This window comes from Oryctolagus cuniculus, chromosome 4 (genome assembly GCF_051225735.1).
Source record: "Oryctolagus cuniculus isolate XC-2025 breed Fujian yellow rabbit chromosome 4, ASM5122573v1, whole genome shotgun sequence".
In the NCBI taxonomy this organism is placed as follows: Eukaryota; Metazoa; Chordata; class Mammalia; order Lagomorpha; family Leporidae; genus Oryctolagus; species Oryctolagus cuniculus.
The window spans coordinates 124,857,790-125,001,968 of NC_142870.1; the positions used below are offsets into that span (position 1 = coordinate 124,857,790).

At 41.6% G+C, this 144,179-nt stretch overlaps 3 protein-coding genes across 3 annotated transcripts; all 3 read right to left on the reverse strand.

Moving 5' to 3' along the window:
- Positions 1 to 4,837: 4,837 nt before the first annotated feature.
- Positions 4,838 to 31,936, reverse strand: LOC100344746 (vomeronasal type-2 receptor 1). Its single transcript, XM_002716277.6, has 6 exons — positions 31,698 to 31,936; positions 16,040 to 16,331; positions 13,841 to 14,713; positions 12,191 to 12,418; positions 7,893 to 8,016; positions 4,838 to 5,933 (listed from the first exon to the last, which is right to left on the reverse strand). The coding sequence occupies exons 1-6, from the start codon at positions 31,934 to 31,936 to the stop codon at positions 4,951 to 4,953; spliced, it is 2,739 nt and encodes a 912-aa protein (XP_002716323.2). The 3' UTR covers positions 4,838 to 4,950.
- Positions 31,937 to 45,717: 13,781 nt separating this feature from the next.
- Positions 45,718 to 81,454, reverse strand: LOC149127104 (vomeronasal type-2 receptor 1-like). The gene is made up of 6 exons (XM_089331046.1): positions 81,216 to 81,454; positions 79,436 to 79,727; positions 75,613 to 76,485; positions 70,362 to 70,589; positions 48,371 to 48,494; positions 45,718 to 46,700 (listed from the first exon to the last, which is right to left on the reverse strand). Exons 1-6 carry the CDS (start codon positions 81,452 to 81,454, stop codon positions 45,718 to 45,720), a joined length of 2,739 nt encoding a protein of 912 aa, XP_089187172.1.
- A 13,777-nt stretch (positions 81,455 to 95,231) lies between these two features.
- LOC100344493 (vomeronasal type-2 receptor 1) lies at positions 95,232 to 134,028 on the reverse strand. Its single transcript, XM_070072608.2, has 5 exons — positions 133,747 to 134,028; positions 130,587 to 131,459; positions 125,577 to 125,804; positions 98,483 to 98,606; positions 95,232 to 96,317 (listed from the first exon to the last, which is right to left on the reverse strand). Exons 1-5 carry the CDS (start codon positions 134,011 to 134,013, stop codon positions 95,338 to 95,340), a joined length of 2,472 nt encoding a protein of 823 aa, XP_069928709.2. The 5' UTR covers positions 134,014 to 134,028; the 3' UTR covers positions 95,232 to 95,337.
- Positions 134,029 to 144,179: the final 10,151 nt, after the last annotated feature.

Below are 144,179 nucleotides of genomic sequence, written 5' to 3' on the forward strand. Positions count from 1 at the left end.
AATGGAGTGGGGAAAGCAGAAAACGGGCAAGTAGAGAATATCCAGCAGCATTCCTGAGATCCTGCCTGGAGGAGGCCAGCAAGTGTGTTCTTACTGTTGATCTGTTGAACCACTGACACTTAGGAGTTGATGGTTCAAACAGTTAACCTACCCTAATATAGCTAGTCTCCTCAGATTTTCACATTGCACCTCTCATGTCCAAACTGATTTTCCAAAAATATCAGGGGAGATAAATATCCATCTTCCAAATATGCAAATAGGTGAATTCCCAAAGATCATCTACATAAATTTTTACATAAATTGTTAATAATTCTATGTTAAGATAATAAATACTTTCTCTGTCTTTAGGTGTTCCAAGAAAGTGGGAAGGATTTGTGGGTAAGGGGAGGGTCAAGAAAATATTTATTCTTTCTTCCTCAAAAATGCAGATCTGAGGGTGGGCACTTGACCTGCTGGTTTAAATACAGCTTAGGATGCCTATATCCCACATGCAAGTGTCTGGGCTCAACTTCCAGCTCTGCTTCTGATTGCACTTTCTTCATAAAACATGCACCAAGAGGCCATTCATAGCTCCTGGCTAGGGCTGGTCCAGCCCTGTCGAGGAATGGTTGTTGTAGGCATTTTGCAGTGAACCAGTAAATTCAAGTTCTTTTCTGTCACTTTCTCTCTGCCTCTCAAATCAAAAAAAAGTATATTTGAATCTTTATTTATGTGGGAGGAAGCACTATGAGAAAATAGCCAAATGAATACTATGGAAATAGTCTTCTCAAGAGTTCTCATTCCCATTTCAGCTCATCTATTTCTTTTCAGTTCCACTGACTTCCCCCTCCCCAGCTGATGTGCTTGTGGCTCTAGCTGGCCCCTCTCTCCTGGAGACACCAAAAGATTCTCCCACTCTCCCCAACCCCTACTGTGCTCCAGTTCTCAAGACTTTTCTCCTTATCTTCCATTGAAACATTTCCCCTGGACCTTCTTAGGTGAGAGGTTAGCTATTTTAATAACTTTATTCAGCCATCCATTTAAAAAGATAGCATCAGTTTTGTGCAAGGTGTATTTCAGGTGATAAGGTTACAGAGATAGAGATTAAACTGACAGATGATAAATGATGATGATGATGATGATGATGATGATGATGATGGTAGATAGATAGATAGATATCTTAAAAATACATTATAGTGATAGAGACAGGATGTGAAAGCAGAATGAAGCAGAAAATGGCCAGTGTCATAGAAAGGGCTCTACAAGAGTTTATTTTTTTACAAAAGGAAGGTAGTTGATATTTACCATGCTGGAAGCACTAGGCTAGGTATGATACATGCATTAGTTCACCCTTCTTTCATGTGGCTAATTCCTTCTTTTTGTTCAGAAATCTGTTCAAGTGTCACTTCACTAGGTAAAATTTCCTTATGTCCAACATACTCTGTCCCTCTATATGCTACCACAATCACAGTTTTATTGCATCACAGGGTAATTGTTGATTTATTATCTGTCACCCCTAAAGTTCACAAGGTCCTGGAGATGGTGGATAATGCGTTATCTTTGTATATCTTCTTTACCTAACTCAGAATCTGATGCATACAAAGATGGATGGATGGATAGATGGATGATGGATGGATGGATGGATGGATAGATGAATGGATGGACAGGTGGATAGAATGCTATTAGAACATTGGATGTGGCCGGCGCCGCAGCTCAACAGGCTAATCCTCCACCTAGTGGCGCCGGCACACCAGGTTCTAGTCCCTGTTGGGGCGCCAGATTCTGTCCCGGTTGCCCCTGTTCCAGGCCAGCTCTCTGCTATGGCCCGGGAGTGCAGTGGAGGATGGCCAAAGTACCTGGGCCCTGCACCCCATGGGAGATCAGAAGAAGCACCTGGCTCCTGCCTTTGGATCAGCTCGGTGCACTTGCCACAGTGCGCCGGCCGTGGCAGCCATTGGAGTGTGAACCACCAGCAAAGGAAGACCTTTCTCTCTGTCTCTCTTTCTGTCCACTCTGCCTGTCAAAAAACAAACAAACAAACAAACAAACAAAAACAAACAAACAAACAAAACAACATTGAATGTAAAACAGAACAGTGTGGGCAACATGGAATCAAGAACATATGAGGTAGGAGCCAAAGAGTTGTAAATATTCAGTTGGTTGCATTAAAAATGTGGACAAGAAGATGGCAAGACAACTGTTGAAAATAGAAGGTAGAACAATGTGCAAGGATTTGAATGTCAAATTAAGGCAGGTAGACCCATGCTACGTAAAGTGGAGAGCCACTGGGAGTTGATAAGTTGGGAAGAGATGAAATCAGAGCTGTGTTTTGAGATTAATCTAGTGGGTATAGAGTTGTGTTACAGTGGCTTAAGCCACAATCAGAGATGCTGACATTCCATGGAAGCATTGGTTCAAGTTCTTGTTGCTCCACTTCTGATCCAGCTCCCTACTATAATGTGCCTAGTAAGGCAGCAGAGGATGGTAGCAGTACTTTGCCCCCTGCCACCTACATGGGAGATCCAAATGGAATTCCACGCTCCTGGTTTTGGCCTGGCTCAGTTCCAGCTACTGCAGCCATTTGGGGAGTGAACCAGCTGATGGAAAATCTCTCTCTTTCTGTTTTTCCCTCTCTGTCCTTAGTTCTGCTTTTCAAATAATAAAAAATATATATATTCACCTGAAAGAAGGACCAGATTACATTTTTGATAATATATTCACTTTACATCAGGAAATTTATTTGTGTTAATGCAAGGAAACACAGTGTGGGTTTGAGCAGTTGTGATACACATTCCATTTACCACAAGATTTCAATCCTGCATGTGTGAAGATTAGCCTTATGTATAGTTTTGTTCTGCAAATTTTTTTTTGTTTCAAGCAATTATTCGTTATGCTCCTCTCCATGCCAGCAACCACACAATGTTGATGCAACGCTCTGAAATTAATTCTGAGCTTCTCCCCAGGGCCCAGCATGTAGTTGCCAACAAGTGCTCACCGTCAGCAGGGAATGTCACAAGCGACCTGCACAGAGATCCTTTTACACAGCAGCAGGTACTGGCAGAGATTTCATTATTTATTTTACTAGAATTCATTTTTAGTTGACACATTCATTCAAAGAGAAAATATCTCTGAAGGTTACAAGAATATTTTAATACTTGATAAATAATTAATTACAAGAAATACAACCATACTACAAATTAAACAACCATTTCTGGACAGTCGGGTATTATTCATTTCAACTTCATTTCTAAGCCACCTTCTGTAATAGTGCATGTGTACCAAATCAACAAGAGACTACCTCAAAGTACTTTAGATAAAAGCTATAACTTATAAGTACAAAGCTACATAGTAAACATTAATATTGAATATACAAGTTCTGTTGATATCTTATTTTTAATATTTACTTTCTCTAATTTCCCAAATCAATTGCCAATCAGAAAATATAATTGCAAAAAACACAAGCCTGATGAGACAGTATTGCTGAGTCATGTCGTATGAAAGGAGATAATAAACAGGATCTTGTATAGTGCCCAGATGAAGTTACAGAACTTTATAGAAACCATATGTTCAATAATCAAATCTCAGAAGAGAAATGAATTACATTAAATTGTGATATTTTAAGTTCAAAGTAAAGCAAATCACTAGATAAGAGCCATGTTTCAGCCTACTTTTTTAGATCCCAAGGTGACTCATTGAGAACACTCACGATGATGTGTGTATAACTAAGTTAGAAGTTGATTGTCATTTTCCTGTTACTCTAGACTTCAACAAGCCGTCCTCTCCTTTCCAAAGTACCCTAAGCCTGGGGTTGAATGAAGGACCAGGATAGCAGTTCTCCTCCTCTTTGTGCTGTGATTCAGGTTCTCCTCTACCGATTGTAAAGGCTGTGGGGAAAGCTCTGGAAGCATGGAAGATTGAAGGCTGAATAGATGCTTATCTTTTTGCCACCCATGACTTCACCATATAATCCACTTAATAACTGCCTTGGTGACATGTAAATTCTCTTTGTTTTTGTCTTTCAGGCAGAGGAATATTTTGAGATACAAATACTTTGCCATTTACTCACTTGCAGGAAAATCCAGAGCAGGTATACCAACTCCTTCAATATTCTCTACGTGCCCACAGTTCTCTGAAACATGCATTCTCTTCCAAATTCCCTACTCCAAAGGAAAGTCTAGAAGCTGTAATTCTTACCTCAATCTGAGAAAAGCTATTTTAGAGAAGCATTAACAGGATGGATGACAAAATATCTCTTTTGGTCCCCACTATGTGACTTGAATAAATTCTCAAAAGCACAAAAACCAGCCGGCGCCGCGGCTCACTAGGCTAATCCTCCGCCTAGCGGCGCCGGCACACCGGGTTCTAGTCCCGGTCGGGGCGCCGGATTCTGTCCCGGTTGCCCCTCTTCCAGGCCAGCCCTCTGCTGTGGCCAGGGAGTGCAGTGGAGGATGGCCCAGGTGCTTGGGCCCTGCACCCCATGGGAGACCAGGAAAAGCACCTGGCTCCTGGCTCCTGCCATCGGATCAGCGTGGTGCGCCGGCCGCAGCGCGCTGGCCGCGGCGGCCATTGAAGGGTGAACCAACGGCAAAGGAAGACCTTTCTCTCTGTCTCTCTCTCTCACTGTCCACTCTGCCTGTCAAAAAAAAAAAAAAAGCACAAAAACCTACTCGAGTCGAAGTTTTTCTCTAACTTGTGGCTATAGTTTTCGAACTTCTGCCTATCACATCCTCTATTTCCAAAGTACTTTGAAATGTTTGGATTAAATAGCTTATCCTTCAATAGTAAGCAATATTGTAACATACCAAAGTGTATCATACAACATGAGTGTTCAAACACCATGCTAAGACTAAACCACCAGAGCACAATCATCAACACGACCCCAGAGTTTCAGGCAACTGCTACAGGGACAATTTGAAAGGGTATGTTGGACATGTCACCATTGCAGCCTTGAAGGCCATATGCCCTTCAACTTTAATCACCCACGACAGTGGACACCGTGGTGTTGTTAAGCTCACTGCTCAAAGAAGCTGAAGTCAGTTGTATACTCTTATCTATGGCGGGGACCCTTCCACCAACAATTTCATCAGTGTTTCTCTTTGGCCTCAGCAAAATAATGAAGCACTTGGGAGCAAATAGACAGCCCAACAAGCCGTAGCTGGATGCCAAGATTGCAAATATTTCCACAGCCACTTTGAACTTCCCTTTGGTGCTCAAGTAAGCAGGGACAAAAGAGATCCAGACAATGAAAAACACAAGCATCCCAAAGGTGATGCATTTTCCTTCATAGTAATTATCTGGCAACTGGCGAGCCACGAAGGTCGTAAGGAAGCAGAGCAAGGCCAGGAAGACATCAACCCCAAACATTGAGCACAAGAATTCTACAGAGCCCTCATTGCATTCAAATATGATCTTTATATTTTGAGATTCCATGTTCTTGTATACCCTGGGGGGTTCCAGCACCAAGTAAGCAGTGCATATGCCAACCTCAACTAGAACAGAGATTAGTATGATGATTTTCCGATAAAGGGGACGTATGGATATAAGTCGGGTTTTGGACTTGGAAATTCTGTAGGCTAAAAATAGTGAAATGGTCTTCCCGAGAATACAGGCTAGGCAAAGAGAAAAGCCCAGTGCTAGAGTGACCTGACGGGCCATGCAGGACCAGTTGTATGGCTTGCCAATAAAAAGCAGGGATGACAGCACTGTGATGGTCAGAGAAACCTGAATAAGAAAGCTCAGCTCGCGGCCATTGGCATTCACCAGGGGAGTGTGTCTGTAGATCACATATACAACCGTGACGGCCAGGACTACAAGGGCCCCAAAGATGGACAGAATGACCAGCGTGAAGCCCAGGGCCTCTTCATAAGCAAGGAATTCCACCTCTTTGAGCACACACTCACTCTTCTCTGCATTGGACCAGTAGTCTTCACCACACTGTTCACATTCCCTTTGGCCTGTTAAACAGAGAACAGAGAACTCACTGTGAGTACATCAATTGTTCACTTCAGCTGCAAATAGCCCAGAGCACTCAGGGGCCTAGAGAGCAAGGACTCATATTCCTACAGAAGATGTGCCAGGTCTCAAAAGAGAGAGTGATAAAAAGGACTTAGAGAGTGCAGGTAATGTCACACATGGAGAATTGTTTTCAAGTTCAGAAATTCAGTCTTTCTTGTCAGTTTCATTGTTTCTTGCAGCAGCCTTTTCAAGGAACTTGCATCTTTCAGTACAACTATGTACTTGAAAAGGAAAGTGTGTACCTGCATAAACCCAAAGCAATCCATGACAGAGGGGGAAAACACAAGGCAATTAGAGCTACTGGTGTGAAACAATCAAGAGGGTTCTGACCCGGATGAGGCTGATTCAAACACCTGTGTTTTCAGCCTTGCCTTCAGGCTCAGCCCCATGGAAGAGCATTCTGGCTTAACCTTCCCAGTGTCTCTGCTCCTCTCCCTCTGATGCAGATCACTGAGGGACAGGCAGAGAAGGACCGAGGATCAGAAGGAAAACAAAAACAGCCAGCACGTCTCCAGGGTCCAGCAGAGGTTTGAGGCAGTTAGCTGTTCTGCAGGGGCTCCAAGGCAGAACGCTGGTATAGAAAAACAAGTCATCCAAGGGCTGCCAATTTTGAGAGATTGGGCAAGGTTTCTCTTTAATGTTCTTTGAAAGATGTGGGAAAGATTGCAACTTCCTTTTAATCACTTTTCAGTACTCCTGAGCTGGACTTGAATGCAACTCTACATAGAGACTGAGTCACCTGAGGCCCAGGGAGTTGTGCACATGATACTTTGTATCTTTCCTATTTAGAAAAAAACAATTAACAATTTTTGGGGCTGACGCTGTGGCACAGTGGGTTAATGCCCTGGCCTGAAGTGCCGGCATCTTATATGGGTGCCAGTTCGAGACCCGGATGCTCCATTTCCAGTCCAGCTCCCTGCTATGGTCTTAGAAAGCAGTAAAGGTGGCCCACGTCCTTGGGCCCCTGTACCCACATGGGAGACCTGGAAGAAGCTCCTGGCTGTGGATCAGCACAGCTGCAGCCATTGTGGCCAACTGGGGAATGAACGAGCAGATGGAAGATCTCTCTCTCTCTTCTCTCTGTGGGCAACTCTGACTTTCAAAAAAATAAATAAATAAAATCTTTTTTAAAATTATCTTAAAATTGCTATCAAAGGCCATTTGGAAAAGATCAGTACAATTTTTGTTATGTTTGACAGAAAATAGAGATTTAAAAAAAAAACTGCTTCGCTAAGCTTCACAAAACTTAGCACACCAAGCTCAGCTGAAATTCCGGCCATGAAAGCAGCATTTCAGCAGCAGCCATGGGGAATCCAGAGCACAGTGGTTACAGAATTCATCTGTCCTAGAAACTGAGTATGTCAGCTTAACCCGTCCTTCCCCGCCATGCAATATATATAGGACACTTATGGCAACTTTGAAATAAATATTATTTTGTCGCAATCCTCACAGAATTGAAAACCTGGCACTTGCTGGGTTAAGATAATTGTCCTAGGGATGAAATTCTAGATCTTGTAATCTATAATTAGAGATAATTCAGGAAAACATAAAATTTAAGTCACCTTTTTCCCAGTTAGGAACATAATTAATGTTTAATCTATTCAAAAAATGAAGTAATTTTACTTTTTATGAATCTGCTACTCTTATATCTTGTTTTGGATTTTCCTCTATCAACTTCATGGTTGTAGATCTCTTCCAAATTATAGCAGCTTTAGAATTGAAATTCAATGTTACATTGATTCATATTCACCACAACATGCAATAGTTTGATGGATTATAGAGATTTTCACTATAAATTATTGACATCCATTTATAAAGAAGGCTCCCAAGGCTCTCTTTGCCAACACATGCTTAATCAAATTGAATTTTTATATCAATGAAAGATCAACCATCTCTACCTGCCGTCCGTGACACATGTCCATCAGCACATGGAATGCAGTCAAAGCAACAAATCGGTTCCCCCTGACGAATCCCCTTCCGGGTCCCAGGAGGACATAGATCGGTACACACTGAATGGGGAATCTAGCAAAGACAAATTCAACAAATGTAAGCAAGCACTACGTGTCTGCCACTCCCAAGGCTGAGAAAGTGTCCCTTCAGATCTCCATGGAAACTTGGTGCATATCTGAGAGGCACAGGACATCTGGGTAAAACAAGAGACAAAGAGAACAATATACAGTCTAGAGAGGAATTTTTCGAAAGGACCATCTTGTGGTTGACTCTAGAAATGAAAAACCAGCTCTTTCTCTTTTTAAAGATTTATGTATTTATTTGCAATGCAGTTACAGAGAGAAAGAAAGACTCTTCTATTTACTGGCTCACTGACCCTAAGGCTTGCAATGACCGTGGCTGCACCAAGCTGAAACCAGGAACCAGAAATGCAATCCAGGCCTTCTCATAGGTGGCAGGGACCCAGATACTTGTGCCATCTTCTGCTGCCTTCCCAGGCAAATTGGCAGGGAGCTGGATCAGAAGCAGAGCAGACAGGGCTTCAACAAGCAATTCAGATATGGGATTCTGATGTTGCAGGTGGAGCCTTAACCTGCTGCACCACAATACCAACCCCACATGGAGACTCAGATGAAGTCCAGGCTCCTCACTTTGGATAGGCACAGCCCCCACTGTTGCAGCCATTTGGGGAATGAACCAGCAGATGGAAGACCTCTGTGTGAGTACCTCTCCCTTTCTCTCTGTAACTCTGCCCTCAAATAAATAAAATAAATCTTTTAAAAATAAGAATCATCTTGAGAGCCTTCAATGTTTCTTCCAAGCAAGGTCATCCCAAGAGACAAAGTGAAAGACGTGTCATGAATGTTCAGTAGGAAAGAAAAGACAAAGATCTGTTCCCCTGGAAAAACTGGGAGAGGAATAGGAAGAGCAGACAGGGCACAGTGTTGGGATTTTCATTCTTCCATGAGTTTAGAAATCTCAGTAGCAAACACAGAACTGCCTTCCCTTATATTCTAAGTGAATGTGCACCTTCAACCCAGATTAAATGTCTGCTTTGTGAATCTGTTTACATCTTAATCTACTGGAAAAGTTCCGCATTTAAAGGGGAGATAAAATGTATTTTCCGGTATAAAAAATTGACTTGGGGAAGTGAGTATTTGCATTTATATTTATTTTTGGAAATCAGAATTTTCAGATTGAGTTTTCAGGGTAAATTTAAATTAGGTAACATATAAAGTATTAGCAATCTCTGAGCTAGGTTACATATATAAGATTTCAGAAGTATGTATACATATGGTTAGGCTTGTGATCATTTTTTAAAAAGATTTATTTATTTGAACAAGTTACCAGAGAGAAGGAGAGGCAGAGAGAGAGAGAGAGAGAAAGAGAGAGGGGTCTTCCATCCACTGGTTCACTCCCCAGTTGGCCACAACAGCTGGAGTTGAGCCGATCTGTAGTGAGGAGCCAGGAGCCTCTTCCCGGTCTCCCACAGGGGTGGCAGGGGCCCAAACACGTAGACCATATTGTACTGCTATCCCAGGCCATAGCAGAGAGCTGGATCAGAAGTGGAGCAGCTGGGACTCGAACAGGCGCTCATATGGGATGACAGCACAACAGGTGGCAGCTTTACCCACCACACCACAGTGCCGGCCCTGAGATCATTTTATATATGGATATAAAACATATTTTAAATACATTTTGAGGAATAGCTATTACAGGAAGAGGTGACAGTCAACTGTTCTCACATTCTGAAAGGTAATGATATCATCACCACAGAATGAATCAAATGTCCTCTCTCCACCCAGTCTTCTGGAAGGAGTTCTCCATATACTTTTCTCTCAAAATCACTGTGAACAATGGGCTGATGCCTTTCTGTTTCATTTCTCAGTATCCCTGTGCTTTTCAACCTCTCTGCTCTAGCTTCTGACCCACCACCTAAGACTCTTCTTGCCCTATCTAATGGCTTTTTGTCTAGCTCCATCCTCCTTCATCTCACTTCAGTATCTGGTGCCCTTGATCAATACCTCGCTGAAATGTAAGCTTTGGGGCTGGTGCTGTGGTATAAAAGATAAAGTCGCTGCCTGTGGTGCCGGCATCCCATATGGTGCTGGTTCAAGTCCTGACTGCTCCACTCTGATCCAGCTCCCTGCTTATGGCCTGGGAAAGCAACGGAAGATGGTCCAAGTCCTTGGGCCCCTACACCCACATGAAAGACTTGGAAGAAGCTCCTGGCTCCTGGTTTCGAACTGGCCTAACTCTGGGAAGTCAACCAGAGGATGGAAGATCTCTCTCTCTCTCTCTCTCTCTCTCTGCCTCTCTCTGCCTCTCTGTAACTCTGCCTTTCAAGTTAAATATATAAGTTTTTTTTTTCCCTCTCTTGGAAGCCCCCCATCATGCCACTCTAGCACGTTTGAAGAACACAAAACTGTGGATTAGAAAAGACTTTAAATATCCAAGTTTAATGTTATAAACTCATTATCAAACAAGAAGAGGCACTTGCTTATTCCACACAGTTTTGAAAGCACCTGCACAATTTTGTAAGACATTTATCCCTTTTAGGCCTCTGGGCCTTTCTCATTAAGATAACCATCATGTCTGATAACAAGATAAACTGCCTGGGAGACTTGGAAGGAGCTCCTGGCTTCTGATCAGCTCAGCTCCATACATTGCAACCAACTGGGGAGTGAACCAGCGGATGGAAGATGGCTCTCTCTCTCTCTCTCTCTCTGCCTTTCCTTCTCTGTGTAACTCTGACTTTCAGATAAATAAATAACTCTTTAAAACAGTAAATAAACTTAACAGAGACATTAAGAGAACATGATAGATTACTTTAACAGTACACAAAATCTGTGTCTTCTCAGTCACCCCAAAAATTGGTAATAAAATATTAAACATAAGAGTCAGCACATGGAATCATCCCATAACTTGGGACAATTTTAACAGAGTCAGAACTAGGGAAAAGAAAATAGATTGCAGGAGTGGGTTAGAAAACTGACAGAAAGTCACCAATTAAACAAAAACTATTAAATGGAGATGCTGCAGTTTTTAAACAGATTTTTAAGACTATTTCAAAATATTTACTAACATATCTACCACATTGCTTTAATAAAGTATCAGATTCTAATTTTATGTAAAAATCTCCAAATAAAGACAAGATTTTCTATATAAGATAACACATTGAATTTCAACCTTAGTTACTATTTTCATATGGATAATTTCTAAGGTGTGGGTGTTTGCTACAACAGTTACGTCATTGCTTGGGATGCCTGTGTCCCATCTTGGAGTGTTTGGTTTGAGTACTTGCCACTCCACTTCAGATCCAGCTTGCTAATGCACACCCTGGTATTTGGCAGTTGATGGCTCCATTACTCCAGTCCCTGCCACTCACATGAGAGATCCAGATTGGATTCCAAGCTTCTGGCTTTGGCCTGATACAGCCCCAGCTGTTGTGGGCATTTGGGGAATGAGCCAGCAAATGAAAGATCTCCCCCCGCCCCCGTCTCTTTCTCTCTCTGCCTTTCAAATAAAGTAAAAGTAAATAAATAATTTTGTCAGAAACTTTATTTCTACCATGTAGACATATGAAATACTCCTAAGAACAGCATCTCTTCCTGGATTTCTCCCTGAGTGTTCCACACCTAGGAAGTCTTTATTAGTCTAGTCTTTAGATCAAACAATTACATTAAGACTTTCTATCATACTTTCTTAAAATCAGATTTTGTATTTGGAACAGTTTACTGACTTTTTTCTTATTAAGAAACACACATATCTCTTGTGAATTATTTTGATACATTTTCTTTTAAGAGGCACAAGATTTTGAATTAAAACAAAGAATAACTACATGAAATTAAAAAAAAATATTATTACTGGTGACAAAGCTTAATATACTAAAATTTCTAAATTAACTTATATTGAGGCATTTTCAGTGTATGGTACTAAACAACACCTCGTCTTGAACCATGCAATATTTCCTGGAGGTGTCTATTTCACAGTAGAAGCCAATGCCTGGACCAGGATGAACCTGAATGTAAGCAGTACAGTTAGAAGGCTATGTGCAGAACGATATGAGCATGATGACAAACTTTACTTTGGTTCCATTTCCAGGATTTTTTTTGAAGTACCTGTATTCTTAGAGAATTGGCTTGGAATGGCAAATTTTAGGTGTTTAGATTCCACAAGTCCTAAAACAATATAGAAATGCAATTCTCTCTACATATAAACAAAATAAGACACCAGGGTGACTAACCTTTGAGGATTCGGTATTCCAAAATATTGTTGAATTCTTTCTGATCATGAATTCAAACTTAGACTGTGTGAATATATATTCTCCAACCTTCACGAAGGCAATATCTCCATTATCATCTAATTGCCAATTTAGAAGATCATAGTATCCAGTCACGTCTCCAGCTATATCAATTTGTATTTTCCTTCCATCATGGGTTGTAAACTTAAGTGTTTTCATATAGAACATGAGCTAGAAAGCAAAGGGTTGGGGGAAAAAAACAATTGTAAAAATGCAATTGTTTAGAAAATAGAATTTTAGAAAGAAAATTCCTTTAAAAATATCTAATTCAGGAAATGTGATGTTTCTTAATCTATTCCTGTATACTTTGATGTCTGCTACATCCTCTATCTTTACAGAGTCAGAGAAAAAGAGAGAGAGAGAGAGAGAGAGGTCTTCCATCTACTGGTTCACTCCCCAAATGGCCACAATGGCCAGAGCTGAGATGATCAGAAGCCAGGAGCTAAGGCTTCTTCTGGGTCTCCCACAAGGGTGCAGAGGTCCAAGCACTTGGGCCACCTTCCACTGCTTTTTCAAGCACATTAGTAGGAAGTTTGGGAAAGACCAGAAATGGAAACACCAGGACTCGAACCAGCGCGCATATGGGATGCTGGCACTGCGGGTAGTGGTTTTTTTCTGCTACGGCACAGCAACGGCCCCAGTGTGCAATCAATGGCTCCAAACACCATGAAACTATATAAGTTATCATGTGGGCCATGGTAACCTATATAATATTACAAGAAATGATGGAGAGAAAGGGTTATGAAAAAAGAGATGAACTCAGAGAGATGGACAGGGCCTGTGTCATGGAGATCCGACCATGCAGACCATGGTGGGCATGCTTTCTCCTTTAGACCTAAGAGGGAAGGCACAGAAGGATAGCCCCAGAGGAGCATCTGGTTAGTCTGTATCTCAGCGAGAGCACTCTGGCTCCCATGTCCCTACACAAGATGCTGGGGCACCACACTGAGACAGAAGATGTGGAGCCAAGCTCCAAGAGAGGCCCCCACAGTCTTCAGCTCCTGGTGTCCACGCCCACGCTGCGCATAGACTGCGCCTTCCAGTTTCCCTTGAGGTCAGATAGGACCACATGAGTAATCCCGGCTGACGGCTAGGAGAAGAGTTGTCTGTAATTTCCCAGATGATCCTCCCACGGCAGGCAACATGGCCACTTTGCCCCTTGCCCTTCCCACCGGTTAGAATGTGGACATGATGACTGAAGGTGAAGCCCCAATACTATGAGTAGGAAAATGACAAGACAGAAGAAACCTGGCTCCCTAAGTCACCCTCTCAGTCCTAGAATGCTTTTCTTGAAACTTAATCTACACCAAAGGGAAAAACCGCTGATTTTAAAGGCACTGCTTTTTGTGTTTTGTTTTGTTTTGTTTTTGGTGGGGGGGGGGGGGGCAGGTGGGGAATTCCTATCCTTAACAACAAACCTAATAACAACTCTGTTAACAAAAGAAAATTTAAAATACCCATTTAGGACCCACATGCAAGGCCTAATTATTGGTCAGTACATGATGAAATTGTGTCTATTAAGTACAAAGGCTAATTAATAGTTTTAAGAGCGAGAATTCTGATCATTGTCATGGGGTAAAACCAGCTACTTACCTGCCAAGGCTCAAAGTCAGGTATATATGCACAGCCATGTCCTGGAATGAATGGCCCCCGTCCCTCCTCACATCTGCTCAGACGATCCAGGGCATAGGCCATCGCGTACACAGCTTGTCTGACATTGTTTGTAATTCGGAGCTGAGACACATCCAGGTAGGTATTTTTAAGATCCTCCAACTTCTCCTCTCCGGTACAGAATCTATCAGACATGGCATGTAATCGGTCTTCCTTACCGGTCATGTTCACCCTGTGGTCAGTATTGTACGGGACACTGCTATTGGGCCAGGTGCAGTTAAAAGCTGTTTGCCAGAATTCAATGGTCAGGACATCATTCGGATCCCTACTGGGATGTATGTCGTAAAGAAATTCCTTTAATCCTGGTATATCACTTCTTGGTACTGCAAACCCAATACTCCCACCAAAATATGGGAAATATTCGGGTTTTGCAATGGAGGCTGAGGTAATCCACGCTTCACTTGCTATCCATGTCCTGTCAGTTATGTTATGGTAAACCATTTCCAGCACAAAAGGACTGAGGTCAATGTCAGATGTATAAAGCACAATGACTTTCGCAGTGGAGGTCCTTACAGCATCAACAACTTTGTGCATTTTCTCCTTGGAATAGACTTTGGGCAGGATCTCAGAGAATGCGATGCAGAGGTTGACACTCTCCAATTTCTCCTTAAAAACCTTCACTCCATATTTTCCATAATCATCATCAGCTGCTATAGTGCCTATCCAGACCCAGCCAAAGTGCTGGATAAGTTTTACCATGGCCTCAGACTGGAACTTATCACTGGCTATGGTGCGAATATAAGATGGAAATTGGTATTTGTCACTAAGAACTGTGCAGGTAGAGGCATAGCCCACCTACAATTGAAAATAATCATGTAATTATTAGAGAACAATAGCAAATATTAAATTATACAATTTCAGAACATACTGATTGGAGAAGGAGGGAACTCATGTATCTAAGCATAGGTGAAAAGACTAAGATTCCTCTTCCTTCTCACAAGTAAGGAGAGAACACTCTGCACCTTTCCAGCCATCCTTTTCCCACCCTACCCCAAGAGAAAAGCCAATTATTAAGATGTAACATTCAATGTACTACTTTTCACAGAAGGGATCCTAGCACGGTCACCCCCCCCCCCATTCCTCTATGCTCATCTGAGACAAGGTGAGTAAGACATCTATGGTCTTCCTCACAGCTAAGATCTTATCCATACAGATGGGAAAGAGAATGGACTCACAGTCCATTTGGCAAGCAGAGTGTCTCCCCTCTCCTTCTCTCTGTGTGTATGTGTATGTGGGGGGGGTGTGGGTGGGTGTTGGTCTGTGCACACGTGTGTGTTGTGTCGTCCTCTCTCCTTCGCCCTCCTCCTCTTTATCTTCTTTCTCCTCCACCTCCTCTTTGTCTTCCTTCTTTTCTTCCTCTTCCTCTTTTTTCTCTTCTTCTGTTCCTCTCCCTTTTTTTGATCTCTACCACTTTCTGTCTTTCTTTCCTCTTTTCTTTCCTTATTTCTCTCTGCTAGTGCTTCTGTATAAGCAGATCCTAACACCGAGCTTGAAAAAGGTGATAAAAAGCAGCACTTCAATCTCAAGTCATGATCTCCAACAGATTTGCCAGAAGCCCTCATTTTATTGACACTCTGAAGATAAGTATAAAAATAATTTTTTTACTTGCTTAACGATTCTTGTATGTACTTCCCATCTGTGAGAACTTAACAATGTCTCAGATGACTAGGGATTTTAGCCATCTCCAAATTCTAGCCATCCTGTGAAATTCCAAGACCCATTCCACGTGTTCAGTGCTTGAACAAAAAAAGGTCTTGAATAATAAGTGTTTACATAGGAAACAATCAAAATTATTTCCCAATACCATCCATCAATCGGCCACTGTGCTACAGAGAACTGTGCACAGTGAGATGGAAACATACAAATCACTGGGTCACAACCTCAAGCCAAAAATTAAACCAGGATCCCAGCGGATATGGAAGAGTCTCAAGTCACCTCTCAGCAGGCTTCGATATACACTTGCCTGATGCTACATAATTAGAGACAGCAGCATCATTCCTCCCTGCAACTTAACGCAGCCTCACATGGGCACCTTGCTATTTGCTGCAACTTAACACAGACCAAGTATGCGTTTTTTTTTTTTTTTTTGAAGTTAGCACCCAACACAATACTCCACCATACCTGAGGTAAATAAAACAACCCCAGAATTCTTGAAGCAGCAATTGATAAGGATGATCCCCCTGACCCAACAATTCCTGCCAAGTATGCCCCAGTACTGTTTCGATAATTGGGCCTGTTTTCTTCCTGCCCTGTGAGTAGTACCAATGCCGATTCCATTGCTTTGGAGATGGTGAAACAGGTGTCAAAGATCTGATAACCCAGAGTAGTATTGGGCAAAATGTCTTTCCTTTCATTAATCTCTTTGATTGTATGTATCATGGTTTTCATCCAGCGGAATCCGCGGAAGTTAAACCTAAAAAGAAATAGCTTTTGTCAGGCATTATCCATGCAGCATGTCTTTGAGAGGAAAGGAAACTTTTTGTTGGGGTTGGTAAGAGTGGCTATTCCCCCAAACTTCAGCAGGCACCTCCCTTGTCTGAGGTAATTAATTTTTCCTAATAGCCTTAGAAGTTTAAAGGCTAAAGCGTACATGATCTTCATTGTTGACTGATTTGGGATGGGAAGAAGCTTTTTGGAAGTCTTCTTGCCCTCTGTATATTTCATTTACTGTGAGCATTTCAAACTGCTGATTATCTCCTTTCACAAAAATATTCCTATATTCCTAATTCTCTCTTCTAAACCAAGCACCCAATAACCCCTGACTTATTTTCCCCATCTATTGTAAGTCCCAGGGGCCATATGAGTCTCATTTCTCTTCTCTTATTTTCTTCTGTACATTAACTATTACTTTAAAACACACGAAGATACCTATGGTAGCAATACACAAAATTCATATATACTAACTCAAATCCCATACCTTTCTGCCATGATTTGATTGTTAATGTTGAAGACATTCATTCCAGAAACCTTTTTCTAAGGAGTATTGTCAGTTTGCACAAATTTTTTTAAATGGAAATAAAAATCAGAAATAAAGCACCTGTCTGATTAGGAGGGCCTGCACTGACACCCCACCTCTGCCTGATACTTTCCACAAAATGCTGTAACAGCCATCTAGCCCCTCAAAACAGTGGTTTCCTCCTCTGAAAGGAGGACTTCCCATCTTCAACCAACTCTATGGCCTTGTCTAAATAAGGTCAGAGCTGGTGAACTCAAGAGTCTTCCATAGCCTTGGCAGCTCATGACAAGAGCCTCGGGTGATTACTGACATCATAAATAAGAGTGTCAATTGTTAAATCAACAACGGGAGTCACTGTGCACTTACTCCCCATGTAGGATCTCTGTCCTTAATGTGTTGTAATATAAGAATTAATGGTAAAAATAGTCTTCAAACAGTACTTTATATTTGTGTGTCTGTGTGTGCACAATCTGTTGAAACCTTTAGTATATACTAAGTAGATTCTGTATACAAAGATAATTAAAAATGAATCTTAATGTACAATGAGATGGGAGCGGGAGTAGGAGATGGGATTGTTTCCAATGGGAGGGCGGTTAAGGAGGAGGGAACTGCAATAATCAAAAAATTGTACTTTCAAAATTTATATTTTTTTTGTATTTTTTTTAACTTTTATTTAATGAATATAAATTTCCAAAGTACGACTTATGGATTACAATGGCTTCCCCCCCATACTGTCCCTCCCACCCACAACCCTCCCCTTTCCCACTCCCTCTCCCCTTCCATTCACATCAAGATTCATTTTCGATTATCTTAATATACAGAAGATCAGCTTAGTATACATTAAGTAAGGATTTCAACAGTTTGCTCCCACACAGAAACATAAAGTGGAAAATAATAGATGATTTTTTTTAAATGATGATGAAATCAGATCAGAACTATTGTCATGTTTAATCCCAGTGAGAGTCAAGTTGGGAATTGATAATTTCTTTTTTTTTTTTTTTTACAGAAGATCAGTTTAGTGTACATTAAGTAAAGATTTCAACAGTTTGCACCCCCATAGAAACACAAAGTGAAATATATTGTTTGAGTACTCGTTATAGCATTAAATCTCGATGCACAGCACATTAAGGACAGAGATCCTACATGAGGAGTAAGTGCACAGTGACTCCTGTTGTTGACTTTACCAATTGACACTCCTGTCTATGGCATCAGTAATCTCCCTATGCTCCAGTCATGAGTTTCCAAGGCTATGGAAGCCCTCTGAGTTCTCCGACTCTTATCTTGTTTAGACAAGGTCATAGTCAAAGTGGAGGTTCTCTCCTCCCTTCAGAGAAAGGTACCTCCTTCTTTGAAGACCTGTTCTTTCCACTGGGATCTCACTCACAGAGATCTTTTGCCAGAGTGTCTTGGCTTTCCATGCCTGAAATACTCTCATGGGCTTTTCAGCCAGATCCGAATGCCTTTAGGGCTGATTCTGAGGCCAGAGTGCTATTTAGGACATCTGCCATTCTATGAGTTTGCTGAGTATCTCACTTCCCATGTTGGATCACTCTCCCCTTTGGTGGCATGTACCAATGCCATCTCACTATTCCAAGTGATCAATTTCAGTTCACAATTGATCATAATGAAAGGACTAAGAGTCAAAGGGAGCACATAAACAAGTCTAGTACCTGCTAACACTAACCGACAAAATTTATATTTATTAAATAAAAGTTTTTTAAAACAAGATTAAATGAGATATTTTCTGTCCCTAAGATCTAGTTAGCACTGAAGAGAGATTAATTCTCTTCCCAAAAGCTTCACCCTAGAAAAACAGGGCCAGATCCAAATTTTGAGAGTTTTTAAATTTTGTTTTACTTAATTATCAGATCTGCACCCAACCCGCCCCCCAAATTAACAAATACAGGAAATAAATAAATGTCATTGCTTACTTTCACACAAATGTACGAAGATGCTGAAATCAGCTAATTGGCTCCTGTGTGAGGCAAGCCCTAGAGCTCAGGCCCCTGGTATCGCAGGGGACAGCGGACACTCTGGCCTCACCGCCAACCTCGTCTCTGTTCCTAAATATGCCCACAACGGCCTCTGCTGGCCGAGGACTGCACATTCCTCCCCACCCTAACCCGTGAACACCCTGCTCCTCTTTCATTTCTTTTCTTCTTACATTTGTTAAAAGATTTAGTTGTTTATTTGAAAGAAAGGAAGAGTTACCGAGAAAGGAAAGAGAGAGCGAGAGAGAGAGAGAGAGATGAAGGGAAGGAGGGAAGTATTTTCTTTCTTTCTTTTTTTTTCTTTTTCTTTTTCTTTTTCTTTTTTTTTTTTTTTTTTTTGACAGGAGGAGTGGACAGTGAGAGAGACAAGGAGAAAGATCTTCCTTTACCGTTGGTTCACCCTCCAATGGCCACTGCAGCCAGTGCGTTGCGGCCGGTTCACCATGCTGATCCGAAGCCAGGAGCCAGGTGCTTCTCCTGGTCTCCCATGTGGGTGCAGGGCCCAACGACTTGAGCCATCCTCCACTGCACTCCCAGGCCACAGAAGAGAGCTGGCCTGGAAGAGGGGCAACCGGGACAGAATCTGGTGCCCCAACCGGGACTAGAAACCAGTGTGCTGGCACTGCAGGTGGAAGATTAGCCTATTGACCTGCGGTACCAGCCAAAGTATTTTCCATCTGCTGGTTCACTCCCCAAGTAGTCTCACCCACAGGACTGAGCCAGGCTGAAGCCAAGGGGGGTTGGAACTCCAGCCGGGTCTCTCCCATGAGTTCAGAGACCACAGCACTTACGCCATCTTCTGTCTCTTCCAGGCACATGAGCAGGCAGCTGGACCCAAGTGGAGCAGCCAGGACTTCAACAGCGCTCATGTGGGATGCCAGTCTTTCAGTTTAACCAGCTGCGCCACACCACAGTTTTAAAGGGAAACCTTCTCTATGCTGTTTCACACTTACCTTCTGAAGATGATAAATCTTGTCAATGTTCCCATTCAATGCTTATCTTTCTCTTAGCCAGTCTTAGCACACACCAGCCCGTCTGTCATGCCGCATGCCTGGTGCCTCACACCGGTTTCCATTGTCCCTCGCCTTCCACTCCTGTGCTTCATTCCCAGCTGCACGCCCTCAGTTCTCTCCAGAATTCCCTCTCCTTCCATTGTCCACCTTCCAGGCATTGCTGTTCCCTCGTAGCGAGTAGGCCCGAGTGAGAGATCAGTCCTACTTTGGTGTGAATGACTGGTAGCCACCCCACCCCTGCACTTGCAAATGAGCCATGGAACTGAACTCCCTGCTCACCTTTCTCTTGCCCTCCTCTCCCTTCTGAGAGAACCTGAGCAGACACAGCTAAGAAAGAGGGTGGCTCGGCTGCTCCCCACCCTGGGAACCACTGTGTGTCTTACATGTGAATATTGCTTAAGTCTGCCCGGTACTGCTTCATCAACTTTTTTTTTAAAACCACACAGTCCGGAATCGGCAAGATGGCGGAAAAGGAAGGGAGCACACTGATAGTCCGGGAAGAGACAGTTTAATAAAAGTGGAGATACTGCAGGTTCAAGGAAGAGTTGAGGAAGAAACAGCAGAGGAAACTCTTCCGGAACTAGTGATTCACAGTGGACCTGCATGGAGAACGTGGGAGCCCACGATTCGGGACACCAGCAGTGGAATCAACACACCAGCGCTGGAATGCAAGGGGAGCCAAACCTCAATAGCCCAAGATACCGGGGGGGAAAGTGGAAGGAGAAGCCTAGAGGGAATGAAGCTTGAAGCCCCGTGGGGGAAAGTTCAGCAAGCTAACTAGAAGAGAGAGGAAAAAAAAGAGAGAGACCAGTACGGACACAAGTTTCTCTCTCTCTGCTCACCTCTCAAAGGCGAGCAAGACAAAGAGCAGGCGCTATTTTGGAGATACGTAAAGGCGGCATGACCTCAGGTCTGTGTCCACCCTCAGCCAAGCAGAAAAACCTGACTCGGGGGAGGGGGGTGAAATAACAGGAGATTAGGACCTAGTGAGTGTATGGTGCTAATGAACTGAGACTGTGAAAAAAAGACACAGTGGGTGAGAGAACTCACGTTGTTCATGTGAGTACTCTCCAGAGACGCTACAATTTGGTAACATTGGCAACCCAATAGAAGACTGCAGGAGAATTTGAGCCCACACTGAAGGCAGAACAGATTCCCTGTGTGGTCCCTGGGAAAGAGCAGGTGAATGTTATACCCACAGGAGCCAGAGACTGGAAGCTGACTATCTTCAATTCCACTCAGCTGTGTGGAATTACTTCCCTTCTGAATCAAAAAAGAGAGAGAGATTTACCATGCCTAACCTGAGAGTATCACCTTTGGAACACCCTTAACACTGAGGAACTGAACAGAGCTCTCAGGCCACACCCATCTCAAGCCTCTAATGCTCCAAAAAGCAGAAAGTCCACTTAATACAATCATAGTATAACAAGAAAATAACACCACAGCAAGGGAAGAAGAATCCAAAGAATATCCCTACAATGCCAAGCAACAAATGCAGAAACTGAGGAAACAAGAACAAGGAAGACATTATGACAACCCCAAATGAACAAGACACCCCAAGCCAAGATTATGAAGATGATACGATGGAAGAAATGCAATGTACGGATGTCAGAAAAATTTATGATAAGAACATTTAGAAGTTTTGAAACACAAATGCTTGAGCTGTATAAATCCTTACTAGACAGGATAGAAAATCTCTCTCGTGAAAATGAAATCTTAAGGAGGAATCAAAATGAAACACAGAAACTAGTAGAACAGGAAGTGTGACAGTGAAATCAAAATGAAATGAAGAATTCAATAGATCAAATGACAAACACATTAAAAAGCCTTAAAAACAGAGTCAGTGAAGCAGAAGAGAGAATATCAGACTTAGAAGACAGAGCACAGGAAAGGATACAGTCAAACCAAAGAAAAGAAGAGGAAATTAGAAATTTAAAAAAATATTGTTGGGAATCTACAGGATACTATTAAAAACCCCAGCATTGGGGTTTTAGGAGTTCCTGAAGGCTTGGAGAGAGAGAAAGGATTAGAAGGCCTTTTTAGTGAGATACTAGCAGAGAACTCCCGGTTTGGAGAAGGACAGAGACATCCTAGTACAGGAAGCTCATAGAACCCCTAATAAACCTGACCAAAAGAGATCCTCACCACGACACGTTGTAATTAAACTCACCACAGTGAAACATAGAGAAAAGATCCTAAAATGTGCAAGAGAGAAACGTCAAATTACTCTCAGAGGATCTCCAATTAGACTCACAGCAGACTTCTCATCAGAAACCCTACAGGCTAGAAGGTAATGGTAAGACATAGCCCAGGTACTAAGAGAAAAACTGCCAGCCCAGAATATTATATCCTGCAAAGCTCTCATTTGTGAATGAAGGTGAAATAAAGACTTTTCATAGCAAACAGAAATTGAAAGAATTTGTCGCCACTTGTCCAGCCCTGCAAAAGATGCTTAAGGATGTGTTACACAAAGAAACACAGAAACACGGTCATCAATATGAAAGAAGGTAAAGGAAGAAAACCTCACAGCAAAAGATCACAGGAAGTTCAAACTATATATTAGAAAATATCTTTGGCAAATGGCAGGGCAAAGTTACTACTTATCAATAGTCACACTGAACGTTAATGGCCTGAACTGTCCAGTTAAAAGACACTGATTGGCTGATTTGCTTAAGAACAAAACTCATCTATTTGCTGCTTACAAGAAACACATCTTTCCAATAAAGAAGCATACAGGCTGAAAGTAAAAGGCTGGAAAAAGATATACCATGCCAACAGAAATGAGAAAAGAGTGGGCATAGCCATCTTAATAACAGACAAAATAAACTTTACCACAAAAACTGTTAAGAGAGACAAAGAGGGGTACTATATAATGATTAAGGGATAAATTCAAGATCCCTTAGGAAGGAAGATATAATGATTATCAATGTATATGCACCTAATTACAGGGCACTGGTTTATTTAAAAGATTTGTTAAGAGACTTAAAGGGAGACTTAGACCCCAATACAATAGTACTGGGGGCTTCAATACTCCACTCTCAGAAATAGACAGATCAACAGGACAGAAGATCAACAAGGAGACAGTAGATTTAAATGACACTATAGCCCAAAATGGATCTAACAGATATCTACAGAACTTTTCTGGTTTTTTTTTTTTTGACAGGAGGAGTGGACAGTGAGAGAGAGACACAGAGAAAAAGGTCTTCCTTTGCCGTCCATTGGTTCACCCTCTAACCGTGCTGATCCGAAGCCAGGAGCCAGGTGCCTCTCCTGGTCTCCCATGGGGTGCAGGGCCCAAGCACTTGGGCCATCCTCCACTGCACTCCCGGGCCACAGCAGAGACCTGGTCTGGAAGAGGGGCAACCGGGACAGAATCCGGCACCCTGACCGGGACTAGAACCTGGTGTGCCGGCACCGCAAGGCAGAGGATTAGCCTAGTGAGCTGCGGCGCCGGCCTTAAAGAACTTTTCATCCTACACATAAAGAATTTACATTCTTCTCAGCAGTACATGGAACCTTCTCTAGGATTGACCACATACAAGGCCATAAAGCAAGTCTCAGCAAATTCAAAAGAATTAGAATCATGCCATGCAGCTTCTCAGACCATAAAGGAATGAAGGTGGAAATTAGCAACTCAGGAGTCCCTAGAGCATATGCAAACACATGGAGATTGAACAACATGCTCCTCAATGAACAATGGGTCATAGAAGAAATTAAAAGAGAAATCAAAAACTTTCTGGAAGCAAATGAGGATAACAACACAACATACCAAAACTTATGGGATACAGCAAAAGCAGTGTTAAGAGGAAAGTTTATATCAATAGGTGCCTACAACAAGAAATTGGAATGGCACCAAATGAATGAGCTTTCAATTCTTCTCAGGGATCTAGAAAAACTGCAGCAAACCAGACCCAAATCTAGTAGGAGAAGAGAAATAACTAAAATCAGAGAAGAAATCAACAGGATTGAATCAAAAAAAATTACAAAAAATCAGCCAAGTGAAGAGCTGGTTTTTTGAAAAAACAACAAAATTGACACCCCATTGGCCCAACTAACTTTTTTTTTTTTACCTATGAAATTTATATTTATTAAATAAAAGCTTTCAAAAAATTCCTTTAACAATTATCTATTTTTTTTTGGGTGGGCTACTTTTTTTTATCTTTTATTTAATGAATATAAATTTCCAAAGTACGACTCATGGGTTACAATGGCTTCCCCCCCCATACCGTCCCTCCCACCCACAACCCTCCCCTTTCCCACTCCCTCTCCCCTTCCATTCACATCAAGATTCATTTTCGATTATCTTAATATACAGAAGATCAGCTTAGTATACCTTAAGTAAGGATTTCAACAGTTTGCTCCCACACAGAAACATAAAGTGAAAAATAATAGATGATTTTTTTTAAATGATGATGAAATCAGATCAGGCCTATTGTCATGTTTAATCCCAGTGAGAGTCAAGTTGGGAATTGATAATTTCTTTTTTTTTTTTTTACAGAAGATCAGTTTAGTGTACATTAAGTAAAGATTTCAATCGTTTGCACCCCCATAGAAACACAAAGTGAAATATACTGTTTGAGTACTCGTTATAGCATTAAGCCTCAGTGTACAGCACATTAAGGACAGAGATCCTACATGAGGAGTAAGTGCACAGTGACTCCTGTTGTTGACTTTACAAATTGACACTCCTGTTTATGGCATCAGTAATCTCCCTATGCACCAGTCATGAGTTTCCAAGGCTATGGAAGCCCTCTGAGTTCTCCGACTCTTATCTTGTTTAGACACGGTCATAGTCAAAGTGGAGGTTCTCTCCTCCCTTCAGAGAAAGGCACCTCCCTCGTTGAAGACCTGTTCTTTCCACTGGGATCTCACTCACAGAGATCTTTTGCCAGAGTGTCTTGGCTTTCCATGCCTGAAATACTCTCATGGGCTTTTCAGCCAGATCTGAGTGCCTTTAGGGCTGATTCTGAGGCCAGAGTGCTATTTAGGACATCCGCCATTCTATGAGTCTGCTGAGTATCTCACTTCCCATGTTGGATCACTCTCCCCTTTATTTATTCTATCGGTTAGTGTTAGCAGATACTAGACTTGTTTATGTGCTCCCTTTGACTCTTAGTCCTTTCATTATGATCAATTGTGAACTGAAATTGATCACTTGGAGTAGTGAGATGGCATTGGCACATGCCACCTTGATGGGATTGAATTGGAATCCCCTGGTATGTTTCCAACTCTACCAATTGGGGCAAGTCAGCCCGAGCATGCCCCAAATTATACATCTCTTCCCTCTCTTATTCCCACTCTTATATTTAACAGGGATCACATTTCAGTTAATTTTCAACACTTAAGAATAACTGTGTGATAATTACAGAATTAAACCAGTCATATTAAGTAGAACAGACAAAAAAAAAATACTATGAGGGATAATGTATTAAGTTGTCCATTAGCAGTCAGGGCTATGCTGATCAAGTCACCATTTCTCATAGTATCCATTTCACTTCAGGAGGTTTCCTTTTTGGTGTTCAGTCAGTTGTCACCGATCAGGGAGAACATATGGTATTTGTCCCTTTGGGACTGGCTTACTTCACTCAGCATGATGTGTTCCAGATTCCTCCATTTTGTTGCAAATGACTGGATTTCGTTGTTTCTTACTGCGGTATAGTATTCTAAAGAATACATATCCCATAATTTCTTTATCCAGTCTACCATTGATGGGCATTTAGGTTGGTTCCAGGTCTTGGCTATTGTGAATTGTGCTGCAATAAACATTAGGGTGCAGACCGCTTTTTTGTTTATCAATTTAAACTCCTTTGGGTAAATTCCAAGGAGTGGGATGGCTGGGTCGAACGGTAGGGTTATATTCAGGTTTCTGAGGAATCTCCAGACTGATTTCCATAGTGGCTTGACCAGTTTGCATTCCCACCAACAGTGGGTTAGTGTCCCTTTTTCCCCACATCCTCGCCAGCATCTGTTGTTGGTAGATTTCTGTATGTGAGCCATTCTAACCGGGGTGAGGTGAAACCTCATTGTGCTTTTGATTTGCATTTCCCTGATTGCTAGTGACCTTGAACATTTTTTCATGTGCCTGTTTGGCCCAACTAACTTAAAAAAGAAAAGACCCAAATCAATAAAATCAGAGACAAAAGGAAACGTAACAACAGACACCACAGAAATAAAAAAGAATCATCAGAAATTACTACAAGGACTTGTATGCCAGAAAACAGAAAAATCTATCAGAAATGGATAGATTCCTAGACACATGAAACCTACCTAAATTGAACCGGAAGACATAGAAAACCTAAAGAGACCCATAACTGAGACAGAAATTGAAACAGTAATAAAGGCCCTCCCAACAAAGAAAAGCCCAGGGCCAGATGGATTCACTGCTGAATTCTACCAGACATTTAAAGAAGAACTAACTCCAATTCTTCTCAAACTATTCACAACAATTGAAAAAGATGGAATCCTCCCAAATTCTTTTTATGAAGCCAGCATCACCTTAATTCCTAAACTGGAAGAAGATGAAGCATTGAAAGAGAATTACAGACCAATATCCCTGATGAACATAGATGCAAAAATTCTCAATAAAATTCTGGCCAATAGAATGCAACAACACTTCAGAAAGATCATCCACCCAGACCAAGTGGGATTTACCACTGGAATGCAGGGATGGTTCAATGTTTGCCAAACAATCAATGTGATACACCACATTAACAGACTGCAGAAGAAAAACCTTACCATTATCTCAATAGATGCAGAGAAAGCATTTGATAAAATACAACACCCTTTCATGATGAAAACTCTAAGCAAACTGGGTATGGAAGGAACATTCCTCAATACAATCAAAGCAATTTATGAAAAACCCACGGCCAGCATCCTATTGAATGGGGAAAAGCTGGAAGCATTTCCACTGAGATCTGGTACCAGGCAGGGATGCCCACTCTCACCACGGCTATTCAATATAGTTCTGGAAGTCTTAGCCAGGCAAGAAAAAGAAATTAAAGGGATACAAATTGGGAAGGAAGAACTCAAACTATCCCTCTTTGCAGATGATATGATTCTTTACTTAGAGGATCCAAAGAACTCTACTAAGAGAATAATGGAACTCATAGAAGAGTTTGGCAAAGTAGCAAGATATAAAATCAATGCACAAAAATCAACAGCCTTTGTATACACAGGTATATGGCTGAGAAGTACTGCTAAGATAAATCCCATTCACAATAGCTACAAAAACAATCAAATACCTTGGAATAAACTTAACCAAGGACGTTAAAGATCTCTACGATGAGAATTACAAAATCTTAAAGAAAGAAATAGAAGAGGATACCAAAAAATGGAAAAATCTTCCATGCTCATGGATTGGAAGAATCAACATCATCAAAATGTCCATTCGCACAAAAGCAATTTAAAGATTCAAAGCGATACCAATCAAAATGCCAAAGAAATTCTTCTCAGATCCGGAAAAAATGATGCTGAAATTCAAATGGAGACACAGACAAATGTTCGACCCAGCCAGCCCACTCCTTGGAATTTACCCAAAGGAGTTTAAATTGGCAAACACAAAAGCTGTCTGCACCTTAATGTTTATTGCAGCTTAATTCACAATAGCTAAGACCTGGAATCAACCCAATTGCCCATCAACAGTAAACTGGATAAAGAAATTATGGGACATGTACTCTATAGAATACTATACAGCAGTCAAAAACAATGAAAACTGGTCATTTGCAACAAAATGGAGGAATCTGGAAAACATCATGCTGAGTGAAATAAGCCAGACCCAAAGGGACAAATATCATATGTTCTCCCTGATTGGTGACAACTTACCGAGCACCAAAAAGGAAACCTGTTGAAGTGAAAGGGACACTATGAGAAACAGTGACTTGATCAGCCCTTATCCTGAGTATTGATGTAAAATTTAATACTTTATCCCTTTTAGTATTTTTTGTTCTAGTTAATACTATTGGTTGAACTCTGTAATTAACACACAATTATTCTTAGGTGTTTAAATTTAACTGAAAAGTGATCCCCATTAAATATAAGAGTGGGAATAAGAGAGGGAAGAGATATACAATTTGGGACATGCTCAATTGGACTTGCCCCAAATGCTGGAGTTAGAAATGTACCAGCGGATTCCAACACAATCCCATCAAGGTTGCTTGTGCCAATACCATCTCTCTAGTCCAAGTGATCAATTTCAGTTCACAATTAATCACACTGATAGGTCTAAGAGTCAAAGGGATCACACAAACAAGACTAGTGTCTGATAGAATAAAAAGGCAGAGAACAATCCAAAATGGGAAGTGGGATACACAGCAGACTTAAAGAATGGCAGATGTCCTAAACAGGACTCTGGCCTCAAAATCAGCCCTTAAGGCATTTGGATCTGGCTGAAGAACCCATGAGAGTATTTTAGGCATGGAAAGCCAAGACACTCTGGAAAAAAAAAACTAAATGAAAGCTCCCTGCAAGTGAGATCCCAGTAGAAAGAATGGGCCATCAAAGAAGGAGGTACCTTTCTCTGAAGGGAGGACAGAACTTCTACTTTGACTATAACCTTGTCAATAAGATTGATGTCGAAGAACTCAAAAGCCTTCCATAGCCTTGGCAACTCATGACAAGAGCCTAGGAAGTTTACTAACGCCATAAACAAGAGTGTCAAATTGTTAAGTCAACAACAGGAGTCACTGTGTACTTACTCCTCATGTGGGATCTCTGTCCCTAATGTGTTGTTCAATGTGAATTAATGCTATAACTAGTACTGAAACAGTATTTTACACTTTGTGTTCTGTGTGGGTGCAAACTGATGAAATCTTTACTTAATATATACTAAATAGATCTTCTGTATATAAAGATAATTGAAAAATGAATCGAGGTGAATGGGATGGGAGAGGGAGCGGGAGATGGGAAGGGTGTGGGTGGGAGGGAAGTTATGGGAGGGGAGCCATTGTAATCCATAAGCTGTACTTTGGAAATTACCTTTACTAAATAAAAGTTAAAAAGAAAACACACAGTTTTATTAGATGCACATAAATGCCAATGCATAATGGAAAGCCAAGCAAGTGCACGCAAATCCTCTCTGCATCTCTGGTAAGTGGAGGATGTTTCAGATAGGACGTGGTTACTGCTCACCACTGCTTTCAGTGACTATGGCTAGTTATTCTTATTGAAGCATGGATTTTATGAAAATTTATACATATATAATTTCCTCTTAGAGGCAAATAACCTTCAGAAATTCCAGTGAAGAGTGGAGAGCAAATTAAGCATTCAGTTTATAAAACATTAGTGTTCTATATTATGAAAAACTCTAAATTTCCATTTTATGTTATTAAGGATTGAAAATGTCTGTAATAAATTATGAGCTGACTTATAATAATTTAGTTGTAAGCAAAAGTGCTTCTCTTCCCTCTTTCTTTTTCTTCACTGTAATTATGAAAACCAGTTAGAAGATGCCAGATAGAGGTAGAAATGTACCAGGGGACTCCAAATCAATCCCATCAAGGCGGCATGTACCAATGCCATCTCACTAGTCACAGTAATCAGTTTCAGTTCATAATTGATCATAATGATAGGATTAAGTGTCAAAGGAAGCCCATAAACAAGACTAGTGTCTGCTAATAATAACTGATAGAATTAAAAAGGAGAGAACGATCCAACATGGAAAGCGGGATACACAGCAAACTCATAGAATGGCAGATGTCCTAAACAGCACTCTGGCCTCATAATCAGCCCTTAAGGCATTTGGATCTGGCTAAAAACCCCATCAGTTTCTCAGGCATGGAAAGCCTAGAGACTGTGGGAAAAAAAATGACCTAAATGAAAGATCTCTGTGAGTGAGATCCCAGTGAAAGAATGGGCCATCAAAGAAGGAGGTACATTTCTCTGAAGGGAGGAGAGAACTTCCACTTTGACTATGGCCTTGTTTAAATAAGGTTGGAGTTTGTGAACTCAAGAGTCTTCCATAGCCTTGGCAGCTCATGACAAGAGCCTCGGTTGATTACTGACCTCATAAATAAGAGTTTCAATTCTTAAATCAACAATGGGAGTCACTGTGCACTTACTCCCCTTGTAAGATCTCTGTCCCTAATGTGTTGTACTATGTGAATTAACAGTAAAACTACTAGTCAAACAGTACTTTACACTTTGTGTATCTGTGTGGGTGTAAACTGTTGAAATCTTTACTTAGTATATACCAAGTTGATCGTCTGTATAAAAAGAAAATTGAAAATGAATCTTGATGAAGAATAGAATGGGAAAGAGAGTGGGAGATGGGATGGTTCTCAGTGGGAGGGAGGTTATGGGTGGAAAAGCTGCTATAATCCAAAACGTGTACTTTAGAAATGTATATTTATTAAATAAAATTTTTTAAAAAAAAGAGGATGCCAAGATGGTGTCGGCACTGTGGCATAGCAAGTAAAGCTGCCGCCTGCAGTGCCAGTATCCTTTTGGGCGCTGGTTTAAGACCAGGCTACTCCACTTCAGATCCAGCTCTCGGCTATGGACTGGCAAAGCACTAAAAGATGGCCCAAGCGTTTAGGAGCCTGCACAAACACGAGAAGACCTAGAAAAAGTTCCTGAGTCCTGGCATAGGATGGGCACAGCTCTGACTGTTGCGGCCAATTAGGGAGTGAACTAACAGATGGAAGACCTCTCTCTCTCTCTCTCTCTCTCTCTATTTGCCTTTCCTTCACTCTGTGTAACTCTTTTAAATAAATAAATCTTTTTAGAAAAGGAGATGCCAGAGATAAATAAGGAGTAATTGAAATCTTTTTGCCAACATTACAGGTGATGCATTTCTCTAATGATATCTCAAATATGAAGCATGATATAGGATCAAAGGAAAGAAGTTGTGACCAGTAAAATTTAATGATGTTAGAAGTTACTACAATATCTACAACATACACTTACAATTAAGTGTGTAAATACCATGTGGCATCATGGAAATCCTTACCATAGAACGCCAACACCTGACAGGAGTTGTAAATGTTCTATGGCCAAAACTACATAAACAACATGGATTCGTGCAAATAAAGGGCTGAGAAAGAATATGGGACAACAAAAAGAACTACTTTGTCAAGGAACTAGCTTCTTTTTCTTTTAAGTATGTCACTCAAATGTGGGGTCTGTGTGTCTGTGTGTGCATGTGCGTGTGTTTGTATATGTGTGTGTGTGCGTGTGTGTATGGTCGCTTGCCTTTCTTTGCACTGAAAATCTAGCAAACCAGATGATCCAGCTTGGGCTAATTTCCTGACCTGGTAGCTTGGAGGTGAGAGGATGCGGGGAGGAAGCCTTCAGCAACTGAAGGAACCTTGCCATTAATTTTAGGTCAGAAGTCAATCATTGTTCCCACATGCTGCATTCTCACTTGAGGTGAATTAGTTTATAACAACCAGCAATAAAACTATAACAGTGCTTTCCTAATTCTGCTTCAGTGCTTCTCAGCCCTCACTGCGTGCCTGAATCACCAGGCAGGCTGTCAAAAACGCAGATTCTGACTCAGCAGGTCTGAGCCCAGGATTCCACATTCTAGCAGGCTCTCAGGAGATGTTGACCCCTCTCAGAGGAGCAATGTTCCGTATTATACAAAATGTGCTCCTTTTTGTCTGAGATGCCTAAGTGGGCAAACACCCACTGGAGAGTAACCTGTTCCAATTTGTAAGCAATCCTAGAATGTTCACCTTGGAGAAACTGAGGCCCAGAAACAAGAACTGTCTATCCAGAGTCAAACAAATAGTCAGGGATCCTGGAGCAGACACTGTCCATCACACCCACTGCTGCGCCCCGCCCCTGCTATTGCTATAGAGAGAAGACTGCGAGAGGCTTACCCTTCACACTTTGCTGATACTGGCTCCAAAATAGACTCGTTTGCTGGGATGGTCCTGGAGTGAATAGGAAACAGGCCTCCAATGATCACTGAGTGGTTTTGGGCGTCTACATACCCATTCAGGTCAAACTTGCCCAGCAACCTGCAGGTCTGTTCCTCCTCTTCTTGGCCTTCAGTGCCCCATTCAGCCCACAAAAATGCAAGAAATCCTAGAACCAAGCATTTCTTTCTGCTGGCCATTCTAACAAGCTGAGTGCTGGGGAAATGGCCAGTGTTGAAATGATACAAGTTGTGATGAGGCACCGTGATAGAGTGGCACCCGAGGGCTTGTGAGCCTCATCCCAGTGGACTCAGCTTGCCACTACTTGCTACTTAATTGTCATCTCTCAATCAGCGAGCCTCCTGCTCATGTGCAATTTATGGATCTGGACTAGGAACTGAGAGCCCTTGTGAAGAGAGCCTCATAAAAATCTCTGGTATACTTGGCAACAAAGTGTGACATCATCGTGGGTTTGGGGTTAGAAGAGTCTTCACGTCAGCTAAACTGTCCCTGTCTTGGTTATCAAAGGTCAGCCCCAACCATTCTCCCATCAACCCCACTTGTAGGTAGGTTCCTCACATCAAAAGTGAGAAAGGGTATCCTATTTCACCTCTAAGTATAGAAAACTTACACCAGGCCAACCTCTTTCCTTAGGGCTATAAAAAAGCTGAGCGGAAAATCAAGAGATCTGAACTAGAGACATCAGTTTGCACTGTGTTCTGCCACTATTTTAGTGTGGTTGTAAGAAAGTCACTTAATTTCTGTGCCTCAATGTCTTCATCAGTGATGGAAGATGATACAAAAAGCTACTTTAGAAAAATTTTGCAAAGCCTGTATGGTTGGACGAACAATTTTCATGTGCATCATTTTCTCGAAGCTGCACCTCGAGGTGACACACTGTCCTCAGCTCAGTCTCATGCCTTTATCCCCAGTCCAGGCTCACATCCCGAGTCTTCCCTGAGGCTCCCTCCCCCGTCCTTTCTTACCTGATCCCTTTCAATCTTTCAATACAGGTCAGCTCATCCTGGATCCCTGTCTCCCTGTCTTCCCCTTTGGAACCTCTCAAAATCTCCTGCTGGAGTGCAAATTTGAAGTTGTAAGAACACATCCCCAACCATCGCCGTGGCTCAACAGGCTAATCTCCGCCTTGCGGTGCCGACACACTGGGTTCTAGTCCCGGGAGGGGCGCCGAATCCAGCCCTGGTTGCCCCTCTTCCAGGCCAGCTCTCTGCTGTGGCCCGGGAGTGCAGTGGAGGATGGCCCAAGTGCTTGGGCCCTGCACCCGCATGGGAGACCAGGATAAGTACCTGGCTCCTGCCTTTGGATCAGTGCGGTGCAGCGCGCCAGCCATGGTGGCCATTGGGGGGGAACAATGCCAAAAGGAAGACCTTTCTCTCTGTCTCTCTCTCTCACTGTCCACTCTGCCTGTCAAAAAAAAAAAAAGAAAGAAAGACATCCCAGGAAAGCAAGTGTATTTCAAAAACTCTGTTGAAAACTGGAATTAAAGAGTTTATTTTGGTGTGCATTAATTTTGCAATCTATTCATAGCATTCTCACAATATATATTTTTATAATACTGTTTCCTGTGAATTTATTGAAGTATGTTGTACATATCAGAACCATGAAAAATGTGCGTACCCTTTGATCATGTGGTTTTACTTCAAATTATTTATCTGATGGAAGCAAAAGAAGACCCACACAAACCTGATGTATAAGGATATTCAGTGCAGTGTTTGTTCATCCTAGTAAAAATGAAACAAAGTAAATGCACACAGTAGGGACCTGCTTCATCAAGTATGGTCTGTTCACATGGCAGAGTACAAAGGAACCGCTGAGTCATGTTTTAGTTCAATACAAGTGAAAGCTCACAAGATGTGTCAGTGAAGAGAGCAGAGAAAGCAGTGTATAAAGTTGCCTCTAAGCTTCTAAATTTTACTAATAGTCAGCAGTACTCTTTCACCTGTACATGTCCATGGAAAGAACTAAAAGAGACCACTGCAGACCTGAAGTTGAAAGAAAGGGGGAAAAATCCCCTTTCTCGCTGCTTTGACAACTCAGTCAGATCATGATGCTACTGCATTACCAGTCACACGGGCGCCACCTCCCTTCCCCACCAAGGTCGTTTCCTTCACCTCGTTCCCACAGAAAGATTTCTTCCTGTTCTAAGCGTAATCTCCACTTGACCCCGAAGAAACCCAGCAAAGAGTCTCCTACTCCCACTTGACAGGGAACAGGGCAAACCGTGCTCAGTCTTCCCTCCGTGGACAGCGCCTCCTCAGAAGCCCGCAGGGGACCAACTACTGCCCCGGACATTCTGACCCCCAGGCTGTCCACTGTCTCCAAGGTCTTCACAGGCCCAAGTGCGGAGCGTAAACAGACTTTTCCCCTCGTGCCTTCAAAATTATACCGACAAGATTAAAGAGCGATTCCCCAGGGAATCTCTGGCCAGCTTGGTTTCAGAGTCCGGGCTTATCTGAACACAGGGTGCTCTGAGGGACGGCTCCTCACCAACAGCCCGAGGACCCCTGTTTTCAGCTGTCAGGCGTAGGCCATGTCCTGTCTCAGAACCATCCGGAACTACTCCGCGCTCCATACTGATCTCGCTGTCTTGCCAGAAGGCAGCTCCTCAGATTTCTGCAGCTACATCTTGTACCCAGTGCTGCTGCCACTCCCAGGATAATAGTATAGTTTGCCAGGGCCACAGGGATTATATCCTCCAAATGTAGCAGAATTCATCAAAGATGAGGGAAAACAACATCTGAGCTCCTTTATTTATTTTTTTAAGATTTTTTTTTTGAAAGGCAGAGTTACAGAGAGAAGAGGGAGAGAGAGAGAGGGAGGCAGAGAGACAGAGATCCTCCATACACTGGTTCACTACTCAAATGGCCACAACAATCATGGCTAGGCCAGGCTGAAGGCAGGAGCCCAGAGGTTTGTCTGGGTCTCCCACATTGTTCTAGGAAGCCAGATCAAAAGAATAGAACATTCAGGACTAACACCAGCACTCCAATGTGCAATGTGGGTGTCTCAGGAGGCAGCTTAACCCACGGCTCTTATACTTCGTGCACTGCAAGTATGTCCCTTTACCTCACTGAGCTCAGTTATCATAGCTGACTTAAAATCCCTACCTGCTCTTTCTCTCTAGTCAGTCCTGTGTTTTATTCCATCTAAATATTGAGAGAGAAATTTCCCTTTAAGAATTAGTGAAGCCAGTGAAACCTGCTCTAATTATGTCTCTCCTCTGCTCACCATCCTTCAGTGCCTCCCTGCACGGAGGATAATGGTGAACCCAGCAGAGTGAGTAAAGGCTAAACTGTCTCCAGCCCATGCCCTTTCATCTTCCTACCCAGCTGCTGCTCTGCCCAGGACTGTGCTCCAGGAGTTTGGTTTATACTCGGTTTGCTCATGGCTCCTTTTTTTTTTTTTTTTTAATTTATTTGACAGGTAGAATTATAGACAGTGAGAGAGAGAGACAGAGAGAAAGGTCTTCCTTCCATTGGTTCACCCCACAAATGGCTGCTGCAGCCTTCGCTGTGCCAATCTGAAGCCAGGAGCCAGGTGCTTTTCTTGGTCTCCCATGCTGGTGCTGGGCCCAAGGACCTGGGCCATCCTCCACTGCCTTTCTGGGCCACAGCAAAAAGCTGGACTGGAAGAGGAGTAACAGGGACTAAAACTGGCACCCATATGGGATGCTGGCGCAGCAGAGGATTAGCCATGTGAGCCATGGCGCCGGCCCCTCACTGCTCCCTTGAAATGCCTATTATTTTTTATTGCTGCTGTTCCTTTCTCCCTACCCAATCTCCCTTGCTTCCTACCTACCCAATCTGAAACCCACTTACGGGAACTCCAGGCCATCTTAAGATCCCCACTGACCGCTGCAGAGATGGAAAGGGGCGTGTCCTCCACTGCTCACTCGATCCCGATTGTCTGAACTACTGTGGGCACATTGCTCACAGAGGGCTTCTTTTTTACTAAATGAAAAAAAATATTTATTTTAAAGATTTGCAGAGAGGCAAGGGAGAGAGAGAGTCAGAGAGACGAAGAAACAGAGACAGAGAGGTCTTCCATGCACTGGTTCACTCCCCAGTTGGTCACAATGACTGGAGCTGGGCTGATCCAAAGCCAGTAGACACGAGCGTCTTCCGGGTCTCCCATGCAGGTCAAGGAGCCCAAGTGCCTAGGCCATCTTCTACTGCTTTCTCAGGCCAGAGTAGAGAGCTGGATGGGAAGTGGAGCAGCCAGGACGCAAACTGGTGCCCAAATGGGATGCCGGCACTGCAGGTGGATGCTTCACCTACTATGCCCCAGCGAGGCCCTGACCTATGTGATTCCTAAGCTTCACTTTTTTAAAGTAAACATCTAAAGTTCACATTGGCTTAATGCATCATGAAAAGGAAGATCCCAAAACAGACAAATAAGCAAAATGATTTTTTTTCATCTAACATCCGAGTTCTGGCCAGAATCAACCATCCTGACCACAAAGTCCTTTGGATATTTTAACTGCTACACATTTCAAGAGTTATAAACTGTAAAAATAAGTGAAAATGAATCTTGATGTGCATGGAATAGGAGAGGGAGCGGGAGATGGGAGGAGTGCGAATGAGAGGGAAGTTATGGGGGGCGGAAAATCCACTGTAATCCAAAAGCTGCACTTTGGAAATTTATATTTATTAAATGAAAGTTAAAAAGAAAGAGAGATGTACTCTTTGAGTTCTAAAGAGCAAGCTAGGACAACTGGATTTCAAGCCCCAGTTAAGAGATCTGAGCAGCACAGGTGAGACCATAGGAGCTGTAAAAGCTCACGGAAGTCTGTGCCCAAGGATTTATGCGTGCGGTGCCTGGGGACACTTGGCACAGCCACCAGAGAGAACAAAGGACAGTATTGACCTTAAGAGTGGTTCCTGATGAAGTGAAGAAAGAGAGCTGGACTCTTTCCGTCGGCCTTTGGGAGACATGTCGAAAGTCACTGACCATCAAACAGGGCTGCCAAAGGCTCACCATGGCTGGGATCAAGGGTGGCCTTAGCAGAGGCCAAGAATCGACAGCCCACACCAGGTGCCAACTGCAAGGAAGCTGACTCAAGTCAAGAGAGAGTGCATGCTCCAACCATAGTGGAGTCCCTGAGGCAGAGTGCACAGAGCAGTTCTCTCAGCCAGGAACATCATGGGTAGAGGCTGTAGGCAGAGCAGCCAATGCCAAGCTCAGCCATACAAGCTACACATTAGTGAAGATAGGACAGAGGGTGAGCTCTGGTCTGAGACCCAGTCCTTAGGATATGGCCATGGCCGAGTCTTCAGAGGAACTAGATGGGCCTCACATGGAGAAAAAGGAGACAAAAGTAAAACCCAAGAGTTCATATGAGTTACTCAACATTAGTCAGATTAAGTTTTCCAATCCAGAAAAAAACAGTGACTCGTAAGCCACATATTATAATTGATATTGCATAATTCTTTTTTTAAAGATTTATTTATTTATTCACTTGAAAGTCAGAGCTATACAGAAAGAGAAGAGAGAGAGACAGAGGTCTCACATCCGCTGGTTCACTCCCCAGTTGGTCGCAACAGCTGCAGTTGTGCCAGTCCAAAGACAGGAGACAGGAGCATCTTCCAGGTCTCACACACAGGTGCAGGGGCCCAAGGACTTGGGCCATCCTGCACTGCTTTCCAAGGCCACAGCAGAGAGCTGATCAGAAGTGGAGCAGCCAGGAATCGAACCGGTGCCCGTAAGGGATGCTGGCATTTCAGGCGGTGGCTTGACTTGCTATGCCACCGTGCTGGCCCATGCATAATTCTTTATAAAATATATGCTGATAAATAAGCGTAACACAGTATAAATGGACACAGTATGTGTTCGTATGTATATGTATACCTCCCTTCCCACAGACGGGGACACTACTTTCATCATAGGTCAGATACGTTCACATGGACGATGGAGACAGACATCGCTTCTAGACAGCTGGTTTCCAGTCACCCATGGCCTAAGATGCTTTCATGTCCGCATTGGCTGGGCCTTGTGCTTTGTATTCAGATCCCGTGTTCCCCTGAAGTATCCTCCCTGGAGGTGCCCCTCTTCTTTCACTCCTTTAAGTATCGTCATGAATAAGGGCACAGCATCTCTGCGTTCCTCAGCAGCTGGTCTCTAGGACCTCCGAAAGGTTGCGGTGCAGCTCATCAGTGCTTGCTGAAACCCAGAGCCCTCTCTGTACACCTCCCAATTCCACAATCAGGGCTGCGAGTTGACACCTTCAAATTAGCCATGGGAAGACTGTTTACACCACAGGAATCAGCAGATGCTACAAATCCGGACTCTTGTTTTCAGAGAGCACCAGGGATGGGACAGTCCCTGAAGGGCCCCTTTGGCCTAGGAGTCTTCAACAGGAATAACTACACTATCACAGATGGATTGCAGGCCCCCCACGAATGGGACTGTGATCTAGACCTTAGTTTTACTGCATCCATGACTCCATACTAATGTAGTTTGAAAATATGTAACCTTAGGAGTTCTGAGTATAGCCCTCCTTTCTTTCTTTTTCTCCTTAATAGGTAAGATTCCTGGAGGCTACTAAAATAGATATTATCTGTATTAAAATCAGGTGGAAAAGAAAAACATAGCTTTGGCCTAGAAGAATGGGACACTTTGGATTGTGAAGGGAGAATAAATAACATTAGTGTCAGTCTCTGCCCCAGGAGATCCTGCGTTATGAAATATAACCTCCCGAACAATCAGTACCTCTCCTCCTGGGAGAAGTGCCTCTTGTTCTGCCATTCCCTGGACAAACGCTACAAAGCCAATTAGCAACACTGCCTGCATCAGATTTAAACCCTACTTCTTCCTCCTGAAAAGCCTAGCTAGGCCTCAAATTCACCCAGAGAGACTTACTTTCTTTTTTCTATTTTTTAAGACTTTTTTATTTATTTGAAGGTCACAGTTATACAGAGAGAGGAAAGAGAGAGGAGAGAGAGGTCTTCCATCCAGTGTTTCACTCCCCCAAATGGCTGCAACAGCCAGAGCTGAGCCAATCTGAAGCCAGGAGCCAGGAGCTTCTTCTGAGCCTCCCAAGTGGGTTAGGGGCCCAAGGACTTTGGCCAACTTCTATGACTGTACCAGGACATGTGGAGGGCTGGATCTGAAGTGGAGCAGCTGGGCCTCAAACCAGAGCCCATATGGGATGCCAACACTTCAGGTGGCAGCTTTACCCACTACATACAGCACTGGCCAGAGACTTACTTTCTAGAACACAAAGCCACCAAAGACAGCCTCCACCACAGGCCTGTCCCCAGGTGGCATTCTAAGCACGGCCATGTGGAGGATTCTGCTACTGTGGTCTCTGGGTCTTTGCTATTTCAAGGGTTCCTCACTGGTAACAGCTGTCTTTGAGACAACTCCTTCAAACAGCCCTGCTCCCCTTTTCCAGCCTCCTCAAGACTACGCACGTCCCCAGAATCTATCTCTAGGTCTTAGGCCAGTAGACACAGAAAGCATGTCAACAATAGTTGACTTCCATCTTCCTCTCACAAGGAAAGTTGCTCACTTACTCGAAATAACAACGAATAGCTGGCAAAGGTAGAACTAGCACTCAGGACAGCTAAGGCCCAGGTCAAGGTCCTTTCTATGGAAATTCTACTCTTTTCTCTCCCACTGTCTCCCTTAAAGATGGAAGGGAGAGGTGGAACCCTTGGAAGAGGAAAGGTAGATTCTTTATGACCTGTGCAACTGTCCCAGACTCCAGAGATCCCTAAATCCTGAGTATCAAGGCTGCTCCAAGTGCTGAATTGAGAGACAGGGATTTCACAGAACTTGTGGTACAGCCATTCTTTCTCAGTAATTGATTGACTCCATTAAGAACTTTCTGATGCATCCCTCAAATTATATTCTAGTACCTCCTTTTAGAAATAATTCATGGACAAATAAATGGGAAACCTAAGATCGGTCACCTAGTAGGAAGTCTCCAAAAGGACCTTCCAAGATGCCAGTCACAATGAAGAAAGCAGAATCCTCTGGAAAAAATCAAATGATTTCTTGATGTGAAGAGTAAACACTTTCCTTTTTCTAGCCAGCTTGGATCATACTCCCAGCATTTGCTTCTCTGTGGAGGTTTGATATTTGACAAACACTTTCATTCAATAGTTTCAAGAGCTCCTAGGGCCCAGCCCCATGCAGCTGCTGTAAGACCTTCACGTATTTGAATTACATTCTTCCAGGGGTAGGAGCCTTCACAAAGCTCTCCTAATATGCTGCTGTGCAAAAAACGGAACTTAGCTCTCTTTCACCATCTAATGGCAGCTTGGGATGTTCCAGCTCCCACCACCATCACCTCTATCTTCTTTCCACATCTTCCCACATCATTTCTGACCCCACATGGATGTGAGCTCCTAACTGGCAGTGCTTTGGAACACAAAGGAATGACACACTGCATTATATTGTAGATATCTTCCCAAGAGTTGTGGACTTATCAATCTGGTTACTTTACTGATGGGGGGGTGGTCAGATAAATTGAAAACTACACAACTGCTGCCACATTTCCAAAATCCTCTATAAATCTCCTTATGTGCTCAATTTTCTATGGACATTATTTGAAGCATTCTATGGATACCTCTGTCTATATTAGGGCATTTGATTTAATATCTGGTTTGGTAAAATGGTGGATTCCTCACTAAAGAGTCATGTTCCCTTCCTATAACATAGATCTGGTTGACAAAGACAGCTTCCCACCTCTCTTCCCTTTAGATGGGGTTGTGGAGCAACTTCCAACCAGAAAAATGTGAGTAAAAATAGCTGTGTCTTATTATGGGTCTTAGTGACTGAGTGCGAGTGCCTGACCTCACAGGCCAACTTCCCTGTTAGCAGGAACCATATGAGGCTTGAATTGAAGATGGAAGCATCATAAAATGAAAGGAACATGGATCCCTGGATGAGTCAGGAGGCCAGCAGGAAACAGCTGGCGTATGCAAAGGAGAGGCAAGGCAAAGAAGGGACTACTGACATGAACAGTCAATGTTAGGGCATCTAACAAAGGGTGATGGAAAATGGTGGCTAGGAAGAGGGCAAAGTTGATATCACAACCAGGTATAAAACTAGAAGGGGCCAGATCAGCATACGTGTCCCCCAGGAAGAGCTGTTGCCATGGGAGAGAGGCCATGGATGGAGGAATGAGCCATGGCTGCAACAACAAAGACTGTGTCTTCTCCTCATGCTTCCAGTCTCCCATGGGTTTCTCCCATTGGCAAAATCCACTAGAAGCCACAGACAAGGGAGTCCATGGGATGCAGTCCATAGAAGTCATGGCATGGAGTGGGGAAAGCAGAAAACGGGCAAGTAGAGAATATCCAGTGGCATTCCTGAGACCCTGCCTGGAGGAGGCCAGCAAGTGTGCTCTTACTGTTGATCTGTTGAACCACTGACACTTAGGAGTTGATGGTTCAAACAGTTAACCTACCCTAATATAGCTAGTCTCCTCAGATTTTCACATTGCACCTCTCATGTCCAAACTGATTTTCCAAAAATATCAGGGGAGATAAATATCCATCTACCAAATATGCAAATAGGTGAATTCCCAAAGATCATCTACATAAATTTTTACATAAATTGTTAATAATTCTATGTTAAGATAATAAATACTTTCTCTGTCTTTAGGTATTCCAAGAAAGTGGGAAGGATTTGTGGGTAAGGGGAGGGTCGAGAAAATATTTATTCTTTCTTCCTCAAAAATGCAGATCTGAGGGTGGGCACTTGACCTGCTGGTTTAAATACAGCTTAGCATGCCTATATCCCACATGCAAGTGTCTGGGCTCAACTTCCAGCTCTGCTTCTGATTGCACTTTCTTCCTAAAACATGCCTGAAGAGGCCAGTCATAGCTCCTGGCTAGGGCTGGTCCAGCCCTGTCGAGGAATGGTTGTTGTAGGCACTTTGGAGTGAACCAGTAGGTGCAAGTTCTTTCTCTATCTCTGTCTCTCTGCCTCTCAAATTAAAAAAAATATTTTAATCTTTATATATGTGGGAGAAAGCACTATGAGAAAATAGCCAAATGAATACTATGGAAATAGTCTTCTCAAGAGTTCCCCTCCCCAGCTGCCCCCTCCCCAGCTGTTGTGCCTGTGGCTCTAGCTGGCCCCTCTCTCCTGAAGACACCAAAAGACTCTCCTACTGTCCCCAACCCGTGCTGTGCTCCAGTTCTCAAGACTTCTCTCCTTATCTTCCATTGAAACATTTCCCCTGGACCTTCTTAGGTGAGAGGTTAGCTATTTTAATAACTTTATTCAGCCATCCATTTAAAAAGATAGCATCAGTTTTGTGCAAGGTGTATTTCAGGTGATAAGGTTACAAAGAGACTGACAGATGATAAATGATGATGATGATGATGGTGGTAGATAGATAGATAGACAGATACCTTAAAAATAAATTATAGTGATAGAGACAGGATGTGAAAGCAGAATGAAGCAGAAAATGGCCAGTGTCACAGAGGGGTTCTAAAATATATTATTTTTTACAAAATGGTAGGAAGTTGCTATTTACCATGCTGGAAGCACTGGGCTAGGTATGATACATGCATTAGTTCATCCTTCTTTCATGCGGCTAATTCCTTCTTTTTGTTCAGAAATCTGTTCAAGTGTCACTTCACTAGGTAAAATTTCCGTAACCCCAACATACTCTGTCCCTCTATATGCTACCACAATCACAGCTTTATTGCATCACAGGGTAATTGTTGATTTATTATCTGTCACCCATAAAGATGACAAGGGCTTGGAGATGGTGAATAATGCCTTCTCTTTGTACATCTTCTTTACCTATCTCAGAATCTAATGCATACAAAGATGGATGGATGGATGCATAATGAATGGATGGACTGTTGGGTGGAATTTTATTAGAATATTGGATGCAAAACAGAACAGTGAGGGCAACATGGAATCAAGAACATAGAAGGTAGGATCCAAAGGTTGTAGAAATTCAGTTGGTTGCATTAAAAGAATGTGGACAAGAAGATGGCAGGTGACAACTGTTGAAAAGGAAAGGTACAACAATGTGGAAGGATTTGAGGGTCAAATTAAGGCAGTTAGACCCATGCTATGTAGACTGGAGAGCCACTAGGAGTTGATAAGCTGGGAAGAGATGAAATCAGAGCTGCATTTTAAGATTAATCTAGTGGGTATAGTGTTGTGTTACAGTGGCTTAAGCCACAATCAGAGATGCTGACATTCCATGTAAGCACTGGTTTAAGTTCTTGCTGCTCCACTTCTGATCCAGCTCCCTACTATAATGTGCCTATGAAGGCAGCAGAGAAAGGTAGCATTACTTTGTCCCCTGCCACCTACATGGGAGATCCAAATGGAATTCCAGGAGCCTGGTTTTGGCCTGGCCCAGTACCAGCTATTCCAGCCATTTGGGGAGTGAACCAGTTGATGGAAAATCTCTCTCTTTCTGTTTCTCCTTCTATGTCCATAGCTCTGCTTTTCAAATAATAAATACATACATATATACATATATATATATATATATTCATCTGGAAGTTGGACCAGATTAGCTTTTTTGAAAATATATTCACTTTACACAGGAATTTTATTTGCCTTAATGCAACGAAATACAGTGTGGGTTTGAGCAGTTGTGATACACATTCCATTTACCACAAGATTTCAATCCTGCATGTGTGAAGATCAACCCTGAGTATAGTCTTATTCTGTAATTTTTTTATTTCAAGCAATTATTCTTTATGCTCCTCTCCATGCCAGCAACCACACAATGTTGATGCAACGCTCTGAAATTAATTCTGAGCTTCTCCCCAGGGCCCAGCATGTAGTTGCCAACAAGTGCTCACCGTCAGCAGGGAGTGTAACAAGCGACCTGCACATGACATCCTTTCACACAGCAGCATGTACTGGCAGAGATTTCATTATTTATTTTACTAGAATTCATTTTTAGTTGACACATTCATTCAAAGAGAAAATATCTCTGAAGGTTATGAGAATATTTTAATACTTGATAAATAAATAATTACAAAAAATACAACCATATTACAAATTAACCCATTATTCTTGGACAATCAGGTATTATTCATTTCAACTTCATTTCTAAGCCATCTTCTATAACAGTGCATGTGTACCAAATCAACAAGAGACTACCTCAAAGTACTTTAGATAAAAGCTATAACTTAAAAGTGCAATGCTACAAAACACTAACATTGAACAACAAGTTCCATTGTTTTTAATATTTACTTTCTCTAATTTCCCAAATCAATTGCCAATCAGAAAATATAATTGCAAAAAACACAAGGCTGATGAGACAGTGTCGCTGAGTCATGTCGTATGAAAGGAGATAATAAACAGGATTTTGTACAGTGTCCTGATGAAGTTACAAAACTTTTAGACACCATATGTTCAGTAATCAACATCTCAGAAGAGAATTGAATTACATTAAATTGTAATATTTAAGTTCAAAGTAAAGCAAATCACTAGATAAGAGCCATGTTTCAGCACATTGTATTAGATCACAAGGTGATCGTTGAGAACACTCATGATGATGTGTGTATAACTAAGTTAGAAGTTGATTATCATTTTCCTATTATTCTAGACTTCAACAAGCTGTCCTCTCCTTTCCAAAGTACCCCAAGCCTGGGGTTGAATGAAGGACCAGGATAGCAGTTCTCCTCCTCTTTGTGCTGTGATTCAGGCACTCCTCTACCGATTCTAAAGGCTATGGGGCAAGCTCTGGGGAAGTGTGGGAAGACTGAAGGGGATAGATGCCTGCCCTGAAAGTCTTCGAATACCAATGACCCTCCAGACAATAAAATCCCTTCGAGCTTTGCAGAACCTGATGCTAACCTCCTATTTTAATAAAAAAAAACCTCATTCCCTTTTCAGGCCTGGAATAATCATTTATCAAAAGTCGATAATAAGTGTCTAACAGACTTGTCCTCCTGAGTCAGTCATCACAGTTTCTGTTCCCTCAAGCCTGCAAGAATTTTTGCCTGTTTTGAGTAACTGAGGTTCATAAACATTAGTAGATGTGCTTGAAGAGTGAGATATTTCTCCTCTTTATGCATGTCTAGACTCAAATATACTAATGCACATTTAGTCTATCAATATTTCTACAAATGTTCTTCCACAGATACATATAAATTATACACATAAATGCATATAGCTCATTTTCAAGTATCATTCTAGGAAAAGAATGAAAAAATTGTAACCTTTCCAGCTGCGAATTAAATTACAATTAATTCTGCATAATGAGAAGGCAAATATCTACCATTCAATTAATCCTAAAAACTTTTGTACTCTAATTTCTGCCTAGGTTAACACTCATCTTCTTGCCACCCATGTCTTTACGGTATAGTCCATTTAATAACTGCCTTGGTGACATCTAAATTCCCTTTATTTTTATCTTTCAGTCACAGGAATGTTTGCAGATTCAGATACTTTACCATTTACTCTCTTGCAGGAAAATCCAGAGCAGGTATACCAACTCCTTCAATATTCTCTACGTGCCCGCAGTTCTCTGAAACACATTCTCTTCCAAATTCCCTGCTCCAAAGGGAAGTCTAGAAGCTTAATTCTTACCTCAATCTGAGAAAAGCTATTTTAGGGAAGCATTAACAGGATGGATGACATAATATCTCTTTTGGTCCCCACTATGTGACTTGAGTATAAACTTCTAGAACAGATACTCATAAGCACAAAAACCTACTCGAGTCAAAGTTTTTCTCTAACTTGTGGCTATAGTTTTCGAACTTGTGCCTATCACATCCTCTGTTTCCAAAGTACTTTGAAATGTTTGGATTAGATAGTTTATCCTTCAATAGTAAGCAATATTGTAATTCATACCAAAGTGTATCATACAACATGAGTGTTCAAAGACCATGCTAAGACTAAACCACCAGAGCACAATCGTCCACACGACCCCAGAGTATCAAGCAACTGCTACAGGGACAATTTGAAAGGGTATGTTGGACATGTCACCATTGCAGCCTTGAAGGCCATATGCCCTTCAACTTTAATCACCCACGACAGCGGACACCGTGGTGTTGTTAAGCTCACTGCTCACAGATGCTGAAGTCAGTTGTATACTCTTATTTATGGCGGGGACCCTTCCACCAACAATTTCATCAGTGTTTCTCTTTGGCCTCAGCAAAATAATGAAGCACTTGGGAGCAAATAGACAACCCAACAAGCCGTAGCTGGATGCCAAGATTGCAAATATTTCCACAGCCACTTTGAACTTCCCTTTGGTGCTCAAGTAAGCAGGGACAAAAGAGATCCAGACAATGAAAAACACAAGCATCCCAAAGGTGATGCATTTTCCTTCATAGTAATTATCTGGCAACTGGCGAGCCACAAAGGTCGTAAGGAAGCAGAGCAAGGCCAGGAAGACATCAACCCCAAACATTGAGCACAAGAATTCTACAGAGCCCTCATTGCATTCAAATATGATCTTTATATTTTGAGATTCCATGTTCTTGTATACCCTGGGGGGTTCCAGCACCAAGTAAGCAGTGCATATGCCAACCTCAACTAGAACAGAGATTAGTATGATGATTTTCCGATAAAGGGGACGTATGGATATAAGTCGGGTTTTGGACTTGGAAATTCTGTAGGCTAAAAATAGTGAAATGGTCTTCCCGAGAATACAGGCTAGGCAAAGAGAAAAGCCCAGTGCTAGAGTGACCTGACGGGCCATGCAGGACCAGTTGTATGGCTTGCCAATAAAAAGCAGGGATGACAGCACTGTGATGGTCAGAGAAACCTGAATAAGAAAGCTCAGCTCGCGGCCATTGGCATTCACCAGGGGAGTGTGTCTGTAGATCACATACACAACCGTGACGGCCAGGACTACAAGGGCCCCAAAGATGGACAGAATGACCAGCGTGAAGCCCAGGGCCTCATCATAAGCAAGGAATTCCACCTCTTTGAGCACACACTCACTCTTCTCTGCATTGGACCAGTAGTCTTCACCACACTGTTCACATTCCCTTTGGCCTGTTAAACAGAGAACAGAGAACTCACTGTGAGTACATCAATTGTTCCCTTCAGCTGCAAATAGCCCAGAGCACTCAGGGGCCTAGAGAGCAAGGACTCATATTCCTACAGAAGATGTGCCAGGTCTCAAAAGAGAGAGTGATAAAAAGGACTTAGAGAGTGCAGGTAATGTCACACATGGAGAATTGTTTTCAAGTTCGGAAATTCAGTCTTTCTTGTCAGTTTCATTGTTTCTTGCAGCGGCCTTTTCAAGGAACTTGCATCTTTTAGTCCAACTATGTACTTGAAAAGGAAAGTGTGTACCTGCATAAACCCAAAGCAATCCATGACAGAGGGGGAAAACACAAGGCAATTAGAGCTACTGGTGTGAAACAATCAAGAGGGTTCTGACCCGGATGAGGCTGATTCAAACACCTGTGTTTTCAGCCTTGCTTACAGGCTCAGCCCCATGGAAGAGCATTCTGGCTTAACCTTCCCAGTGTCTCTGCTCCTCACCCTCTGACGCAGATGTGAGGGACAGGCAGAGAAGGACCGAGGATCAGAAAGAAAACAAAAGCAGCCAGCACGTCTCCAGGGTCCAGCAGAGGTTTGAGGCAGTTAGCTGTTCTGCAGGGGCAGAACACTGGTATAGAAAAACAAGTCATCCAAGGGCTGCCAATTTTGAGAGATTGGGCAAGGTTTCTCTTTAATGTTCTTTGAAAGATGTGGGAAAGACTGCAACTTCCTTTTAATCACTTCTCAGTACTCCTGAGCTGGACTTGAATGCAACTCTACATAGAGACTGAGCCACTCAAATCCCAGGGAATTGTTCACATGATACTGTATGTCTTTCCCATATGGAAAAAAATTACACTTTAAATATTCTGTTGTAAAATTGCTATTGAAGGCCATTGGGTAAAAGATCAGTCAGTACAATTTTTGTAATCTTTTATAGAAAGTAGAGATTAAAAAAAACATTCTTCACAACACTTCACAAAACTTGGCACACGAAGCCCAGCTGAAATTCTAGCCATATAGAGCACACTTCAGCAGCAGTCATGGGGATTCCATAGCACAGTGGTTACAGAATTCATCTGTCCTAGAAACTGAGTATATAAGCTTAACCCATCCTGTCCCAACACCAACACATATAGGAAAATAATAAAGACTTAAATTGAAGAATGAATATATCACTTATAGTAATTTTAAATGAATATTATGCTGTTAAAATCCTCACAGATTGAAACCTGGCAAATGGGTTAAGACAATTACCTAGCGATGAAATAATAGATCTCATAATTTATAATTAATTCAAGAAAACATAAAACTTTAAGTCACCTTTCTCCCAGTTAGGAACATAATTCATGTTTAATCTAATTCAGAAAATGAAATAATTTTACTATTTATTAATCCACTAATTTGTAGTTTGCTACTCCAATATCTTGTTTTGGATTTTCCTCTATCAAGTTCATGGTTGTAGGTCTCTTCCAAATTATAGTAGCTTTAGAATTGAAATTCAATGTTACATTGATTCATATTCACCACAACATGTGATGGTTTGATGGATTACAGAGATTTTTCATTATAAATTATTGACATCCATTGATAAAGAAGGCTCCCAAGGCTCTCTTTGTCAACACATGCTTAATCAAATTGAATTTTTATATCAATGAAAGATCAACCATCTCTACCTGCCATCCGTGACACATGTCCATCAGCACATGTAATGCACTCAAAGCAGCAAGTCGGTTCCCCGTGACGAATCCCCTTCCGGGTCCCAGGAGGACATAGATCAGTACACACTGAATGGGGAATCTAGCAAAGACAAATTCAACAAATGTAAGCAAGCACTACGTGTCTGCCACTCCCAAGGCTGAGAAAGTTCCCCTTCAGATCTCCATGGAAACTTGATGTATATCTGAGAGGCACAGGACATCTGGGTAAAACAAGAGACAAAGATAACAATATACAGTCTAGAGAGGAATTTTTCTAAAGGACCATCTTGTGGTTGATTCTAGAAATGTAAAACCAGCTCTTTCTCTTTTTAAAAATTTGTGTATTTATTTGCAATGCAGTTACAGAGAGAAAGACAGACTCTTCTATTTACTGGTTCACTGACCCCAAGGCTTGCAATGACCATGGCTGCACCAAGCTGAAACCAGGAACCAGAAATGCAATCCAGGCCTTCCACATGGCTGGAGGGACCCAGATACTTGTGCCATCTTCTGCTGCCTTCCCAGGCGAATTAGCAGGGAGCTGGATCAGAAGCCGAGCAGCCAGGGCTTCAACAAGCAATTCCATATGCTTCTGTTGCAGCCAGCGGCTTAACCTGCTTCAGCACAACACAAGCCCCAAAACTACCTCTTTCAAACCTTGCAGATCCAAACCAGGCTATGTGCCTGTGGGACTCTGCAGCTGGGACGATTTGACAAGTCTGTTCCTGCTTCTGGGGAACCTGTGACCTCAAGAAGCATCTTGAAGGGCCAGCACTGTGGTGTAGCAGGTTAAACCATTGCTGCAGCATCGGCATCCCCAGTGGGTGTTAGTTCGAGTCCCAGCTGCTCCACTTCTAATCCAGCTCCCTCTTAATGTACCTGGAGAAGCAGCGGAAGATGGCCCAAGTACTTAGTCCCTTGTACCCACATGGCAGACCCAGATGAAGTTCTAGTCTCCTGAATTTCGATATGTCCAGCCCCCACTGTTGCAGCCATTTGGGGATTGAACCAGCAGATGGAAGACGTCTCTCCCTTTCTCTCTGTGACTCTACCTTTCCAATAAATAAAATAAATCTTTTAAAAATAAGAATCATCTTTGAGAGCCTTCAATGTTTCCTCCAAGCAAGGTCATCCCAAGAGACAAAGTGAAAGACATGTCAGGAATGTTCAGTAGGAAAGAAAAGACAAAGATCTGTTCCCCTGGAAAAACTGGGAGAGGAATAGGAAGAGCAGACAGGGCACAGTGTTGGGATTTTCATTCTTCCATGAGTTTAGAAATCTCAGCAGCAAACACAGAACTACCTTCCCTTATATTCTAAGTGAATGTGCACCTTCAACCCAGATTAAATGTCTGCTTTCTGAATCTGTTTACATCTTAATCTACTGGAAAAGTTCCGCATTTAAAGGGGAGATAAAATGTAATTTCAGGTAATAAAAAATTCACTTGGGGGGCAGCGCCACGGCTCACTAGGCTAATCCTCTGCCTGCGGCGCCGGCACACCAGACTCTAGTCCCAGTTGGGGCGCCAGATTCTGTCCCAGTTGCTCCTCTTCCAGTCCAGCTCTCTGCTGTGGCCCAGCAGTGCAGTGGAGGATAGCCCAGGTCCTTGGGCCCTGCACCCGCATGGGAAACTGGGAGAAGCACCTGGCTCCTGGCTTCAGGTCAGCGTGCCGGCCGCAGCGGCCATTGGGGAGGGGTGAACCAACAGAAAAGGAAGACCATTCTCTCTGTCTCTCTCTCTCTCACTGTTCACTCTGGTTGTCAAAAAAAAATTTATTTGTGGAAGTGAGTATTCATATTTATTCATATTTATATTTATTTTCAGGTCGAGTTTAAAGAGTAAATCTAAATTAAGTAGCATACATAGTATTAGCAATCTCTGAGCTAGGTTACATATATAGCATTTCAGAAGTATGTATACATATGGTTAGGCCTGTGATCATTTTATATATGGATATAAAACATATTTTAAATACATTTTGAGGAATAGCAATTACAGGAAGAGGTGACAGTCAACTGTTCTCACATTCTGAAAGGTAATGATATCATCACCACAGAATGAATCAAATGTCCTCTCTCCACCCAGTCTTCTGGAAGGAGTTCTCCATATACTTTTCTCTCAAATTCAACATGAACAATGGGCTGATGCCTTTCTGTTTCATTTCTCAGTATCCCTGTGCTTTTCAACCTCTCTGCTCTAGCTTCCGACCCACCACCTAAGACTCTTCTTGCCCTATCTAACGGCCTTTTGTATAGCTCCATCCTCCTTCATCTCACTTCAGTATCTGGTGCCCTTGATCAATGCCTCGCTGAAATGTAAGCTTTGGGGCTGGTGCTGTGGTATAAAAGATAAAGTCGCTGCCTGTAGTGCCGGCATCCCATATGGTGCTGGTTCAAGTCCTGGCTGCTCCACTTGTGATCCAGCTCTCTGCTTATGGCCTGGGAAAACAACAGAAGATGGTCCGAGTCCTTGGGCTCCTGCACCCACATGGGAGAACCGGAAGAAACTCCTGGCTCCATGCTTCGGATTAGCCTGACTCTGGGAGTGGACCAGCAGATGGACGATCTCCCTCTAGCTGTCTCTCTCTCTGTCTCTCTCTTACCTCTCCCTCTCTCTCTCTGCCTCTGCCAGCCCTCTAACTCTGACTCCCCTCTCAGAACCTTGTCTCCTAACTGGCCTCTTGCCTCTATTTCCCTGCATGTGCTCCAGTAGGCATTGACTTCTTTTCCAGAGTGTTACAGGGTCCTTGGGTCTACTTAGTGAGTCACCAGGGCTCCGCTCTCATAGCATTTGACTCTTATTGAGGCCTTTAATCCCGATGGGGGAGATATTTTATCAGGTGACCATTGCACCCATTGTTTTAATTTTGCCTGGGGGTTTCTAGGCATGAATCTAGGCCCAACAACTTCAGTTTTTTTTCCCTCCAGCTTGCTCCTTTGTGGGCTTTTACGGGAGCTTCCTTATAGGTCATTGCCCTTTATTCTATCACCTATCAGATTCTCCTTAGGAATCTCTGGAGGAGTGCCCATCTGCTCTGATGGATGCCCTCTCCCATTAAACCTGACATAATGGTGAACAATCTCCAGTGGAAAACTAGACTCAGATTCAATCAGAAATTAAAAAGATGCCTTTGGTAAATAACAATCTCTTGCATGAGAATTTGGTTCAACTGTAACTGGACATTGGGATTAAAGAAATTTCTCTCTCTTGAATCTAGGAAGATCACTGCCTTCAAAAAGGATTGCTTTGTAACTTGCCAAATTTGTTTTGAAACTTCATTTAACAGGTTTCTGAAATAGCCATGGGTAATCAGTGCTTTTTATAGCCCCCCTAAGGTGGATTTTGCAATCTCTGGTTTAATATCATCAATTTATAGCTAGAGTTTCATAAAAAGGAGAATTCCACATAATTTAACTTTGATCTTTGTTCACATAAAGATACAATATAATATCACCATCTTCAGTCATCTAGGTATAATTGCTAAGTATAAATTGGGTAAAGCAAATGAGATAAATGTATCTACATATAAACTTTGGTAGTCTTAGCACCTTATATTCTATGGCAAACCTATTTGGGTTTCCCAACGTGTTTTTATAATTGTTCATATGAAAAAATAGTTCAACACCACTTGAAAGTAACTAACATAAGATACTATCTTGGCCGGCGCCGCGGCTCACTAGGCTAATCCTCCGCCTAGCGGCGCCGGCACACCGGGTTCTAGTCCTGGTCAGGGCGCTGGATTCTGTCCCGGTTGCCCCTCTTCCAGGCCAGCTCTCTGCTGTGGCCAGGGAGTGCAGTGGAGGATGGCCCAAGTGCTTTGGCCCTGCACCCGCATGGGAGACCAGGAGAAGTACCTGGCTCCTGCCATCGGATCAGCGTGGTGCGCCGGCCGCGGCGCGCTGGCCGTGGCGGCCATTGGAGGGTGAACCAACGGCAAAGGAAGACCTTTCTCTCTCTCTCTCTCTCTCTCTCACTGTCCACTCTGCCTGTCAAAAAAAAAAAAAAAAAGATACTATCTTATATTATCTATATAGAAAATGTTGTCTTTAGAAATTTTTACATAAAATTAGAATCTGATACTCTGTTAAAGTAATGATATCTATATGTTAATAAATATTTTGAAATAGTCTGAAAAATTTGTTTAAAAACTGCAGTGTCTCATTTTAATAGTTTTTGTTTAATTGGTGACTCTCTGCCAGTTTTCTAACCAGCTCCAGTAAGCTAATTTCTCTTCCCTAGTTCGACTCTGATAAAATTTCCCAAATTATAGGATGATTCCATGTACTCACTCTTAAATTTAAGGTTTGATTTCCAATTTTTGGGGTGAATGGGGAGACACATATTTTTTATTCTATTGAAGTAATCTATCGTGTTCTCTTAATGTCTCTGTAAGGTTCTAATTGTTTAAAAACAGCTGACTGTTTTGTTATTGAGAATTATGGTTTGTTTGAATATATACTCTTTTTTTTTAATTTATTTTTGACAGGCTGAGTGGACAGTGAGAGAGAGAGACAGAGAGAAAGGTCTTCCTTTTTTTGCCGTTGGTTGACCCTCCAATGGCCGCTGCGGCCGGCACGCTGTGGCCGGCACATCGCACTAATCCAAAGCCAGGAGCCAGGTGCTTCTCCCGGTCTCCCATGCGGGTGCAGGGCCCAAGCACTTGGGCCATCCTCCACTGCCTTCCCAGGCCATAGCAGAGGGCTGGCAGAGAAGAGGGGCAACTGGAACAGAATCCGGCGCCCCGACCGGGACTAGAACCTGGTGTGCCGGCGCTGCAAGGCGGAGGATTAGCCTAGTGAGCCATGGCACCGGCCTGAATATATATACTCATTCTAAAGCATTTGAGTAATCACTTTGTAACAATGACCAAATCTTTATATTATCTACATTATGTCATAATGTTAAGGGATCCTGTTTCTACAAAGTTTTTTAAGCCTCCTTAGCATTTGTGACAGGCATTCAAAAAATCAAAGTTCAAATTCTTTGGACTTTGATATTTCCAGTTGGGCTCCAGGAAATATCAAAGGATAGGTCTCTCATCTTGTAGAGATATCAGCTAATAAAGATATTTGGATTATATTAAAGGTACTGTTAAGATGTGAAGTGGTGTTAAATTTTCAGTTATGATAATGTAAAATGCCACTGATACAAATGTCCAAAAGTTAAAGTCTAATGCTCTTGTCATCAAACATGATGGTTATCTTAATGAGAATGGTGCAGAGACCTAAAGGGATAAATGTCTTTTTTTTTTTTTTTTTTTCTGACAGGCAGAGTGGACAGTGAGAGAGAGAGAGACAGAGAGAAAGGTCTTCCTTTACTGTTGGTTCACCCTCCAATGGCCACTGCGGCTGGCACGCTGCAGCCGGTGTACCTCGCTGATCCGAAGCCTAGAGCCAGGTGCTTCTCCCGGTCTCCCATGCGGGTGCAGGGCCCAAGCACTTGGGCCATCCTCCACTGCCTTCCCGGGCCATAGCACAAGGCTAGCCTGGAAGAGGAGCAACCGGGACAGAATTCGGTGCCCCGACCGGGACTAGAATCCGGTGTGCCGGCGCCGCAATGCAGAGGATTAGCCTATTGAGCCACAGCGCTGGCCTGGGATAAATGTCTTATAAAATTTTAGAGGTGATTTCAAAAATGTGTGGAGTAAACAAGTGCCTACTCTTATTTTTTAGTGAGTTTATAACGTTAAACTTGGATATTTAGAGTCTTTTGTTATCCACAGTTTTGTGTTCTTCAACAATTAAAAATCAGATGTACCACTCATGAAGTTAAAACATTTGTGGTTCTGTTGTAAAGTGTGCCCTTAGGTTCAAAAGGATTTCTTTTCTCCCTGATCTCTATGTATTCAATACTTTGGGACAGTTCTGTAAGAAGATAAAGCCAATAATGCACTACAGGTTCCAACCTAGAAAAGGTAGGATTAATTCAGATTACTAAGAGCAGAAATTGTAATCGACTGATGGTAATTTAAAAAAAATCAGATTTTAAGAAGCTACTACTGAAAGTCCTTTACTGCTCTATCATGTATGCTATGTTATATGTGTGTACATATTGTATGTCAATATGGGAAAATTTATTAATAGCTCTGTTTTAATGGGTTTATAGAAAGATATTGCTCGTGGATTTAAATTGCTTAGTTAATCAAAGGTATCATTTTTTGGTTCATAGGACCTAAATATCTATCAGATGTTTTGATTTTTTTAAACATTTATTTTATTTATTTGAAAGAAGGAGTTACAAAGAGAGATAGAGACAGAGAGAGAGGTTTTCCATCCACTTGTTCACTCCCCAGATGGCAGCAACAGCCGGAGCTGAGCCATTCCTTATCAGGAGCCGGGAGCTTCTTTAGGGACTCCCATGTGGACACAGGGGCCAGAGATTTGGGCAATCTTCCATTGCTTTCCCAGGCCATAGCAGAGAGCTTGATTGGAAGAGGAGCAGCCAGGACTTGAACCAGCACCCATGTGGGATGCCGACGCTTCAGGCCAGGGCTTTAACAGGTTGTGCCACAGCTCTGACCACACAAGATGTTTTAAATTTGTTGACATGCTTGTACTTGGGTTTGCTGTTCAAACAAGTTACACTTGCATTACATATTTAAGTGATGTTTCCAAATACATGTACCCTTGAAATTTATAGAAGGCATTGGACATTTTGGTAAATGTCTTTCAACGTTGTCAGTGAACAGTTAAAATTCTTTGCTAAGTTTTCATTTGATATTGTTATTCTCAGTAAGCAATTTGGAGAAGACTGAATTATTCCCTCATTTCTCTTTTCTCTTCAAGATGGGAAATTATTTCTATTCTGAAAGACTCTCCAGGATGTACAGTTGGATCTTTAGACCTTTTAAAAGGGATGCCTAACATTTTTCTGTAATAGTAGCTAGCCCAAATGAGAGCTTAACTTATTATTTCACAGCTAGATTTACTTTGCCATGGGCACAGTCACAGGCAAAACCTCCCTTTCAGACCAAAGGAAGGGAGAGAAAGTTTTATGAATGACTTCAAATTTTATATATAAGATGGTCATCATGTTTAATGTTAAAGTGAGAACATAACTTTCCTCATGAGCATTGTCTACCCTATCTCACAGAAAAACCACTATCAGAACATGCCTGTGACTATAGACTTCTACTTTAAGCCACCAAAGTTTAGAAATAGGACTTGAACACCCTTTTGCTTGCATTCTCTTTGAAGTTTCCTCTGGTCTGCTTGGACAAAAACCAGGAGGAAGAGGAAGCTAGGCAGCAGAAACAATGTAAAGACAGCTGGCAGGCCAATTAATGGCTGCTCTATACAGTGATCTGCCATCAAGGAGACCTAACAGGTCAGTCCAGTACATTAGCTTTCTTTTTTTTAAAGGATTATTTATTATCTTGAAAGTCAAAGTTACAGAGAGAGAGGAGAGGTAGAGACAGAGTGAGAGAAAGAGAGGGCCTCCAATCCCCTGGTTCAATCCCCAATTGGCTATAACAGTTGAAGTTGTGCCAATCTGAACCCAGGAGTCAGGAGCTTCTTCCAGGTCTCCCATATGGGTGCAGGTGCTCAAGAACTTGTGCCATCTCTACTAATTTCCCAGGCCACAGCAGAGAGCTGGTCAGAAGTAGAGCAGCCAAGACTCGAACCAGTGCCCATATAAGATGCTGGCACTGAAGGTATGGCATTAACCACTATGCCACAGTGCCAAAACCTGCATTGGTTTTCAATGTGGAAATCCAGGGCTTCAGGAGAAGTCAGCTTAGGAAGAGATTTGGCAGTTAAGCCAGCCAAGAGTTGGGTCATTGGAAACTGAACTGCCCAGGAGTTGAAGGACTCCAGGTTAGAACCACAGACTTTGTTGGCTCTAAGCTCAAAAGCCCTTACTTCAGCTCAGCTTCTGAAGCAACCACTGTTGTTGAGGGCATGGCCAAGAAGAGTCAGTAACATTGCAGGGAGAACTGAAAATTAACTAAAACCATTTTCCTTTTGGAGATGCTACCTACCTTTTCTTCCAGCCAGCTCTCCTCCCAGGCAAGCAAGGTAATGGAAGTCAACACAGTACCTTGCCTAAGGAGGTTCACTCACTCTTCCATTATGATGTACCCCATGTGAAAAGATACATGTGTCTGAGCCTCATAACTGACAAGGCCTTAAAGCCAACCTGATTATTAGAAAGCCATTTCTGTCAGTTTCCACTTGACTCTCAATGGGAAAACTTGCTGGTGGTTTAGACAGCACCTTTCTTAGATCCTCTAATAATGACTCTGTCCTTTGCTTTAGACCCTGGGAGTTTAAGCTGCTTTTTAGATTTGTTTCCCCAAAACTTGAAACAGTGAAATTCTAGATAGCCCTGCACCTGAAAACTCAGATGGAAACACTTTCTGCAAGCTAGCCCTGCCGTCACTCTGGATAAGCCAGCTCCTCCTGAGAAGACACCTCCTGCTGGAACCCTGTCCTGACTCCCATTCCCAACAATGCTCCTTTTCAGCATGAAGCAGCCAGGCGATCATCACCCAATCCCCCTAACAGAAGTTAGGGACCATTCTTCTGGAGGGGGGCAATGTGAGGAGTCAAATGGTTAATAGACAGTCTGGAAATTGAGGATAGAAGATGTTCCATCAAAACTTTTCCTTAGCAAGATCAGTAGTGCCTGCCTGCCCACTCCTTGGGAGCTTCCAATCTTATCATGAGAATTCAAGGGAGTGGTGACTCCACCCTCTGAGCTCCCGATTTACTGTAAAACAAATTAGGTATCCCACTCTTGTGATGGCTCTTTTGTTTACCCAGGAGCAATCCATCAGGATAAAGTGTTGCAAATCATGTCTTTTGACGGAATTTGTCCCTGACATGTAACTGAATGTTAATCTGATTGTCAAGTTATTGTTGTTGTTGTTGTTGTTGTTTTCAAAATTGTGCTTAAAAACCCCAGTACATCAGGCCCCTTCTGGTTTTTCCTCTCTCAGGAGCCCTCCTCCATGCCACTCTGGCTGGAGGTCTCTGACTCTAGTAAGTCTTGATTTTAAATCTAAAAAAAAAAAAAAAAAAAAAAAAAAAGTAAATATATAAATCTGAAATGTAAGCTTCCTTGGCCTCCACTGGCTCCTTTTCCATTAGTTCTATTTCTTTTACCTTCCTCATTATTGTAGGCATCTTCCTGGGCTTTTGCCTCAATCCTCTGCTATTATCTCTTGAGGTAAAGACAGGTTATTCATTCTCTCATCTTCAACCTGCATCTCTGAAAAATAATTCCCAAATCTCTTGATCTCTAACACCAGCCTTTTCTACTTGACCTGTATCAAAGTCCATATTCTAAACTTCCAACAGTCCCTACTTTGAGATTCTGCCAACATTTCAAATTCAACATGTCTGAAACCACTCCCTGAGCACTGCTCCCCCTTCCAAGTCCCCCATTTCTATTATCAACACTACTGTTCTCATCTCCAGTCTTATATTCTGTAACCTGCCTGTAGGTATTCTCTCCATCACCCAGGCCCATCTTCTCACCAACCACCAGACTCATGACTTAATTCACTGCTATACTGTCCTCTAAGTGATGCAGGATGCATCCAGACAATGTGGCAGCAAATCCATTGTATCTAGCTCTAAGTTATCTACAGTCAAAATGCTTCTCACCAACTTCCTCTTATCTATCTTATCCCAGCTACCATTATCATTTTTGAATAATCTTTTAGTATTGTAAAAGTTGCTCTGATTCTACTCTGGACCTCTGCCCCCACAGACTTGGTCTATTTGCAACATGGCACAGAATGAATATTTAAACCCAAAGAAAGTCCTCACTTTCCTGTGTATTTCTCTCACTGTATAAATGCTAAAAGCCCTACCATGTCACCTGTTTTATTTGAGCTGATATTCCAAATTCTACTCTGAATAGACAGCAAAGACCCTCAGCAGTAACAGTAAAATTTTTAACAAAGCTAGCCAATTTCAGTCTCTCATCTGCTTGCATACTCTCCCTCTTGCTCTTTCTCCAGTGACATTGATTGATCTCTTTACTTTTCCCCAAAAATGCCAAGCATGCCTGTGTCCCAGAGTGTAGAAGCTGCTGTTCCCTCTGCCTAGAATGTTCTTCTCTTAGATTATGCTTGTGTCGGCTTTCTTTTGAGTATTCGTTCAAAAGCCACCTCAGTGAGGCCTTCCCTGACCACACTGTGTGAAATAGACTACTACACTGCCCCCAAGAACTCCCTATCTCAGTGCCTACTGTTCTTTCTCCCTAACACTAGATCAGCTTTTGGGATACTGTGTAATTTATGAATTTTTCTCATTTGTTCCCTATACCTCCCTCTGAAATGTTAGCTCTGTTAGACAGGAATTTGTCCTGTTTGTACACTGATGTATATCCCCAGTCCCCATGCATATATGATGTTGTGCTTACTACATATTTACGCTGTAATTAAGTAATCAAATTGTAAGCACTTTGAGGGCAACTGTATTTTGACAGTGCTTAACCCAGAGTTGGACTCATAATAGATGCTAAATAAATTTGTATGGAACCACATGTGAAGCAACTTTTTATGTAAATATAGGTCCAATTTTAATACAGAGATAAGAAAAACAAATTTCTAATGTGTGGGTGTTTGGTACAACGGTTATGTCATTGCTTTGGATGCCTGTGTGCAAGACAATAGAGCAGGAGCCATTTTGGACATACCTAACAGCTGTACCATCTCACAGCTGTGCCCGTCCTCAGCCAAGTGGAAACCTGACTCTGGTTGGGAGTAATAACAAGAGACTAAGACTTTGTGAATGTGCGGAGCTTCTGAACCGGGACAATGAAAAAAAAAAAAAAAACTGAGGGTGTGTGGGAGAACACACAGTGAGGATGAGATGTGAGTTGAAATCCTTGCTTAGTATATACTAAGTTGATCTTCAGTATATGAAGGTATTTGAAAATGAAACTCAATGGGCAGGATGGGAGAGGGAGTGGGAGAGGGGAGGGCTACGGGAGGGAGGGAGGTTGAGGAGGGGGAAGCCACAACAATACAAAAGTTGCACTTTGTAAATTCACATTTATTAAATAAAAAAACAAAACTATATAACAAACAAAAAAAGAAAAAGAAAAAAAAGAACTTAATACTTTACCCTTTTAGTATCTTTTGAGCTCTACTAATACTATTGGTTGAACTCTGTAAAAAAAAAAAACTATATAACAAAAAAAATTTATGATAAGAATATTTAGAAGTAATCCAAAACAAATGCATGAACTACAGAAATCCATACAGGACAGGACAGAAAATCTCTCATGTGAAAATGAAATCTTAAGGAGGCAAATAGCAGGATATAAACTGAAGGCACAAAAATCAACAGCATTTGTATACACAGGTAATGCCACGGCTGAGAAAGAAATGCTAAGATCGATCCCATTCACAATAGCTTCAAAAACAATCAAATACCTTGGAACACACTTAACCAAGGACATCAAAGATCTCTACAATGGGAATTACAAAATCTTAAAGAAAGAAATAGAAGAGGATACCAAAAAATGGAAAAATCTTCCATGCTCATGGATTGGAAGAATCAATATCAACAAAATGTCCATTCTCCCAAAAGCAATTTATACATTCAGTGAGATACCAATCAAAATACCAAAGACATTCTTCTCAGATCTGGAAACAAGGATGCTGAAATTCATATGGAGGCACAGGGGACCTTGAATAGCTAAAGCAATCTTGCATAACAAAAACAAAGCAGAAGGCATCACAATACCAGATTTCAGGACATACTACAGGGCAGTTATAATCAAAACAGCATTGATGGGAGGGTTGCGGGTGGGAAGGAAGTTATGGGGGGGGAGCAATTGTAATCCATAAGATGTACTTTGGAAGTTTATATTTATTAAATAAAAGTTAAAAATAAACAGCATGGTACTGGTACAGAAATAGATGGATATCAGGGAACAGAATAGAAACACCACAAATCAATCCAAACATCTACAGCCAACTTATATTTGATCAAGGATCTAAAACAAATTCCTGGAGTAAGGACAGTCTATTGAACAAATGGTGCTGGGAAAACTGGATCTCCACATGCAGAAGCATGAAGCAAGACCCTTACCTTACACCTTAACCAAAATCCACTCAACATGGATTAAAGATCTAAATCTATGACCCAACACCATCAAATTATTAGAGAACATCAGAGAAACCCTGCAAGATATAGGTACAGGCAAAAACTTCTTAGAAAAGACCCCAGAGACACAGGCAGTCAACGCCAAAATTAACAATTGGGATTACATCAAATTGAGAAGTTTCTGTACTGCAAAAGAAATAGTCAGGAAAGGGAAGAGGCAACCGACAGAATGGGAAAAAATATTTGCAAATTATGCAACCAATAAAGGATTAATAGCCAGAATCTACAAAGAGATCAAGAAACTCCACCACAAACAGCACACTTAAGAGATGGGCCAAGGACCGAAAAGGACATTTTTCAAAAGAGGAAATCCAAACAGACAGCAAACATATGAAAAAATGTTCAGGATCACTATTCATCAGGGAAATGCATACATACAGAAATGCATACATAGAGAAATCAACTAACAACAGATGCCTCTGAGGATGTGCTGAAAAGGGCGCACAAATCCACTGTTGGTGGGAATGAGAACTGGTAAAGCCACCGTGGAAGACAGAAACCTGAATATAGCCAGCCATCCCACTCCTTGGAATTTACCCAGAGGAAATTAAATTGGCAAATAAAGAGATGTCTGCACCTCAATGTTTATTGCAGCTCAATTCACAATAGCTAACACATGGAATCAACCAAAATGCCCATCAACAGAAGACTGGATAAAGAAATTATGGGATATGTACTCTATACAATACTATACAGCAGTAAAAAACAATGAAATCCGGTCATTTGCAACAAAATGGAGGAATCTGGAAAACATCATGCTGAGTGAAATAAGCCAGTCCCAAAGAGACAAATATCAGATGTTCTCCCTGATCGGTGACAACTAACTGAGCACTTAAAAGGAAACCTATAGAAGTGAAATGGACACTATGAGAAACAATGACTTGATCAGCTCTTGTCCGACTGTTGAGGAACAACTTACTATTTTATTCCTTTTAGTACTTTTTCTTCTACATAATACCATTGGTTGAACACTTAATGAACACACAATTATTCTTAGTCATTTAAAGTTAACTGAAAAGTGATCCCTGTTAAATATAAGAGTGGGAATAAGAGAGGGAGGAGATGTGCAGTTTGGCACATGCTCACTTGAACTTACCCCTAATGGTAGAGCTAGAAACGGGCCAGGGGATTCCAATTCAATGCCATCAAGGTGGCATGTACCAATGTCATCTCACTAGTCAAAGTGATCACTTTCAGTTCATAATTGATCATAATGATAGGATTAAGAGTCAAAAGGATCACACAAACAAGACTAGTGTCTGCTAATACTAACTGATAGAATTAAAAGGAGAGAATGATCCAATATGGGAAGCAGGATACACAACAGTCTCATAGACTGGCAGGTGTCCTAAACAACACTCTGACCTCAGAATCAGCACTTAAGGCATTCCAATCTGGCTAAAAAGCCCATGAGAGTATTTCAGGCATGGAAAGCAAGACACTATGGCAAAAAAAAAATGACCTAAATGAAAGATCTCTGTGAGTGAGATCCCAGTGAAAGAACGGGCCATCAAACAAAGTGGTACCTTCCTCTGAAGGGAGGAAAGAACTTGCACTTTGACTATATAAGATCAGAGTTGGTGAACTCAAGAGGCTTCCATAGCCTTGGCATCTCACGACAAGAGCCTTGGGTGATTACTGACATCATACATAAGAGTGTCAATTGTTAAATCAACAACAGGAGTCACTGTGCACTTACTCCCCTTGTAGGATCTCTGTCCCTTATGTGTTGTACTATGTGAATTAATGGTAAATCTACTACTAAAACAATACTCTATACTTTGTGTGTCTGTGGGTGCAAACTGTTGAAATCTTTACTTAGTATATACTAACTTGATCTTCTGTATATGAAGATAATTGAAATGAATCATGATGAAGAATGGGATGGGAGAGGAAGTGGGAGATGGGATGGTTGCAGGTGGGAGGGAGGTTATGGGGGGAAAAACTGCTATAATTCAAAAGTTGTGCTTTGGAAATTTATATGTATTAAATAAAAGTTGAGAAAAAGCAATATTCAACTACTGAAACCAAATAAATTTACATTCTCATACTCAAAATAAATATCAAATTATTATTATTAAAAAATAATTCATTAGATTAAATTTTTAAAAAAGTAGCGGAAAGCCTTAACAACAAACTTGGTGAGCCAAAAGAAAGAATATCTGAGTTTGAAGACAAATCTCAGGAAACCTTAAATCTTACAGTGAAACAAAAAAAAAACACCTAGAAAACTACAAAGCAGTGCTGGAGATTTATGAGATACTGTCAAACGACCCAACAAAGAAGTTGGGTCATTTGTCATAGAAGTTGGGTCATGGGTCATAGGAGTTCCTGAAGGTGTAAAAAGAGAGAATGAATTAGAAGGCCTTTTTTCATGAAATAATAACAAAACATCTCTAATTTGGAGAAAGAAAGGGACATCCAAGTACAGGAACACATATAACTCCTAGTAGACATGACCAGAAAAGATCCTCACCACGACACATTGTTGTCAAACTCTCCACAGTGAAACATAAAGAAAATATTCTAAAATTTGCACAAGAGAAATGCTAGATTACATTCAGAGTATCTCCAATTAGACTCACAGCTGACTTTTCATCAGAAATACTACAGGCTAAGAGAGAGTGGAATGGGGAGATATATTCCAAGTGTTAAGAGAAAAGAAAACTGTCAACCCAGAATACTGCACTCCGCAAGGTCTCATTTGTGAATGAAGGTGAAATAAATACTTTTCATAACAAAGAAATTGAAAGAATTTCACTCATACACTCATCCAGCCTTACAAAAGATGTTTAAGGATGCGCTACACACAGAAACACACAAAATGGTCATCACTAGAAAAGAAGGTGAAGACAGAAAATCTCCCAGCAAAAGCACAAAGGAAATCCAAAGTAAAAAAAAAAAAAAAAAAAAAAAAAAAAAGGAGTATTTATGTGAAAATGTCAGGGCCAAGTCTTTACTTAACAATAGTCACCTTGAATGTAAATGGCCTCAACTCTCCAGTGAAAAGATACAGACTGGCTGAATGAATTAAAAAACAAGACTAGAGCCATTGCTGTGGCATGGCGAGTAAAGCGGCTTCCTGCAGTGCTGGAATCCTGTATGGGCATCGGTTCCTGACTGGCAGGTCCACTTCTGAATAAGCTTTCTGCTAGGGCCTGGAAAGCAATGGAGGATAGCCCAAGTGCTTGGGCTCCTGCACCATCGTGGGAGACCCAGAGGAAGCTCCAACCTCTTAGCTTCAGATCAGTACAGCTCTGGCCATTGCAGTCATTTAGGCATACGGAAGACCTCTCTCTCTCTCTCTCTCTCTCTCTGCCTCTCTGTAACTCTGCCTCTCAAATAAAACAAATAAATCTTAAAAAAAAAAAAGCCAAGACCCATCAATTATCTATCTACAGAACCACATTTCACCAACAAAGATACATGAAGACAGAAAGTCAAAGATATACAAAGAAATGCCACACTAACAGAAAACCAAAAAAGAGTTTATGTAGTCATCCTAATGACACACAAAATGTACTTTAACACAAAAACTGTTTGAAAAAAAATGACAGGGGCCAGTGCTGTGCCTTAACAGGTTAACGCTCTGGCCTGAAGCACCAGCATCCCATATGGCACCGGTTCTAGTCTCAGCTGATCCTCTTCCAATCCAGCTCTCAGCTATGGCCTGGGAAAACAGTAGAAGATGGCCCAAGTCCTTGGGCCCTTGCACCCATGTGGAAGACCTGGAAGAAGCTCCTGGCTCCTGGCCTCAGATCAACACAGCTCCGGCCATTTGCAACCAACTGGGGAAAAAACATCAGATGGAAGACCTCTCTCTCTCTGCCTCTCCTCTCTCTGTGTAACTCTTTCACATAAATAAATAAATACTTTTAAAAAAAAAAAAAGACAAAGAATGGAGCTATATAATGATTAAGTTATCAATTCAGCAGGAAGATGTGACTATAATAAATGTATATGCGCAGTCAATTACAAGGCACCTGGCTTTTAAAAAGAAATGGTAATAAATTTAAATGGAATGTGGGTGGGAGGGAAGCTATGGGGAGAAAAAGCCATTGTCATGCATAAACTGTACTTTGGAAATTTATATTTATTAAATAAAAGTTTAAAAAAACTAAATGGAGACATAGACTCCAATACAATAGTAATGGGGGAATTAAATACCTCACTTTCTTCAATGGACAGATCAACCAGAAGGAAAATCAGCAAGGAAACAACAAATTTAACTGACACTGTAAACCAAATGGACCTTACAGATTTCTACAGAACATTTCATCCCACAGTTGCAGATTACATATTCTTCTCACCAGTACATGGAAGTTTCTCTAGGATAGACCATATGCAAGGCCATAAAGCAAGTATCAGCAAATTCAAAACAATTGAAATCATGCATCTTCTCTGACCACAATGGAATGAATCTGGAAAACAAAAGCTGAAGAATCTCTACAACATATGCAAACACATGGAGACTGAACAATATGTTCCAGAACGAACAGTGGGTCATAAAAGAAATCAAAAGAGAAATAAAAAAATTTTCCTGAAATGAATGAAAACAACAATACAACATATCAAACCTAAAGGGATACAGCAAAAGCAGTGTTAAAAGGAGAGTTTATAGCAATTGGTGCCTACCTCAAGAAAATGGAAAGGCACCAAGTACATCATCAATGCATCTCAAGACCTAGAAAAACAACTGGAAACTAAAACCAAAACTAGTAGGAGAAAAGAAATAATTAAAAGTAGAGAAGAAATGAACAAAATTGAAACCAAAAAAAAGAATACAAAACATGAGCAAAATGAAGAGCGGTTTTTTTTTTTTTTTTTGAAAAAAATAAACAAGTGACACACCATCAGCCAAACTAACCAGAAAAAAAAAAGAAAGAAACAAAGAAAGAAAAGAGGGAGAAGACACAAATCAATAAAATTAGAGATGAAAAAGGAACTATAACAACAGATACCACAGAAATAAAATGAATCATCAGGAACTGCTACAAAGAGCTGTTTGTCAACAAATCAGAAAACCTAGAAGCAATGCATTCCTGGACAAAGGCAACTTACCAAAACTGGGCCATGAAGACGTAGAAAACCTAAACATTCCAATAACCAAGATGGAAATTGAATCAATAATAAAGACTCTCCCAACAAAGAAAAGCCCAAGACTGCATGGCTTCACAGCAGAATTCTACCACACACTTGAAGAGGAACTAGGCTGGTGCCGCGGCTCATTAGGCTAATCCTCCACTTGCAGCGCCAGCACCCAGGGTTCTAGTCCTGGTTGGGGCGCCAGAGGTCCTTGGGCCCTGCACCCACATGGGAGACTAGGAGGAAGCACCTGGCTCCAGGCTTCGGTGTAGCACATTGCACCGGCTGCAACGTGCCGACTGTAGTGGCCACTTGGGGGGTGAACCCACAGAAAAAGGAAGACCTTTCTCTCTGTCTTTCTCTCACACTGTCTAACTCTGCCTGTCAAAAAAAATAAAATAAAGAACTAACTCCAATTCTTCTTAAGCCATTCAAAACAATTGAAAAGGAGGGAATCATTTCAAACTCCTTCTTTGAAGCCAGCATCACCTTAATTCCTAAACTGGAAATAGATACAACACAGAAAGAGAACTACAAGACCAGTTTCCCTGATGAACATAGACGCAACAATTCTCAACAAAATACTAGCCAATTGAACCCAAAAAACATCAGAAAGAGCATTTACCCAGACAAGTAGAATTCATCTCTGATATGAAGGGATGGTTCAACATTTGCAAATCTATCAATATGATACATCACATTAACAAACTTAAACACAAAAGCTGTGTGACTTTCTCAATAGATGCAGAGAAAGCATTTGATAAAATAAAACATTCTTTCATGATGAAAACCTTAAGCAAAGTGTGTATAGAAGGAACATTCCTCAACACAATCAAGGCAATTTATGACAAACCCAAAGCCAGTATCTTATTTAATGGGGAAAAGCTTGCAGTATTTCCCCTAGGATCTGGAGCCAGAGAACAATACCCACTTTCATCATTGCTATCCCTTATAGCCTTGGTGGTTTTAATCAGACCCATTAGGCAAGAAACAGAAATCACAGGGATACAGATTGGGAAAGAGGAAGCCAAACTACCCTTCTTTGCAGATGATATGATTCTGCATGTAGGTGATCCAAAAGACACCTCTAAGAGGCTATTAGAACTCATAAAAGAGTTTGGAAAAGTGGCAGGATATAAAATCAACATATAAAAATCAATAGCCTTTGTATATGCAGACAATGCCACAGATAAGAAAGAATTTCTAGATCAATCCCATTCACAATAGCTACAAAAAATTCAAATACATTGGTAAAAATTTTACCAAAGATGTCAAAGATCTCTACAAAGAGAATTACACAACATTAAAGAAATAAACAGAAGATGACACTAAGAAATAGAAAAATGTTCATGTTAGTGGATTGGAAGGATCAATATCATCAATATATCCCCACCACCAAAAGCAATTTACAGATTTAATGTGATACCAATCAAAATACCAAGGACATTCTTCTCAGATACAGAACAACCTATGCTGAAATTCATAAGGAAACACAGCAGACCCCAAATAGCTAAAGCAATCTTATACAATAAAAACAGAGCCAGAAGCATCACAATACCAGATTTCAAGATATACTACAGGGAAATTATAATAAAAACAGCCTGGGACTGACACAAAAACAGATGGATAGCCCAATGGAACAAAATAGAAATTTGAGAAATCAACCCACACATCTTCAACCAACATATCTTGACAAAGGAGCTAAAATCAATCCCTGGAGCAAGGCAGTCACTGCAATAAATGCTGCTTGCAAAACTGGATCTCTGCATGCATTGTATGAAACAAGACCTTACCTTGCACCTAACACAAAAATTTACTCAAAATGGATCAAAAGGGAAAATCTCCAACCTGAAACCATCACCTAATTAGAAAACTTTGCAGAAACCCTGCAAGACATGGCATAGGCAAAGAGTTCTTGTAAAAGACCCCAGAGGCATAGGCAATCAAAGCCAAAATTGACAAATGGGATCACATCAAATTGAGAAGCTTCTGCATTGCAAAAGAAACACTCAGCAAAGTCAAGGGGCATCTGACAAAATTGGAGAAATTATTTGCAAACTATGCAACTGATAAAGGACTAATATCCATAATATACTAAGAGCTCGAGAAATTCAACATCGAGGAAACAAACAACCCAGTGAAGTAATGACAAAGGACTTAAATAGGCATTTTTCCAAAGAGGAAATCCAAATGGCCAACAGACACATGAAAAAATTCTCAGGATCACCAGCTGTGAAAATAATGCAAATCCAAACCACAATGAGTTTCACCTCACGCCAGTTAGAATGGCTTTCAAAAGAAATCAACAAACAAAAAATGCTGGCAAGGATGTGGGGAAAAAGGTACCCCAATCCACTGTTGGTTGGATGTAAACTGGTACAGCCACTGTTTGTGGGAATGTAAACTTGGTACAGCCACTGTGGAAGACAGTATGGAAATATCTCTGAAATCTGAATAGAGACCTACAATATGACCCAGCCATTCCACTCCTTGGATTTACCAAAAGAAATGAAATCAGCATTTGAAAGAGTTATCTGTACCCCCATGTTTATTGCAGCTCAATTCTCAATAGCTAAGATAAAGAATCAACACAAATCTTTGTCAACTGAAGACTGAATAAAGAAATTATGGAACATGTACACCATGGAATACTACACAGAGGTAAAAAAAATGAATCCTATCAGTTGAAACAAAGTGGATAAAACTGGATAACATCATACTTAGTGAAATAAGCCACTCCCAAAAGAACAAATACTATATGTTCTCCCTGATCTGTGGTAACTAACAAAGCACCAAAAGGTAATTTATAGAAGTGAAATTCATACTTTGAGATGTAATGACTTTGAACAGCCCTTGTCTCCACTGTTGAAGAACAGTTCTTTTTTTTTTATATTATTTCTTGACTCTTTATTTAGCATAGAGTTAATATTATGTGTATAAAGTTAATTGAAAATAGATCTTAGTAAAATATAAGAATGGAAATAGCAGAGGGAGGAAGACAAAGGGTGGGAGTGTGGGTAGTAAGGTAGGTAAGTGTGGAAAGTATCACTGTGTTCCTGAAGTTGTATTTATGAAATGCATGAAGTTTGAATACCTTAAACAAAAGGCTTCTGAGCAATAAATAAATAAATATAGCTATTTTGAAAGACAATATATTTGAGTGAGAAATTAGTAATGGTCACTGAATGAAAGCAAGAAAACAACCAAGAAAATAAGAATGAGATCAAGAAAAGGGTAGAACTAAAACATGGATGACATGGAAGATGGGCAAATGATATCAAACATAAGTGCAAATGGAGTACATGAAAAAGTAAAACAAAATAATGAAATTAATGTTTAAAGTAATAACCAAAAAAAGACTCTAAAAATAAGAGCTCTGAAACTATGTATATGTATCATATAAGAGGTCTTCAAAAAAGTGTGGAAAATGCACATTCTGAAAAAAACTATGCATGGACTTCAAAATAATTAGCTCCAAAATGAACATTACTTTGGTTCCATTTTTCCAGGATTTTTTTTTTGAAGTACCTGCATTCTTAGGAGAATTGGCTTGGAATGGCAAATTTTTTTTAACTTTTATTTAATGAATATAAATTTCCAAAGTACGATTTATGGATTACAATGTCTTCCCCCCGATACCGTCCCTCCCACCCACAACCCTCCCCTTTCCCACTCCCTCTCCCCTTCCATTCACATCAAGATTCATTTTCGATTATCTTAATATACAGAAGATCAGCTTAGTATACATTAAGTAAGGATTTCAACAGTTTGCTACCACACAGAAACATAAAGTGTAAAATAATAGATGATTTTTTTTAAAATGATGATGAAATCAGATCAGACCTATTGTCATGTTTAATCCCAGTGAGAGTCAAGTTGGGAGTTGATAATTCCTTTTTTTTTTTTCAGAAGATCAGTTTAGTATGCATTAAGTAAAGATTTCAACAGTTTGCACCCCCATAGAAACACAAAGTGAAATATATTGTTTGAGTACTCGTTATAGCATTAAATCTCGATGCACAGCACATTAAGGACAGAGATCCTACATGAGGAGTAAGTGCACAGTGACTCCTGTTGTTGACTTTACAAATTGACACTCCTGTTTATGGCATCAATAATCTCCCTATGCACCAGTCATGAGTTTCCAAGGCTATGGAAGCCCCTTGAGTTCTCCGACTCGTATCTTGTTTAGACAAGGTCATAGTCAAAGTGGAGGTTCTCTCCTCCCTTCAGAGAAAGGTACCTCCTTCTTTGAAGACCTGTTCTTTCCACTGGGATCTCACTCACAGAGATCTTTTGCCAGAGTGTCTTGGCTTTCCATGCCTGAAATACTCTCATGGGCTTTTCAGCCAGATCCGAATGCCTTTAGGGCTGATTCTGAGGCCAGAGTGCTATTTAGGACATCTGCCATTCTATGAGTCTGCTGAGTATCTCACTTCCCATGTTGGATCACTCTCCCCTTTATTTATTCTATCGGTTAGTGTTAGCAGGTACTAGACTTGCTTATGTGCTCCCTTTGACTCTTAGTCCTTTCATTATGATCAATTGTGAACTGAAATTGATCACTTGGACTAGTGAGATGGCATTGGTACATGCCACCTTGATGGGATTAAATTGGAGTCCCCTGGTATGTTTCTAACTCTACCATTTGGGGCAAGTAAATTTTAGGTGTTTAGATTCCACAAGTCCTAAAACAATATAGAAATGCAATTCTCTCTACATATAAACAAAATAAGATACCAGGGTGACTAACCTTTGAGGATTCGGTATTCCAAAATATTGTTGAATTCTTTCTGATCATGAATTCAAACTTAGACTGTGTGAATATGTATTCTCCAACCTTCACGAAGGCAATATCTCCATTATCATCTAATTGCCAATTTAGAAGATCATAGTATCCAGTCACGTCTCCATTTCTATCAACATGAATTTTCCGTCCATCGTGGGTTGTAAACTTAACTCTCTGTATAAAGAACATGAGCTAGAAAGCAAGGGGGTGGCAGAAAAAAGCAATTTGTAAAAATGTAATTGTTTAGAAAATAGAATCTTAGAAAGAAAATAATTTCAAAATTATCTAATTCAGGAAATGGGATTTTTTTCTTCTCTTCCTGTATACCTTTGATATCTGGTACAACAACCTCTACCTTGTGGCAACTAGAACCTGCAAGGTGATCCACCAAGTTGAAATACACTCTAAGTATAAAGTACACACTAGATTAGGAAAGCATAATTCAAAAAATGCAAACTATCTTATTAATAATTTCACATTTTATATTATCACAATTATGATTATATGTTAAAATATTACCTTACATACACTGGGATAAATTGTTAAAATTAATATCATATGGTGACCTTGGTTTTTTAATATGACTACAAGAAAATTTCTATTTATCCATGAGGCTTCTGGATTTCTACTGGATAGTACTGGTTTACACAAAGCATAGTGATGCCAAATAGTTCCCAATATTTCTATGTCAGGGGAAGAGAGAATATTTTTACTTTTATCCTGGATTTCTTTTTCCTTTTTTTAAGATTATTAATTTGAAAGGCAGAGAGGGAGGGAGAAAGGGAGGGGGAAAGAGAGAGAGAGAGAACTGCCATTCTCAGGTTCCATCCCTGCTGGTCAAGCAGCCAGTGCTGGGCCTGGCCAAAGCCAGGAGCCAGGAGCCAGGAGCTTCTTCCAGGTACCCACAAGGGTAGCAGGCGCCCAAATACCTGGGCTGTCTTCCGCTGCTTTTAGAGGCCATTAGCAGGGAGCTGGACTGGAAGTAGAGCAGCCCAGACCAACAAAAATGAACTGGTGCCCATGTGGGATGCTGGCTTCACAGGCAGGAGCTTTACCTGCTGCACCAGGACGCAGACTGACTCCCTTCCTAGATTTCTTCATTGACAGACACCAGCACACCCTTCACCACCATTTCTCCCTTCCCTGTGATAAGGTGCCTGAGACAGGAAGATCAATAGGGCCATCCCGTGCCCTGACAAGAGACCAATGGATAGTCTAGATAAACAGGTACCAACTGGAAACCTCAATGTCTTCTATGTTGCTATTATGGGAAGAATGTTGAAAGTGTATGAGTGATGGAGAGGCTAACTAATAACTTTAGGAAAACTGGAAACAATCCCCACAGGAAGTGACCAAATGAGCTGATTTCAGGAGCTTAGCAGGAATATTGGCCTGACAAATACTTGGGGCAAGGAGATTCTAAACCAAGGGATTAACACGTGCCAAGGAATTCACTGCTCTGCATCCTGAAGTTCCATTCATGCTTCAAGGACAAGGATGAGGACAGAAAAAGCCATGGCCAAGGGTATCAACAATGGATGGAAATGACAACAACCTGGATGCTTTGATAAAATAATACCTGTTTAATCTTGCCTCAATCTTAGCTGTGCTAAGATAGTGCTGTGTTTCAAATCAAACAAAACAATTTGCACAGGGATATATTCCTGATCTCAGTCAGTCCCACCCACTCTGGGCTTCCGTTTCCCAACCAGCGGGCCTCATCCACTCCCTAACCCTGCACAAACCAGAAAGGCACACAATTTAGTGAACAGAGCCTGAATTAAGGTGTGTGATAACCTGGAATCATATCTTTGATTCTCTCAAATGTCATGACCTTGAGAAAAGTATACACCAAGTGAGCATTAACTCCTGGTCTGGAGAAAGGGAACAATCACGTCTGCTCTGCCTCTCTCAAAGGGATGAAGGCAGTAGACCTGAAAGCCTTAACAAGTGAGCACGCCGAGGTCAGAATTATTACAACTACCTTTCCCCGCTAGGATCGATCTGCGTCCCTGCCCTTTCATCTCTCCCTCTTCCTCTTATTATCTGCGCTTTTCAATCCAAAGAAACAGGCATCAGAGCTCACAAGCATCACTTTCATTGCCAACTCCAATGAGAGGAACTCGTGTTTTCTTTTCTCATCCTCAGAAAAGTCAAGTAAGGAAATGTCCAAAGGCTTCCACTCCCTGTCATTCCCTAGAACAACTTGCCCATACTTCCATCAGTATGTAATCACTGGATGGTAGGACACAATTCCCTTCCACCTAGATATGGCAACATAATTTATAAATGTCCAGTAAACTACTGAATAGATTTAATATATATAAATGTATATTAAATGTATATGTATGTATATGTGTGTTTGTGTTCTGACTTAAATCTACTACTGACATTATCTAGGAAGAATGAGTAAAAACTTGATTATAATTTTGGTTTTAAATAAAACTAAAAATTTATTTTTATACATTTAAGGTGCTTTCTTAACTGACCATGCTAACCCTCTCTACTGTGAAGTTTTGCTTTTCAGTTTTGATTTTCTGATAAGTGAGGAGTATATCAAAGAGAATGACCTCCATTAGTGACTAATCCACATTCACCTTGATACTATGTGGTCTATTGACTCTCCCCAAAGACCTTTCTCCCTGCAATCCTGACACATAATTGTAGCGCACTGAGAAAATTTAATATATAAAACTGCAATATTCAAATAATAAATTAGCACGTGGCAATTTCACATACAAAAGGGTATTGATTTTTTTTTTTTACAGGCAGAGTGGACAGTGAGAGAGAGAGACAGAGAGAAAGGTCTTCCTTTGCCGTTGGTTCACCCTCCAATGGCCGCCACGGAGGCGCGCTGCTGCCGGCGCACCGCGCTGATCCGGTGGCAGGAGCCTGGAGCCAGGTGCATTTCCTGGTCTCCCATGGGGTGCAGGGCCCAAGCACTTGGGCCATCCTCCACTGCACTCCCTGGCCACAACAAAAGGGTATTGATTTTTAACAAAAAAAAATTATTCAGATGATTTTAAAATGAAGGGTCTCCCCTAGGGTATTTAAAAAGCAACTTAATTTCTCAGTTCTCATTTACCACAATTTCCTTTGTACCAATAGATATACATACCACTCAAATTTTGGTTTCTAAATTCTATCCTTGAGAAAATGGAAAAGGGACCCTTATAATAAACAGCTGACTCCAGATCTGGGGCAGACAAACACAAGATGAGCCAGAAAGTCAGGAAGCTCTCAGGAAGGGTAAGGACTGGCCAGAAGGAAAGAGAAGCCAACTCAAATGGCTCCTAATGGTCAAATCTGGACAATTGTGAGCAGCAAACTAAATACCAAAAGTTATGGATTATTACTCAGACTAGAAATAAATACCCATGAGTCCATATCGATATAAATAAATCAGTGGAGGAGGAGAATTTCACCCAATAATGTAGAAATAATGGGAGAAATAAAAAAAAATCTTTTTTTCCATACAGTAGTAGTTGTTTCAGGCAAGAGCATCAATAATAGATGCTAAAATGTGTTGGTGAATGATGAGAAACAGAACACTTTCAGAATGGAAAATACTGTCTCATAAATAAATTATTAACTCTGAAGATAATACAGTAACTTCACAGAAGAAACACATAGAAACACCACTTTAACTGACCAAAGACAAAATCAGCTACAATGAGATAACCATATCACATACTTCCTGATAAGAGGCGTAGAAAGAGACACAATGTAGCTTCTTTGACATTCTGGCCAGAAATACATAACCTCAACCTAATCATGAGACAAGTTCCAAAGACATTCTAAAAATAGCTGACTAGTCTTATCAAAAACATCAAGGTCATGAAAAACAAGGAAAGAAAAGGAAAAACTATTACAGATTGGAGACTAAGGAGACACAAAATTTAACACAATGTGCAATCAATTTCTTTAAAGGTGTATTTATTTATTGGAAAGACAGAGTTACAAAGGCAGAGAGAGAGAGAGAGAGAGAGAGAGAGAGGTCTTCCGTCTGCTGGTTCACTCCCCAAATGGCCACAATGGCCAGAGCTGAGATGATCAGAAGCCAGGAGCTAAGGCTTCTTCTGGGTCTCCCACAAGGGTGCAGAGGTCCAAGCACTTGGGCCACCTTCCACTGCTTTTTCAAGCACATTAGTAGGGAGTTTGGGAAAGACCAGAAATGGAAACACCAGGACTCGAACCAGCGCCCATATGGGATGCTGGCACTGTGGGCAGTGGTTTTTTTCTGCTACAGCACAGCAACGGCCCCAGTGTGCAATCAATGGCTCCAAACACCATGAAACTATATAAGTTATCATGTGGGCCATGATAACCTATATAATATTACAAGAAATGATGGAGAGAAAGGGTTATGAAAAAAGAGATGAACTCAGAGAGATGGACAGGGCCTGTGTCATGGAGAGCCGACCGTGCAGACCATGGTGGGCATGCTTTCTCCTTTAGACCTAAGAGGGAAGGCACAGAAGGATAGCCCCAGAGGAGCATCTGGTTAGTCTGTATCTCAGCGAGAGCACTCTGGCTCCCTTGTCCCTACACAAGATGCTGGGGCACCACACTGAGACAGAAGATGTGGAGCCAAGCTCCAAGAGAGGTGCCCACAGTCTTCAGCTCCTGGTGTCCACGCCCACGCTGCGCATAGACTGCGCCTTCCAGTTTCCCTTGAGGTCAGATAGGACCACATGAGTAACCCCGGCTGACGGCTAGGAGAAGAGTTGTCTGTAATTTCCCAGATGATCCTCCCACGGCAGGCAACATGGCCACTTTGCCCCTTGCCCTTCCCGCCGGTTAGAATGTGGACATGATGACTAAAGGTGAAGCCCCAATACTATGAGTAGGAAAATGACAAGACAGAAGAAACCTGGGTCCCTAAGTCACCCTCTCAGTCCTAGAATGCTTTTCTTGAAATTTAATCTACACAAAAGGAAAAACCGCTAATTTTAAAAGCACTGCTTTTTGTGTTTGTTTTGTTTTGGTTTGGTTTTGGCATGGGGGGCAGGAGGGGGATTCCTATCCTTAACAACAAACCTAATAACAACTCTGTTAACAAAAGAAAATTTAAAATACCCATTTAGGACTCACATGCAAGGCCTAATTATTGGTCAGTGCATGATGAAATTGTGTCTATTAAGTACAAAAGCAAATTAATATTTTTAAGAGTGAGAATTCTGATCATTTCCATGGGGTAAAACCAACTACTTACCTGCCAAGGCTCAAAGTTAGGTAAATTTGAACACTTGTATTTTCCAAAGAATGGCCACCCTTTCTCTTCACATCTGCTCAGACGATCCATGGCATAGGCCATCGCGTACACAGCTTGTCTGACATTGTTTGTAATTCGGAGCTGAGACACATCCAGGTAGGTATTTTTAAGATCCTCCAACTTCTCCTCTCCGGTACAGAATCTATCAGACATGGCATGTAATCGGTCTTCCTTACCGGTCATGTTCACCCTGTGGTCAGTATTGTACGGGACACTGCTATTGGGCCAGGTGCAGTTAAAAGCTGTTTGCCAGAATTCAATGGTCAGGACGTCATTCGGATCCCTACTGGGATGTATGTCGTAAAGAAATTCCTTTAATCCTGGTATATCACTTCTTGGTACTGCAAACCCAATACTCCCACCAAAATATGGGAAATATTCGGGTTTTGCAATGGAGGCTGAGGTAATCCACGCTTCACTTGCTATCCATGTCCTGTCAGTTATGTTATGGTAAACCATTTCCAGCACAAAAGGACTGAGGTCAATGTCGGATGTATAAAGCACAATGACTTTCGCAGTGGAGGTCCTTACAGCGTCAACAACTTTTTGCATTTTCTCCTTGGAATAGACTTTGGGCAGGATCTCGGAGAATGCGATGCAGAGGTTGACACTCTCCAATTTCTCCTTAAAAATCTTCACTCCATATTTTCCATAATCATCATCAGCTGCTATAGTGCCTATCCAGACCCAGCCAAAGTGCTGGATAAGTTTTACCATGGCCTCAGACTGGAACTTATCACTGGCTATGGTGCGAATGTAAGATGGAAACTGGCGTTTGTCACTAAGAACTGTGCAGGTAGAGGCATAGCCCACCTACAATTGAAAATAATCATGTAATTATTAGAGAGCAATAGCAAATCTTAAATTATACAATTTCAGAATATACTGATTGGAGAAGGAAGGAACTCATGTATCTATGCATAGATGAAAAGCCTAAGATTCCTCTCCCTTCTCCCAAGTAAGGACTGTTGGAGAGAACACTCTGCACCTTTCCAGCCATCCTTTTCCCACCCTATCCCAAGAGAAAAGCCAATTATTAAGATGTAACATTCAATGTACTACTTTCCACAGAAGGGATCCTAGCACAGTCTCCTCCCCATTCCTCTGTGCTCATCCGAGTCAGAGTGAGTAAGTCAAGACATCTAAGGTCTTCCTCAGATCCAACATCTTATCATAGAGATGGCAAAGTGAATGGACTCACAGGCCATTTGGCAAGCCTAGTGTCTCATCTCTCTTTTTCTCCATGCATGTGTGTATGTGTGTGGGGGGAGTGGGTGTCTGTGCACATGTGTGTGTCTTTCTCTTTCTCTCTCTCTCGTCCTCCTCCTCTATCTTCTTTATCCTCCAACTCCTCTTTGTCTTTCTTCTTTTCTTCCTCTCCCTCTTCTTTCTCTTCTATTCCTCGCCCTTTTTCAATCTCCACCACTTTCTGTCTTCCTCTCCTCTTCTCTTTCTTTATATCTCTCTGCCAGGATTTCTGGTTTGCAGATCCTTAGACTGAGCTTGAAAAAGGTGATAAAAAGCAACACTTAGGGCCAGCGCCGTGGCTCAATAGGCTAATCCTCCGCCTGAGGTGCCGGCACACCAGGTTCTAGTCCCGGTCGGGGCGCCGTATTTTGTCCCGGTTGCCACTCTTCCAGGCCAGCTCTCTGCTGTGGCCAGGGAGTGCAGTGGAGGATGGCCCAAATGCTTGGGCCCTGCACCCGCATGGGAGACCAGGAGAAGCACCTGGCTCCTGGCTTCAGATCAGCGCAATGTGCCGGCTGCAGCGCGCTGGCCTTGGCAGCCATTGGAGGGTGAACCAACAGCAAAAAAGGAAGACCTTTCTCTCTCTCTCTCTCTCTCTCTCTCTCTCTCTCTATCAACTCTGCCTGTCAAAAAATTTAAAAAAAAAAAGTATCACTTATGGGGCCGGCGCTATGGCTCACTTGGTTAATCCTCTGCTTGTGGTGCCAGCATCCCATATAGGTGCCAGGTTCTGGTCCTGGTTGCTCCTCTTTCTTTCCAGCTCTCGGCTATGGCCCAGGGAGGGCAGTGGAGGATGACTCAGGTGCTTGTGCCCTGCCCCAACTTGGGAGACCTGGCTCCTGGCTTCAGATCAGAGCAGCACCAGCCGTAGCAGCCACTTGGGGAGTGAACCCACGGAAGGAAGTACTTTCTCTCTGTCTCTCTCTCACTGTCTATAACTCTACATATCAAATAAATTTTAAAAAAGCCCCACTTCAATCTCCAACAAGTCATGATCTCCAACAAATTTCTCACAAGTCCTCATTTTATTGACACTCTGCAGAAAAATATAAAATACATTTTTTTCTTAACTTTCTTAACAATTCTTGTATGTATTTTTCATCTGTGAGAACTTAAGAATGTCTCGGGTGACTAGGAATTTCTAACTATCTTACCTGCATTGTATCTATCTTCCTCTCAATCTAACTGACGCTACAGTGAAAACACACGTCACACTCTTACTAATCACATCCCATTCTCATCTCCTGGCAAACCTTCTGTGTTCTGATTCCACTTCTCTGTGACTGGCAACTCCCTCAGGAATGAGCCAGAATATTACTATCCTCTGTTTCCTTTACCGCTTGTCCTATTTTTACTCCATTGACCAAGTCTACATTCTCCTGTGGAATCATGCAAGAAGCAACATCTTAGGAAAGAATCTGGTTTCAGAAGCAGAGATCCTGGTTTCTACTCACAGCTACGTAACCGATCAGTGGGAGATCTCAGGCAAACCACTTAGCTCCCCTGAACCTCCCTTTCTCTGTGAGGGAAATCAGGGTAATGATAGACACACATTTTTAGGCTGCTCATTTAGTCGATGAGATAATCAACATGAAAGCGTCTCTCGTATACATGTCTTTTACCTTTTTCTCAGATGCATTGCAAGGACTTGAACAAGAAGATTGATCTAGAGCTTTCTAGATTATGCCTGGACCACAGTGGGTATTTGGTGGGAGACAGAGCTCACGGCTCACAGCAGCAGCAGCTGTCTGAGCTGCAGGATGCCCACACCAAAGCTGGAAGCGGTGTCTCCCATCCCTACTCTTCCTTCTGTTGCTCCTAATTTGTATTTGCAGCATTACAAGGAATATTATTTAACACTATATTTTACAAGTATTTCAAATTCTCCCATGCCTTCAGTAACTTCAGTAAGCTTAATCATCCTTCACATGAATAAGTCCTCACTATGAATCCTTCAAGGGCCCATCCTTAGGAATGCTTACAGAGCTCTGTTTACCTTTTCTTAATAACCTGTTCTTCTTAATATCATCTTTTCTTGTGTTTCAATGTGTTATTGTCTCCAAATTTAAGTAACTGGAAAAGTTAGCATCTCTAGACTCTAGCCATCCTGTGAAAGTCCGAGACCCACTGTACATGTCAGTGCATGAACAAAAAGGGTCTGAATAATAAGTGCTAACATAGACAGCAATCAAAATGAGTTCCCAATACCATCCATCAATCGGCCACTGTGCTGCAGAGAACTGTGCACAGGGAGATGGAAACATACAAATCGCTGGGTCACAACCTCAAGCCAAAAATTAAACCTGGATCCCAGCGGATATGGAAGAGTCTCAAGTCACCTCTCAGCAGGCTTCAATATACACTTGCCTGATGCTACATAATTAGAGACAGCAGCATCATTCCTCCCTGCAACTTAATGCAGCCTCACCTGGCATCTTGCTATTTGCTGCAACTTAACACAGACCAAGTGTGTGTTTCTTCTTAAGTTAGCCCCCAACACAATACTCCACCATACCTGAGGTAAAAAATACAACCCCAGAATTCTTGAAACAGCAACTGATAGGGACGATCCACCTGACCCAACGATTCCTGCCAAGTATGCCCCAGTACTGTTTAGAAAATTGGGCCTGTTTTCTTCCTGCCCTGTGAGTAGTACCAATGCCGATTCCGTTGCTTTGGAGATGCTGAAACAGGTGTCAAAGATCTGATAACCCAGAGTAGTCTTAGGCAAAATGTCCTTTCTTTTATTAATCTCTTTGATTGTGTGTATCATGGTTTTCATCCAGCGGAATCCCCGGAAGTTAAACCTGAAAAGAAATAGTTTTTGTCAGGCACGAGCATGCGGCAGGTCTTTGGGAGGAAAAGCAGCTCTTTGTTGGGGTTGGTAAGACTGGCTTTTCCCCAAACATCAGAGGGCACCTCCCTTGTCTGAGATCATTAATTTTTCCTAAAACTATCCAAGTTTAAAACTCAACAGTGAATGATCTTCATTGTTGACTGATTTGGGATGGGAAGAAATTTTTGGGAAGTCTTCTTGCCCTCTGTATATTTCATTTACTGTGATCATTTCAAACTGCTGATTATCTCCTTTCACAAAAACATTCTTATATTCATCCAGGCTGTTGCTGTGGCACATTGGGTTAACGCCCTGGCCTGAAGAGCCGGGATCCCAAGTGTGCACCGGTTCTAGTCCCGGCCACTCCTCTTCTGATCCATCTCTCTGCTATAACCTGGGAAAGCAGTAGAAGATGGGCCAAATCCTTGGGCCCCTGCACCTGTGTGTGAGCCCCGGAAGAACTCCTAGCTCCTGGCTTCATATCGGCGTAGCTCTGGCCATTGCGGCCAATTGGGAAGTGAACCAGTGGATGGAAGACTTCTCTCTCTCTCTATTTCTCTCTGTAACTCTTTCAAATAAATGACATAATTCCTTAAAAACACACTTATATTCCTAATTTTCTATCCAAACAAGACACCCAATAACCCCTGTCATATTTTCCCTTCTGTTGCAGTCCCAGGGGCCATATGAGTCTCCTTTCTCTTCTCTTATTTTCTTCAGTACATTAATTATAACTTTAAAACACACAAAGATACGAAGGTTAGCAATACAAAAAATTCATATACACCAATTCAAATAACATCTTTCTGCCATAATTTGATTGTTAATATTGAAGACATTAACCCCAGAATCCTTCTTTAAGGACTATTTGGACTTTAAGGACTGGTAGCTTGGAGGTGAGAGAATGCGGGGAGGAAGCCTTCAGCAACTGAAGGAACCTTGCCATTAATTTTAGGTCAGAAGTCAATCATTGTTCCAACATGCTGCATTCTCACTTGAGGTGAGCTTAGTTTATAACAACCAGCAATAAAACTATAACAGTGCTTTCCTAATTCTGCTTCAGTGCTTCTCAGCCCTCACTGCATGCCTGAATCACCAGGCAGGCTGTCAAAACGCAGATTCTGACTCAGCAGGTCCAGAGGCAGCCCAGGATTCCACATTCTAGCAGGCTCTCAGGAGATGTTGACCCCTCTCAGAGGAGCAATGTTCGTATTATACAAAATGTGCTCCTTTTTGTCTGAGATGCCTAAGTGGGCAAACACCCACTGGAGAGTAACCTGTTCCAATTTGTAGGCAATCCTAGAATGTTCACCTTGGAGAAACTGAGGCCCAGAAACAAGAACTGTCTATCCTGAGTCAAACAGATAGTCAGGGATCCTGGAGCAGACACTGTCCATCACACCCTCTGCTGCGCTCCGCCCCTGCTATTGCTATAGAGGGAAGACTGCGAGAGGCTTACCCTTCACACTTCGCTGATACTGGCTCCAAAATAGACTCGTTTGCTGGGATGGTCCTGGAGTGAATAGGAAACAGGCCTCCAATGATCACTGAGTGGTTTTGGGCGTCTACATACCCATTCAAGTCAAACTTGCCCAGCAACCTGCAGGTCTGTTCCTCCTCTTCTTGGCCTTCAGTGCCCCATTCAGCCCACAAAAATGCAAGAAATCCTAGGACCAAGCATTTCTTTCTGCTGGCCATTCTAACAAGCTGAGTGCTGGGGAAATGGCCAGTGTTGAAATGATACAAGTTGTGATGAGGCACCGTGATAGAGTGGCACCCGAGGGCTTGTGAGCCTCATCCCAGTGGACTCAGCTTGCCACTACTTGCTACTTAATTGTCATCTCTCAGTCAGCGAGCCTCCTGCTCATGTGCAATTTATGGATCTGGACTAGGAACTGAGAGCCCTTGTGAAGAGAGCCTCATAAAAATCTCTGGTACACTTGGCAACAAAGTGTGACATCATCGTGGGTTTGGGGTTTAGAAGAGTCTTCATGTCAGCTAAACTGTCGCTGTCTTGGTTATCGAAGGTCAGCCCCATCCATTCTCCCATCAACCCCACTTGCAGGCGTGTCTCTCACATCAAAGTGAGAAAGGGTATCCTATTTCAACTCAGAGTGTATAAAAGCTTACACCAGGCCAAGCTCTTTCCTTAGGGCTATAAAAAAGCTGAGCGGAAAATCAGGAGATCTGAATTAGAGACATCACTTTGCACTGTGTTCTGCCACTATTTTAGTGTGGTTGTAAGAAAGTCACTTAATTTCTGTGCCTCAGTGTCTTCATCAGTGATGGAAGATGATACAAAAAGCTACTTTAGAAAAATTTTGCAAAGCCTGTATGGTTGGACGAACAATTTTTCACGTGCATCATTTTCTCGAAGCTGCACCTCGAGGTGACACACTGTCCTCAGCTCAGTCTCACGCCTTTATCCCCAGTCCAGGCTCACATCCCGAGTCTTCCCTGAGGCTCCCTCCCCCGTCCTTTCTTACCTGATCCCTTTCAATCTCTCAATTCAGGTCAGCTCATCCTGGATCCCTGTCTCCCTGTCTTCCCCTTTGGACCCTCTCAAAATCTCCTGCTGGAGTGCAAATTTGAAGTTGTAAGAGCACAACCCAGGAAAGCAAGGGTATTACAAAAAGTCCGTGGAAAACCAGAATTAAAGAGTTTATTTTGGTGTGCATTAATTTTGCAATCTATTCATAGTGTCCTCACAATCTACAAATTTATAATACTGTTTCCTGTGAATTTATTGAAGTATGTTGTACATATCAGAACCATGAAAAATGTGCGTACCCTTTGATCATGTGGTTTTACTTCAAATTATTTATCTGATGGAAGCAAAAGAAGACCCACACAAACCTGATGTATAAGGATATTCAGTGCAGTGTTTGTTCATCCTAGTAAAAATGAAACAAAGTAAATGCACACGGTAGGGACCTGCTTCATCAAGTATGGTCTGTTCACATGGCAGAGTACAAAGGAACCGCTGAGTCATGTTTTAGTTCAATACAAGTGAAAGCTCACAAGATGTGTCAGTGAAGAGAGCAGAGAAAGCAGTGTATAAAGTTGCCTCTAAGCTTCTAAATTTTACTAATAGTCAGCAGTACTCTTTCACCTGTACATGTCCATGGAAAGAACTAAAAGAGACCACTGCAGACCTGAAGTTGAAAGAAAGGGGGAAAAATCCCCTTTCTCGCTGCTTTGACAACTCAGTCAGATCATGATACTACTGCATTACCAGTCACACGGGCGCCACCTCCCTTTCCCCACCAAGGTCGTTTCCTTCACCTCGTTCCCACAGAAAGATTTCTTCCTGTTCTAAGTGTAATCTCCACTTGACCCCGAAGAAACCCAACAAAGAGTCTCCTATTCTCAGCTTTGAGCTGTCAGGGATAGGGCATGGCCTGTCTCAGAACCATCCGGGACTACTCCGCGCTCCATACTGATCTCGCGGTCTTACCAGAAGGCAGCCCCTCAGATTTCTGCAGCTACATCTTGTACCCAGTGCTGCTGCCACTCCCAGGATAATAGTATAGTTTGCCAGGGCCACAGGGATTATATCCTCCAAATGTAGCAGAATTCGTCAAAGATGAGGGAAAACAACATCTGAGCTCTTTTATTTATTTTTTTAAGATCTATTGTTTTTTTTTTTTTGAAAGGCAGGGTTACAGAGAGAATAGGGAGGGAGGGAGGGAGGGAGGGAGGGAGAGGGAGAGACGGAGATCCTCCAGCCACTGGTTCACTACTCAAATGGCCACAACAATCGTGGCTAGGCCAGGCCAAAAGCATGGGCCCAGAGGTTTGTCTGGGTCTCCCACATTGTTGTAGGAAGCCAGATTAGAAGATTAGAACATTCAGGACTAACACCAGCACTCCAATGTGCAATGTGGGTGTCTCAGGAGGCAGCTTAACCCACGGCTCTTATATTTCGTGCACTGCAAGAATTTCCCTTTACCTCACCAGGCACAGTTATCATAGCTGACTTAAAATCCTTATCTGGGGGCCTGTTCCGTTACTTGGTTAATCCTACATCTGTAGTGCCGGCATCACATATATGCACCGGGTCCAGTCCGGGTTGCTCCCCTTCCAGTCCAGCTCTCTGCTGTGGCCCAGGAAGGCAGTGGAGGATAGCCCAAGTGCTCGGGCCCCTGCACCCACGTGGGAGATCAGGAAGAAGCACCTGGCTCCTGGCTTTGGATCGGCGCAGCGCCAGCCATAGCAGCCATTTGGGGAGTGAAGCAACGGAAGGGAGACCTTTCTCTCTGTCTCTCTCTCTCTCACTGTCTTTAACTCTGTCAAATAAATTATATAAAAAAACCCTTATCTGCTCTTTCTTGCTGTAGTCAGTCCTGTGTTTTATTCCATCTAAATATTGAGAGATAATTTCCCTTTAAGAATTAGTGAAGCCAGGGAAACCTGCTCTAATTATGTCTCTCCTCTGCTCAACATCCTTCAGTGCCTCCCTGCATGGAGGATAATGGTGAACCCAGCAGAGTGAGTAAAGGCTAAACTGTCTCCAGCCCATGGCCTTCAACTTCCTACCCAGCTGCTGCTCTGCTCAGGACTGCGCTCCAGGAGTGTGGGCTGCCCTCGGTTTGCTCGTGGCTCCCTTAAAATGCCTATTATTTTTATTGCTGCTGTTCCTTTCTCCCTACCCAATCTCCCTTGCTTCCTACCTACCCAATCTGAAACCCCCCTACGGGAACTCCAGGCCATCATAAGATCCCCACTGACCACTGCAGAGACGGAAAGGGGCGTGTCCTCCACTGCTCACTCCATCCCAATTGTCTGAGCTACTGTGGGCACATTGCTCACAGAGGGCTTCTTTTTTATTTGAAAGAGTTGCAGAGACGCAGAGGCAGAGAGAGGGAGAGAGAGAGAGAGTCAGAGAGACGAAGAAACAGAGACAGAGAGGTCTTCCATCTGCTAGTTCACTCCCCAGATGGCCACAATGACTGGCGCTGGGCCAATCCAAAACCAGGAGACACAAGCGTCTTCCAAGTCTCCCACAAGGGTGAAAGGCCCTCAAGTGCCTGGGCCATCTTCTACTGCTTTCTCAGGCCAGAGCAGATGGCTGGATGGGAAGTGGAGCAGCCAACACGCAAACTGATGCCCATATGGGATGCCGGCACTACAGGCGGATGCTTCACCTACTATGCCACAGTGGTACCACTATGTGATTCCTAAGCTTCACTTTTTTGAAGTAAACATCTAAAGTTCACATTGGCTTAATGCATCACGAAAAGGAAGATCCCAAAACAGACAAATAAGCAAAATGATTTTTTTTTTCATCTAACATCCAAGTTCTGGCCAGAATCAACCATCCTGACCACAAAGTCCTTTGGATATTTTAACTGCTGCACATTTCAAGAGTTATGCACTTTGGCTTCTAATGATCAAGCTGGGAGAACTGGATTTCAAGCCCCAGTCAAGAGATCCGAGCAGCCCAGGTGAGACCACAGGAGGCTGGAATTAAAAATCTGCCATTTGTGGCCTGTAAAAGCTCTCAGAAGTCTGTGAAGGGCAAACTGCCCAAGGATTCGTGCATGCGGTACCTGGGGACACTTGGGACAGCCACCAGAGAGAACAAAGGACAGTATTGAGCTTAAGAGTGGTTCCTGATGGAGTGAAGAAAGAGAGCTGGACTCTTTCCGTCAGCCTTTGGGAGACGTGTGTAAAGTCACTGACCATCAAACAGGGCTGCCAAAGGCTCACCATGGCTGGGATCAAGGGTGGCCTTAGCAGAGGCCAAGGATCGACAGCCCACACCAGGTGCCAACTGCAAGGAAGCTGACTCAAGTCAAGAGAGAGTGCATGCTCCAACCATGGTGGAGTCCCTGAGGCAGAGTGCACAGAGCAGTTCTCTCAGCCAGGAACATCGTGGGTAGAGGCTGTAGGCAGAGCAGCCAACGCCAGGCTCAGCCATACAAGCTTCACATTAGTGAAGATAGGACAGAGGCTGAGCTCTGGTCTGAGACCCAGTCCTTAGGATATGGCCATGGCCGAGTCTTCAGAGGAACTAGATGGCCCCACATGGAGAAAAAGGAGGCAAAATAAAACCAAAGATTTGATATGAGTTACTCAGCATTAGTCAGATTAAGTTTTCCAATGCTGGAGAAAACACAGACTTGTGAGCCATATATTATAATTTATACTGCATAATTTTTTATAGATTTATTAATTTATTTACTTGAAAGTCAGAATTACACAAAGAGAGAAGGAGAAGCAGACAGAGAGATAGAGAGAAAGAGAGAGAGAGAGAGAGAGGTGTTCCATCCGCTGGTTCACTCCCCAGTTGGCCGCAACAGCTGCAATTGTGCCAATCCGAAACCAGGAGCCAGGAGCTTCTTTCAGGTCTCCCATGTGCGTGAAGGAGCCCAAACACTTGGGCCATCCTATACTGCTTTCCAAGGCCACAGCAGAGAGCTGATCAGAAGTGGAGCAGCCAGGAATCAAACCGGTGCCCATAAGGGATGCTGGCATTTCAGGCGGTGGCTTGACTTGCTATGCCACCATGCTGGCCCATGCATAATTCTTTATAAAATATATGCTGATAAATAAAAGTAACACAGTATAAATGGACACAGTATGTGTTCGTATGTATATGTACACCTCCCTTCCCACAGACGGGGACACCACCTTCATCATAGGTCAGATACGTTCACATGGACGATGGAGACAGACATCGCTTCTAGACAGCTGGTTTCCAGTCACCCATGGCCTAAGATGCTTTCATGTCCACATTGGCTGGGCCTTGCGCTTTGCATTCAGATCCAGTGTTCCCCTGAAGTATCCTCCCTGGAGGTGCCCCTCTTCTTTCACTCCTTTAAGTATCGTCACGAATAAGGGCACAGCATCTCTGCGTTCCTCAGCAGCTGGTCTCTAGGACCTCCGAAAGGTTGCGGTGCAGCTCATCAGCGCTTGCTGAAACCCAGAGCCCTCTCTGTACACCTCCCAATTCCACATTCAGGGCTGCGAGTTGACACCTTCAAATTAGCCATGGGAAGACTGTTTACACCACAGGAATCAGCAGATGCTACAAATCCGGACTCTTGTTTTCAGAGAGCACCAGGGATGGGACAGTCCCTGAAGGGCCCCCTAGGCCTAGGAGTCTTCAACAGGAATAACTACACTATCACAGATGGATTGCAGGCCCCCCACGAATGGGACTGTGATCTAGACCTTAGTTTTACTGCATCCATGACTCCATACAAATGTAGCTTGAAAATATGTAACCCTAGGAGTTCTGAGTGTAGCCCTCCTTTCTCTCTCTTTCTCCTTAATAGGTAAGATTCCTGGAGGCTACTAAAATAGATATTATCTGTATTAAAATCAGGTGGAAAAGAAAAACATAGCTTTGGCCTAGAAGAATGGGACACTTTGGATTGTGAAGGGAGAATAAATAACATTAGTGTCAGTCTCTGCCCCAGGAGATCCTGCGTTATGAAATATAACTACCCTATGATTGCTTACGTCATAAATAAGAGTGCCAATTGTTAATCAACAACGGGAGTCATGGGTACATGTTCCTCATGTAGGATCTCTGTCCTTAATGTGTTCTACTATGAAACTTAAAATCAACACTACTAGTCGAACAATACCCTATACCTTGTGTGGTTGTGTGAGTGCAGCCTGTTGAAATCCTTGCTTACTATATACTAAGTTGATCTTCAGTATATGAAGGTAACTGAAAATGAAACTCGATGAATGGCGGGATGGGAGAGGGAGTGGGAGAGGGGAGGACCACGGGAGGGAGGGAGGTTGGAGGGGGGAGCCACAATACAAAAAAGTTGCACTTTGTAAATTCACATTTATTAAATAAAAAAAACTATGTAACAAACAAAAAAAGAACTTAATACTTTACCCTTTTAGTATTTTTTATGTTCTACTTAAAACTATTGGTTGAACTCTGTAATTAATACACAATTACTCTTAGGTGTTTAATTAATTCTATAACTCGTACTCAAGTAGTATTTTACACTTTGTGTTTCTGTGTGGGTGCAAACTGTTGAAATCTTTACTTAATATATGCTAAATTGATCTTCTGTATATAAAGATAATTGAAAATTAATCTTGATGTGAATGCAAGGGGAGAGGGAGTGGGAGAGGGGAGTGTTGTGGGTGGGAGGGAAGTTATGGGGGGAAGCTATTGTAATCCATAAGCTGTACTTTAGAAATTTATGTTCACTAAATAAAATAAAATATAAAAAAAAAGAAATATAACTACCCGAACAAACAGTACCTCTCCTCCTGGGAGAAGTGCCTCTTGTTCTGCCATTCCCTGGACAAACGCTACAAAGCCAATTAGCAACACTGCCTGCATCAGATTTAAACCCTATCCTTACTTTCTTTTTTCATTTTTTAAAGACTTATTTATTTATTTGAAGGTCAGATTTACACAGAGAGAGGAGAGGCAGAGAGAGAGAGAGGTCTTCCATCCACTGGTTCACTCCCCAACTGGCCACAATGGCCAGAGCTGAACCAATCTGATCTAGCTCTCCGCTGTGGCCTGGGAAGGCATTGGAAGTTGGCCCAAGTCCTTGGGACCCTGCAGCCAATTGGGAGATCCAGAAGAAGCTTCTGGCCCCTGGCTTAAGATCAGTGTGGTTCTAGACATTGCGGCCAATTGTGGAGGGAACCAGCAGATGGAAGACCTCTCTCTCTCTCTCTCTGCCTCTGCCTCTCCATCTCTCTGCGTGTAATTCTGACTTTCAAGTAAAATAAATAAAATAAATAAATCTTTAAAAAAAAAAATTTGACTCCTATCTTCCTCTTACAAGGAAAGTTGCTCACTTACCCGAAATAACAACGAATAGCTGGCAAAGGTAGAACTAGCACTCAGGACAGCTAAGGCCCAGGCCAAGGTCCTTTCTATGGAAATTCTACTCTTTTCTCTCCCACTGTCTCCCTTAAAGATGGAAGGGAGAGGTGGAACCCTTGGAAGAGGAAAGGTAGATTCTTTATGACCTGTGCAACTGTCCCAGGCTTCAGAGATCCCTAAATCCTGAGTATCAAGGCTGCCCAAGTGCTGAATTGAGAGACAAGAGATTTCACAGAACTTGTGGTGCAGCCATTCTTTCTCAGTAATTGACTGACTCCATTAAGAACTTTCTGATGCATCCCTCAAATTATATTCTAGTACCTTCTTTTAGAAATAATTCATGGACAAATAAATGGGAAACCTAAGATCGGTCACCTAGTAGGATAAGTCTCCAAAAGGACCTTCCAAGATGCCAGTCACAATGAAGAAAGCAGAATCCTCTGGAAAAAATCAAATGATTTCTTGATGTGAAGAGTAAACACTTTCCTTTTTCTAGCCAGCTTGGATCATACTCCCAGCATTTGCTTCTCTGTGGAGGACTGATCTTTGAGAAACACTTTCATTCAATAGTTTCAAGAGCTCCTAGGGCCCAGACCCAGGCAGCTGCTATAAGACCTTCACGTATTTGAATTACATTCTTCTAGGGGTTGGACCTCCACAAAGATCTCTTAACTTCTGCTGCTGTGCAGAGAATGGAACTTAGCTCTCTGTCACTGTCTAATGGCAGCTTGGGATGTACCAGCTCCCAGCACCATCACCTCTATCTTCTTCCCACATCATTTCTGACCTCACAAGGATCTTGTAACTCTTAACTGGCAGTGCTTTGTCACACACAGGAATTCCATATTGCATTATGTTGAAGTTATCTTGCCTAGGGTTTTGGTGTAATCAATTTGGTCACTTTATGGGGGGAAAAGTGGTCTGATAAATTCAAAAACTATGCAACTTCTGCAACATTTTCAAAATCCTCTAGAAATCTTATGTGGTCAATTTTCTACGGACATTATTTGAAGCATTCTATGGATACCTCTGTCTATATCAGAGCATTTGATTTAGTCTCTGGTGTGTTAAAACGGCGGACTGCTCACTAAAAAGTCATGTTCCCTTCCTATAACATAGATCTGGTTGACAAAGACAGCTTCCCACCTCTCTTGCCTTTAGATGGGGACAACTTCCAACCAGAAAAATGTGAGTAAAAATAGCTGTCTTATTATGGGTCTTAGTGACTGAGTGTGAGTGCTTGACCTCACAGGCCAACTTCCATTTTGGCAGCAATCTTGTGAGGCTTGAATTGAAGGCAGAAGCGTCATAAAATGAAAGAAACATGGATCCCTGGATGAGTCAGGGGCCAGCAGGAAACAGCTGGCATATGCAAAGGAGAGGCAAGGCAAAGAAGGGACTACTGACATGAACAGGCAATGTTAGGGCATCTAACAAAGGGTGATGGAAAATGGTGGCTAGGAAGAGGGCAAAGTTGATATCACAACCAGGTATAAAACTAGAAGGGGCCAGATCAGCATACGTGTCCCCCAGGAAGAGCTGTTGCCATGGGAGAGAGCCCATGGATGGAGGAATGAGCCATGGCTGCAACAACAAAGACTGTGTCTTCTCCTCATACTTGCAGTCTCCCATGAGTTTCTCCCATTGGCAAAATCCACTAGAAGCCACAGACAAGGGAGTCCATGGGATGCAGTCCATAGAAGTCATGGCATGGAGTGGGGAAAGCAGAAAACGGGCAAGTAGAGAATATCCAGCGGCATTCCTGAGACCCTGCCTGGAGGAGGCCAGCAAGTGTGCTCTTACTTTTCATCTGTTGAGCCACTGACGTTTAGTAGTGGATGGTTCAAACAGTTAACCTACCCTGATATAGCTAGTCTCCTCAGATTTTCACATTGCACCTCTCATGTCCAAGCTGATTTTCCAAAAATATCAGAGGCAATAAATATCCATCTTCCAAATATGCAAATAAGTGAATTCCCAAAGATCTTTTACATAAATTTTTACATAATGTGTTAATAATTCTACATTAAGATAATAAATAATATCTCTGTCTTTTGATGTTCCAATCAAGTGGGATGAACTTGTGGCTAAGGGAAGGGTCCAAAAAATATTTATTCTTTCTTCCTCAAAAATTCAAATCTGAGGGTGGGCATTTGACCTGCTGGTTTAGATAGAGCTTGGGATGCCTATATCCCATATGTGAGTATCTGGGCTCAAGTTCCAGCTCTGCTGCTGATTGCACTTTCCTCCTAAAACACGGCCTAAGAGGCAGTTCACGGCTCCTGGCTTGAGCTGGCCCAGCCCTGTCAGGAACGGTTGTTGTAGGCATTTTGGAGTGATCCAGTAAACTAAGTTCTTTCTCTGTGACTGTCTCTCTGCCTCTCAAACAAAAAAAATATTTTTAATCTTTATATATGTGGGAGAAAGCACTATGTGAAAATAGCCAAATGAATACTATGGAAATAGTCTTCTCAAGAGTTCTATTGCCATTTCAACTCATTTCTTTCTTTTCATTTCCACTGAATGCCCCCTCCCCAGCTATTGTGCCTGTGGCTCTAGCTGGCCCCTCTCTCCTGGAGACACCAAAAGACTCTCCCACTCTCCCAAACCCTTGCTATGCTCCAGTTCTCAAGACTTTTCTCCTTATCTTCCATTGAAACACTGACCCTGGCCCTTACTAGGTGAGAGGTTAGCTATTTTGAAAACTTTATTCAGCCATCCATTTAAAAAGATAGTATCAGTTTTGTGCAAGGTGTATTTCAGAAGATAAAACTACAAAGATAGAGATTAGACTGACATTTGATAAATGATGATGATGACGATGATGATGATGATATAGATACCTTAAAAATAAATTATAGTGATAGAGACAGGATATGAAAGCAGAATAAAACAGAAAATGGCCGGTCTCATTGAAAGGGCTCTAAAATATATACTATTTTTTACAAAATGGAAGGAAGGTTGAAATTTACCATGCTCAAAGCACTAGGCTAGGTATGATACATGCATTAGTTCACCCTTCTTTCATGTGGCTAATTCCTTCTTTTTGTTCAGAAATCTGTTCAAGTGTCACCTCAATAGGTAAAATTTCCTTAACTCCAACATACTCTGTCCCTCTATATGCTACCACAATCACAGCTTTATTGCATCACAGGGTAATTGTTGATTTATTATCTGTCACCCCTGAAGATGACAGGGGCCTGGAGATCAGGATCATGCCTTGTCTTTGTATATCTTCTTTACCTAACTCAGAATCTGATGCATACAAAGATGCATGGATGGATGGACAGGTGGATGGAATGCTGTTAGAACATTGGATGTAAAACAGAACAGTGTGGCCAACATGGAATCAAGAACATAGGAGGTAGGATCCAAAGGTTGTAGAAATTCAGTTGGTTGCATTAAAAGAATGTGGACAAGAAGATGGCAGGTGACAACTGTTGAAAAGGAAAGGTACAACAATGTGGAAGGATTTGAGGGTCAAATTAAGGCAGATAGACCCATGCTATGTAGACTGGAGAGCCACTGGGAGTTGATAAGTTGGGAAGAGATGAAATTACAGCTGTGTTTTAAGATTAATCTAGTGGGTATAGTGTTATGTTACAGTGGCTTAAGCCACAATCAGAGATGCTGACATTCCATGGAATCACTGGTTCAAGTTCTTGCTACTCCACTTCTGATCCAGCTCCCTACTATAACGAGCCTAGGAAGGCAGCAGAGGATGGTAGCAGTACTTTGTCTCCTGCCACCTCATGGGAGATCCAAATGGAATTCCAGGCTCCTGGTTTTGGCCTGGCCAAGTCCCAGCAATTGCAGCCATTTGGGGAGTGAACCAGCTGATGGAAAATCTCTCTCTTTCTGTTTTTCCTTCTATGTCCATAGTTCTGCTTTTCAAATAATAATAATATATATATAATATATTCACCTTAAAGAAGGACCAGATTACATTTTGTGAAAATATATTCACTTTACATCAGGAATTTTATTTGCCTTAATGCAAGGAAACACAGTGTGGGTTTGAGCAGTTGTGATACACATTCCATTTACCACAAGATTTCAATCCTGCATGTGTGAAGATCAACCATGAGTATAGTCTTGTTCTGCATATTTTTTATTTTAAGCAATTAGTCTTTGTTACTCCCCATGCCAGCAGAAGCACAATTTTTTTCCAACACCCTGAAATTAATTCTGAGCTTCTCCCCAGGGCCCAGCGTGTAGTTGCCAACAAGTGCTCACTGTCAGCAGGGATTGTCACAAGCGACCTGCACAGAGATCCTTTTACACAGCAGCATGTACTGGCAGAGATTTCATTATGTATTTTACTAGAATTCATTTTTAGTTGACACATTCATTCAAAGAGAAAATATCTCTGAAGTTTACGAGAATATTGTAATACTTGATAAATAATTACATAAAAACAACCATATTGCAAATTAACCCATTATTCTTAGACGATCAGGTATTATTCATTTCAGCTTCATAACTAAGTCATCTTCTATAACAGTGCATGTGTACCAAATCGACAAGAGACTACTTCAAAGTATTTTAGATAAAAGCTAATTAAAAGTGCAATACTACATAGTAAACATTAATATTAAACATAGAAGTTCAATTGATATATTATTTATAATATTTACTTTCTCTAATTTCTCAAATCTATTGCCAATCAGAAAAAAATAACTGCAAAAAGCACAAGTCTGATGAGAATGCATTGCTGAGTCATGTGATATGAAAGGAGATAAAAAACAGGGTCTTGTACAGTGTCCTGATGAAATTCCAGAACTTTATAGACACCATATGTTCAATAATCAACATCTCAGAAGAGAATTGAATTACATTAAATTGTAATATTTAAGTTCAAAGTAAAGCAAATTACTAGACAAGAGCCACATTTCAGTGCATTGTTTTAGATCATAAGGTGACTCATTGAGAACAGTCACGATGATGTGTGTATAACAAGTTAGAAGTTGATTGTCGTTTTCCTGTTACTCTAGACTTCAACAAGCCGTCCTCTCCTTTCCAAAGTACCCCAATCCTGGGGTTGAATGAAGGACCAGGATAGCAGTTCTCCTCCTCTTTGTACTGTGATTCAGGCACTCCTCTACCGATTCTAAAGGCTGTGGGGCAAGCTCTGGGGAAGTGTGGGAAGACTGAAGGGTGACAGATGCCTGCCCTGAAAGTCCTCGAATACCAATGACCCTCCAGACAATATAATCCATTCGAGCTTTGCAGAACCTTGATGCCAACCTCCTGTTTCAATAACAGAAAACCGATTCACTTTGCCGGGCCTGGATAATCATTCCTTAAAAGTTGACAAAAAAGTGCCTAACAGGCTTGTCCTCCTGAGTCAGTCATCACAGTTTCTGTTTCCTCAAGCCTGAAAGAATCTTTGCCTGTTTTGAGTAATTGAGGTTCATAAAATTTCTAGATTTTCTTGAAGGGTGAACTCTTTCTCCTCCTTTCAGATTTCTACACTCAAATATATTAATGCAGCCAGCGCCGTGGCTCACTTGGCTAATCCTCCCCCTGCGGTGCAGGCACCCCGGGTTTTAGTCCCAGTTGGGGTGCCTAGTACTAGTCCCGGTTGCCCCTCTTCCAGTCCAGCTCTCTGCTGTGGCCCGGGGAAGGCAGTGGAGGATGGCCCAAGTGCATGGGTCCCTGCACCCGCATGGGAGACAGAGAGGAAGCACCCAGCTCCTGGCTTCAGATTGGTGCAGCGCCAGCCGTGGCGGTCATCAGGGGAGTGAACCAACAGAAAAAGGAAGACCTTTATCTCTATCTCTTTCTCACTGTCTATAACTCTACCTGTCAAATAAAAATTTAAAAAATATATACTAATGCACTTCTGATCTATCAGTATCTCTACAAATGGTTCTTCCACACATACATATGAATTATACACATAAATGTATATAGCTCATTTTCAAGAATCATTCTAGAAAAAGATTGAAAAAATTGTAACGTATCCAGCTGGAAATAAATTTCCAACTAACTCTGCTAATCAGAAGGCAAATATCTATATTCAATTAATCTCAAAAACATTTGTACTCTAATTTCTGCTCTAGGTAAACACTTATCTTTTTGCCACCCATGTCTTCACCATATAGTCCACTTAATAACTGCCTTGGTGACATCTAAATTATCTTTGTTTTTATCTTTCAGTCAGAGGAATGTTTGCAGATTCAGATACTTTACCATTTACTCTCTTGCAGGAAAATCCAGAGCAGGTATACCAACTCCTTCAATATTCTCTACGTGCCCACAGTTCTCTGAAACACATTCTCTTCCAAATTCCCTACTCCAAAGGAAAGTCTAGAAGCTGTAATTCTTACCTCAATCTGAGAACAGCTATTTAGAGAGAGTTAACAGGATGGATGACATAATATCTCTTTGGTTCCCCACTATGTGACTTGAGTATAAACTTCTAGAACAGATACTCATAAGCACAAAAACCTACTCGAGTCAAAGCTTTTCTCTAACTTGTGGCTATAGTTTTCGAACTTGTGCCTATCACATCCTCTGTTTCCAAAGTACTTTGAAATGTTTGGATTAAATAGCTTATCCTTCAATAGTAAGCAATATTGTAATTCATACCAAAGTGTATCATACAACATGAATGTTCAAACACCATGCTAAGACTAAACCACCAGAGCACAATCGTCAACACGACCCCAGAGTATCAAGCAACTGCTACAGGGACAATTTGAAAGGGTATGTTGGACATGTCACCATTGCAGCCTTGAAGGCCATATGCCCTTCAACTTTAATCACCCACGACAGCGGACACCGTGGTGTTAAGCTCACTGCTCACAGAAGCTGAAGTCAGTTGTACACTCTTATCTATGGCGGGGACCCTTCCACCAACAATTTCATCAGTGTTTCTCTTTGGCCTCAGCAAAATAATGAAGCACTTGGGAGCAAATAGACAGCCCAACAAGCCGTAGCTGGATGCCAAGATCGCAAATATTTCCACAGCCACTTTGAACTTCCCTTTGGTGCTCAAGTAAGCAGGGACAAAAGAGATCCAGACAATGAAAAACACAAGCATCCCAAAGGTGATGCATTTTCCTTCATAGTAATTATCTGGCAACTGGCGAGCCACAAAGGTCGTAAGGAAGCAGAGCAAGGCCAGGAAGACATCAACCCCAAACATTGAGCACAAGAATTCTACAGAGCCCTCATTGCATTCAAATATGATCTTTATATTTTGAGATTCCATGTTCTTGTATACCCTGGGGGGTTCCAGCACCAAGTAAGCAGTGCATATGCCAACCTCAACTAGAACAGAGATTAGTATGATGATTTTCCGATAAAGGGGACGTATGGATATAAGTCGGGTTTTGGACTTGGAAATTCTGTAGGCTAAAAATAGTGAAATGGTCTTCCCGAGAATACAGGCTAGGCAAAGAGAAAAGCCCAGTGCCAGAGTGACCTGACGGGCCATGCAGGACCAGTTGTATGGCTTGCCAATAAAAAGCAGGGATGACAGCACTGTGATGGTCAGAGAAACCTGAATAAGAAAGCTCAGCTCGCGGCCATTGGCATTCACCAGGGGAGTGTGTCTGTAGATCACATACACAATCGTGACGGCCAGGACTACAAGGGCCCCAAAGATGGACAGAATGACCAGCGTGAAGCCCAGGGCCTCATCATAAGCAAGGAATTCCACCTCTTTGAGCACACACTCACTCTTCTCTGCATTGGACCAGTAGTCTTCACCACACTGTTCACATTCCCTTTGGCCTGTTAAACAGAGAACAGAGAACTCACTGTGAGTACATCAATTGTTCCCTTCAGCTGCAAATAGCCCAGAGCAGTCAGGGGCCTAGAGAGCAAGGACTCATATTCCTACAGAGGATATATCAGGTCTCTAAAGAGAGAGTGATAAAAAGGACTTAGAGAGTGTAGGTAATGTCACACGTGGAGAATTGTTTTCAAGTTCAGAAATTCAGTCTTTCTTGTCAGTTTCATTGTTTCTTGCAGCATCCTTTTCAAGGAACTTGCATCTTTCAGTACAACTATGTACTTGAAAAGGAAAGTGTGTACCTGCATAAACCCAAAGCAATCCATGACAGAGGGGGAAAACACAAGGCAATTAGAGCTACTGGTGTGAAACAATCAAGAGGGTTCTGACCCGGATGAGGCTGATTCAAACACCTGTGTTTTCAGCCTTGCTTACAGGCTCAGCCCCATGGAAGAGCATTCTGGCTTAACCTTCCCAGTGTCTCTGCTCCTCACCCTCTGACGCAGATGTGAGGGACAGGCAGAGAAGGACCGAGGATCAGAAGGAAAACAAAAGCAGCCAGCACATCTCCAGGGACCAGCAGAGGTTTGAGGCAGTTAGCTGTGCTGCAGGGGCTCCAAGGCAGAACACTGGTATAGAAAAACAAGTCATCCAAGGGCTGCTTTTGGGACTTTAGGATAGGGTTCCTTTAATGTTCTGTGAAAGAAAAAGGTTGTTCTGTCTTTGATGTACAATGTAATACTTTATCCCTTTTAGTATTTTTTTTTGGTTCTAGAACTATTGATTGAACTCTGTAATTAACACACAATTATTCTTAGGTGTTTAAATTTTAACTGAAAAGTGATCCCTATTAAATATAAGAGTGGGAATACGAGAGGGAGGAGATGTACAATTTGGGACATGCTCAATCGGACTTGCCCCAAATGGTGGAGTTAGAAACATGCCAGGGGATTCCAATACAATCCCATTAAGGTGGCATGTACCAATGCCATCTCACTAGTCCAAGTGATCAAATTCTCTTCACAATTGATCACACTGATAGGTCAAAGAGTCAATGGGATCACACAAACAAGACTAGTGTCTGCTAATACTAACTGAGAGAATCAAAAAGGGAGAGAATGATCCATCATGGTAAGCGGGATCAGGATACACAGCAGACTCTGAATGGCAGATGTCCTAAATAGCACTCTGGCCTCAGAATCAGCCCTTAAGGCATTCGGATCTGGCTGAAGAGCCCATGAGAGTATTTTAGGCTTGGAAAGCCAAGACACCTCGAAAAAAAAAAAAAAAAAGAAGACCTAAATGAAAGATCTCTGTGAGTGAGATCCCAGTGGAAAGAATGGGGCCATCAAAGAAGGAGGTACCTTTCTCTGAAGGGAGGAGAGAACTTCCACTTTGACTATGACCCTGTCGGAATAAGATGAAAATCGGCGAACTCAAAAGGCTTCTATAGCCTTGGCAACTCATGACTAGAGCCTAGGGAGATTACTGACACCATAAACAAGAGTGTCAATTTGTAAAGTCAACAACAGGAGTCACTGTGTACTTACTTCTCATGTGGGATCTGTTCTTAATGTGTTGTCCAATGTGAAGTAATGCTATAACTAGTACTGAAACAGTATTTTACACTTTGTGTTCTGTGTGGGTGCAAACTGATGAAATCTTCACTTAATATATACTAAATTGATCTTCTGTATATAAAGATAATTAAAAATGAATCTTGAAGTGAATGGAATGGGAGAGGGAGCGGGAGATGGGAGGGTGTGAGTGGGAGGGAAATTAGGGAGGGAAAGCCATTGTAATCCATAAGCTGTACTTAGGAAATTTATATTCACTAAATAATAGTTAAAAAAAAAGAAAGACAAATGTAAAGACTGCAACTTCCTTTTAATCACTGCTCACTACTCCTGAGCTGAACTTGAATGCAATTCTACATAAAAACTGAGCCACTCGAAGCCCAGAGAGTTGTTCAGATGACTCATTGTGTATTTCCCATTTAAAAAAACAAATCACACTTTAAAACTTCTGTTGTTAAATTGCTATTGAAGGCCATTTGGTAAAAGATTATTGACATCCATTTGTAAAGCAGGCTTTCAAGGCTCTCTTTGCCAATACGTGCTTAATCAAATTGAATTTTTCATCAATGAAAGATCAGCCATCTCACCTGCTCTCCGTGACACATGTCCATCAGCACATGGAATGCACTCAAAGCAGCAAGTTGGTTCCCCGTGACGAATCCCCTTCCGGGTCCCAGGAGGACATAGATCGGTACACACTGAATGGGGAATCTAGCAAAGACAAATTCAACAAATGTAAGCAAGCACTACGTGTCTGCCACTCCCAAGGTTGAGAAAGTTCCCCTTCAGATCTCCATGGAAACTTGGTGCATATCTGAGAGGCACAGGACATCTGGGTAAAACAAGAGACAAAGAGAACAATATACAGTCTAGAGAGGAATTTTTTTAAAGGACCATCTTGTGGTTGATTCTAGAAATGTAAAACCAGCTCTTTCTCTTTTTAAAGATTTGTGTATTTATTTGCAATGCAGTTACAGTGAGAAAGAAAGACTCTTCTATTTACTGGTTCACTGACCCCAAGGCTTGCAATGACCATGGCTGCACCAAGCTGAAACCAGGAACCAGAAATGCAATCCAGGCCTTCCACATGGCTGGAGGGACCCAGATACTTGTGCCATCTTCTGCTGCCTTCCCAGGCGAATTAGCAGGGAGCTGGATCAGAAGCCGAGCAGCCAGGGCTTCAACAAGCAATTCCATATGCTTCTGTTGCAGCCAGCGGCTTAACCTGCTTCAGCACAACACAAGCCCCAAAACTACCTCTTTCAAACCTTGCAGATCCAAACCAGGCTATGTGCCTGTGGGACTCTGCAGCTGGGACGATTTGACAAGTCTGTTCCTGCTTCTGGGGAACCTGTGACCTCAAGAAGCATCTTGAAGGGCCAGCACTGTGGTGTAGCAGGTTAAACCATTGCTGCAGCATCGGCATCCCCAGTGGGTGTTAGTTCGAGTCCCAGCTGCTCCACTTCTAATCCAGCTCCCTCTTAATGTACCTGGAAAAGCAGCGGAAGATGGCCCAAGTACTTAGTCCCTTGTACCCACATGGCAGACCCAGATGAAGTTCTAGTCTCCTGAATTTCGATATGTCCAGCCCTGACTGTTGCAGCCATTTGGGGAATGAACCAGCAGATGGACGACCTCTCTCTGTGTGCATCTCTCCCTTTCTCTCTGTAGCACTACCTCAGCAGCAAACACAGAACTGCCTTCCCTTATAGTCTAAGTGAATGTGCACCTTCAACCCAGATTAAATGTCTGCTTTGTGAATCTGTTTACATCTTAATCTACTGGAAAAGTTCTGTACTTAAAAGGGAGATAAAGTGTATTTCCAGTAATAAAAACTCCAAGGGGAAGGGAATATTCATATTTATATTGATTTTTGAAAATGAGCATTTTCAGGTCGAGTTTAAAGGGTAAATCTAAATTAAATAGTATACATAATATTAGCAATCTCTGAGCTAGGTTACATATATAGCATTTCAGAAGTATGTATACATATGGTTAGGCCTGAGACATTTTATATATGGTTATAAAAACATATTTTAAATACATTTTGAGGAATAGCTATTACAGGAAGAGGTGACAGTCAACTGTTCTCACATTCTGAAAGGTAATGATATCATCACCACAGAATGAATCAAATGTCCTCTCTCCACCCAGTCTTCTGGAAGGAGTTCTCCATATACTTTTCTCTCAAATTCAACATGAACAATGGGCTGATGCCTTTCTGTTTCATTTCTCAGTATCCCTGTGCTTTTCAACCTCTCTGCTCTAGCTTCTGACCCACCACCTAAGACTCTTCTTGCCCTATCTAACGGCCTTTTGTCTAGCTCCATCCTCCTTCATCTCACTTCAGTATCTGGTGCCCTTGATCAATGCCTCGCTGAAATGTAAGCTTTGGGGCTGGTGCTGTGGTATAAAAGATAAAGTCGCTGCCTGTGGTGCCGGCATCCTATATGGTGCTGGATCAAGTCCTGGCTGCTCCACTTGTGATCCAGCTCTCTGCTTATGGCCTGGGAAAGCAACAGAAGATGGTCCGAGTCCTTGGGCTCCTACACCCACATGGGAGACCCGGAAGAAACTCCTGGCTCCATGCTTCAGATTAGCCTAACTCCCTCTGAAATGTTAGCTCTGTTAGACAGGAATTTGCCCTGTTTGTACATGATGTATATCCCCAGTTCCCATGCATATATGATGTTGTGCTCAATACATATTTACGCTGTAATTAAGTAATCAAATTGTAAGCACTTTGAGGGCAGCTGTATTTTGGCACTCCTTAACCCAGAGTTGGACTCATAATAGATGCTAAATAAATTTGTATGGAACCACATGTGAAGCAAATTTTTATGTAAATATAGGTCCAATTTTAATACAGAAGATAAGAAAAATAAATTTCTAATGTGTGGGTGTTTGGTACAAGAGTTATGCCATTGCTTGGGATGCCTGTGTGCAAGACAATAGAGCAGGAGCCATTTTGGACATACCTAACAGCTGTACCATCTCACAGCTGCACCCGTCCTCAGCCAAGTGGAAACCTGACTCTGGTTGGGAGTAATTACAAGAGACTAAGACTTCGTGAATGTGCGGAGCTTCTGAACCGGGACAATGAAAAAAAAAAAAAAAACTGAGGGTGTGTGGGAGAACACACAGTGAGGATGAGATGTGAGTTGAAATCCTTGCTTAGTATATGCTAAGTTGATCTTCAGTATATGAAGGTATTTGAAAATAAAACTCGATGGGCAGGATGGGAGAGGGAGTGGGAGAGGGGAGGGCCACGGGAGGGTGGGAGGTTGAGGGGGAGGGAAGCCACAACAATACAAAAGTTGCACTTTGTAAATTCACATTTATTAAATAAAAAAACTATATAACAAAAAAAAAACTTAATACTTTACCCTTTTAGTATCTTTTATGCTCTATTTGAAACTATTGGTTGAACTCTGTAAAAAAAAATAACTATATAACAAAAAAAATTTATGATAAGAACATTTAGAAGTAATCCAAAACAAATGCATGAACTACAGAAATCCATACAGGACAGGACAGAAAATCTCTCTTGTGAAAATGAAATCTTAAGGAGGCAAATAGCAGGATATAAACTGAAGGCACAAAAATCAACAGCATTTGTATACACAGGTAATGCCACGGCTGAGAAAGAAATGCTAAGATCGATCCCATTCACAATAGCTTCAAAAACAATCAAATACCTTGGAACACACTTAACTCAATCCCATTCACAATAGCTTCAAAAACAATCAAATACCTGGGAACACACTTAACCAAGGACATCAAAGATCTCTACAATGGGAATTACAAAATCTTAAAGAAAGAAATAGAAGAGAATACCAACAAATGGAAAAATCTTCCATGCTCATGGATTGGAAGAATCAATATCAGCAAAATGTCCATTCTCCCAAAACAATTTATAAATTCAATGCAATACCAATCAAAATACCAAAGACATTCTTCTCAGATCTGGAAACAAGGATGCTGAAATTCATATGGAGGCACAGGGGACCTTGAATAGCTAAAGCAATCTTGCATAACAAAAACAAAGCAGAAGGCATCACAATACCAGATTTCAGGACATACTACAGGGCAGTTATAATCAAAACAGCATTGATGGGAGGGTTGCGGGTGGGAAGGAAGTTATGGGGGGGGAGCAATTGTAATCCATAAGATGTACTTTGGAAATTTATATTTATTAAATAAAAGTTAAAAATAAAAAGCATGGTACTGGTACAGAAACAAATGGATATCAGGGAACAGAATAGAAACACCACAAATCAATCCAAACATCTACAGCCAACTTATATTTGATCAAGGATCTAAAACAAATTCCTGGAGCAAGGACAGTCTATTGAATAAATGGTGCTGGGAAAACTGGATCTCCACATGCAGAAGCATGAAGCAAGGCCCTTACCTTACACCTTAACCAAAATCCACTCAACATGGATTAAAGATCTAAATCTATGACCCAACACCATCAAATTATTAGAGAACATCAGAGAAACCCTGCAAGATATAGGTATAGGCAAAAACTTCTTAGAAAAGACCCCAGAGACACAGGCAGTCAACGCCAAAATTAACAATTGGGATTACATCAAATTGAGAAGTTTCTGTACTGCAAAAAAAATTGTCAGGAAACGGAAGAGGCAACCGACAGAATGGGAAAAAATATTTGCAAATTATGCAACCAATAAAGGATTAATAGCCAGAATCTACAAAGAGATCAAGAAACTCCACCACAAACAGCACACTTAAGAGATGGGCCAAGGACCGAAAAGGACATTTTTCAAAGAGGAAATCCAAACAGACAGCAAACACATGAAAAAATGTTCAGGATCACTATTCATCAGGGAAATGTATACATACAGAAATGCATACATAGAGAAATCAACTAACAACAGATGCCTCTGAGGATGTGCTGAAAAAGGCACACAAATCCACTGTTGGTGGGAATGCAAACTGGTAAAGCCACTGTGGTAGACAGTTTGGAGATTCCTTAGAAACCTGAATATAGCCAGCCATCCCACTCCTTGGAATTTACCCAAAGGAAATTAAATTGGCAAATAAAAGAGATGTCTGCACCTCAATGTTTATTGCAGCTCAATTCACAATAGCTAACACATGGAATCAACCAAAATGCCCATTAACAGAAGACTGGATTAAGAAATTATGGGATATGTACTCTATACAATACTATACAGCAGTAAAAAACAATGAAATCCGGTCATTTGCAACAAAATGGAGGAATCTGGAAAACATCATGCTGAGTGAAATAAGCCAGTCCCAAAGAGACAAATATCAGATGTTCTCCCTGATCGGTGACAACTAACTGAGCACTTAAAAGGAAACCTATAGAAGTGAAATGGACACTATGAGAAACAATGACTTGATCAGCTCTTGTCCGACTGTTGAGGAACAACTTACTATTTTATTCCTTTTAGTACTTTTTCTTCTACATAATACCATTGGTTGAACACTTAATGAACACACAATTATTCTTAGTCATTTAAAGTTAACTGAAAAGTGATCCCTGTTAAATATAAGAGTGGGAATAAGAGAGGGAGGAGATGTACAGTTTGGGACATGCTCACTCGAACTTACCCCTAATGGTAGAGCTAGAAACGGGCCAGGGGATTCCAATTCAATGCCATCAAGGTGGCATGTACCAATGTCATCTCACTAGTCAAAGTGATCACTTTCAGTTCATAATTGATCATAATGATAGGATTAAGAGTCAAAAGGATCACACAAACAAGACTAGTGTCTGCTAATACTAACTGAGAGAATTAAAAGGAGAGAATGATCCAATATGGGAAGCAGGATACACAACAGTCTCATAGACTGGCAGGTGTCCTAAACAACACTCTGACCTCAGAATCAGCACTTAAGGCATTCCAATCTGGCTAAAAAGCCCATGAGAGTATTTCAGGCATGGAAAGCAAGACACTATGGCAAAAAAAAAAAAAAAAATGACCTAAATGAAAGATCTCTGTGAGTGAGATCCCAGTGAAAGAACGGGCCATCAAACAAAGTGGTACCTTCCTCTGAAGGGAGGAAAGAACTTGCACTTTGACTATATAAGATCAGAGTTGGTGAACTCAAGAGGCTTCCATAGCCTTGGCATCTCACGACAAGAGCCTTGGGTGATTACTGACATCATACATAAGAGTGTCAATTGTTAAATCAACAACAGGAGTCACTGTGCACTTACTCCCCTTGTAGGATCTCTGTCCCTTATGTGTTGTACTATGTGAATTAATGGTAAATCTACTACTAAAACAATACTCTATACTTTGTGTGTCTGTGGGTGCAAACTGTTGAAATCTTTACTTAGTATATACTAACTTGATCTTCTGTATATGAAGATAATTGAAATGAATCATGATGAAGAATGGGATGGGAGAGGAAGTGGGAGATGGGATGGTTGCAGGTGGGAGGGAGGTTATGGGGGGAAAAACTGCTATAATTCAAAAGTTGTGCTTTGGAAATTTATATGTATTAAATAAAAGTTGAGAAAAAGCAATATTCAACTACTGAAACCAAATAAATTTACATTCTCATACTCAAAATAAATATCAAATTATTATTATTAAAAAAGAATTCATTAGATTAAATTTTTAAAAAAGTAGCAGAAAGCCTTAACAACAAACTTGGTGAGCCAAAAGAAAGAATATCTGGCGGAGCCAAGATGGCGGAATAGTGAGGGCGCGCACCGATAGTCCGGGAAAATTTAGTTTAATAAAAGGGGAGTTACGGTAGCCGCAAAAATAGAACCAAAAAAAAATTGCAGGGGAAACCCTTCTGGATGGAGCAGGCGTGAATCTGAGGACCTACTGGGAGAACAAGGTCGCCCACCGTGCGGAAGCCAAGTCGCGGGACCCAGCCGCAGAAGCCCCAGGGTCTGTGCGACAGTGCTCCAAGGGGAGTGCATGCCACACAGACAACAGCGGGGAGACTTGGGACGCTCAGGGCTCTGAGTCCACACATCGGCGCTGGAAGGGGAGGTGAGCTCAATAACCCGAGACATTGGTGGGGAAACGGGGGTCAGAATCTAGAGGGGGGCCGGAAAGTGCAGCAAACTCACTACCTGAAAGAAGGAAAAAAAAAAGCTTCGGGGTTTCTCTTCCCCCTAACCTTGCAAAGGTTACAAGGCTGCAAGGCTTGAAGAATTCCCAAGAGACAAAGAGCAGGCCTCCTCTTTGGATTTACATATCAATGGGGGAGAGTTAAGGAACTGAGTCACTACAATTCAGTAGCCTAGGCAACCCAGTGGGAGTCCAGAGGAGCCAAAGACTGGAAGCTAAATACCATCAATTCTGCACAGCCCTGCCCTGCGGTGTTACTTACCCCCTGAATAAATAAAATAAATAAATAAATAAAAAGAGAGAGATTTACCAAGCATAACCTGAGGGTGTCACCTTTGCACACCCTTAACCAGGAAGAACCAGGCAGAGCTCTCAGGCCGCACCCATCTCAAGCCTCCAAGGCTCCTCCAACAGCAGGCAGTCCACTTAACACGGACACAGTATTAAAAAAAAAAAAAAAGAAAAAAAAAACGCACAGTGACGCAAGAAGAATTAACTATGCCGAGTAACAAACACAGAAATAGAGGGAGCAAGATCAATGATGACACTATGATGCCTCCAAATAAGCAAAACACCCCAAGCCAAGAGTATGAAGATGATGAGATAAAAGAAATGCAAGATACGGATTTCAAAAAATTTATGATAAGAACATTTAGAAGTTTTCAAAAGCAAATCCTTGAACTACAGAAATCCTTAATGGACAAGATAGAAAATCTCTCTCGTGAAAATGAAATTTTAAGGAAGACTCAAAATGAAACTCAGAAACTAGTAGAACAGGAAAGTGTAATAGTCAAGAGAAATCAAAATGAAATGAAGAGCTCAATAGATCAAATGACAAACACATTAGAAAGCCTTAAAAACAGAATGGGTGAAGCAGAAGAGAGAATATCGGACTTAGAAGATAGAGCACAGGAAAACATACAGTCAAACCAAAGAAAAGAAGAGGAAATTAGAAACCTAAAAAATATTGTTGGGAATCTACAGGATACTATTAAAAAAACCAACATTCGAGTTCTAGGAGTTCCTGAAGGCATGGAGAGAGAGAAAGGATTGGGAGGCCTTTTTAGTGAGATACTAGCAGAGAACTTTCCAGGTTTGGAGAAGGACAGAGATATCCTAGTACAGGAAGCTCATAGAACCTCCAATAAACATGACCAAAAGAGATCCTCACCACGACACGTGGTAATTAAACTTACCACAGTGAAACATAAAGAAAAGATCCTAAAATGTGCAAGAGAGAAACGTCAGATTACTCTCAGAGGATCTCCAATCAGACTCACAGCTGACTTCTCATCAGAAGCTAGGAGGGAATGGCGAGACATAGCACAGGTGCTAAGAGAGAAAAATTGCCAGCCCAGAATATTATATCCTGCCAAGCTCTCATTTGTGAATTAAGGTGAAATAAAGACCTTTCATAGCAAACAGAAATTGAAAGACTTTGTGGCCACTCGTCCGGCCCTGCAAAAGATACTTAAAGATGTGCTACACTCAGAAACACAGAAACACGGCCATCAATATGAAAGAAGGGAAAGGAAGAACACCTACCAGTAAAAGAGCATGGGAAGCTCAAAGCATATACTAGAAAATATTTCCGGGAAAATGGCAGGGCAAAGTCACTACGTATCAATTGTCACATTGAACATTAATGGTCTGAATTCTTCAGTTAAAAGACACCGTTTGGCTGACTGGCTCACAGAACACAACCCAACTATTTGTTGCCTACAAGAAACACATCTCTCTAACAAAGAGGCATGCAGACTGAAAGTGAAAGGTTGGAAAAAGATATTCCATGCCAACAGAAACCAAAAAAAAGCAGGTGTAGCCATATTAATATCAGACAAAATAAACTTTAAGACAAAAACTGTTAAGAGAGACAAAGAGGGACACTATATAATGATTAAGGGTTCAATTCAACAGGAAGATGTAACTATTATAAATGTATATGCACCTAATTACAGGGCACCGGTCTATTTAAAAGATATGTTAAGGGACTTAAAGGAAGATTTAGATTCCAATACAATAGTACTGGGGGACTTCAATACTCCACTCTCAGAAATAGACAGATCATCCGGACAGAAGATCAACAAGGAAACAGCAGATTTAATTGACACTATTGCCCAAATGGATCTAACAGATAGCTACAGAACTTTCAACCCTACATCTACAGACTTCACATTCTTCTCAGCAGCGCATGGAACCTTCTCTAGGATTGATCACATACTAGGCCATAAAGCAAGTCTCACCAAATTTAAAAGAATTAGAATCATACCATGCAGCTTCTCAGACCACAGCGGGATGAAGCTGGAAATTAGCAACTCAGGAAACCCCAGAAAGTATGCAAACACATGGAGACTGAACAACATGCTCCTGAATGAACACTGGGTCATTCAAGAAATCAAAAGAGAAATCAAAAACTTTTTGGAAGTAAATGAAGACAACAACACAACATATCAAAACTTATGGGATACAGCAAAAGCAGTATTGAGAGGCAAATTTATAGCAATAGGTGCCTATATCAAGAAATTGGAAAGGTACCAAATAAATGAGCTTTCAGCACATCTCAAGGACCTAGAAAAACTGCAGCAAACCAAACCCAAATCTAGTAGGAGAAGAGAAATAATTAAAATCAGAGAAGAAATTAACAGGATTGAATCCAAAAAAACATTACAAAAAATCAGCCAAGCGAGAAGCTGGTTTTTTGAAAAAATAAACAAAATTGACACTCCATTGGCCCAACTAACTAAAAAAAGAAGAGAAAAGACCCAAATCAATAAAATCAGAGATGAAAAAGGAAACGTAACAACAGACACCACAGAAATAAAAAGAATCATCAGAAATTACTACAAGGACCTGTATGCCAGCAAACAGGAAAACCTATCAGAAATGGATAGATTCCTGGACACATGCAATCTACCAAAATTGAACCATGAAGACATCGAAAACCTAAATAGACCCATAACTGAAACAGAAATTGAAACAGTAATAAAGGCCCTCCCAACAAAGAAAAGCCCAGGACCAGATGGATTCACTGCTGAATTCTACCAGACATTTAAAGAAGAACTAATCCCATTTCTTCTCAAACTATTCAGAACAATCGAAGAAGAGGGAATCCTCCCAAATTCTTTCTATGAAGCCAGCATCACCTTAATCCCTAAGCCAGAGAAAGATGCAGCACTGAAAGAAAATTACAGACCAATATCCCTGATGAACATAGACGCAAAAATCCTCAATAAAATTCTGGCCAATAGAATACAACAACACATCAGGAAAATCATCCACCCAGACCAAGTGGGATTCATCCCTGGTATGCAGGGATGCTTCAACATTCGCAAATCAATCAATGTGATTCACCACATTAACAGACTGCAGAAGAAAAACCATATGGTTATCTCAATTGATGCAGAGAAAGCATTTGATAAAATTCAACACCCTTTCATGATGAAAACTCTAAGCAAATTGGGTATAGAAGGAACATTCCTCAATATAATCAAAGCAATTTATAAAAAACCCACAGCCAGCATCCTATTGAATGGGGAAAAGTTGAAAGCATTTCCACTGAAATCTGGCACCAGGCAGGGATGCCCACTCTCACCACTGCTATTTAACATACTTCTGGAAGTTTTAGCCAGAGCTATCAGACAAGAAAAAGAAATCAAAGGAATACAAATCAAGAAGGAAGAAGTCAAACTATCCCTCTTTGCAGACGATATGATTCTGTACTTAGAGGATCCAAAGAACTCTACTAAGAGACTATTGGAACTCATAGAGGAGTTTGGCAAAGTGGCAGGATATAAAATCAATGCACAAAAATCAACAGCCTTTGTATACACAAGTAATGCCATGACTGAGAAAGAACTGCTAAGATCAATCCCATTCACAATAGCTACAAAAACAATCAAATACCTTGGAATAAACTTAACCAAGGAAGTTAAAAATCTCTACGATGAAAATTACAAAACCTTAAAGAAAGAAATAGAAGAGGATACCAAAAAATGGAAAAATCTTCCATGCTCATGGATTGGAAGAATCAACATCATCAAAATGTCCATTCTCCCAAAAGCAATTTATAGATTCAATGCAATCCCAATCAAGATACCAAAGACATTCTTCTCAGATCTAGAAAAAATGATGCTGAAATTCATATGGAGGCACAAGAGACCTCGAATAGCTAAAGCAATCTTGTACAACAAAAACAAAGCCGGAGGCATCACAATACCAGACTTCAGGACATACTACAGGGCAGTTGTAATCAAAACAGCATGGTACTGGTACAGAAACAGATGGATAGACCAATGGAACAGAATTGAAACACCAAAAATCAATCCAAACATCTACAGCCAACTTATATTTGACCAAGGATCTAAAACTAATTCCTGGAGCAAGGACAGTCTATTCAATAAATGGTGCTGGGAAAACTGGATTTCCACGTGCAGAAGCATGAAGCAAGACCCCTACCTTACACCTTACACAAAAATCCACTCAACGTGGATTAAAGACCTAAATCTACGTCCTGACACCATTAAGTTATTAGAGAACATTGGAGAAACCCTTCAAGATATTGGCACAGGCAAAGAATTTCTGGAAAAGACCCGGGAGGCACAGACAGTCAAAGCAAAAATCAACTATTGGGATTGCATCAAATTGAGAAGTTTCTGTACTGCAAAAGAAACAGTCAGGAGAGTGAAGAGACAACCGACAGAATGGGAAAAAATATTTGCAAACTATGCAACAGATAAAGGGTTAATAACCAGAATCTACAAAGAGATCAAAAAACTCCACAAAAACAAAACAAACAACCCACTTAAGAGATGGGCCAAGGACTTCAATAGACATTTTTCAAAAGAGGAAATCCAAATGGCCAACAGGCACATAAAAAAATGTTCAAGGTCGCTAGCAATCAGGGAAATGCAAATCAAAAGCACAATGAGGTTTCACCTCACCCCGGTTAGAATGGCTCACATACAGAAATCTACCAACAACAGATGCTGGCAAGGATGTGGGGAAAAAGGGACACTAACCCACTGTTGGTGGGAATGCAAACTGGTCAAGCCACTATGGAAATCAGTCTGGAGATTCCTCAGAAACCTGAATATAACCCTGCCGTTCGACCCAGCCATCCCACTCCTTGGAATTTACCCAAAGGAGTTTAAATTGATAAAGAAAAAAGCGGTCTGCACCCTAATGTTTATTGCAGCACAATTCACAATAGCCAAGACCTGGAACCAACCTAAATTCCCATCAATGGTAGACTGGATAAAGAAATTATGGGATATGTATTCTTTAGAATACTATACCGCAGTAAGAAACAACGAAATCCAGTCATTTGCAACAAAATGGAGGAATCTGGAACACATCATGCTGAGTGAAGTAAGCCAGTCCCAAAGGGACAAATACCATATGTTCGCCCTGATCGGTGACAACTGACTGAACACCAAAAAGGAAACCTCCTGAAGTGAAATGGACACTATGAGAAATGGTGACTTGATCAGCATAGCCCTGACTGCTAATGGACAACTTAATACATTATCCCTCATAGTATTTTTTTTTTGTCTGTTCTACTTAATATGACTGGTTTAATTCTGTAATTATCACACAGTTATTCTTAAGTGTTGAAAATTAACTGAAAGGTGATCCCTGTTAAACATAAAAGTGGGAATAAGAGAGGGAAGAGATGTATAATTTGGGGCATGCTCGGGCTGACTTGCCCCAATTGGTAGAGTTGGAAATATACCAGGGGATTCCAATTAAATCCCATCAAGGTGGCATGTGCCAATGCCATCTCACTATTCCAAGTGATCAATTTCAGTTCACAATTGATCATAATGAAAGGACTAAGAGTCAAAGGGAGCACATAAACAAGTCTAGTATCTGCTAACACTAACCGATAGAATAAATAAAGGGGAGAGTGATCCAACATGGGAAGTGAGATACTCAGCAGACTCATAGAATGGCGGATGTCCTAAATAGCACTCTGGCCTCAGAATCAGCCCTAAAGGCACTCGGATCTGGCTGAAAAGCCCATGAGAGTATTTCAGGCATGGAAAGCCAAGACACTCTGGCAAAAAGATCTCTGTGAGTGAGATCCCAGTGGAAAGAACAGGTCTTCAAAGAGGGAGGTGCCTTTCTCTGAAGGGAGGAGAGAACCTCCACTTTGACTATGACCTTGTCTAAACAAGATAAGAGTCAGAGAACTCAAGGGGCTTCCATAGCCTTGGAAACTCATGACTGGTGCATAGGGAGATTACTGATGCCATAAACAGGAGTGTCAATTGGTAAAGTCAACAACAGGAGTCACTGTGCACTTACTCCTCATGTAGGATCTCTGTCCTTAATGTGCTGTACACTGAGGCTTAATGCTATAACGAGTACTCAAACAGTATATTTCACTTTGTGTTTCTATGGGGGTGCAAACCATTGAAATCTTTACTTAATGTACACTAAACTGATCTTCTGTAAAAAAAAAAATTATCAATGCCCAACTTGACTCTCACTGGGATTAAACATGACAATAGGTCTGATCTGATTTCATCATCATTTAAAAAAAAATCATCTATTATTTTTCACTTTATGGTTCTGTGTGGGAACAAACTGTTGAAATCCTTACTTAAGGTATACTAAGCTGATCTTCTGTATATTAAGATAATCGAAAATGAATCTTGATGTGAATGGAAGGGGAGAGGGAGTGGGAAAGGGGAGGGTTGTGGGTGGGAGGGACGGTATGGGGGGGAAAGCCATTGTAACCCATGAGTCGTACTTTGGAAATTTATATTCATTAAATAAAAGATAAAAAAAAAAAGAAAGAATATCTGAGTTTGAAGACAAATCTCAGGAAACCTTAAATCTTACAGTGAGACCAAAAAAAAAAAAAAAACACAAACAAACAAAAAAACACCTAGAAAACTACAAAGCAGTGCTGGAGATTTATGAGATACTGTCAAACGACCCAACAAAGAAGTTGGGTCATTTGTCATAGAAGTTGGGTCATGGGTCATAGGAGTTCCTGAAGGTGTAAAAAGAGAGAATGAATTAGAAGGCCTTTTTTCCATGAAATAATAACAAAACATCTCTAATTTGGAGAAAGAAAGGGACATCCAAGTACAGGAACACATATAACTCCTAGTAGACATGACCAGAAAAGATCCTCACCACGACACATTGTTGTCAAACTCTCCACAGTGAAACATAAAGAAAATATTCTAAAATTTGCACAAGAGAAATGCTAGATTACATTCAGAGTATCTCCAATTAGACTCACAGCTGACTTTTCATCAGAAATACTACAGGCTAAGAGAGAGTGGAATGGGGAGATATATTCCAAGTGTTAAGAGAAAAGAAAACTGTCAACCCAGAATACTGCACTCCGCAAGGTCTCATTTGTGAATGAAGGTGAAATAAATACTTTTCATAACAATGAAATTGAAAGAATTTCACTCATCCACTCATCCAGCCTTACAAAAGATGTTTAAGGATGCGCTACACACAGAAACACACAAAATGGTCATCACTAGAAAAGAAGGTGAAGACAGAAAATCTCCCAGCAAAAGCACAAAGGAAATCCAAAGTAAAAAAAAAAAAAAAGGAGTATTTATGTGAAAATGTCAGGGCCAAGTCTTTACTTAACAATAGTCACCTTGAATGTAAATGGCCTCAACTCTCCAGTGAAAAGATACAGACTGGCTGAATGGATTAAAAAACATGACCAGAGCCAGCACTGTGGCATGGCGAGTAAAGCAGCTGCCTGCAGTGCTGGAATCCTGTATGGGCACCGGTTCCTGACTGGCAGCTCCACTTCTGAATAAGCTTTCTGCTATGGCCTGGAAAGCAATGGAGGATAGCCCAAGTGCTTGGGCTCCTGCACCCTCGTGGGAGACCCGGAGAAAGCTCCAAGCTCCTGGCTTCAGATCAGCACAGCTCTGGCCATTGCAGCCATTTAGGGAGTGAAATAGCATACGGAAGACCTCTCTCTCTCTCTCTCTCTCTTTCCTCTCTGTTACTCTGCCTCTCAAATAAAACAAATAAATCTTTAAAAAAAAAAAAAGCCAAGACCCATCAATTATCTATCTACAGAACCACATTTCACCAACAAAGATACATGAAGACAGAAAGTGAAAGATTTACAAAGAAATTCCATGCTAACAGAAAACCAAAAAAGAGTTTATGTAGCCATCCTAATAACAGACGAAATGGACTTTAACATAAAAACTGTTTTAAAAAAATGACAGTGGCCAGTGCTGTGGCTTAGCAGGTTAACGCCCTGGCCTGAAGTGCCAGCATCCCATATGGCACCGGTTCTAGTCTCAGCTGCTCCTTTTCCAATCCAGCTCTCTGCTATTGCCTGGGAAAACAGTAGAAGATGGCCCAAGTCCTTGGGCCCTTGCACCCATTTGGGAGACCCGAAAGAAGCTCCTGGCTCCTGACCTCGGACCAGCACAGTTCCGGCCATTTGCAGCCAATTGGGGAGTGAAACATCAGATGAAGACCTCTCTCTCTCTCTGCCTCTCCTCTCTCTGTGTAATTCTGACTTTCAAATAAATAAATAAATATTTCTTTAAAAAAAGACAAAGAATGGAGCTATATAATGAGTAAGTGATCAATTCAACAGGAAAATGTAACTATAATAAATATATATATGCACTCAATTACAAGTCACTTGGCTTTTGAAAAGAAATGGTAATAAATTTAAATGGAATGTGGGTGGGAGGGAAGTTATGGGGAGAAAAAGCCATTGTAATCCATAAACTGTACTTTGGAAATTTATATTTATTAAATAAAAGTTTAAAAAAACTAAATGGAGACATAGACTCCAATACAATAGTAATGGGGGAATTAAATATCTCACTTTCTTTTTTTTTAATTTATTTTTTATTTAGTAAATATAAATTTCCAAAGTACAGTTTATGGATTACAATGGCTTCCCCCCCATAATTTCCCTCCCACTCACACCCCTCCCATCCCCCGCTCCCTCTCCCGTTCCATTCACTTCAAGATTCATTTTCAATTATCTTTATATACAGAAGATTGATTTAGTATATATTAAGTGAAGATTTCATCAGTTTGCACCCACACAGAACACAAAGTGTAAAATACTGTTTCAGTACTAGTTATAGCATTACTTCACATTGGACAACACATTAAGAACAGATCCCACATGAGAAGTAAGTACACAGTGACTCCTGTTGTTGACTTTACAAATTGACACTCTTGTTTATGGTGTCAGTAATCTCCCTAGGCTCTAGTCATGAGTTGCCAAGGCTATGGAAGCCTTTTGAGTTCACCGACTTCGATCTTATTCCGACAGGGTCATTGTCAAAGTGGAAGTTCTCTCCTCCCTTCAGAGAAAGGTACCTCCTTCTTTGATGGCCCCATTCTTTCCACTGGGATCTCACTCACAGAGATCTTTCATTTAGGTCTTCTTTTTTTTTTTTTTTTCGAGGTGTCTTGGCTTTCCATGCCTAAAATACTCTCATGGGCTCTTCAGCCAGATCCGAATGCCTTAAGGGCTGATTCTGAGGCCAGAGTGCTATTTAGGACATCTGTCATTCTATGAGTCTGCTGTGTATCCCGCTTCCCGTGATGGATCGTTCTCTCCCTTTTTGATTCTCTCAGTTAGTATTAGCAGACACTAGTCTTGTTTGTGTGATCCCTTTGACTCTTAGACCTATCAGTGTGATCAATTGTGAACTGAATTTGATCACTTGGACTAGTGAGATGGCATTGGTAAATGCCACCTTAATGGGATTGTATTGGGATCCCCTGGCATGATTCTAACTCCACCTTTTGGGACAAGTCTGATTGAGCATGTCCCAAATTATACCTCTCTTCCCTCTCTTATTCCCACTCTTATGTTTAACAGGGATCACATTTCAGTTAATTTTCAACACTTAAGAATAACTGTGTGATAATTACAGAGTTCAACCAATAGTACTAGAACAATCCAAAAAAAATACTAAAATGGATAAAGTATTACATTGTACATCAACAGTGAGGACAAGAGCTGATCAAGTCACTGTTTCTCATGGTGTCAATTTCACTTCAACAAGTTTCCCCTTTGGTGCTCAGTTAGTTGTCGCCAATCAGGGAGAACATATGATATTTGTCCCTTTTGGACTGGCTTAATTCACTAAGCATAATGTTTTCCAGATTCCTCCATCTTGTTGCAAAAGACTGGATTACGTTGTTTTTGACTGCTGTATAGTGTTCTATAGAGTACATGTCCCATAATTTCTTTATCCAGTCTACTGTTGATGGGCATTTGGGTTGGTTCCAGGTCTTAGCTATTGTGAATTGAGCTGCGATAAACATTAATGTGCAGACAAATTGTTTGTTTTCCAATTTAATTTCCTTTGGGTAAATTCCAAGGAGTGGGATGGCTGGGTTGAACAGTAGGTTTATATTCAGGTTTCTGAGGAGTCTCCAGACTGCCTTCCATAGTGGCTTAACCAATTTGCATTCCCACCAACAGTGGGTTAGTGTCCCTTTTTCCCGCATCCTCGCCAGCATCTATTGTTGGTACATTTCTGTATGTGAGCCATTCTAACCGGGGTGAGGTGAAACCTCATTGTGCTTTTGATTTGCATTTCCCTGATTGCTAGCGACCTTGAACATTTTTTCATGTGTCTGTTGGCTATTTGGATTTCCTCTTTTGAAAAATGTCTATTGAGGTCCTTGGCCCATCTCTTAAGTGGGTTGTTTGTTTTGATGTTGTGGAGTTTCTTGATTTCTTTGTAGATTCTGATTATCAACCCTTTATCTGTTGCATAGTTTGCGAATATTTTTTCCCATTCTGTCGGTTGCCTCTTCACTCTACTGACTGTTTCTTTTGAAGTACAGAAAATTCTCAATTTGATGCAATCCCAAATGTTAATATTGGCTTTGACTGCCTGTGCTTCCGGGGTATTTTCCAAGAAGTCTTTGCCAGTATCTATATCTTGCAGAGTTTCTCCAATGCTCTCTAATAATTTGATGGTGTCGACTCATAGATTTAAGTCTTTAATCCATGTTGAGTGGATTTTTGTGTAAGGTGTAAGGTAGGGGTCTTGCTGCATTCTTCTGCACATGGAAATCCAATTTTCCCAGCACCATTTATTGAATAGACTGTCCTTGCTCCAGGAATTGGTTTTAGATCCTTGGTCAAATATAAGTTGGCTGTAGATGTTTGGATTGATTTTTGGTGTTTCAATTCTGTTCCATTGGTCTATCCATCTGTTTTTGTACCAGTACCATGCTGCTTTGATAACAACTGCCCTGTAGTATGTCCTGAAATCTGGTATTGTGATGCCTCTGGCTTTGTTTGTGTTGTACAAGATTGCTTTAGCTATTCAAGGTCTCCTGTTTCTCCATATGAATTTCAGGATCATTTTTTCCGGATCTGCGAAGAATGTCTTCGGTATCTTGATTGGTATTGCATTGAATCTATAAATTGCTTTTGGGAGAATGGACATTTTGATGATGTTGATTCTTCCAATCCATGAGCATGGAAGATTTTTCCATTTCTTGGTATCCTCTTCCATTTCTTTCTTTAAGGTTTTGTAATTTTCATCGTAGAGATTTTTAACTTCCTTGGTTAAGTTTATTCCAAGGTATTTGATTGTTTTTGAAGCTATTGTGAATGGGATTGATCTTAGTTCTTCCTCAGCCGTGGCATTGCCTGTGTATACAAAGGCTGTTGATTTTTGTGCATTGATTCTATATCCTGTTACTTTGCCAAACTCTTCTATGAGTTCCAATAGTCTCCTAGTAGAGTTCTTTGGATCCCCTAAATAAAGAATCATATCATCTACAAAGAGGTATAGTTTGACTTCTTCTTTCCCAATTCGTATCCCTTTAATTTCTTTTTCTTCCCTAAAGCTATGGCTCGAACTTCCAGAACTATATTGAATAGCAGTGGTGAGAGTGGGCATCCCTGTCTGGTACTAGATCTCAGTGGAAATGCTTCCAGCTTTTCCCTTCAATAGGATGCTGGCCGTGGGTTTTTCATAAATTGCTTTGATTGTATTGAGGAATGCTCCTTCCATACCCAATTTGCTGAGAGTTTTCATCATGAAAGGGTGTTGAATTTTATCAAATGCTTTCTCGACGTCTATTGAGATAATCATAGGGTTTTTCTTCTGCAGTCTGTTAATGTGGTGTATCACGCTGATTGTTTTGCACACATTGAACCATCCCTGCATACCAGGGATAAATCCCACTTGGTCTGGGTGGATGATTTTTCTGATGTGTTGTTGCATTCTATTGGCCAGAATTTTATTGAGGATTTTTGCATCTATTTTCATTATGGATATTAGTCTGTAATTCTCTTTCAATGCTGCATCTTTCTCTGGCTTAGGGATTAAGGTGATGCTGGCTTCATAGAAAGAATTTGGGAGGATTCTGTCTTTTTCGATGATTCTTAAGAGTTTGAGGAGAATTGGAGTTAGTTCTTCTTTAAATGTCTGGTAGAATTCAGCAGTGAATCCATCTGGTCCTGGGCTTTTCTTTGTTGGGAGGGCCTTTATTACTGTTTCAATTTCTGTCTCAGTTATGGGTCTCTTTAGGTTTTCTATGTCTTCCTGGTTCAATTTAGGAAGGATGAATGTGTCCAGGAATCTATCCATTTCTGATAGGTTTCCCTGTTTGCTGGCATACAAGTCCTTGTAGTAATTTCTGATGATTCTTTTTTATTTCTGTGGTGTCTGTTGTTACGTTTCCTTTTTCATCTCTGATTTTATTGATTTGGGTCTTTTCTTTTTTTAGTTAGTTGGGCCAATGGAGTGTCAATTTTGTTTATTTTTTCAAAAAACCAGCTCCTCATTTGGCTGATTTTTTGTAATTTTTTTGGATTCAATCCTGTTGATTTCTTCTCTGATTTTAATTATTTCTCTTCTCCTACTAGATTTGGGTCTGGTTTGCTGCAGTTTTTCTAGATCCCTGAGAAGAACTGAAAGCTCATCTATTTGGTGCCTTTCCAATTTCTTGATGTAGGCACCTATTGATATCAACTTCCCTCTTAACACTGCTTTTGCTGCGTCCCATAAGTTTTGGTATGTTGTGCTGTTATCCTCATTTACTTCCAGAAAATTTTTGATTTCTCTTTTGATTTCTTGAATGACCCAGTGTTCATTCAGGAGCATGTTGTTCAATCTCCATGTGTTTGCGTATGCTCTAGGGACTCCTGAGTTGCTAATTTCCAACTTCATTCCTTTATGGTCTGAGAAGCTGCATGGCATGATTCTAATTCTTTTGAATTTGGTGAGACTTGCTTTATGGCCTAGTATGTGGTCAATCCTAGAGAAGGTTCCATGTACTGCTGAGAAGAATGTAAAATCTTTAGCTGTAGGATTGAAAGTTCTGTATATATCTGTTAGATCCATTTGGGCTATAGTGTCATTTAAATCTACTGTCTCCTTGTTGATCTTCTGTCCTGTTGATCTGTCTATTTCTGAGAGTGGAGTATTGAAGTCCCCCAGTACTATTGTATTGGGGTCTAAGTCTCCCTTTAAGTCTCTTAACAAATCTTTTAAATAAACCGGTGCCCTGTAATTAGGTGCATATACATTGATAATTGTTATATCTTCCTGTTGAATTGATCCCTTAATCATTATATAGTGTCCCTCTTTGTCTCTCTTAACAGTTTTTGTGTTAAAGTTTATGTTGTCCGATATTAAGATGGCTACGCCCGCTCTTTTCTCATTTCTGTTGGCGTGGTATGTCTTTTTCCAGCCTTTCACTTTCAGTCTGTATGCATCTTTGTTGAAAAGATGTGTTTCTTGTAAGCAGCAAATAGATGGGTTTTGTTCCTTAACCCAATTAGCCTATCGGTGTCTTTTAACTGGACAGTTCAGGCAATTAACGTTCAATGTGACTATTGATAAGTGGTAAGTTTGCCCTGCCATTTGCCAAAGATATTTTCTAATATATGCTTTGAATTCCCTGTGATCTTTTGCTGTGAGGTTTCCTTGCTTTACCTTCTTTCATATTGATGACCGTGTATCTGTGTTTCTGTGTGTTAACACATCTTTAAGCATGTTTTGCAGGGCTGGAAAAGTGGCGACAAATTTTTTCAATTTCTGTTTGCTATGAAAGGTCTTTATTTCACCTTCATTCATAAATGAGAGCTTTGCAGGATATAATATTCTGGGCTGGCGGTTTTTCTCTTAGTACCTGGGTTATGTCTCGCCATTCCCTTCTAGCTTGTAGGGTTTCTGATGAGAAATCTGCTGTGAGTCTGATTGGAGATCCTCTGAGAGTAATCTGACGTTTCTCTCTTGCACATTTTAGGATCTTTTCTTTATGTTTCACTGTGGAGAGTTTAATTACAACGTGTCGTGGTGAGGATCTCTTTTGGTCGTGTTTATTAGGGGTTCTATGAGCTTCCTGTACTAGGATGTCTCTGTCCTTCGCCAAACCTGGGAAATTTTCTGCTAATATCTCACTAAAAAGGCCTTCTAATCCTTTCTACCTCTCCATGCCTTTCAGGAACTCCTAGAACCCGAATGTTGGGTTTTCTAATAGTAGCCTGTAGATTCCCAACAATATTTTTTAAATTTCTAATTTCCTCTTCTTTTCTTTGGTTTGACTGTATCCTTTCCTGTTCTGTCTTCTAAGTCCGATATTATCTCTTCTGCTTCACCCATTATGTTTTTAAGGCTCCCTAATGTGTTTGTCATTTGATCTATTGAATTCTTCATTTCAGTATGATTTCTCGTCACTATCACAGTTTCATGTTCTACTAGTTGTTTCATTTCATTTTGATTCCTCCTTAATATTTCATTTTCGCAAGAAAGATTTTCTATCTTGTCCATTAAGGATTTCTGTAGTTCAAGAATTTGTTTTTGAGAACTTCTTAATGTTCTTATCAATTTTTTGAGATCCGCTTCTTGCATATCTTCTATCTCATCATCTTCATAATCTTGAATTGGGGTGTCTTTTTCATTTGGGGGCGTCATAGTGTCTTCCTTGTTCTTATTACCTCGGTTTTTGCATTTGTTCTTAGGCATATTAGAGATATTCTTTTGTTTCTTCACTGTGGTGCTTTTTCTTGTTATACTATGACTCTAGATTAAGTGGACTGTCTGCTTTTGATGGAGCCTTAAAGGCTTGAGATGGGTGTGGCCTGAGAGCACTGTTTGGTTCCTTAGGGTTAAAGGTGTGCCAAAGGTGACACTCCCAGGTTAGGCATGGTTAATCTCTCTTTCTTTCTTTCTTTTTTGACTCAAAAGGGAAGTATTCCGCACAGTTGCACAGAATTGGAGGTAGTTAGCAGGCGAATGATATACCCACAGGAGCCAGAGACAGGAAGCTCTTTCCCAAGGACCACACAGGGAATCTGTCCTGTCCTCAGTGTGGGCTGAAATTCTCCTGTAATCTCCCACTGGGTTGCCAAGGTTACCGAATTGTAGCGTCTCTGGAGAGTACTCACGTGAATTCTGTGAGTTCTCTCCCGCACCGTCTCTTTTTTCATAGTCTCAGATCAGTAGCACCACACATTCACTAAGTTCTAATCTCCTGTTAATTCACCACCACTACCCCCCCAGAGTCAGGTTTTTCTGCTAGGCTCAGGGCCAGTGCAGACCTGAGGTTGCCCTGCTTCTGACGTATGTCCAAGATGGCGCCTGCTCTTTGTCTTGCTCAACTTTGAGAGGTGAGCGGAGAGAGAGAAACTCGTGTCTGTTGTATCGGTCACTTTTTTTTTCTCTCTCTCTCTCTTCTAGTTAGCCTGGTGAACTTTTCGCCACAGGGTCGATCCCTTTAATCTCCACTTTCCACTTGCCTGCCAGTGTCTCAGGCTACTGAGGTTCGGCTCACCTCTCGTTCTAGCACTGGTGTGTTGAGTCTGCCACTGGTGTCCCCAACTGTGGGCTCCCATGCTCTCCACGCAGGTCCACTGTGAATCACTAGTGCCGGAAGAGTTTCCTCTGCTGTTTCTTCCCCTGCTTTTCCTTGAACCTGCAGTATCGCCACTTTTATTAAGCTGTCTCTCCCCGGACTATCAGTGTGCTCCCTTCCTATTCCACCATCTTGCCACCGCCTCCAAATACCTCACTTTCAGCAATGGACAGATCAACCAGAATGAAAATCAGCAAGGAAACAACAAATTTAACTGACACTGTAAACCAAATGGACCTTACAGATTTCTACAGAACATTTCATCCCACAGTTGCAGATTACATATTCTTCTCACCAGTACATGGAAGTTTCTCTAGGATAGACCATATGCAAGGCCATAAAGCAAGTATCAGCAAATTCAAAACAATTGAAATCATGCATCTTCTCTGACCACAATGGAATGAATCTGGAAAACAAAAGCTGAAGAATCTCTACAACATATGCAAACACATGGAGACTGAACAATATGCTCCAGAACGAACAGTGGGTCATAAAAGAAATCAAAAGAGAAATAAAAAAATTTTCCTGAAATGAATGAAAACAACAATACAACATATCAAACCTAAAGGGATACAGCAAAAGCAGTGTTAAAAGGAAAGTTTATAGCAATTGGTGCCTACCTCAAGAAAATGGAAAGGCACCAAGTACATCTTCAATGCATCTCAAGACCTAGAAAAACAACTGGAAACTAAAACCTAAACTAGTAGGAGAAAAGAAATAATTAAAATTAGATAAGAAATGAACTAAATTGAAACAAAAAAAAGCATATAAAAGATCAGCAAAAGGAAGAGCCTTTTTTTTGAAAAAAATAAACAAGTGACACACCATCAGCCAAACTAACCAGAAAAAAAAAAGAAAGAAACAAAGAAAGAAACAAAGAAAGAAAAGAGGGAGAAGACACAAATCAATAAAATTAGAGATGAGAAAGGAACTATAACAACAGATACCACAGAAATAAAATGAATCATCAGGAACTGCTACAAAGAGCTGTTTGTCAACAAATCAGAAAACCTAGAAGAAATGCATTCCTGGACAAAGCAACTTACCAAAACTGGGCCATGAAGACGTGGAAAACCTAAAAATTCCAATAACCAAGATGGAAACTGAATCAATAATAAAGACTCTCTCAACAAAGAAAAGCCCAAGACTGCATGGCTTCACAGCAGAATTCTACCACACAATTGAAGAGGAACTAGGCCGGTGCCGTGGCTCATTAGGCTAATCCTCCACTTGCAGCGCCAGCACCCAGGGTTCTAGTTCTGGTTGGGGCGCCAGAGGTCCTTGGGCCCTGCACCCACATGGGAGACTAGGAGGAAGCACCTGGCTCCAGGCTTCAGTTCAGCCGAAGCCGCAACGTGCCGACTGTAGTGGCCACTTGGGGGGTGAACCCACAGAAAAAGGAAGACCTTTCTCTCTGTCTCTCTCTCACACTGTCTAACTCTGCCTGTCAAAAAAAATAATAAAATAAAGAAGAACTAACTCCAATTCTTCTTAAGCCATTCAAAACAATTGAAAAAGGAGGGAATCATTTCAAACTCCTTCTTTGAAGCCAGCATCACCTTAATTCCTAAACAGGAAATAGATACAACAGAGAAAGAGAACTACAAGACCAGTTTCCCTGATGAACATAGACACAACAATTCTCAACAAAATACTAGCCAATTGAACCCAAAAAACATCAGAAAGAGCATTTACCCAGACAAGTAGAATTCATCTCTGATATGAGGGGATGGTTCAACATTTGCAAATCAATCAATATGACACATCACATTAACAAACTTAAAAACAAAAGCTGTGTGACTTTCTCAATAGATGCAGAGAAAGCATTTGATAAAATAAAACATTCTTTCATGATGAAAACCTTAAGCAAAGTGTGTATAGAAGGAACATTCCTCAACACAATCAAGGCAATTTATGACAAACCCAAAGCCAGTATCTTATTTAATGGGGAAAAGCTTGCAGTATTTCCCCTAGGATCTGGAGCCAGAGAACAATACCCACTTTCATCATTGCTATCCCTTATAGCCTTGGTGGTTTTAATCAGACCCATTAGGCAAGAAACAGAAATCACAGGGATACAGATTGGGAAAGAGGAAGCCAAACTACCCTTCTTTGCAGATGATATGATTCTGCATGTAGGTGATCCAAAAGACACCTCTAAGAGGCTATTAGAACTCATAAAAGAGTTTGGAAAAGTGGCAGGATATAAAATCAACACATAAAAATCAATAGCCTTTGTATATGCAGACAATGCCACAGATAAGAAAGAATTTCTAGATCAATCCCATTCACAATAGCTACAAAAAATTCAAATACATTGGTAAAAAAATTTACCAAAGATGTCAAAGATCTCTACAAAGAGAATTACACAACATTAAAGAAATAAATAGAAGATGACACTAAGAAATAGAAAAATGTTCATGTTAGTGGATTGGAAGGATCAATATCATCAATATATCCCCACCACCAAAAGCAATTTACAGATTTAATGTGATACCAATCAAAATACCAAGGACATTCTTCTCAGATACAGAACAACCTATGCTGAAATTCATAAGGAAACACAGCAGACCCCAAATAGCTAAAGCAATCTTATACAATAAAAACAGAGCCAGAAGCATCACAATACCAGATTTCAAGATGTACTACAGGGAAATTATAATAAAAACAGCCTGGGACTGACACAAAAACAGATGGATAGCCCAATGGAACAAAATAGAAATTTGAGAAATCAACCCACACATCTTCAACCAACATATCTTGACAAAGGAGCTAAAATCAATCCCTGGAGCAAGGCAGTCACTGCAACAAATGCTGCTTGCAAAACTGGATCTCTGCATGCATTGTATGAAACAAGACCTTACCTTGCACCTAACACAAAAATTTACTCAAAATGGATCAAAAGGGAAAATCTCCAACCTGAAACCATCACATAATTAGAAAACTTTGCAGAAACCCTGCAAGACATGGCATAGGCAAAGAGTTCTTGTAAAAGACCCCAGAGGCATAGGCAATCAAAGCCAAAATTGACAAATGGGATCACATCAAATTGAGAAGCTTCTGCATTGCAAAAGAAACACTCAGCAAAGTCAAGGGCAACTGACAAAATTGGAGAAATTATTTGCAAACTATGCAACTGATAAAGGACTAATATCCATAATATACTAAGAGCTCGAGAAATTCAACATCGAGGAAACAAACAACCCAGTGAAGTAATGACAAAGGACTTAAATAGGCATTTTTCCAAAGAGGAAATCCAAATGGCCAACAGACACATGAAAAAATTCTCAGGATCACCAGCTGTGAAAATAATGCAAATCCAAACCACAATGAGTTTCACCTCACGCCAGTTAGAATGGCTTTCAAAAGAAATCAACAAACAAAAAATGCTGGCAAGGATGTGGGGAAAAAGGTACCCCAATCCACTGTTGGTTGGATGTAAACTGGTACAGCCACTGTTTGTGGGAATGTAAACTTGGTACAGCCACTGTGGAAGACAGTATGGAAATATCTCTGAAATCTGAATAGAGACCTACAATATGACCCAGCCATTCCACTCCTTGGATTTACCAAAAGAAATGAAATCAGCATTTGAAAGAGTTATCTGTACCCCCATGTTTATTGCAGCTCAATTCTCAATAGCTAAGATAAAGAATCAACACAAATCTTTGTCAACTGAAGACTGAATAAAGAAATTATGGAACATGTACACCATGGAATACTACACAGAGGTAAAAAAAAATGAATCCTATCAGTTGAAACAAAGTGGATAAAACTGGATAACATCATACTTAGTGAAATAAGCCACTCCCAAAAGAACAAATACTATATGTTCTCCCTGATCTGTGGTAACTAACAAAGCACCAAAAGGTAATTTATAGAAGTGAAATTCATACTTTGAGATGTAATGACTTTGAACAGCCCTTGTCTCAACTGTTGAAGAACAGTTCTTTTTTTCATATTATTTCTTGACTCTTTATTTAGCATAAAGTGAATATTATGTGTATAAAGTTAATTGAAAATAGATCTTAGTAAAATATAAGAATGGAAATAGCAGAAGGAGGAAGACAAAGGGTGGGAGTGTGGGTAGAAAGTTAGGTAAGTGTGGAAAATATCACTGTGTTTCCGAAGTTGTATTTATGAAATGCATGAAGTCTGAATACCTTAAACAAACGGCTTCTGAGCAAAAAATAAGTAAATATAGCTAATTTGAAAGTCAATATATTTGAGTGAGAATTTAGTAATGGTCACTGAATGAAAGCAAGAAAACAACCAAGAAAATAAGAATGAGATCAAGAAAAGGGTAGAACTAGAACATGGATGACATGGAAGATGGGTAAATGATATCAAACATAAGTGCAAATGGAGTACATGAAAAAGAAAAACAAAATAATGAAATTAATGTTTAAAGTAATAACCAAAAAAAGACTCTAAAAATAAGAGCTCTGAAACTATGTATAGAAAAGGTATGTACCATATAAGAGGTCTTCAAAAAAGTGTGGAAAATGCACATTCTGAAAAAAACTATGCATAGACTTCAAAATAATTAGCTCCAAAATGAACATTACTTTGGTTCCATTTTTCCAGGATTTTTTTTTTGAAGTACCTGCATTCTTAGGAGAATTGGCTTGGAATGGCAAATTTTAGATGTTTAGATTCCACAAGTCCTAAAACAATATAGAAATGCAATTCTCTCTACATATAAACAAAATAAGATACCAGGGTGACTAACCTTTGAGGATTCGGTATTCCAAAATATTGTTGAATTCTTTCTGATCATGAATTCAAACTTAGACTGTGTGAATATGTATTCTCCAACCTTCACGAAGGCAATATCTCCATTATCATCTAATTGCCAATTTAGAAGATCATAGTATCCAGTCACGTCTCCATTTCTATCAACATGAATTTTCCTTCCATCGTGGGTTGTAAACTTAACTCTCTGTATAAAGAACATGAGCTAGAAAGCAAGGGGGTGGCAGAAAAAAGCAATTTGTAAAAATGTAATTGTTTAGAAAATAGAATCTTAGAAAGAAAATAATTTCAAAATTATCTAATTCAGGAAATGGGATTTTTTTCTTCTCTTCCTGTATACCTTTGATATCTGGTACAACAACCTCTACCTTGTGGCAACTAGAACCTGCAAGGTGATCAACCAAGTTGAAATACACTCTAAGTATAAAGTACACACTAGATTAGGAAAGCATAATTCAAAAAATGCAAACTATCTTATTAATAATTTCACATTTTATATTATCACAATTATGATTACATGTTAAAATATTACCTTACATACACTGGGATAAATTGTTAAAATTAATATCATATGGTGACCTTGGTTTTTTAATATGACTACAAGAAAATTTCTATTTATCCATGAGGCTTCTGGATTTCTACTGGATAGTACTGGTTTACACAAAGCATAGTGATGCCAAATAGTTCCCAATATTTCTATGTCAGGGGAAGAGAGAATATTTTTACTTTTATCCTGGATTTCTTTTTCCTTTTTTTAAGATTATTAATTCGAAAGGCAGAGAGGGAGGGAGAAAGGGAGGGGGAAAGAGAGAGAGAGAGAACTGCCATTCTCAGGTTCCATCCCTGCTGGTCAAGCAGCCAGTGCTGGGCCAGGCCAAAGCCAGGAGCCAGGAGCCAGGAGCTTCTTCCAGGTACCCACAAGGGTAGCAGGCGCCCAAATACCTGGGCTGTCTTCCGCTGCTTTTAGAGGCCATTAGCAGGGAGCTGGACTGGAAGTAGAGCAGCCCAGACCAACAAAAATGAACTGGTGCCCATGTGGGATGCTGGCTTCACAGGCAGGAGCTTTACCTGCTGCACCAGGACGCAGACTGACTCCCTTCCTAGATTTCTTCATTGACAGACACCAGCACACCCTTCACCACCATTTCTCCCTTCCCTGTGATAAGGTGCCTGAGACAGGAAGATCAATAGGGCCATCCCGTGCCCTGACAAGAGACCAATGGATAGTCTAGATAAACAGGTACCAACTGGAAACCTCAATGTCTTCTATGTTGCTATTATGGGAAGAATGTTGAAAGTGTATGAGTGATGGAGAGGCTAACTAATAACTTTAGGAAAACTGGAAACAATCCCCACAGGAAGTGACCAAATGAGCTGATTTCAGGAGCTTAGCAGGAATATTGGCCTGACAAATACTTGGGGCAAGGAGATTCTAAACCAAGGGATTAACACGTGCCAAGGAATTCACTGCTCTGCATCCTGAAGTTCCATTCATGCTTCAAGGACAAGGATGAGGACAGAAAAAGCCATGGCCAAGGGTATCAACAATGGATGGAAATGACAACAACCTGGATGCTTTGATAAAATAATACCTGTTTAATCTTGCCTCAATCTTAGCTGTGCTAAGATAGTGCTGTGTTTCAAATCAAACAAAACAATTTGCACAGGGATATATTCCTGATCTCAGTCAGTCCCACCCACTCTGGGCTTCCGTTTCCCAACCAGCGGGCCTCATCCACTCCCTAACCCTGCACAAACCAGAAAGGCACACAATTTAGTGAACAGAGCCTGAATTAAGGTGTGTGATAACCTGGAATCATATCTTTGATTCTCTCAAATGTCATGACCTTGAGAAAAGTATACACCAAGTGAGCATTAACTCCTGGTCTGGAGAAAGGGAACAATCACGTCTGCTCTGCCTCTCTCAAAGGGATGAAGGCAGTAGACCTGAAAGCCTTAACAAGTGAGCACGCCGAGGTCAGAATTATTACAACTACCTTTCCCCGCTAGGATCGATCTGCGTCCCTGCCCTTTCATCTCTCCCTCTTCCTCTTATTATCTGCGCTTTTCAATCCAAAGAAACAGGCATCAGAGCTCACAAGCATCACTTTCATTGCCAACTCCAATGAGAGGAACTCGTGTTTTCTTTTCTCATCCTCAGAAAAGTCAAGTAAGGAAATGTCCAAAGGCTTCCACTCCCTGTCATTCCCTAGAACAACTTGCCCATACTTCCATCAGTATGTAATCACTGGATGGTAGGACACAATTCCCTTCCACCTAGATATGGCAACATAATTTATAAATGTCCAGTAAACTACTGAATAGATTTAATGTATATAAATGTATATTAAATGTATATGTATGTATATGTGTGTTTGTGTTCTGACTTAAATCTACTACTGACATTATCTAGGAAGAATGAGTAAAAACTTGATTATAATTTTGGTTTTAAATAAAACTAAAAATTTATTTTTATACATTTAAGGTGCTTTCTTAACTGACCATGCTAACCCTCTCTATTATGAAGTTTTGCTTTTCAGTTTTGATTTTCTGATAAGTGAGGAGTATATCAAAGAGAATGACCTCCATTAGTGACTAATCCACATTCACCTTGATACTATGCGGTCTATTGACTCTCCCCAAAGACCTTTCTCCCTGCAATCCTGACACATAATTGTAGCGCACTGAGAAAATTTAATATATAAAACTGCAATATTCAAATAATAAATTGGCAGGTGGCAATTTCACATACAAAAGGGTATTGATTTTTAACAAAAAAAATTATTCAGATGATTTTAAAATGAAGGATCTCCCCTAGGGTATTTAAAAAGCAACTTAATTTCTCAGTCCCTTTTAACACAATTTCCTTAGTACCAATGGATATACATACCACTCAAATTTTGGTTTCTAAATTCTATCCTTGAGAAAATGGAAAAGGGACCCTTATAATAAACAGCTGACTCCAGATCTGGGGCAGACAAACACAAGATGAGCCAGAAAGTCAGGAAGCTCTCAGGAAGGGTAAGGACTGGCCAGAAGGAAAGAGAAGCCAACTCAAATGGCTCCTAATGGTCAAATCTGGACAATTGTGAGCAGCAAACTAAATACCAAAAGTTATGGATTATTACTCAGACTAGAAATAAATACCCATGAGTCCATATCGATATAAATAAATCAGTGGAGGAGGAGAATTTCACCCAATAATGTAGAAATAATGAGAGAAATAAAAAAAATCTTTTTTTCCATACAGTAGTAGTTGTTTCAGGCAAGAGCATCAATAATAGATGCTAAAATGTGTTGGTGAATGATGAGAAACAGAACACTTTCAGAATGGAAAATACTGTCTCATAAATAAATTATTAACTCTGAAGATAATACAGTAACTTCACAGAAGAAACACATAGAAACACCACTTTAACTGACCAAAGACAAAATCAGCTACAATGAGATAATCATATCACATACTTCCTGATAAGAGGCGTAGAAAGAGACACAATGTAGCTTCTTTGACATTCTGGCCAGAAATACATAACCTCAACCTAATCATGAGACAAGTTCCAAAGACATTCTAAAAATAGCTGACTAGTCTTATCAAAAACATCAAGGTCATGAAAAACAAGGAAAGAAAAGGAAAACTATTACAGATTGGAGACTAAGGAGACACAAAATTTAACTCAATGTGCAATCAATTTCTTTAAAGGTGTATTTATTTATTGGAAAGACAGAGTTACAAAGGCAGAGAGAGAGAGAGAGAGAGAGAGAGAGAGAGGTCTTCCGTCTGCTGGTTCACTCCCCAAATGGCCACAATGGCCAGAGCTGAGATGATCAGAAGCCAGGAGCTAAGGCTTCTTCTGGGTCTCCCACAAGGGTGCAGAGGTCCAAGCACTTGGGCCACCTTCCACTGCTTTTTCAAGCACATTAGTAGGGAGTTTGGGAAAGACCAGAAATGGAAACACCAGGACTCGAACCAGCGCCCATATGGGATGCTGGCACTGTGGGCAGTGGTTTTTTTCTGCTACAACACAGCAACGGCCCCAGTGTGCAATCAATGGCTCCAAACACCATGAAACTATATAAGTTATCATGTGGGCCATGATAACCTATATAATATTACAAGAAATGATGGAGAGAAAGGGTTATGAAAAAAGAGATGAACTCAGAGAGATGGACAGGGCCTGTGTCATGGAGAGCCGACCGTGCAGACCATGGTGGGCATGCTTTCTCCTTTAGACCTAAGAGGGAAGGCACAGAAGGATAGCCCCAGAGGAGCATCTGGTTAGTCTGTATCTCAGCGAGAGCACTCTGGCTCCCTTGTCCCTACACAAGATGCTGGGGCACCACACTGAGACAGAAGATGTGGAGCCAAGCTCCAAGAGAGGTGCCCACAGTCTTCAGCTCCTGGTGTCCACGCCCACGCTGCGCATAGACTGCGCCTTCCAGTTTCCCTTGAGGTCAGATAGGACCACATGAGTAACCCCGGCTGACAGCTAGGAGAAGAGTTGTCTGTAATTTCCCAGATGATCCTCCCACGGCAGGCAACATGGCCACTTTGCCCCTTGCCCTTCCCGCCGGTTAGAATGTGGACATGATGACTAAAGGTGAAGCCCCAATACTATGAGTAGGAAAATGACAAGACAGAAGAAACCTGGGTCCCTAAGTCACCCTCTCAGTCCTAGAATGCTTTTCTTGAAATTTAATCTACACAAAAGGAAAAACCGCTAATTTTAAAAGCACTGCTTTTTGTGTTTGTTTTGTTTTGGTTTGGTTTTGGCATGGGGGGCAGGAGGGGGATTCCTATCCTTAACAACAAACCTAATAACAACTCTGTTAACAAAAGAAAATTTAAAATACCCATTTAGGACTCACATGCAAGGCCTAATTATTGGTCAGTGCATGATGAAATTGTGTCTATTAAGTACAAAAGCAAATTAATATTTTTAAGAGTGAGAATTCTGATCATTTCCATGGGGTAAAACCAACTACTTACCTGCCAAGGCTCAAAGTTAGGTAAATTTGAACACTTGTATTTTCCAAAGAATGGCCACCCTTTCTCTTCACATCTGCTCAGACGATCCAGGGCATAGGCCATCGCGTACACAGCTTGTCTGACATTGTTTGTAATTCGGAGCTGAGACACATCCAGGTAGGTATTTTTAAGATCCTCCAACTTCTCCTCTCCGGTACAGAATCTATCAGACATGGCATGTAATCGGTCTTCCTTACCGGTCATGTTCACCCTGTGGTCAGTATTGTACGGGACACTGCTATTGGGCCAGGTGCAGTTAAAAGCTGTTTGCCAGAATTCAATGGTCAGGACATCATTCGGATCCCTACTGGGATGTATGTCGTAAAGAAATTCCTTTAATCCTGGTATATCACTTCTTGGTACTGCAAACCCAATACTCCCACCAAAATATGGGAAATATTCGGGTTTTGCAATGGAGGCTGAGGTAATCCACGCTTCACTTGCTATCCATGTCCTGTCAGTTATGTTATGGTAAACCATTTCCAGCACAAAAGGACTGAGGTCAATGTCGGATGTATAAAGCACAATGACTTTCGCAGTGGAGGTCCTTACAGCGTCAACAACTTTTTGCATTTTCTCCTTGGAATAGACTTTGGGCAGGATCTCGGAGAATGCAATGCAGAGGTTGACACTCTCCAATTTCTCCTTAAAAATCTTCACTCCATATTTTCCATAATCATCATCAGCTGCTATAGTGCCTATCCAGACCCAGCCAAAGTGCTGGATAAGTTTTACCATGGCCTCAGACTGGAACTTATCACTGGCTATGGTGCGAATGTAAGATGGAAACTGGCGTTTGTCACTAAGAACTGTGCAGGTAGAGGCATAGCCCACCTACAATTGAAAATAATCATGTAATTATTAGAGAGCAATAGCAAATCTTAAATTATACAATTTCAGAATATACTGATTGGAGAAGGAAGGAACTCATGTATCTATGCATAGATGAAAAGCCTAAGATTCCTCTCCCTTCTCCCAAGTAAGGACTGTTGGAGAGAACACTCTGCACCTTTCCAGCCATCCTTTTCCCACCCTATCCCAAGAGAAAAGCCAATTATTAAGATGTAACATTCAATGTACTACTTTCCACAGAAGGGATCCTAGCACAGTCTCCTCCCCATTCCTCTGTGCTCATCCGAGTCAGAGTGAGTAAGTCAAGACATCTAAGGTCTTCCTCAGATCCAACATCTTATCATAGAGATGGCAAAGTGAATGGACTCACAGGCCATTTGGCAAGCCTAGTGTCTCATCTCTCTTTTTCTCCATGCATGTGTGTATGTGTGTGGGGGGAGTGGGTGTCTGTGCACATGTGTGTGTCTTTCTCTTTCTCTCTCTCTCGTCCTCCTCCTCTATCTTCTTTATCCTCCAACTCCTCTTTGTCTTTCTTCTTTTCTTCCTCTCCCTCTTCTTTCTCTTCTATTCCTCGCCCTTTTTCAATCTCCACCACTTTCTGTCTTCCTCTCCTCTTCTCTTTCTTTATATCTCTCTGCCAGGATTTCTGGTTTGCAGATCCTTAGACTGAGCTTGAAAAAGGTGATAAAAAGCAACACTTAGGGCCAGCGCCGTGGCTCAATAGGCTAATCCTCCTCCAACAAGTCATGATCTCCAACAAATTTCTCACAAGCCCTCATTTTATTGATATTCTGTAGATAAATATAGAATAAATTTTTTCTTAAATTGCTTAATAATTCTTGTATGTACTTTCCTTCTGTGAGAACTTAAGAATGTCTTGTGTGACTGGGAATTTCTAGCTATCTTACCTACGTTGTATCTATCTTCCTCTCAATCTAACTGACGCTACAGTGAAAACACACGTCACACTCTTACTTATCACATCCCATTCTCATCTCCTGGAAAACCTTCTGTGTTCTGATTCCACTTCTCTGTGACTGGCAACTCCCTCAGGAATGAGCCAGAATATTACTATCCTCTGTTTCCTTTACTGCTTGTCCTATTTTTACTCCATTGACCAAGTCTACATTCTCCTGTGGAATCATGCAAGAAGCAACATCTTAGGAAAGAATCTGGTTTCAGAAGCAGAGATCCTGGTTTCTACTCACAGCTACGTAACCGATCAGTGGGAGATCTCAGGCAAACCACTTAGCTCCCCTGAACCTCCCTTTCTCTGTGAGGGAAATCAGGGTAATGATAGACACACATTTTTAGGCTGCTCATTTAGTCGATGAGATAATCAACATGAAAGCGTCTCTCGTATACATGTCTTTTACCTTTTTCTCAGATGCATTGCAAGGACTTGAACAAGAAGATTGATCTAGAGCTTTCTAGATTATGCCTGGACCACAGTGGGTATTTGGTGGGAGACAGAGCTCACGGCTCACAGCAGCAGCAGCTGTCTGAGCTGCAGGATGCCCACACCAAAGCTGGAAGCGGTGTCTCCCATCCCTACTCCTCCTTCTGTTGCTCCTAATTTGTATTTGCAGCATTACAAAGAATATTATTTAACACTATATTTTACAAGTATTTCAAATTCTCCCATGCCTTCAGTAACTTCAGTAAGCTTAATCATCCTTCACATGAATAAGTCCTCACTATGAATCCTTCAAGGGCCCATCCTTAGAAATGCTTACAGAGCTCTGTTTACCTTTTCTTAATAACCTGTTCTTCTTAATATCATCTTTTCTTGTGTTTCAATGTGTTATTGTCTCCAAATTTAAGTAACTGGAAAAGTTAGCATCTCTAGACTCTAGCCATCCTGTGAAAGTCCGAGACCCACTGTACATGTCAGTGCATGAACAAAAAGGGTCTGAATAATAAGTGCTAACATAGACAACAATCAAAATGAGTTCCCAATACCATCCATCAATCAGCCACTGTGCTACAGAGAACTGTGCACAGTGAGATGGAAACATACAAATCACTGGGTCACAACCTCAAGCCAAAAATTAAACCTGGATCCCAGCGGATATGGAAGAGTCTCAAGTCACCTCTCAGCAGGCTTCAATATACACTTGCCTGATGCTACATAATTAGAGACAGCAGCATCATTCCTCCCTGCAACTTAATGCAGCCTCACCTGGCATCTTGCTATTTGCTGCAACTTAACACAGACCAAGTGTGTGTTTCTTCTTAAGTTAGCCCCAAACACAATACTCCACCATACCTGAGATAAATAATACAACCCCAGAATTCTTGAAACAGCAACTGATAGGGACGATCCACCTGATCCAACAATTCCTGCCAAGTATGCCCCAGTACTGTTTAGAAAATTGGGCCTGTTTTCTTCCTGCCCTGTGAGTAGTACCAATGCCGATTCCGTTGCTTTGGAGATGCTGAAACAGGTGTCAAAGATCTGATAACCCAGAGTAGAATTGGGCAAAATGTCCTTTCTTTCATTAATCTCTTTGATTGTGTGTATCATGGTTTTCATCCAGCGGAATCCCCGGAAGTTAAACCTGAAAAGAAATAGCTTTTGTCAGGCATGAGCATGCGGCAGGTCTTTGGGAGGAAAAGCAGCTCTTTGTTGGGGTTGGTAAGACTGGCTTTTTCCCAAACATCAGAGGGCACCTCCCTTGTCTGAGATCATTAATTTTTCCTAAAACTATCCAAGTTTAAGACTCAACAGTGAATGATCTTCATTGTTGACTGATTTGGGATGGGAAGAAGCTTTTTGGGAAGTCTTCTTGCCCTCTGTATATTTCATTTACTGTGAGCATTTCAAACTGCTGATTATCTCCTTTCACAAAAACATTCTTATATTCATCCGGGTTGTTGCTGTGGCACATCGGGTTAACGCCCTGGCCTGATGTGCCGGGATCCCAAGTGGGCTCCGGCTCTAGTCCCGGCCACTCCTCTTCTGATCCATCTCTCTGCTATAACCTGGGAAAGCAGTAGAAGATGGGCCAAGTCCTTGGGTCCCTGCACCCGTGTGGGAGCCCTGGAAGAACTCCTAGCTCCTGGCTTCGTATCGGCGTAGCTCTGGCCATTGCGGACAATTGGGAAGTGAACCAGTGGATGGAAGACTTCTCTCTGTCTCTACTTCTCTCTGTAACTCTTTCAAATAAATGACATAATTCCTTAAAAACTTTCTTATATTCCTAATTTTCTATCCAAACAAGACACCCAATAACCCCTACGTATTTTCCCTTCTATTGCAATCCCAGGGGCCATATGAGTCTCCTTTCTCTTCTCTTATTTTCTTCTGTACATTAATTATAACTTTAAAACACACGAAGATACTTAGGGTAGCAGTACAAAAAATTCATATATACTAACTCAAATAACATCTTTCTGCCATAATTTGATTGTTAATATTGAAGACATTCACCCCAGAATCCTTCTTTAGAGACTATTTGGACCTTAAGGACTGGTAGCTTGGAGGTGAGAGGATGCGGGGAGGAAGCCTTCAGCAACTGAAGGAACCTTGCCATTAATTTTAGGTCAGAAGTCAATCATTGTTCCCACATGCTGCATTCTCACTTGAGGTGAGCTTAGTTTATAACAACCAGCAATAAAACTATAACAGTGCTTTCCTAATTCTGCTTCAGTGCTTCTCAGCCCTCACTGCATGCCTGAATCACCAGGCAGGCTGTCAAAACGCAGATTCTGACACAGCAGGTCTAGAGGCAGCCCAGGATTCCACATTCTAGCAGGCTCTCAGGAGATGTTGACCCCTCTCAGAGGAGCAATGTTCCGTATTATACAAAACGTGCTCCTTTTTGTCTGAGATGCCTAAGTGGGCAAACACCCACTGGAGAGTAACCTGTTCCAATTTGTAAGCAATCCTAGAATGTTCACCTTGCAGAAACTGAGGCCCAGAAACAAGAACTGTCTATCCTGAGTCAAACAGATAGTCAGGGATCCTGGAGCAGACACTGTCCATCACACCCACTGCTGCGCCCCGCCCCTGCTTTTGCTATAGAGAGAAGACTGCGAGAGGCTTACCCTTCACACTTCGCTGATACTGGCTCCAAAATAGACTCGTTTGCTGGGATGGTCCTGGAGTGAATTGGAAACAGGCCTCCAATGATCACTGAGTGGTTTTGGGCGTCTACATACCCATTCAAGTCAAACTTGCCCAGCAACCTGCAGGTCTGTTCCTCCTCTTCTTGGCCTTCAGTGCCCCATTCAGCCCACAAAAATGCAAGAAATCCTAGGACCAAGCATTTCTTTCTGCTGGCCATTCTAACAAGCTGAGTGCTGGGGAAATGGCCAGTGTTGAAATGATACAAGTTGTGATGAGGCACCGTGATAGAGTGGCACCCGAGGGCTTGTGAGCCTCATCCCAGTGGACTCAGCTTGCCACTACTTGCTACTTAATTGTCATCTCTCAATCAGCGAGCCTCCTGCTCATGTGCAATTTATGGATCTGGACTAGGAACTGAGAGCCCTTGTGAAGAGAGCCTCATAATAATCTCTGGTACACTTGGCAACAACGTGTGACATCATCGTGGGTTTGGGGTTTAGAAGAGTCTTCATGTCAGCTAAACTGTCCCTGTCTTGGTTGTCGAAGGTCAGCCCCAACCATTCTCCCATCAACCCCACTTGCAGGCGTGTCCCTCACATCAAAGTGAGAAAGGGCATCCTATTTCAACTCAGAGTGTATAAAAGCTTACACCAGGCCAAGCTCTTTCCTTAGGGCTATAAAAAAGCTGAGCGGAAAATCAAGAGATCTGAACTAGAGACATCACTTTGCACTGTGTTCTGCCACTATTTTAGTGTGGTTGTAAGAAAGTCACTTAATTTCTGTGCCTCAGTGTCTTCATCAGTGATGGGAGATGATACAAAAAGCTACTTTAGAAAAATTTTGCAAAGCCTGTATGGTTGGACGAACATTTTTCATGTGCATCATTTTCTCAAAGCTGCGCCTCGAGATGACGCACTGTCCTCTGCTCAGTCTCACGCCTTTATCCCCAGTCCAGGCTCACATCCCGATTCTTCCCTGAGGCTCCATCCCCTGTTCTTTCTTACCTGATCCCTTTCAATCTCTCAATTCAGGTCAGCTCATCCTGGATCCCTGTCTCCCTGTCTTCCCCTTTGGACCCTCTCAAAATCTCCTGCTGGAGTGTAAATTTGAAGTAGTAAGAACACATCCCAGGAAAGCAAACGTATTTCAAAAATCTGTGGAAAACCAGAATTAAAGAGTTTATTTTGTTGTGTATTACATATGCAATATATTCATAGTGTCCTCACAATCTACAAATTTATAATACAGTTTCCTGTGAATTTATTGAAGTATGTTGTACATATCAGAACCATGAAAAATGTGCGTACCCTTTGATCATGTGGTTTTACTTCAAATTATTTATCTGATGGAAGCAAAAGAAGACCCACACAAACCTGATGTATAAGGATATTCAGTGCAGTGTTTGTTCATCCTAGTAAAAATGAAACAAAGTAAATGCACACAGTAGGGACCTGCTTCATCAAGTATGGTCTGTTCACATGGCAGAGTACAAAGGAACCGCTGAGTCATGTTTTAGTTCAATACAAGTGAAAGCTCACAAGATGTGTCAGTGAAGAGAGCAGAGAAAGCAGTGTATAAAGTTGCCTCTAAGCTTCTAAATTTTACTAATAGTCAGCAGTACTCTTTCACCTGTACATGTCCATGGAAAGAACTAAAAGAGACCACTGCAGACCTGAAGTTGAAAGAAAGGGGGAAAATCCCCTTTCTCACTGCTTTGACAACTCAGTCAGATCATGATACTACTGCATTACCAGTCACACGGGCGCCACCTCCCTTTCCCCACCAAGGTCGTTTCCTTCACCTCGTTCCCACAGAAAGATTTCTTCCTGTTCTAAGTGTAATCTCCACTTGACCCCGAAGAAACCCAACAAAGAGTCTCCTATTCTCAGCTTTGAGCTGTCAGGGATAGGGCATGGCCTGTCTCAGAACCATCCGGGACTACTCCGCGCTCCATGCTATTCTCGCGGTCTTACCAGAAGGCAGCCCCTCAGATTTCTGCAGCTACATCTTGTACCCAGTGCTGCTGCCACTCCCAGGATAATAGTATAGTTTGCCAGGGCCACAGGGATTATATCCTCCAAATGTAGCAGAATTCGTCAAAGATGAGGGAAAACAACATCTGAGCTCTTTTATTTATTTTTTTAAGATCTATTGTTTTTTTTTGAAAGGCAGGGTTACAGAGAGAATAGGGAGGGAGGGAGGGAGGGAGAGGGAGAGACGGAGATCCTCCAGCCACTGGTTCACTACTCAAATGGCCACAACAATCGTGGCTAGGCCAGGCCAAAAGCATGGGCCCAGAGGTTTGTCTGGGTCTCCCACATTGTTGTAGGAAGCTAGATCAGAAGAATAGAACACTCAGGACTAACACCAGCACTCCAATGTGCAATGTGGGTGTCTCAGGAGGCAGCTTAACCCACGGCTCTCATACTTCATGCACTGCAAGAATTTCCCTTTACCTCACCAAGCACAGTTATCATAGCTGACTTAAAATCCTTATCTGGGGGCCTGTTCCGTTACTTGGTTAATCCTACGTCTGGTGCCGGCATCCCATATGTGCACCGGGTCCAGGCCCGGTTGCTCCCCTTCCAGTCCAGCTCTCTGCTGTGGCCCAGGAAGGCAGTGGAGGATGGCCCAAGTGCTCGGGCCCCTGCACCCACGTGGGAGATCAGGAAGAAGCACCTGGCTCCTGGATTCGGATCGGCGCAGCATCCATCTAAATATCGAGAGATAAATTTCCCTTTAAAATTTAATGAAGCCAGGGAAACCTGCTCTAATTATGTCTCTCCTCTGCTCAACATCCTTCAGTGCCTCCCTGCATGGAGGATAATGGTGAACCCAGCAGAGTGAGTAAAGGCTGAACTGTCTCCAGCCCACGCCCTTCAACTTCCTACCCAGCTGCTGCTCTGCCCAGGACTGCACTCCAGGAGTGTGATCTGCCCTCGGTTTATTCGTGGCTCCCTTGAAATGCCTATTATTTTTTATTGCTGCTCTTCCTTTCTCCCTACCCAATCTGAAACCCACTTATGGGAACTCCAGGCCATCTTAAGATCCCCACTGACCACTGCAGAGACGGAAAGGGGCGTGTCCTCCACTGCTCACTCCATCCCAATTGTCTGAGCTACTGTGGGCACATTGCTCACAGAGGGCTTCTTTTTTATTTGAAAGAGTTGCAGAGACGCAGAGGCAGAGAGAGGGAGAGAGAGAGAGAGTCAGAGAGACGAAGAAACAGAGACAGAGAGGTCTGCCATCTGCTGGTTCACTCCCCAGATGGCCACAATGACTAACACTGGGCCAATCCAGAGCCAGGAGACACAAGCATCTTCCAGGTCTCCCACATGGGTGCAGGGGCCCAAGTGCCTGGGCCATCTTCTACTGCTTTCTCAGGCCATAGCAGATGGCTGGATGGGAAGTGGAGCAGCCAGGACGCAAACTGGTGCCCATATGGGATGCCGGCACTACAGGCGGATGCTTCACCTACTATGCCACAGTGGTACCCACTATGTGATTCCTAAGCTTCACTTTTTTGAAGTAAACATCTAAAGTTCACATTGGCTTAATGCATCACGAAAAGGAAGATCCCAAAACAGACAAATAAGCAAAATGATTTTTTTTTCATCTAACATCCAAGTCCTTTGGATATTTTAACTGCTGCACATTTCAAGAGTTATGCACTTTGACTTCTAATGATCAAGCTGGGAGAACTGGATTTCAAGCCCCAGTCAAGAGATCCGAGCAGCCCAGGTGAGACCACAGGAGGCTGGAATTGAAAATCTTCCATCTGTGGCCTGTAAAGGCTCACAGAAGTCTGTGAAGGGCAAACTGCCCAAGGATTCGTGCATGTGGTAACTGGGGACACTTGGGACAGCCACCAGAGAGAACAAAGGACAGTATTGAGCTTAAGAGTGGTTCCTGATGGAGTGAAGAAAGAGAGCTGGACTCTTTCCGTCAGCCTTTGGGAGACGTGTGTAAAGTCACTGACCATCAAACAGGGCTGCCAAAGGCTCACCATGGCTGGGGTCAAGGGTGTCCTTAGCAGAGGCCAAGGATCAACAGCCCACACCAGGTGCCAACTGCAAGGAAGCTGACTCAAGTCAAGAGAGAGTGCATGCTCCAACCATCGTGGAGTCCCTGAGGCAGAGTGCACAGAGCAGTTCTCTCAGCCAGGAACATCGTGGGTAGAGGCTGTAGGCAGAGCAGCCAACACCAGGCTCAGCCGTATAAGATTCACATTAGTGAAGATAGGACAGAGGCTGAGCTCTGGTCTGAGACCCAGTCTTAGGCTATGGCCATGACCATGTCTTCAGAGGAAGTAGATGGCCCCACGTGGAGAAAAAGGGTGCAAAAGTAAAACCCAAGAGTGATATGAGTTACTCAATATTAATCAGATTAAGTTTTCAAATGCTGGAGAAAACAGAGACTGTGAGCCATATATAATAATTTATACTGAATAATTTTTTAAAGATTTATTTATTAATTTTCTTGAAATCAGAATTACACAAAGAGAGAAGGAGAAGCATACGGAGAGAGAGAGAGAGAGAGAGAGAGAGAGGTCTTCCATCCGCTGGTTCACTCCCCAGTTGGCTGCAACAGCTGCAGTTGTGCCAATCCGAAACCAGGAGCCAGGAGCTTCTTTCAGGTCTCCCACGTGGGTGCAGGAGTCCAAACACGTGGGCCATCCTATACTGCTTTCCAAGGCCACAGCAGAGAGCTGATCAGAAGTGGAGCAGCCAGGAATCAAACCGGTGCCCATAAGGGATGCCAGCATTTCAGGCGGCAGCGTGACTTGCTATCCCACCATGCTGGCCCATGCATAATTCTTTATAAAATATATGCTGATAAATAAAAGTAACATAGTATAAATGGACACAGTATGTGTTCATATGTATATGTACACCTCCCTTCCCACAGACGGGGACACCACCTTCATCATATGTCAGATACGTTCACATGGACGATGGAGACAGACATCGCTTCTAGACAGCTGGTTTCCAGTCACCCATGGCCTAAGATGCTTTCATGTCCACATTGGCTGGGCCTTGCCCTTTGTATTCAGATCCCGTGTTCCCCTGAAGTATCCTCCCTGGAGGTGCCCCTCTTCTTTCACTCCTTTAAGTATCGTCACGAATAAGGGCACAGCATCTCTGCGTTCCTCAGCAGCTGGTCTCTAGGACCTCCGAAAGGTTGCGGTGCAGCTCATCAGCGCTTGCTGAAACCCAGAGCCCTCTCTGTACACCTCCCAATTCCACATTCAGGGCTGCGAGTTGACACCTTCAAATTAGCCATGGGAAGACTGTTTACACCACAGGAATCAGCAGATGCTACAAATCCGGACTCTTGTTTTCAGAGAGCACCAGGGATGGGACAGTCCCTGAAGGGCCCCCTTGGCCTAGGAGTCTTCAACAGGAATAACTACACTATCACAGATGAATTGCAGGCCCCCCACGAATGGGACTGTGATCTAGACCTTAGTTTTACTGCATCCATGACTCCATACAAATGTAGCTTGAAAATATGTAACCCTACGAGTTTTGAGTGTAGCCCTCCTTTCTCTCTCTTTCTCCTTAATAGGCAAGATTCCTGGAGGCTACTAAAATAGATATTATCTGTATTAAAATCAGGTGGAAAAGAAAAACATAGCTTTGGCCTAGAAGAATGGGACACTTTGGATTGTGAAGGGAGAATAAATAACATTAGTGTCAGTCTCTGCCCCAGGAGATCCTGCATTATGAAATATAACTACCCGAACAAACAGTACCTCTCCTCCTGGGAGAAGTGCCTCTTGTTCTGCCATTCCCTGGACAAACGCTACAAAGCCAATTAGCAACACTGCCTGCATCAGATTTAAACCCTATCCTTACTTTCTTTTTTCATTTTTTAAAGACTTATTTATTTATTTGAAGGTCAGATTTACACAGAGAGAGGAGAGGCAGAGAGAGAGAGAGGTCTTCCATCCACTGGTTCACTCCCCAACTGGCCACAATGGCCAGAGCTGAACCAATCTGATCTAGCTCTCCGCTGTGGCCTGGGAAGGCATTGGAAGTTGGCCCAAGTCCTTGGGACCCTGCAGCCAATTGGGAGACCAAGAAGAAGCTTCTGGCCCCTGGCTTAAGATCAGCGTGGTTCTAGACATTGCGGCCAATTGTGGAGGGAACCAGCAGATGGAAAACCTCTCTATCTCTCTGCCTCTCCATCTCTCTGTGTATAATTCTGACTCTCAAGTAAAATAAATAAATCTTTAAAAAAAAAAAAAAAGAACAGTTGACTCCCATCTTCCTCTCACAAGGAAGTTGCTCACTTACCCGAAATAACAATGAATAGCTGGCAAAGTAGAACTAGCACTCAGGACAGCTAAGGCCCAGGCCAAGGTCCTTTCTATGGAAATTCTACTCTTTTCTCTCCCACTGTCTCCCTAAAAGATGGAAGGGAGTGGTGGAACCCTTGAAAGAGGAAAGGTAGATTCTTTATGACCTGTGCAACTGTCCCAGGCTTCAGAGATCCCTAAATCCTGAGTATCAAGGCTGCCCAAGTGCTGAATTGAGAGACAAGAGATTTCACAGAACTTACGGTGCAGCCATTCTTTCTCAGTAATTGATTGACTCCATTAAGAACTTTCTGATGCATCCCTCAAATTATATTCTAGTACCTCCTTTTAGAAATAATTCATGGAAAAATAAATGGGAAACCTAAGATCGGTCACCTAGTAGGATAAGTCTCCAAAAGGACCTTCCAAGATGCCATTCACAATGAAGAAAGCAGAATCCTCTGGAAAAAATCAAATGATTTCTTGATGTGAAGAGTAAACACTTTCCTTTTTCTAGCCAGCTTGGATCGTACTCCCAGCATTTGCTTCTCTGTGGAGGACTGATCTTTGAGAAACACTTTCATTCAATAGTTTCAAGAGCTCCTAGGGCCCAGACCCAGGCAGCTGCTATAAGACCTTCACGTATTTGAATTACATTCTTCTAGGGGTTGGACCTCCACAAAGATCTCTTAACTTCTGCTGCTGTGCAGAGAATGGAACTTAGCTCTCTGTCACTGTCTAATGGCAGCTTGGGATGTACCAGCTCCCAGCACCATCACCTCTATCTTCTTCCCACATCATTTCTGACCTCACAAGGATCTTGTAACTCTTAACTGGCAGTGCTTTGTCACACACAGGAATTCCATATTGCATTATGTTGAAGTTATCTTGCCTAGGGTTTTGGTGTAATCAATTTGGTCACTTTATGGGGGGAAAAGTGGTCTGATAAATTCAAAAACTATGCAACTTCTGCAACATTTTCAAAATCCTCTAGAAATCTTATGTGCTCAATTTTCTACGGACATTATTTGAAGCATTCTATGGATACCTCTGTCTATATCAGAGCATTTGATTTAATCTCTGGTGTGTTCAAATGGCGGACTGCTCACTAAAAAGTCATGTTCCCTTCCTATAACATAGATCTGGTTGACAAAGACAGCTTCCCACCTCTCTTGCCTTTAGATGGGGACAACTTCCAACCAGAAAAATGTGAGTAAAAATAGCTGTCTTATTATGGGTCTTAGTGACTGAGTGTGAGTGCTTGACCTCACAGGCCAACTTCCATTTTGGCAGCAATCTTGTGAGGCTTGAATTGAAGGCAGAAGCGTCATAAAATGAAAGGAACATGGATCCCTGGATGAGTCAGGGGCCAGCAGGAAACAGCTGGCATATGCAAAGGAGAGGCAAGGCAAAGAAGGGACTACTGACATGAACAGGCAATGTTAGGGCATCTAACAAAGGGTGATGGAAAATGGTGGCTAGGAAGAGGGCAAAGTTGATATCACAACCAGGTATAAAACTAGAAGGGGCCAGTTCAGCATATGTGTCCCCCAGGAAGAGCTGTTGCCATGGGAGAGAGGCCATGGATGGAGGAATGAGCCATGGCTGCAACAACAAAGACTCTGTCTTCTCCTCATACTTCCAGTCTCCCATGGGTTTCTCCCATCGGCAAAATCCACTAGAAGCCACAGACAAGAGAGTCCATGGGATGCAGTCCATAGATGTCATGTCATGGAGTGGGGAAAGCAGAAAACAGGCAAGTAGAGAATATCCAGCAGCATTCCTGAGACCCTGCCTGGAGGAGGCCAGCAAGTGTGCTCTTACTGTTGATCTGTTGAGCCACTGACGTTTAGTAGTTGATGGTTTTAGTGATCCAGTAAACGAAGTTCTTTCTCTGTGACTGTCTCTCTGCCTCTCAAACGAAAAAAAAATATTTTTAATCTTTATATATGTGGGAGAAAGGACTATGAGAAAATAGCCAAATGAATACTATGGAAATAGTCTTCTCAAGAGTTCTATTGCCATTTCAACTCATTTCTTTCTTTTCAGTTCCACTGTCTGCCCCCTGTCCCAGCTGAAGTACCTGTGGCTCTAGCTGGCCCCTCTCTCCTGGAGACACCAAAAGACTCTCCCGCTCTCGCCAACCCCTGCTTTGCTCCAGTTCTCAAGACTTTTCTCCTTATCTTCCATTGAAACACTGACCCTGGGCCTTACTAGGTGAGAGGTTAGCTATTTTGAAAATTTTATTCAGCCATCCATTTAAAAAGATAGTATAAGTTTTGTGCAAGGTGTATTTCAGGTGATAAGACTACAAAGATAGGAAGAATAA

Excerpts from the sequence above, each read along its gene's own strand:
- LOC100344746 (XM_002716277.6), bottom strand. The coding sequence starts at position 31,936 with ATGGCCAGCAGAAAGAAATGCTTGGTTCTAGGATTTCTTGCATTTTTG. Across the intron at positions 8,017-12,190 it reads GGAATACCGAATCCTCAAAG|ATTCCCCATTCAGTGTGTAC; the intron begins GTTAGTCACCCT and ends TGTCTTTGCTAG. Across the intron at positions 5,934-7,892 it reads ACATGTGTCACGGACGGCAG|GCCAAAGGGAATGTGAACAG; the intron begins GTAGAGATGGTT and ends TCTGTTTAACAG.
- LOC149127104 (XM_089331046.1), bottom strand. The coding sequence starts at position 81,454 with ATGGCCAGCAGAAAGAAATGCTTGGTCCTAGGATTTCTTGCATTTTTG. Across the intron at positions 76,486-79,435 it reads GGTTGTATTTTTTACCTCAG|GTGGGCTATGCCTCTACCTG; the intron begins GTATGGTGGAGT and ends TTTCAATTGTAG. Across the intron at positions 70,590-75,612 it reads CTAACTTTGAGCCTTGGCAG|CTCATGTTCTTTATACAGAG; the intron begins GTAAGTAGTTGG and ends CTTGCTTTCTAG.
- LOC100344493 (XM_070072608.2), bottom strand. The coding sequence starts at position 134,013 with ATGAAAACCATGATACACACAATCAAAGAGATTAATGAAAGAAAGGAC. Across the intron at positions 131,460-133,746 it reads GGTTGTATTATTTATCTCAG|GTGGGCTATGCCTCTACCTG; the intron begins GTATGGTGGAGT and ends TTTCAATTGTAG. Across the intron at positions 125,805-130,586 it reads CTAACTTTGAGCCTTGGCAG|CTCATGTTCTTTATACAGAG; the intron begins GTAAGTAGTTGG and ends CTTGCTTTCTAG.